General features: G+C 35.3%; 1 protein-coding gene across 1 annotated transcript; it reads left to right on the top strand.

Annotated features, from left to right (window-relative positions):
- The first annotated feature begins 15,774 nt into the window (after positions 1-15,774).
- Positions 15,775-95,618, top strand: ASB3 (ankyrin repeat and SOCS box containing 3). Its single transcript, XM_044660661.1, has 9 exons — positions 15,775-15,970; positions 37,991-38,149; positions 59,897-60,009; positions 60,609-60,744; positions 65,889-66,066; positions 69,153-69,350; positions 77,352-77,609; positions 85,299-85,432; positions 95,326-95,618. The coding sequence occupies exons 1-9, from the start codon at positions 15,775-15,777 to the stop codon at positions 95,529-95,531; spliced, it is 1,578 nt and encodes a 525-aa protein (XP_044516596.1). The 3' UTR covers positions 95,532-95,618.
- Positions 95,619-127,945: the final 32,327 nt, after the last annotated feature.

Raw genomic sequence — 127,945 nt, 5'->3', positions numbered from 1 at the left:
TTCTCTCTTTCTCTCTTTCTCTCTCTCTCTCTCTCTCTCTCTCTCTCTCTCTCTCTCTCTCTCTCTCTCTTTTTCCTTTTTTGCCATTTGCTCATTTTCATAGCCTATTTCTTGACTTTGAACTTTTTGTTGAAGTTCAGCTCTGGGTGGGGGTGGAGAGGCACTATTCCAAGCTTCAAAATTTTTTGCTGTTTTCTTAGCTAGTTCTGAGCTGGGTTTGGATGTTTCAGTGCTTCTAGTGTAGTGTGATCCAGGGAGAAGTGTGGTCACTATTTTCTTAGTGTGTGTTCTTTCCATTAACCAAGGAAGGGCCCTTTCTCCTTTGAGATTGTAATCCATACTGCTTCCAAGGGTCCCTGATCCTTTAGGACCTAAAGCAGTACTATTCCTTAGGACCCTTGATTCCTTAGAATAGCAAGTACTTTTTTCTGACCTAGATCTGTCACCTGGAAATGGGTATAGGCAGTGGAGTTGCAAACAGTGCTTTATTCTGTGCCCAGAGCTAGTACAGGTGTCCCCTGTAATCCAGTTGTTCAATCCCCTTACTGTCTCTGACTTGAGAGCTTTTGAAGCTGCTGCTTCTTCTGTGATTACCATCACATCCCACCACTGGTGTTGTATCCTCAGTAGGCTCTGGTCAGCCCCTACTCCATGTCATAGTCCTTCCAACCTCCACAGCTGTCTTGAGCTAGAAGAACGTCTAACCTTGATTTATTTGTTGGCTCTACCATTCTAGAATTCAATTTAAGGCCTTTATTAAAAAAACAAAAAACAAAAAACAAAACTTAAAATATTTTTAAATTTTAAATTTTTATTTTTCCTAGATTATATGTTGATACAACTTTAATATTGCTTTTCTGACCTTTGGCAATCCATATTCTCCCTCTCCCTCTCCTCCCAAGATGGCAGTTAATATGATATAGTACAATGGTTCCCAAACTTTTTTGGCCTACCGCCCCCTTTCCAGAAAAAAATATTACTTAGCCCCCTGGAAATTAATTTTTAAAAAAATTTAATAGCAATTAATAGAAAAGATAAATGCATCTGTGGCCATCACTGATTCCCCTGGATTGCTGCAGCACCCACGGTGGGGGGGGGGCAGTAGCGCCCACTTTGGGAATCACTGATATAGTACATAGATAATATGATCTTGTACATATATTATCATATAATATATATTTTATGTTCATCATATTGTTTACACTAAAGGGAAAAAAAGGGAAGAATGGTGTGTTTGAATCTGCATTGAGGACTTATTTTGAAGTTATTGGTAGGGGAATGTTTGGAGAGGTCAACTATAGTGCTTCCTCTATTTTGCTGTATTGGCTCTGTTGAAACCATGTATCTTAATACCACTTATTCTTTGGTTTGACAGACAAAAAATAGATAATCAGATAACAAGTATTTATCAAGTGCCTACTATGTTTCAACACAATTCTAGGAACTTTGGATGCAAAGGAAACAAAGAAACAGTTATTACCTTCAAGAAACATGCATTCTATTAAGGAAGATATCCTCAAAGAGCTTCTATTACTACCCCTTTCTCCACTAAAATCTCCTAAAATTGCTAAACCAGCAGGTTTAAATGGGCCCACAAGGTTTTACTTTATGTCACAAATTGGTTTGCTTTAAATAAAAAGGCCAAATATAATTAAAAAGAATTAGAGTAAAGATGAAACTTGAATGGTGAGTTTCTCTTGTTAATTATTTTCCTATTTTTAAATCACCTCTCTAGGGCTAAATTTTTTAATAAGAGAGAGAAAAAAAGAGAAATTAAGTTTTCTTAGACATGGAAAAAAAATCCCATAAACTTTTAATTGATTGAATGTATTTTGCTTTTCATTTACCTGTCTTAAGTAACATCAGATGTTACAGAAGATACTTCAATTTGATAGTTATATACTCTTGGGGAGAACCAAACATTTTTACTTTGAGTAATTTTATTGAATGATTAACTCCTCAAATTTCTGGAAAAAAACATCAATCCTCTTATAAGTAAAATGCCAAATGAAACTAACTCCCTTACTGTGTATATTAAAAGAATTTAGCACATCCCTTCCTATGTTTATGATAGATGGTCATTCATATATATAAAGACATTTGTAATATCACCTGACCTAAATTTTAATATTCTTATATAGGTGGCTAAGAACTGTATACTTAGAGCTATATATTATAAGGGAAATATCATAATAATATCTCATTCTGTTTTTGGACTTTTTTCTTCTTAAAAATTTATAATCTTAAAAAAATATTACTATTATTTCCCAGTCACTATCCTCTCACTCTTTTGTCAGAGAAGAATCTTCTCTGATAACAGAGGAACAAAATAAAGTAGCATATTTGTCCTGTCTGATAGGTTATGTATTATTTTGAACTTATAGTTCAACATTTTACTATAGTGATCTCAAAAGTCATAGCTGCCCATGGATCAGAGTTTTGATGTCTTTGCTGTTTTCCTTTATATTTTTGTGGTCATTGTGTAAGTTCTGTTGACCTTGGTATGCATCAGTTCATAGAAATTTTTCTCATTTTAACTAAATTCTTCATATTTGCTATTTATTGTGGTACAGAGTCACTGTTACATTTATACATAACTGTTTGTTCAACCATGATCCAATTGATGAATGTTCCCTTGCTTTGTTTTCTGTGGTATCACAAAATGTTATTATAAATATTTTGTATTTCTGGGAACTTCTTCTCTGTCCTTGACCTTCTTGGGGATTATTTGTAGTAGTGGTATTGCCAGGTGAAAGGGAATATATACAACTTCAGTGACTTTACTAGCATAATTTCAAATTGTTTCCTAGAACAGTTCAATAAATTTATATCTCTACCAATAGTGCATTTGTGTTTCTGTTCTTCCTTCAAACCTTCTATCATTTGCCATTTTCCATCTTTTGTCATATTTTCCAATAGGAGATAAAATCTCTGACATTAATTTGTTTTTCTCTCTTTTTAGTGATTTGGAAAATATTTTCATATTTGTTGATACTCTGTATTTCTTTTTTTAAAATATTACTTGTTCCTATACTTATACCATTTGTCTTTTGGTGAAGAGTTCTAATCTTATATATTTTGTCAATTTTTTGTTCATCTTTTAGCTCAGACCTTATCTGAGATAATTTCTTTCAAGATTTCCCTCCTTTATCAATTTTTCTTTTTATTCTGGTTGAGGTGACTTTGTTTAGCAAAAGCTTTTTACTTTTATGTAATTGTAATTATCTATGTTATCTCATTCTCACTTCTGATCATTATTTGGTTAAGGGTTTTCCTATTAGTCCTGAATGAATGAATGAATGAAAAAGCATTTATTAAGCACTTACTACGCATAAAGCATATCTCATCCCTTAAGTTTACATTTGAACCTTGAGGTAACAAGGAACCATTAAATTTATTGTTTGAGAGATTTTTATGTGGTCAGACCTACTCTTAGGAAAATTACTCTGGCAACTATTTGGAGGGTAAATTGCAAACAATCAGATCAGAGATGATAGATAAAAAAGCATTTATTATATACATGAATTATATATTTGTGCTTACTATGTACAAAGCACTGTACTAAATTCTGGGGTTACTAATAGAAAAGTAAAATGGTCCCTGTTTTTGAGTTTTAATGATACAACATATATTGAAAATTTCAACTGCAAATTAGATGGTAAGGTGCTCTTGTCTTTAGGGTGCAGCAATATAGTAGCTGCTGATATATATATATATATATATATATTATTTTTTTTTTAATAACCTTACCTTCCATTTTAGAATCCATGCTATATATTGACCCAAGGCAGAAGAGTGGTAAGAATGTCTAGGCAATGAAGGTTATAAGCTACTTACCAGGCTCACATACCTAAGAAGTGTCTGAGTCCAAATTTGAACCCAGAACCTTCTGTCTCTAGGTCTGGCTTTCAATACACTGAGCCATCTAGCTGTCCTGGTAATGTAGTTTTAAGGCAGTTTCCACTGATAAAATAATATTGTTTTCTGATATTAAAACACTGGACAACCACAAGGATTTTGGTGAGAATTCTTTCCTGGGTCTTCACTCACCATGACTGAAGCCCCTAAAGAAGCAATTGCCTGACTACATTAACATAGGAATTACTTCTTGAAGTTTTAGATGTGGAGGGAGGAACTAGACTGGAAATGACTGAAGGTCTAGACAGAGCTGTCATTCCTAGGCTCTTGTCATTGGGATTTTGTCAGCAATTAGTGTTGGAAATGAGGAAGATTGAGGATTGCTGTCCTCAGTGATGGCTATAGGGCCTGATTTAGTAGCAAGGCAAATGTTTGGTGAGGGGTGTACTCTTGTGTTCTCAGGGGTCTTGGGATACAGGATTCTGGGGTTTCTCCATTGAGTGGGAAATGATGGTGGTGGTTTGATTTGCTTGGCACTTAGTGTCTTTTCTCTCTTACTTCAGGGTACATTGTAGCTTTAGCTAAACTGACCTGTCTGTCCCTTAGGAGGCAATAATAGTTGGTGAGGATGGCTGGCCCCTTCTCCATAGGATGGCTTTAGGGACTGGGCTGAAAGCAGAATAGGTGATCTGGGAGAAGTTTCCACTTCAAGAACTCTTGGACTTACTATCCTATGGTGTTGGTAACTACTCCCATCAGTGATGGCTATGGGCTCCAGGTTGAAAGCTGTGCCAGTGGAACCTGTGGTTCTTGGATTCAGGGTCTTGGGCTATCTCTATTAGGGTTCAAGTAGAGGTGGTAGTGATTTGACTTGCCTAATACATGTCACCTAATGTCTTGCCCTTAGGTTGTCTTGTAGCTATTTAATGCATCCCTTCATTTTTTTCCCAACTTTTTCTGATGTGCCTTTTATATCTAGGCCATAGATACATTTCTAACTTATTGCAGTATAAGCTGTTGTTCTCAACATAATTTTTTGCCAAATTGCATTTCAGCGTTCCAAGCAATTCTCATCAAATAGGGAATTCATATGCTCAGTTTGTAGTTTGTGTTTTGGTGTTTTGTCAAACACTATGCTGCTACATTTAATTCCTTCTAGTTCTTGCTTAAATTTCTCATGTATTGATTAAGTCGTCTTTCTTTTTACTAATATTGAATAGTTTTGATTACTACTTTGTAATTTAGTTTAAGGTTTGATAATGATAGCCTTCTACCACACTATCCCCCTTCCTAAATTTCTTTCTTACTTTTTTCATAATCTCTGACATTCTTGACCCTTTTGGTCCTACAGATATATTTGTTATCATTTTTATCTTGTTCTATAAAATAATCCCTTGGTTATTTGTTTTATGTGACATTAAATCTATAAATTTAAGGCAGTATCATCTTTATTATAATAGTGTGGCTCAATCATAATCAAGGAATATTTTTTTTAAGTATACCATTATTTTTGTTTGAGTTCTTTGCAGTGGTATTTAGGTAAGTTTTGCATTTAACTTGGTTGGTTAACTCTCAGATAATTAATGAATTTGTAGTTATTTTGAATTGAAAGTCTTTTTTTTTACTCTTTTTTTGGTAATTCAAGGAAGTCTAGTAATTTTTTGTGAATTCATTCATAATGTGCTATTGAATCTCCAGATGGCTCTAAACTAAAATATTATTTGTGGATATAGGTAACTTTACTTTTTCTATAACCCTTAGTATCTTTTTCTTGTTATAGCTAGCATTTCTAGAACTAGATCAAATAATTGTGATAACAATTTAAATCCTTTCTTTGCCCCTTATTGTATTGGAAAGGCTTTTGTTGTTTCTCTGTTACAGACAGATGGATATTATATGCTATGGCTTATATGAAAAAGAAAGTATGTTTTTTAAAAGTTTTTTAAAACCATAGATAAGTGTTATATTTTGTTGTTTTACAGTTTTAAAAGCATTTTTGTTTACATTATTTTATGCGATTCTCACAATAACTCATTGAAGTAGGAAGGCTGAGTTATACTCTTGTCAGTTTATTGGTGAAAAAGTTGAGACTCAAAATATTTGGCCAGTCACGCAGCTGACAAGGGGGCAGAGAGCAATGATATAACTCAGACACACTGATTATGAATCTATGAACTTTCCTATTGCTACACCAGGTTGGTTTGTGTATCACTGGCAGTTTTGAAAGGGATTTATAGAGGTAAAAAAGTTTATCTTTTATTCTTTATAGAAAATTTAAATTTGGAATGATATTTTTATCCTACTTTGCTGAGCCAACACATATAATAAATGGCTCGCTTAAAAATGTGATATTTGAATGCTAACCCATTTGTTGTGGCTCAGGGGCAGATAAGCTATCTTGACATAATAGGAACTGAACTTAGAATTAATAGTTAGTCATTTGAATGACAAGCAGAGAGTAGTGGTCTTCATTGATGAGAACAGGATGGAAATATTAGGGAGATAGTGATAAAGGCTTTTCCTAGGGAAGTTGAGAACAATGATTTTCTACGGTTTTAATGGTTAAAAATTGCACAGGCTGAGAAGGTACACACATTTTATGTTGTCAGCCAAGCTTTCTGTTCGCAGGCCTGGACATTTCATCTCCTGCCTGTAAAATTAAATTTAATATATAAAAACTTCAAATATATTTTATAAGATTTATTAATAATCACTGGAAGTAAAAGAATAAAAAGGTAATTATCTAACAAAATAAAACCATGTGATTAAGTTTTCTGCCTGCTCAAAAAGCCCATTCCGCCAAAGCGGAATCGTGGTTTTTTTTTTTTTTAGGTTAATAGATTCCAAGTGCACAATCCCTCCTGAGATCCTTTGGAAGAATAGACTCCCCAATGGATCTTGTAAACATAACCAACTTATAAATTACAATAATTTGTGGATAAAAGGAAAAGAGAATAAAACCAATGATCGCTAGACGCATTGACAAAAAGCCAATTAGGGGACGGTCCCCTTTAGCATAATAGTATACATACAAAATAAATGCATTCAACTCCCCACAGTTCAATTCACCACATCCCAAGGTTCGCTTTGGACCTTCTGGTGCAGTGTGTGGTCACTGTAGGCATCTTCATAACGCCTGCTCCAAACAGTTCACTTTCTGGATTTGGGGAGGTAGCTTTTTTCTTATCCTAAAATTACTCTCAAAAGAATTTAAACTTTGCATCATACGATAATAATACATTCCCCCCTGAGGAGGATATTAACAAACACATAGATCACTCAGGGATGCATGACTGAGTTATGAGGTATATGAATCAATTGGCAAAAGAGATCAAAAACATGAAAAAATCCAAATAAAAGAGAAAAATAACTTGTGAATGAAATATAAAATATCAAAATCTTATGTGTAAATTTCTAAGGAAAGTAAAAATAAACCGATAACAGGTCCTTGAATCAGGGTCCAATTAAAGTGATTTATGTCTCATAAGTCTATAGTATGAATTATGCACTTACCCAATCAGTAGCCAGGACTACAGAAAGTTAGTCACACTATGAAAGATAGAAGAGGGACTAGATTTTAGCAGCAAATGGGAAGTAACATTCTCTAGTCAATTGTACCTTTTTTCTTGGGATGTGGGAGCCAGGATGGCAGCCAAAGTGAGGTGCTTGATAGAATGTGGGATGAGGAAGACCTGCCTCTAATGTATGTCAAACAGTTGCAACCTCAAACCTCAGACAAGTTTAACTCTTCTTATCTTGGCTCAGAATCTCCTCAATCCCACTGGCATTGTTTGGTCTCTTTGACCTTATACTCAATTGGCACTATGCAGGTCACCTTTGCACTTCTTTGGCACTGTGCAGTGGCTTTTTTTGTAATCCCTTCTCCTGGAATCAGACACAATTATTAAGCAAAGACCCATACTTTTTAAACAATCAATGGCAGGTTTCTATAGTCTAAAGCTTCTGGGTATGCAGTTACAGTCAGGATTAATGGACATTTTAAACTTACCCTAGTGCAAAATCAAAAAATCTTAATTCTGGTAACATGTGCTTCATGTTCAAAAATAAAAAAATATGTAGCTTACAATCTGTGACACACTCGGCCAAGGAGAGATAAAATACAAAGGTTTCTCACCAAAAATGAGATCCATTTCCTTTTTAACTTGGCCATGATCCACAGTGTGAGTGCTTTTCACAAAGTAACAGCTTTATAAAACAGTAGTACAGTAGGCAATCCACATTCAAAGAAAGTACCAAAATTCCCCCAAATCATAAAAAGCACAGCTAATGACAATAGCAAACAAACTCACTATTATATAGGATTCACATGAGTTGCTGTGTGACATTTAAAAATCTGTGAACTCATGGATACTTGTCACAAGTTCTACAGATGTAGCAAATCTTTCAACCTTGGCTGAGATATTTAAAAAAAAAGTCTATTACTGCCATCATTCCAAAATGTGGCAAAGGAGTCCAGAAAATACAAACCTTTGTACTGCTGATGAAAACCTTTTTGGGTCTAAAATGTCACCAAGAATCTAGATCATTCTGGTGGAGGTAAAATGTCACCAAGAATCTAGATCATTCTGGTGGAGGTAGATTTAGCTGAAGAGTTACAAATCATCCAGAAGCTACTTAGGTTTCATGGGAAATGCTCCCTCTTGGGAGCCATCCAGGGGTACCATACCCCCCAGGAAAACCTTCCCAGCTCCTCTGGTATGAGACTGTAACAGCTGTAAAAGGCATGTCTTTATATGTCTCATCCATTACATTTTTATAAATGCAGAGGTGGGGAATATAATAGTACTACAACACTTCATTTCAGCTACAAATGGTCCCTTACTCTTGTTACAAAGAACTTAAAGGTAAAGTGATCAGTCAGAGGTATTTATGCTACTAGATATCTAAAAATCACTTCTGAATACCCCTGAAAATCAATTTAAATTCTTAGCTCATTAAATTCTCCAAAGGTTGTTAACCAGGTTGATGGAGTACATCAATTACCTACAGATGTGACAATTAACAAAGGCAAAAAGGAACAAAAGGCCATTTAGGCAACATGTGACCTCGATGGATCTGGTGACAAGCCCAGTATCCATATGATTTTGCCAGCAAAAAGTTTTTTGCAAGGTGTTTATGGGTTTTTTACAATGATATGTTTTTCAGTACAGTTATAGGTGAAAGGTACAAATGAAAATAATTTAACAGAATATATCTAATAGTCAAAACACAGTAGCTTAAAATGATTCAGTGTAACAAAATAATATTGATCAGATTAATATATGAACTTAACTAACAAAATTAAATGTTAAAGCAAGCAATCCGCAAAAACAATATATGTGAAAGGATACAGGCACTGAATTCAAGTCCTTTTTTTCAATTACGATACAGAGACTTCCATAAAACAATGGAGTCTGAAAAGGCTGAAAAATCCACCTTCAGACTCTTTAATGTTCCTTATCCTTCCCAGGATCATTATCCATTTAGGTTCCTTTTGTCAAACATCTGGGATTTCCCATAGTGAGGGAGAATTCTGTGCTGTACATAGTGTGGAAGAATCCCATATTGGATGTATTGTAGAGACTGGACAGGCCAGAATGGTGAGGGAGTATAGGGGGATGAATCTCTCATTGCAATAATAAGGACTAGTGCACCAAGGAACAGAAGGAAGAAAAGACATCTTAAAACTGGGAGCTGTTTGAGATAGGTAATGTACTACTCTTTCATAGAGCGAACCATGGTTGCAATTCTACTTTCTGTTTGTAAAAATAACCTTCCTTCCCCTTCCCCCTAGGGATAAAAACACCAGGGACCATGTGCCACCTCAGTCCCCTCCCCCACAGGCAGGAGCATGGAAACCTATCTGGGTTAGCCAAACTGGGGTAGGGATCAGAGTATTCTCCTGCTGAAAAGTATTTAGCACAGCTTGAAAACCATGTTGGAGGTGAGGGTGGGGAAGGGATTTATACTTCACCCTCCCCAGAAAAATCAAAGGTGCTTCTAAACCTCTCTTGAACCCTCAGGCAGGGACTCACGGACAGCAGAAATGGTAAGGACCCTTAGGTAGTGTCTGGTCAAACTTGGGGGCTGCGGCAGCAGCAGGAACAGCAGCAGAAGTAGGAGTGGCAGAAGCAGATGGCTGGCACTACCCAGGGAGTTGGCAGCAACAACGAGGAATGATGGCTTAAGCAGATGGGCGAGAAATGGTTTATCCCTTCTCCACCAAGAGCCCCCTGCCTAAGTCACTCAAACAAAATCAGGCGGGTGGGTGGGGTGGGCAGGGCAGCTGGGAAAAATGGGAAAACAAAAACAAAAACAAACAAAAAAACACCGGCAGGAGTAGGGCACCAGAAATAGCAGGAGAGAAATGCAGCTTTGCAAAATTTATCTAGGGTATATTAAAAAAAAATTGGGACGTTAATGCACTGCTGGTGGAGTTGTGAACTGACCCAACCATTCTGGATGGCAATTTGGAACTATGCCCAAAGAGCGATAAAAGAATGCCTGCCCTTTGATCCAGCCATACCATTGCTGGGATTATACCCCAAAGAGTAGATAAACAGATTTGTACAAAAATATTTATAGCTGAGCTCTTTGTGGTGGCAAAAAACTGGAAAACAAAGGCATGCCCTTCAATTGGGGAATGGCTGAACAAATTGTTGGTGATGGACTACTATTGTGCTCAAAGGAATAATAAACTGGAGGAATTCCATGTGAACTGGAAAGACCTCCAGGAATTGATGCAGAGAAAGGAGCAGAGCCAGAAGAACATTGTACACAGAGACTGATACACTGTGGTAAAATCGAATGTAATGGACATCTGTACTAGCAGCAGTGCAATGACCCAAGACAATTCTGAGGGATTTAGGGAAAAGAACGCTACCCACATTCAGAGGAAGAACTACAGGAGTGGAAACACAGAAAAAAACAACCGCTTGAACACTTGGGTTGATGAGGACATGATTAGGGATGTAGACCTGAAAAGACCACACCAATGTAACTATCAATAATATGTAAATAAGTCTTGACTGACCACATATGTTAAAACCAGTGGAAATGAGAGTTAGCTATAGGGGTGGGGGGGAGGGTTTGAAGGGATGAAGGATAAAGTAAAAACATGAATTATGTAACCATGGAAAATTTTTCTAAAAATAAAAAATTAAAAAAAAAATAAATAAAAGCACTTATTGTAAAAAATATTTGAAAAATTTTCCAACTTTTCTGGTTGCCATAAATGTAAAATTTAAATTAATATATAATAACTTCAAATATTATATTTTATAAGATTGATTAATAATCACTAGAAGTTTTTAAGACACTAAAAAGGTAATTATCTAACAAAATAAAACTGCATGATTAAGTTTTCTATCTGCTTAAAAAGCCTGTCCACCAAAGCTGCCAACAGGAAGGAAAGAGAACTAGATACCAAACTCCACCCAATTTATCAATTTATCTCCTGTTTTCATCAGCAGATAATGACAGGAAGTGAGTGGGGTCCTGGGAATTGTAGTCTTGCTGGGAATTGTGGTTTTTTAGCATAACATATTCCAATTACACATGCCCCCATACTTTTGTCTAGACTGTCCCCATGCCTGGAGTGCTCTCTTGACTAATTTTTGCCTCTTAGAATCCTTAACTTTTTAGAAGTCTTAGCTCAGGTTCCTTTTCCTTCAGAGAGCACTTTCCTGATTCCCTGGTTTTGAACCCTCTCCTGTTATTTTAAGTTTAGTAAATTTGCAAAGATTTTCATTATAACAAATTTTTTACAAGGATACTTGAATGCATATTTGAACTTTCATTTCCTTATAGAAAAGGTAGGAATAGCATAGGAGAGGAAAAAAAAGATGTGAAAAGCAGCTTAGTTGGGCAAAGTATATTTAAAGGAGATATATTTATGTTGAAGGAAACGTGACTGTAAGTGTTGAGGGATTTATCTACTAGGTTTTCTGGAAGAGAGAAGGAAATATATAAAAAAATTCTTTTTGGAAAATAGTAATTCCAAGAAAAGACAACTGGGAGAACATCAGCTACAAATTTATATATCTATTTCCCCTTTAATATAAATTTTCATGTAGATCACATGTATTCATTGGTCAAGGACATCCTCCATGAAGGCGTTAGTAGGGAAAAGGAAGTATTTTGGAAGTAGTATTTCACAATAGATGACATCTTTACTATATAAATTACTGAAGGGTATAGAGCAGCGATGGGCAAACTACAGCCCAGGAGCCAGATGCAGCCCCCTGAAATGTTCCTTCCTACCTGCACATTATTCCTAATCTGATGAATACAATGAGTAGGATACAATACAATGAAACTTCGAAAGAGTTGCCTTAGAAACAGACTGACAGATGAATATTTCCTTTCCTTTGGCCCCGTCTTTAAAAAGTTTGCCATCACTGGATAGAGTATAAGATCCCACACTGTACTTTCTGTTGATTATTAAACAGTATTTGATTTAGTTTCACCAAATGTGACCGTCAAGACTTTCTTCCAAAAAAAATCTACTGTTTATACTTTAAAAACATTTAAAAAGACATATATTTTGGTTTGGAGTGGGTAAGCACATCAGTTAAGTAACATATTCACCAAAGTATAATATTTTAAAATAAATGTCTTGAGGGATGGAACCATGATGTAGTGGTAGGAAGCAATGCAGTGGTCTCCTCTCCAAAAATTCCTCAAAACAGATTTAGAAGATACATTAAGACTGAATCTTAATGAGGAAACCTGAAAAAAGATCACAGTTAATCCTGTCTAGCCCAGCTCAACTTAGCAACATTTAAAGGCAATTCTGGGGTATTGGGGACATATCCAGTCAGTGCCCGGGAGAGACTGTGTAACTGGGCAGGAGAAAATCTGAAACCCATAATGGAAATTCACGAAATCCCTACCAAGACCCTTAAGTGGGGATAGATATGAAATGGCAGCTTTGTTGCCTGCTTTCTAGTTCTGGATCACAGAATCATGATGGATTGAAAAGGAAACCTATGCAGGGGAGTGGTATTGCTGAGTGAGAAGGCCTTGGGCTGTGTATGGAAAACGGAGCAAATTTAGAAGCCAGAGTATAACAGTGGCATAGCTCATACCTTAGGGGCAAAGCTGTCTTACTTCCACCATCTAGTCTAGATTGCAGAGTGTTAGGCCTGGGAAGCCAACTGAGTATAAGAGCTGATAAAAACAGCAACATCTACTGAATAACAGAAAAACCCCAAAACAGCAACACCTACTGAATGGCAGGAAAACCCCTAACCGGTAACATCTGTTAAATGATGGGAAGACCCTTGACCAGTAACATCTATTGAATGGAAGCATTTGTTAAATAAACATCCAACCCCCCCAAGTCCCTGGTACTCATACTATATAAGCTGGCTAAACCCCTTATTCAGGGTTCCATTTGCCTTGGAGGCTGTGGGACCCAAGTTCGAGCTTGCAATAAAACAGTATCTCTTGCTTTTACATTATCTGGTATGCCTCCTAATTTGGGAAATCAGAACTGGGCCAAACAAGAGGAATAACCAAGACAGGAATTCCTGACCAAGGTGGAGCCTACAATCATGCCACCTTGAAATTCTGAAAAGTAGACCTTGCCAGCTGATAGAAGTGGAGTACAGGGGCAGTTTGTTTTTGCTCATATCCAAACCCAGAAGAGAAACTTGCAGAGCCTATTGGAGAGGCTGAGGTGGTGGCAATGCAGATATTAGACTTTGGGTCTCACCACTTTTGGAGAACTGAAAGCTTGAAGGTCCCTACCTGTTGCTGAAAACCTAGAATAACATAACACTCAGTACTCCAAGAAAGTAGCAATAGGACCAGCCCAGATTCCAGCTCTAATATCAAGTCTGAAGTGACAAAGTAAGCTGAACAAATGGACACAGAAAGATAATCCCGCCATATCAAGTTATGATGGCAGGGATGCTTAAGACATAAACATAGAAGAGAATGACTCAAAATATCTTCAAATATCTCCTCAAAGAGAAACACAACACAAGTAAAATTCAACTAGAATTCCTGCAATAATTAAAGCAATTATTTTTTCATTTATTATTATTATTATTATTTTTAAAACCCTTACCTTTCATCTTGGAGTCAATACTGGGAATGCTTGAAAAATTATGAAAAGAAATTGAGTTACAGAAGAAAGAATTGCAAATGGAATTAATAGGTTGGAACAAGATGTACAAAACCTTTCCTAAACAACAAATTCCCTGAAAATTTGAATGCCAAATAGAAACCAGTAATTCTATGAGGCAATAAGAAATACTAAAACAGTCAAAAAGGCTCAAAAAATAAAATACAAGGCTTTACTTGGCAAAAAACAACTGACTTAGGATAAGAAAGGAGAAAAAGATGAAAGAATCATTGATTTGAATACCATGACTCCTGACCTTCCCCCACCCCCATAAGCCTAGAAATCATATTTCAAAAAACCTTAAAATTGCCCAGATCTCTTAGAACCAGAGAGCAACGTATAAATAGAAAGGATCTATAAATTGTCTTATGAAAGAAACCCCTAAATAAAAATGGACAGGAACACCATAAATATAATACAGAACTTCCAGGTCAAAGAAAAAATGCAAGCAGCTAGAAAAAAAAGAATGTGAGTAGTGATCTAAGGATCCACAGTGAAGATTACACATGATCTACCACTATAAATGAGTGGAGAAATTGGAATATGATATTCCAAAAGGCAAAGCATATGGGTTTACAGCCAAGAATGCCTTGTCCAACAAAATAGAGTATAACACTAAAGGAGAAAAATAGATTTTTAATGAAATAGAGGATTCCCAAATTTTCCTGAGGGGAAAAAAGGACCAGAGCTGTAGAAAAAATTTTGAAGGAGTTGAAGAGAAACATGAAAAGATAAACATGAATGAACAATGATAAAAAACTAAGTGAGGATAAACTGTTTAAATTCAAATATGGGGCGATGATATATGTGTCTCCTCTAAACCTTTATTATCATCAGGGTCCATAGAGGAAGTACAATTAGACAGGGTTTGGGAGTAGTTCTGTTATTCTTGATGATTTTAAGAAAACAATGGAAAGAGAAAAGAAAGGTGGGGAAAATTATCTCATATAATGAGGATGTGAAAGTCTACATCTATACAAACAAGGAGGAGGGTAGGAGGTGGTGACTGATACTTGAATTTTAATTTTATCTTAACTTGTCAGAAGAAGGATGAATACCCATACAGAGTTGGGTACAGAAATACATTTCACTTAAGGCAAAAGGATAAAAGGAGGATAGGAGGGAAGGTAAATTAACAAAAAGATAATTTCTATACCATTCATGCTCTAAGGATATATAAGACTATAGCTCTTTTTGAGGTGGCAAGGGACAGGACTCTAATACGCACAAATTGGGGAATGCATGAACAAGTTTGGTGTATGAGAGGATTAATGATGAATCATGCCCCCTCTCCCCACCAGTGTCCTGATAGAGAGGTTTCAGAATGCGAAATTTTTTTTTAGAAATGACTAATGTAGAAATTTGTTTTGAATTTGACTATGCTGGTAATTAATTTTATTTTTCTTGTGTTTATGGTAGTGGTGGTGGCAGTCAGGAATTGAGGTGAGAGGGTAAGATGAATGAATCTTTGCTTATTAAGACAAAATAGTAAAAAAAACCTAAAATAAGTGTCACTACAGTACTAATTAATCTTTTCAAAGAGAGATTTTTAGAATCTTGCTTTAGCTTAGGCTATAGATGGAAGCTCTAATCTAAAAGTAGGCTATTTTCCTTCTCTTCTTTTCTCTTGCCTAAAATGTCTGAGATGCTGGGCTAGTCCATTGGATGCAATTAATTTCTAAGTGCATTATTCTTTGTTACCCTTACAGAAATATATTTGTAGCACCATTGATAACTTATGAATCATTTTTCCCCTTTTTTATCTTCTAGATCAGTCTGAAGTAATGGATTTTACAGAGGCTTACTCAGATACATGTTCTGCTGTTGGCCTTGCTGCCAGGGAAGGAAATGTAAAAACCCTAAGGAAACTGCTCAAGAAAGGGTGTAGTGTTGATGTTGCTGACAACAGAGGATGGATGCCAATTCATGAAGCAGCTTATCACAATTCTGTAGAATGTTTACGGCTATTGATTCGTTCAGGTAAAGTCAAACTGAGGTATGGATAATTGGAATCATTGAATTGTTGCCTGATTTTATAGCTATTATCAGGAGTATTTTCTCTTTCATCTATAAATTAAATGCCCGAAGGGTCATTTGAAGGCTGTGGAATCCCCTGCTCTTCATATAAGAAGTAGTATTGTGCTGGGGAAAGATTCATGAAATGAATTTGTTTTTTTGCATAGGAATACTTGACTAACCTCTTTTGTTGTCTTAACCAAATAAAATGCCAAAAGGGAGTCAGGTATTTTATGTTTTAAATAACAAAAGGACAATTTGAAATAAGAGTGTATGCTTGTATTTAATATATATTGTTTTCCTTATTCTGGGCAATCTGGTCAGTTACTTCGATTTTATTATTGTTATGATTAAAATTGATATAGATGGATATAGATAAAAGTATAAATATTTTATTTAAAGCCATGTTGGTAAAACAAAGAAGACCAAATGCCTGCTAAGATCTAATTCAAATTGCCCACCATACCTTCTGCCCACCTGGCTGCCTAGTACCAAAGAGGGCATCTCCAAATGACCTCAGGAATCTTATACTGTTTGTCTATGTAATCACACTTCCTGTATTACAAGAGGAATCATGGGAAATGTAGTTTCAAAGTCCCCTTAACATCCACAGGAAGTCTATCTAAATATTTAAAACTTAATGAACCCTAAATTTCCAATATCACATTATCTTACTACATGTTCTTGTATCTGGCCCACAAGGTAATAAAATAATTAGGTGAATATTTGTTGCCAACATCAATAGAAAAAATAGTTGAGTAAGAAGACAATAACTTAGCAGTATGGCAGCTAATCACAGCTAGGTTTCTCCAAGTTCTATAGATTTCCTTTGGTTTACCTTCCTATCTTAGGAATTTGAAATTCATCCATAAAATATTTTGTACCCTTAGAGAGAGAGAGTGATTTTTCTGGTAATATGCTGTATGGTTTTGTTCTTACCAGTTAAGACACATTCTTCTTCTTTTTCTCAAATATTAAGAATTATTCATTTAAAAATAGCATTTCTACATATAGCAGAACAGAATAAAGATTCTATATGAAACTATAAATCTTATTTCATAATGTAAGTAAGCTTTTAAAAAAGGATATAATAAATTCTACATGTCACTTTCAAAACTGACCTGCTCGTCAGTTTTGCCTAAACTTTTTTCTATTCTTTTTATGTGCATTTACATTTTTTATGGTCTTCTAAAAAAATTGGTTAATTCTCTCTGCTGACCCTTTTGGTCAGTTAAAAACTGAGAGAAAGAAGAAAAAGTATCCTTTGTAACAAAAATCAGAGCCAAGCAAAACTTCACCTACCTGGTTACTTTGTCTAGAAATGTATTTCTGTTCACATTGTATTTGTTCTCTTTTTATTAGGAGGTAATATGTTTCATTATAAATCCTTTGGAGACATAGTGATCATTTCACTGATTAGATTTCTTTTCTTTTTCTTTTTTAAAACCCTTACCTTCCTCATTAGAATCAATACCATGTATTGGTTTCAAGGCAGGAGTAGTAATAAGGACTAGGCCAGCATTGGTGAAGGTTTTCAAGTTCATGTGCCCAAACTGCAAGTTCAAGCTGCCTGTGAGTCCCTTGCATTACCTCAGAGAGTGGAGGGAGGAAGGAAGTGCTTACTTTGGGTGGCTGGAGAGAGGGGCCAGGCATGCAAAAAAATGTCCTTGGGTCCTGGGAAAAGGGGATCTTAGAACAGCTCCCCATGCTAGCTGGACACACATGCCAATACTTTGCCAACGTTGGGCTAGGCAATGGGGGTTAAGTGACTTGCCCAGGGTCACACAGCTAGGAAATACCTGAGGGTAGGTTCGAACCTAGGCCCTCCTGTTTCTAGGCCTCAATCCACTGAGCCACCCAGCTGATCAGATTTCTTAAAGTAATTCAAAGTAGTTTTATTTTGCAGTGTTTTTTACTTCCCTCTGCCTCAGTTCATACTACCTGGGATTCTCCTTGAAATTGTTTATTTGGTTATTTATTATGGTATAATATTCTTACAATATTATATTCATATCACAATTTTTTCAGTCATTCCCTAAATGTTTAAGAAGCAATCTAAAGGATTCCTTTAGATTCAGGTCTTTTTATTTTTCCCCTCCATTTTAATTCCTATTCAGGATCAGGAAATTTGTTTTTCATGGGACAATAGTTTCTTATATTTTCCTTCCTCTTAATTTCCTTCCCTATCCCTGCTTGATTCCCTGCTGAGTCTGATGTATTTTTACTCTAAACTGTTTACATGTTTAGATGTTTGCATGTTCTGTGACCTTTGTCTCTGTAAGATTGCATTTCTCTGATATCTACTTCCTCCTAGTTTGTTTATTCTTCCACCCAACCATGAACAATTATGAGAAATAGCAAGTTCTATTCTTCTTCCTCTTTTCTACACTAGTGTTCTTCTTGCCCTTTCTTCTATTTTTCACTTTTTAAATCCTCAGAATAGAATACATGTTCTCTAGGGACCTTGTTTTTCTTATTTAACTCTTTCAATACCCTCTGAAGATATTAAAGTTCTGAAGAGATATTTATTTCTTCCTTTTAGAATATTAGTGCTATTTCATCCTAGAGGTCCTCCTTCTAGTCTCTTGAATTTATTTCCTCTGTACTCTTGTGTTTATATTTCAAAATTTTTACTCAGCTCAGGTTTTTTTCATTAGAAGTACTTGAAAGGTCTCCTATATTTAGGTGTGTTTGTATATATATACATACACACACACATATACACACATACAGACATAAAATTTTTTTCAGTTACATGTAGAAACTTTTTGGCAATTTAAAAAAATATTTTAAAATTAAAATTTTTTTATTCCCAACCCATCTCTCACTCCTTGAGACGGTGAAAAATCTGATCTTCTTTTCTTTTATAAAAGTCTCTTTTTCTCTCTATAGCATTATTCTTGCTTATAAGCCTATTATATCTTTTGCCTTTTGGAATATTGTATTACAAGATCTCTTCTTGTTTATGGTAGAACTTGCCAGCTCTTGTATGATCCTGACTATTGTTCCTTGGTACTTGAACTTTTTTATGTATATTTATGATTTTTTTCTTTGACACGTGGCTCTGGATTTTGGCCATAATATTTTGGGACTTTTCCTTTTAATGTTTCTATCAGTAGATTATCAGTGGTTTTTATCTTCACTGTTTCTCTGGTTCTTATATAGCTGGACAGTTTTCATTTGTGACTTCTCGAAATTTGATGTCCAAATTTTTTCTTTTATGCATAGTTTTCAGGGAGTTCAGTGATTATTAAATCATCTTTCTTGATCTTTTCCCACATCAGTTATTTATATCATCAAATATATTAATATTTTTTTCTATTTTTACCATCCTTTGAATTTGTCCTAATGTTCCCTACTCACTCATATCATTGCTTTCTATTTGAGTTATTCATTTTTTCAGGGAGCCAATTTCTTAAATAAAGTTTACTATTTTCTTTTTATTTTTTTCCTGTAGAATTTTTATTTCTCTTTAAAAAAATCTTTTGCTTTATTTCTTCTAGGTCAGTGATGGGAAAACTTTTTAAAGAGGGGGCCAAAGGAAAGGAAATACTCATTTGTTAGTCTGTTTCTAAGGTGACTCTTTCGAAGTTTCACTGTATTGTATCCTACTCATTGTATTTGTCAGATTAGGAATAATGTTGCCCAGCCAGATAGAACATTTCAGGGGGCCGCATCTGACTCCTGGGCTGTAGTTTGCCCATCACTGTTCTAGGTATTCATGTTGTCCATATGGAAAATTCATTTTTTCCTTTGAATTTCTGCTTGTAGTTGTTATAGAATTAAATTTGAAATAGTTTTTTTTATATTAGTGGGTTTTTTCTTTGTTTTACTCACCTCTCTAGCTTTAGTTCTTTAATGGAGGCATTGTACTAGGGCAAGACTCTGCTCTCTGAAGTTCTATTGGGTTGGGTGGTTGGTCCTTCTTGGTCTTGCCTGGATATTCAGGGTCCTCTCTGGTGTCTCAGGAATTAGGGTTAGGGAATTCAGAGTGTCTGACCCAGGGGCCCAACCAGAGTTGGAGTACTCCCATACCATATTGGTTACTATTGCTCCTCTGATCTTCCAAGGTCTCCACCTTGGGACTTTCTGATTCCCTTGGGTTGTTCTTAGGGGAGCTTTCTAACTTTGTTGCTTCAGGACATAGAGTTCTATTTTGACCTATAGCAGGTCATTTAGGAGGTTAGACATACCTGTGTTTGTACTGGTTTTGCCTGTGGCACATTTTTATATACCCAAGGGCTTCCTGTTGACTTTTTGTGCTGTTCTGGAGTGAAAGAAGTCATTTGGTGTACTCTCTCATTTGATTTCTTGATCATTATTTGGATTGGTTAGAGTAGACAACATGGTAGCTAGGCAGTTTGTCTCCAGTCAGGTTGCCTCCTCAGTTGGAAGTCCTCCCTTCTCTCAACTTAAAAAATAAATTGGATTATTCTTTGGCTCCATATTTTGATCTCCAAAATGCATTGTACCCTCTAGACTGAGTGCTATTGCATATATATTGTTCCCAATGATTCTTAAGCCATACTTCCTTCTCTTTGCCTGTTGAATTTAGTGTGTATATATATATATATACATATATATATATGTAAGAGGTTATTTTAAAAGTTTTATAATGTATTTTTACACTAATTATTTCTTCTCCAAGAACTATTTGTTCACTTAAAATATAATATATATATTTAAAATAAAAGTAGCTGTGCAATTTGATAGTATGATTATAAACAATAGATAATATAATATTTTAACCTTGTAGTTCACCTCCTTGAGAGCCTAAGGAAGTGTTTATAGATATAGTTCATGTAATTATACATATATATGTTTCTATTAAAAATTTTTTTATACTGAACTTAAACATCGAGTAAAATGAGTTACAGTTTGAATTAGGAGAATTGCAGTTGTCTGTTATGTAGAGCTTGCTTTTCTTTTTTTATGTATATAATACATTAAACCATATAACTTTCAAGCTGTCCTGCTTTTCTGTGATTCCTTCTGGATTTTTGTTTGTTCTCTTCTCACTTTTAGGAATACAGGAGGAATTCTTACCCCCATTCCTCTGCTCATTCTACTTCTCTTTTCATTTTGTAAAGAAAAAGAAAAAAATTATAAAAAATATTCGGACTCAGGCAAAACAAATTTGTTGTTGGTCATATACAAAAGTGTATCTCATTCTGCATCTTAAGTCTGTCACCTCTATTAGCATGTGGGTAATTTACTTCATCTTTAGTATTTTAGTACTGTGGTTGGTCATTTCATTGATAACAGATCTTAAGTGTTTCAAAGTTGTTTTTCTTTGTACTATTGTTATTGTATAAATTATTTCCTTGATTTTGTTCACATCACTGTATATCACTTCATGTAAATCTTCCCATGTTTCTCTGAAACTGTCCCTTTCATGATTTTTTAAAAGGCATAGTAATATTCCATTATATTTATACAATGTTATTTTAAAAGCCATCCTTCAATATTTATCTTTATCTAATTTATATTTATCTAATTTTTATATGACTGTAGACAAGACAGATTATGAAGGACAACTCAAGAAGCTTCTAGAATTAATGGAAAACTGGGAGATTATATCCCAAATGGGAGTTTGCTATTGCATCACACATCACACATACTTCTTTTGGCTTTGTCGTTTGTTAGGGATAGCCATTTGACACAGCCAAGCTTCCTTAAATTTTAGTGTAGAGTACAATGTTAAACAGATTTTTAATAGGAATACTAAAAATAGTTTCTTGAGTAAAGGTTCCTACCTTTACCTTTTGTGACTGGGGGCCAATGTTCTAATTGTTTATTATTAAGCATTAATTTGCCACTTGAATATACAATTTCTCTACTGTCTGAACTGAAAGTAACCTTTCCTTTTAGAATTCCTATAGACTCTGGGAAAAGCACTCCATCACGTTCTACAGTGCCTTTTGCCAAACTCATTTCTGTATAGGACATATTCCTCATGTTAGATTTTAAGTTCCCTAACCTCTGTTTGTCTCAGTTCTATTGAACCGATGGCAATGATAAAAGAATCTACCTCCCAGATTTGTTAGGCATATTAAATGAGGTAATATTTATAAAGCACTGAAGTGTGCTGGTAGATAGTAAGTACTCAGTAAATTCTCATTTCCTTTTCCCCCTTCCTATTGTCATCTGGTTCTTCTGTATATGTGTATAGAAGACTTGGAACCTGAAATGGATAGAGTAATTTTGGCTCACCATCTTTTCAGGTCTGTGTGAGATTTCAATTCTGTATTGAGTTTGTATGTTTTCATCTAGTGGGATGTCATTCATTTAGGGAATTGAATTTTCTAAATTTTTCTTTGTTCTGCTGGTAGTTAAAATACCTTCTCTCAAATTATGGAAGTCTGATGTAGTGGACTTAGAAATTTCATGAAAAGTAAGGCAAGTATCACATGATTATAGAGGACAGAAATAACTGCAGGATTTGAGATACAAGATGGTGCACAGATGCAATCACCTTGGACCGGCACTTTTCAATTTCCACAGCTAAGATTCATTTAGCTTAATGCTAATCACTTAAATTTAATTTAGAATGTATGCATTAGAATTGTTTTTATTTTGCAAGTACCAAATCCTAACATGTTTTTATCAATACTACAGGGTTATATTGGCAAAAATTGTGAAAAGATTGGATGAATTTTTTAATTTGGTTTTTATATGCCTTATTTTATTTAGTCATAGAAATTAATATTTTTTAAATTGGACCTCTGATTTCATTAGTGTAGAAAACGCTAGGTGAAGATTCTCTCTCTACCAATTTGGATCTCCACTTGTCCTGCCCTTCATACTCTTAGAGCAAGTTATTTGCCTTTGGTCACACAGCCTGTATATAACATAGATAGGAATTGAACCCAAGACTTCTTGACTCCACGGCCAAGTTTCTATCCATTAGTTCTCTTTCTCTCAATTACACTTATCTTGGATTAACTTACTTTATTTTAAAATTTCTATTGGTGCCTTTTTAAAATGCCACAGCCTCTTTTGAGTGTTCACTTCCCATAGGATCTTACCTTGTGACATAAAAAAGTTAATTTTTTATTTTAGTCCAACTTAGCAGGTATTTTAACTTTGATTTTACTTCATTTAAAAAATATTGAGATAGCTTCTGGGTTGAGATGGTGGCAGAGTAAAAAGCAGCTGCTTAATCTCTCCTAACCAAAACATATAGGACTCCTCAAGGGGACATAAAAACAAATCCAGACGAACGAAGGGACCCCACAATAGAGCGCAGCATTGAAGGTACGTGGGATCGGGGCATTTCCATGCTATAAGGGGGGTGAAATAGCTCTACTAAAATGCGAGCTGAGCAACTCCCCCCCTTCCTCCCCCCCCCCCCCCACCGCCTACAGGGCCAAAGCCAGCGCACAAGAGCTAGAGAAAGTTTGGAGCATCCATTAAGTCCTTGACAGCTACCTGGGACCACCAGGGCATGTTCCTGAGAGCAGCAAGACTTAAGACCCCAAGAGGCTAAAGAACGAGCGGACTTTGAACACAGACCCTGAGTGCAGGCTCGGTTGCAGCTGCATACTCAGATCCTGAGAGCAGGTGCGGACCTTGAGTGGGGACCCATTGCAGAGGGGTGAAAGAATGTGGAAGCAGCACCCTGAGACTGTTAAAGGAGCTTTGGGCAGAGGAACAAGCAAGGGGACCACCAGGAGGCTTGACCCTGAGAACAACTAGACCTCAGGAGCCCAAAGAGCGCAGACAGACCCTGGGCGTGAGGATAAAGCTGAGAGGGCACTGGGATAACAATGGCAAACCAGAGATAAGAACCCCAGAAGAAAAATATCAAGAAGAAATCTTTAACACTTGACAACTTTTACACAGAAAAAATCCAGACAACAGAGCAAACAGCAGAGGAGAACAAACAAGTAATCATATCCAAACCTTCCCCAGAAAATGAAAACTGGTCACAAACTATTAAAGAGTTCAAATCTGAGAATATGAGAAAGATGGTAGAGAACTGGCAAAAAAATAACAGTTTAAAAGGCAGAATTTCTCAATTAGAAAGTGAGGCTCAGAAATCAAATGAATTGATAAGCAAATTGAAGACCAGAAATGACCAGCTGGAAGCCTTAAAGAACCAAACAGACCAGATTCAAAAGGAAAATCAAAAGATTATAGCCCAAAACCAGTCTCTAAAGGCTAGAATTGGGCAATTAAAAAAAGATGCCCCCAAATCAAAAGAATTGATAAGCAAATTGGAGACCAAAATCAAATAGCTGGAAAACAGGATAGACCAAATCGAAAAGGAAAATCAAAAGACTATAGCAGAAAACCAGTCTCTAAAGACAAGAATTGGGCAAATAGAAGCCAATGATCTCTCAAGACAATAAGAACAAATAAAGCAAAGTCAAAAGACTGATAAAATAGAAGGAAACATGAACTATCTCACTGAGAAATTGACAGATCAAGAAAACGGGTCTAGAAGAGATAATCTGAGAATCATTGGTCTTCCTGAAAAAGCAGAAATTAATAGAAATTTGGACTCCATACTGAAGGAAATTATTCAGCAAAACTGCCCTGAAGTTCTACAAGAGGGCAATATAGACATTGAAAGGATCCATAGATCACCCTCTCCACAAAACCCTGAAAAGACAACCCCCCAGAATATAATAGCCAAAATTCAAGAGCTTCCAAGTAAAAGAAAAAATTTTACAAGAAGCCAGAAAGAGACAATTCAGATATCAAGGAGCACCAATCAGGATCACACAGGATCTGGCAGCCTCCACACTACAAGACTGCAAGGTTTGGAATATGATATTGAGAAAGGCAAGAGAACTGGGTCTACAACCAAGGATCACCTACCCATCAAAACTGACTATATACTTCCAGGGGAAGGTATGGGCATTCAACAAGATAGAAGATTTCCAAGTATTTGCACAGAAAAGATCAGGACTAAATGGAAAGTTCGATATCCAACCACAAAAACCAAGAGAAACATGAAAAGGTAAGTAAGAAACAGAGGGGAAAGAAAGAAAACTCTTATTTTTAAATTTGCCTATGTAAGGGCTTCAATAAGATCTAATTATTTGTATTCTGTAGTACAGAGAGAGGGGGTCAGGGCAGTTTTTACAGACTTTGGCTGAGTTCTGATGTCATTTAGGAGTTTTAGAATCTTGAAGGAAAGTTTCAGTTGGACCTGGGACCTCATGGAGAGAAAACCAGGGCCAGCTGAGCTGCTTCTTCTCCTTTCTAAAGATTGAAAATTTAGCCTAGCTTTGGAGTATTTATTTGAGATTTTTTAATTTAGATAAACCCTTTGTATTTCCATACTCTACCTCATTTCCCTACCTTCCTTCCCTTATCTAAATGTCTGTGAGAAGTGAATAAGGAGAGTGAATCAGAGAATAGTTTCAAATTTGTGAGGGTTCAGCTATACTCTTGCAGTACTTTATCTATAGAGGTTAGGTAGTCATCATCATATTCCCTTTTGATTTCAAGATCACCTTGAGAGTTGAGTCATGGCAGAACCTTGCTCAAATCCCATCTCTGCTTCCCTTCCTCCACCTGAGGTTTCTGTAAACAACTGTTAGGGCTTCCTTTAATCCCCTTTACGTGGCAATTTAACCAGTGAAGACAATAAACCCCTTTTGTGTTTAAAACAGACCTGTTAGTTACTTTGTCAGTTAATTAGTAAGAAAAGGGAAGAAGAGGAATAGAACCAACATACTGTGGGCTTGAAGGGAAGCCGGGGTATCCATCTTGAAGGAAGGTGTAACTTCAAAACAAATCCCTTCCTGTGAAATTAACTAAAGCCTGCAGTTAGTTTCAATCAGTCTATTACCCTCAGTTTGTCTTTAGTCTAAGTCCTATTCTATAAGCCCTGCTGCTCTTTGCCTGTTTAAATTAATTCCTCCTCTCCTTGAAGATCTTTGTTACCTTCAGTGTTATACTCCCTGACTTCAGCCTCATATTATATCCTGAATTTCACCATTACATCCTACTTGCAACTCATATTATCTACCTAGCAAGTCCCTGACAACATCCCTTCAAAATCCCCTTTAACCTAACACCTTTCCCAATTCTCCCATAACAATTCCTATATGGAGAAATGTTATGTATAATTCTCTGTAGTGAACTCTATTCACTATTATAGTATCCACTATTATAGTAATTAGAAGAATTATTCACAGGGAGAGGTTGGAGTACTAAATGGTCTAAGGTGATAAGGGGGTGGGTAGGAAAGAGGGGGTTGAATAGTAGAGGACACCAAGAGAAACTTGAATGAATAAGAAAAATAGGATATTCTATTACACACAAAGAGGGCATGGGAAGGGGAGGAGATGAATACTATTATAAGAGGGAGAGGAAGAGAGCATTAAGAGATAATATGTAAACCTTACTCTCAGTGTAATTAACCCTGAGAGGGAAGAGTAGCTATATCCATTGAGATATAGAACTCTATCTAACCCTACTGAGAAACTCAGAAGGGATAAACCAAGGGGAGCAGAGGAGTGGGGAGGTCAAAAAAGGGAGGGGAGGAGAAGGGAGAGGGAATTCATTAGGCCTTAAAAATAAAAAGAGGAGAATAACAAGGGAGGGGGTAGAAAGGGTAGTAAATCAAGGGAGGGGACAAGGGTTACTGGTTTAAAACAAATCATTGATTTAAAAGGAAATAGCCTAAGAAGAAGGGGTAGAACTAAGAGAGGATGCCAAAATGTTGGGGAATACACAACTGATAATTATAACTCTGAATGTGAATGGGATGATTGATTATACTAAATTAAAAAGCTTTTGTACAAACAAAAACAATACAACCAAAATCAGAAGGGAAACAACAAATTGGGAAAAAAAATCTTTATAACAAAAAACTCCGACAGGGGTCTAATTACGCAAATATACAAGGAGTTAAATCAATTGTATAAAAAAAATCAAGCCATTCCCCAATTGATAAATGGGCAAGGGACATGAATAGGCAATTTTCAGATAAAGAAATAAAAACTATGAACAAGCACATGAGAAAGTGCTCTAAAGTGCTAATAATTAGAGAAATGTAAATCAAAACAATGTTGAGGAATCATCTCACACCTAGCAGATTGGCTAAAATTATAGTAGGGGAGAGTAATGAGTGTTGGAGGGGATGTGGCCAAATTGGAACATTAATGCATTGCTGATGGAGTTGTGAACTGATCCAACCATTCTGGATGGCAACTTGGAACTACACTCAAAGGGCTATAAAAGATTGCCTGCCCTTTGATCCAGCCATACCATTGTTGGGTCTGTACCCCAAAGAGATCATAGATAAACACACTTATGCGAAAATATTTATAACCGCGATTTTTGTAGTGGCAAAAAACTGGAAAACGAGGGTATGCCTTTCTATTGGGGAATGGCTGAACAAACTGTGGTATATGCTGGTGATGGAATATTATTGCACTGAAAGGAATAATAAACTGGAGGAATTCCACGTGAACTGGAAAGACCTCCAGGAATGCAGAGTGAAAGGAGCAGAGCCAAAAGAACATTGTACACAGAGACCAATACACTGTGGTAAAATAGAATGTAATGGAGTTATGTACTAGCAGCAATGCAATGATCCATAACAATTCTGAGGGACTTATGGAAAAGAATGCTACCCACATTCAGAGGAAGAACTATAGGAGAGGAAACACAGAAGAAAAGCAACTGCTTGAACACATGAGTTGAGGCGGATGCGATTGGGGATGTAGACCTGAAACTACCACACCAATGCAACTATCAACAATTTGGAAATGTCTTGATTGATGACACATGTTAAAACTATTGGGCGGGGGTAAGCCGGGGGGTGAAGAGGAAAGTAAGAACATGAATCATGTAACCATGATAACTTTTCTAAAAAATAAAAATTATTAAATATCTAAACAAAAAACATATTGAGACCTTTCAATTTTATCTTATAGGCATTTTCCTTTAATTCCCATTCATTTTATTCAAACTCACTTATAAAACAAAAAAATATTTCTAAGCCTGGCCAATGGACATAGTGATCCCATATGATAGTCTATGATGCCCTCTCTGACTCTACTAGAGTTCTCAGTTTCTTTTAACTAGGTTCTTGAAAAGCAATTAAAATGTTTCTTTTATATTCGTTAGTTGTTATTTGATGCTTCAAGTTATTTGCTTCACTGGGCTAAAATTTCCTGGGGACACATGCAGTACAGAATATTTTTGGAAAATATTTATAATTTGAGTATTGATAAGACAGTTATAAATGTAGCTAGAAATGTGATGATTTATACCTGTAATTCTCAAACTTTTTTTGTACATAGAATCTTTAATTTAAAACAAAATCCTACAGGAACTCTTGCAATAAAATCTCTCAAAATGATATACTTTTGAAAAAGACACATACAAAAATATATATTGCTGCACTCTTTCTAGTGGCAAAAAACTGGAAAACGAGAGTATGACCTTCAATTGGGGAGTGGCTGAACAAATTGTGGTATCTGCTGGTGATGGAATACTATTGTCCTCAAAGGAATAATGAACTGGAGGAATTCCATTTGAACTGGAATGACCTCCAGGAACTGATGCAGAGTGAAAGGAGCAGAACCAGGAGAACATTGTACACAGAGACTGATACACTGTGGTACAATTGAATGTAATGGACTTTTCTACTAGCAGCAATGCAATGATCTGGGACAATTCTGAGGGACTTAAGAGAAAGAACACTCGCCACATTTAGAGGAAAAACTATGGCAGTAGAAAAACAGAAGAAAAACAACTGCTTGAACACATGGGTTGTTGTGGATATGATTTGGGAAATAGACTCTAAACAATCACCCCAGTGCAACTGTCAACAATATGGGCATAGGTCTTTATCGATGACACATGTAAAAACCCGTGGAAATGTGCGTCAGCTACGGGGAGTAGAGAGGTGGGGTAGGTGGAAGGGAGAGTAAGAACATAATTATGTAACCATGGAAAAATTTTCTAAAAATAAAAATTAAAAAAAAAGATATACTTTTAAACATATTTACTATGAATGACACAACATAATGAAGGCTGATTAAAAGAAAACTGTTGAATATTAGATCTTTAGTCAAACTTCAAATCACATGAGTACTAGAAGAGTGAACCCCCCCCTTTCATGTTTCTTAAATCTCATCTTTTCATTTCATATTAATCAAATAGAATGCAACAAAGGACCTAAATAAGAATCAGATCCATTTATCTCAGTCCAGAATCTTTCATGGGAGAAGAAAAATGGAGTACACATACTAGAATATGGAAATTCATTTTAAGTCAGTGCAGAATTGGAGAGCCTTCCCTTGAAAGCCACTCAGGATAATATTCTGCTTTTGTGTCAGTGCAAATGCAAATGTAGTTTGTGGATGTAAGAGAATATAATTGGGACTTTTAGAGGACCTTAAATTTTTGATCACTAATGAGGCATTTAATGAGTAGAATAGGCAGAAAGGAATGTGGGGAAACTGCTTAGAGAAAAGAGTGAAAAGATAGTACCTATAGGAGGAGTTTGAAGATTTGCTGCAGCAAATAAAAAAGATAACCATAGAAACCCATCTGTGTTAATAGAGAAGAAATTGAGTAAGGCCAGGTTCTTAACCTTTTCCATGTTATATCCTTAGGGGATAGTTTGGATCCCTTCTTAAAATAATGCATAAAATACATAAAATACATAGTATAAAAATTAGTTATATTCAAATACATTTATTTATATTATATATATTATAAAATAAAATCACAGACCCTGATTTGAGAGCTCATGCTATAAAACATGGAGAACTAGAAGCAGGAGATAAGAAAGAAAATTTAAGGAAGTTTCTCTGATTTTGGTTTTACTGAAGCTTAGTAGCTTCTGATTATTTCTTCATTGTATTTCCAATTTGGAAAGTATACAAGTATTTTAGTGGAGAGGAGGTTTCATAGTCCCTTGTAATAGCCAGTTTTTACTTTATGCTCCTTGCTTATATTGTCAAAATTTAGTTTAGGGAATCAGGTAAAAGATGGTGCTGCTTTATTCTTGCTGATTAAACCAATCCCATGCAGCTCAACTCAATTCTTCATTTTGTTCAGCTAGTTGCAACTTTTTTTTTTATTAACATTTATTAATAATCATTTTTAACCTGGTTACATGTTTCATGCTCCTACTTTCCCCTTCACCCCCCGCACTCCCCCCACCCATGGCCGACGCACTTTTCCACTGGTTTTGTCATGTGTCCTTGATCAAGACCAATTTCCCAATTGTTGGTGGTTGCATTGGTGTGGTAGTTTCGAGTCCACACCCTCAATCATGTTCACCCCGACCCATGCGTTCAAGCAGTTGCTTTTCTTATATGTTTCCTCTCCTGCAGTCCTTCCTCTGAATGTGGGTAGCATTCTTTACCATAAATCCCTCAGAATTGTCCTGGGTCATTGCATTGCTGCTGGTACAGAAGCCCATTACATTCAATTTTACCACAGTATATCAGTCTCTGTGTACAATGTTCTTTTGGCTCTGCTCCTTTCGCTCTGCATCAGATCCCGGAGGTCTCTCCAGTTCGCCTGGAACTCCTCCAGTTTATTATTCCTTTTAGCACAATAGTATTCCATCACCCGCATATACCACAGTTTGTTCAGCCATTCCCCAATTGAAGGACATACCCTCCTTTTCCAGTTTTTTGCCACCACAAAAAGCGCAGCTATAAATATTTTTGTACATGTCTGTTTATCTATGATCTCTTTGGGGTACAAACCCAACAATGGTATGGCTGGATCAAAGGGCAGGCAGTCTTTTATAGCCCTTTGAGCATGATTCCAAATTGCCAGCCAGAATGGCTGGATCAGTTCACAACTCCACCAGCAATGCATTAATGTCCCAATTTTGCCACATCCCCTCCAACATTCATTACTCTCCCCTTCTTTCATTTTAGCCAATCTGCTAGGTGTGAGGTGGTACCTCAGAGTTGTTTTGATTTGCATTTCTCTAATTATTAGAGATTTGGAACACTTTCTCATGTGCTTATTGATACTTTTGCTTTCTTTACAGCTAGTTGCAACTTTGATGAAAGTAAGTGTTACCTCCTATAGGGTCATTCTCCCAACCCTCTCTTTCACTGAAAGATTTCCCAATATAGTCACTTCAAAATTCTAGAAGTAATCCTTAGGGATTGTCATTTTTGTCTTCTTTTGCCAGGCTGATAAACTTTTGATTTTTATTTTTCTAATTACTAGTGATTTGGAACATTTTTTCATATTGTTGCTGATACTATATTTTGAGAACTGCTGGTTCATATTCTGATCACTTTTCAGTTATGCACTTGCTTTTTCTTAAAAATTTGAGATAATTCATCATTTATCTTGTAAATGAGACCTTTTTAAGAGAAATTTGCAATGATTGCATGACCCCCCCCTCCTGTTGTGAGGAAGATTAGATTAGCTAGTGATTAGGAATTATGTGCATAGCTGGAAGGAGCTGGAGCTCCAGGATGGAATGAGGGAGGAGGAAGTGTGTCTGTGCTCTGAGTGGGACTCCATTAGGGGATAACACAAACTGTGGTTAGCCCTGGGAGCCCTCAGAGTAAAAGGACATCTTGCATCCTGATTTTCCCTGGGATCCTTTGTGGTGTGGCATCTAGCAAAAGGACAAGATCTACAGAGCCAAGGGAGGAGAAGTTTTTCTGGTGGACAGTGCTTCAAGCAAAACCCTCACTACCTGGTACCTGAGACAACTTTAGCTCCTGGCATCCAGAGATCATCAGTGGATTGCAGTGAGAATCCCAAAGCCACAAAATCCCCTAGCTATACTCAAGCCTGGCAGATTCTAGGTCTGAGGCAGAGACTCCATTTACAGCTCCTTGGGCCCTGTTAGTTTAGATCACTTAGATAAGAGTAGAATAAGTCCTCCCATTGCCCTGTGGTTTTATCCTTTAGATTTTAAGTATAGAAATCCCTTTCCCACCTTTTAGTCAAACATAATTAAAGCTGTTAAATCACTTTTACCTTGTCAGTCTGTTCAAGATTCTGGCCTAGTGGAAGCTGAGTGACAGTTAAGATCAACTGCCATTCCTGTGGGAATCCAGTAAACTCTGGTCTTTCCATAGTCTCTCATAAATCCCAGTGTGTGTGTGTTCCCACAAACCACTTAATTTATTTCTAATATCCCTGGTGACCCCATTACCTTTACATATATTTTCCACACTCCCCAGTTAACTGGTTCCATTTTGATTTTGGCTGCATTAGTTTTGTTTATGTAAAATCTTTGAAAATTTATATAATAAAAATTATCCATTTTATCTTCTGTAATCCTCTGCATTCCTCTTTTCATTATGAACTCTTCTCTATAAGGGAAGGATATTTTTTCCTTGTTTTTTTTTCCTTGTTCCCCTAATTTGTTTATTATGTGACTTTTTTTTTCTTCCTAGGTCATGTATTTATTTGAAGCTAATCTTGATGTATGATGTAATATGTTGGTTTAAACCTGATTTTTGCAAGACTGATTTCCAGTTTTTCTACCAGTTTTTGTTAAATACCAAGTACTCCAGTATTTAGGGTCTTTGGGTATATCAAACACTAGTCTAATAGGATTATTAGCTTGTGTAATGCACCTTATCTTTTCTACTAATTGATCTCTCTTTTTAAAACTTCTTTATAACCATTCCTATGTTGGAGGAACATGGTTCTGTATGCCTAGTCATAGTAAGCAGGATCTACAGAGTGTGACAGATGAAATCAGAAATAACTGAGGAAAAAAAGGTTCAAACTCCTGAACATATTGGAATATATTAAGTAATGCTTGCAATTATATAACATCAGGACCAAGCCTCTTCAGCTTGGAACTGGGCCCTGAATATGGAGGAGACACAGATTTTTATGCATTAAATGAAAGCAACTAACAATATATGAACCTGGATACAAGAATAGGTAATCTGATTGTAATTGGAGGAAGAATTAGGCACTTTTCATGTTGGGAGGGGGAGAATGAATAGATGAAATTCTCTGAAATCAGAAAAAGAGGTTCTCTTACTCCCTGTCAAGTGTCTATATTCAAAGGAACAAGAAAACAGTAACTGAATGACAGGTACAGGGCCACTTTTCAGATAAGACATGTATGGGTTGCTTGAGCTGTATAATTGTAAGAAAATTCCTTGTATCAGTATGAACCTGATTGGGTTGTAACCCACATATTTATAGAGATGGCTTCTCAAGTCATTTCCTGTGGGCCCACCTCTAATTCAAGTGGACCAATGGCAGTTCTACACTGATTTGGACTACCCTAAGGGCAGTCCCTTGCTCTTGATTAGATACTTATTGTCATGTGTGATTAACTTATCTCCCCTCCCCTTTGAGGGAGGTGGGGATGATATAATTTAGATGCCTAGGGTAAGTAGATTTTTGACTATGAATGGGCTAGAGTTAATTTCATTTACACACTAGTCAGCATATACTAGTTCTGTATCCATGCAACATATAGAGGTGACCTAGCTTCCTAGTTATGCAGAGCTATGTTCAAATACTGAAATAAAGTTTTCTTATAATTCCCATAATTGAATAGAAAGGAAACTGAGGTAGCTCCACAATTGAGAAACAAGATGAAGTCAGTGTGGTTCATTCAATTTTCACAATTCTCTCAAGTTGAATCCTTTGTCTTCCCAGAAGGACTGTTACAGAGCAAGGTAGCATTGCTATTTTTAAAAATTATATTGGCTTCTTTTACCCATGGAATATTCTTCTAATTATTTAGTTCTGTATTTTCATGAAAGTGTTTTATAGTTGTATTCACATAATTTTTGCATGTGTGTTTGGAAATTTTTCTTTCTATCTTTTCCTTCTGGGTTCAATTGGTAATAGGCAGAATATAGAGAAATAGTGATGTATTATATGGTTTTATTTGTATTCTCTACTTTGCTAAAGTTATTGTTTCATTTATTAATAACACCTGCAAAATGATGACTTTTTTTTTTTTTTTTGCTCAATTTCTTTTTCTTATTTCATTGCTATGTCAAGGAAGCTTTCTATCAGATGGTAGTAGTGATAATGATAGTCCTTGCTTCACTCTAGTTTATCTTCATGACATATAACACTTTGTTTTAGATTCATCTTGCTTATAAATAAGGAAAGGTATATTTATTCCTTTGCTTTCTAGTGTTTTTTGAAAAACAGAACTAGTTGTACTTTGTCAGAAGCTTTTCCTTCCATATCTATTGATATAATCATGATTTTTTAATTTTTAATATGATTTATTATATTTATAGTTTTCCTAATTGAACTAACACTGTCCTGGTCATAGAATACAATCATTTTTCTATCTTTATGGAGACGCTTTTGCTAATATTTAATTTAAATTTTTTGTATTATTTTCATTAGGAATATTAACCTATTGTTTTCTTTTTCTATTTTTACTTTCCTTAGCTTAAATAGGAAGCTCATATTTGTATTATAGAAGGAATTTGGTAGAATCCTTTCTCCTATTTTTTTCAGTTTATGCATTATTTCAATTTATTATTTGAATACTTGACAGACTTTCATTATAAATTTTTTCCTTTGGAATCTCATTTATGACTCAGATCTCTTCTGAGATTGAGTTGTTTAAATTCTCTACATCTTTTTTTCTTAATCCAAGTACTTTATGCTTTTGTAACTATTCATCCATTTCATTTATGTTGTCAGTTTTACTGTGATATTAATTGGGCAAAATAGTTTCCATTTGTTTCCTTTATTCTTGAAGTTGTCTAGCCACTTCATGAAGATTCCTAGTGGGTAGGACACTCAGAAAGGGGAACCAGGGATTGAGAGAAAATGAGTCACAGGTTAAGGATTAATGGAAAGAGAACATAAGGTGAGAATAAAGACATGCAGACATAGAAAGTTCTGGCATAAGGTAGTCAGACAGAGAGTAAGCTCTGGTGGACAAGAGCTTCCATGGTTCAGAGCTTCACTGGGATGAAGCTCTGATGGTAAAGAGCTTAGATGGTTAGAGCTTAACCCTTAGCTGCCATACAGCTATTTTTGTTGGGGTTACAACAATATAGAGGGAAGGGAAGAGCCTAGTGGTCTGATACATTAACATTATGAGGTAATCATCACAATTACAAACTGCAATACCCTAATACCCAGAACAGGAGCCTAAGGCATCTATGGTTGTTTGATACATATGTTAATTGACTGTTTTAGGTAAAATAAGGAGACTGAGATAACTGACCTGTCTTTTAAGTGTAGCCTTAGGGAAGGGCTAGGAATTTGGCTAGGTTGAGGTTCAATTTAATTCAGGGTTACAGAAATCAATCATAAGCAATACAAGAGTCAGTTTTTTGAGCACTCTTAAAATAATATCAAGATTAATGTATGCCTAGATTGCTACAATTCTTCATTTGTTGTGAGTTATTTTTAGCTTTTGGTTTTCCTCTTGCTTTTAAAAATAAATTGGCTAATGATTTATTTTATAGGCTTAAAAAAGCTCCTTGTTCAATGATTTTTCTTCTTTCAGTTTCCTATTCTCTTTGATTTTGAGAATTTCTACTTTGGTACTAGAATTTTAAAAATTATTGCTTTTCTAGGGTATTTTTTAGTAGGATATCCAATTTATTGACCTATTTTTTTCTCTGTTGTTACTGAAAATATTTCGAGATATAAACTTTCTTATAAAGACTACTTTGGGTGTATTCTAAAAATTTTTTTATATTGTTTGTTCATGATTATCATTAATGAAGTCTGTTGCTTCTGCATGGCCTATGGTCTTACATGTTTAAATTTATAGTTGTATATATGATATAAAAATATGCAAGGTAGTTGGTAATAGGTTTTTAGCAATTGGAGGAGTTTGAAAAAACTTTTATTTAGAAGACATTAATAGAAAGCAGATTTTTGCAAGCAATGTTCTATAGTGAATCACATCTTTCCTTTTTTTAATTAACAACTTATGTAGACAGTCTCACTACTTATTTTTTGTTGATTATTTAAAGGCACTTGATTCAGTAAAGCAGGACACTTATGTGTCTTATCAAGTCATTTAAGATTCCTTAAAAGTTATAACAATAGAGATAATTCTGTTCCTCAATTCTATGGCAATGAACATCATGTGAGACATCAAACAGGATGATATACACATTGTAAAAAGATTTAAAAAATGGATCTAAGTTGCAGAAATTTTCTCTGTGGATAGTGAGGCCCTCAAAATGCTTCTGTTTGAGTTTACATTTTGCTGGTTGAATCAAAACTGGAATAGTGTAGAGCTTCCTAGAAGATATTCATACCACTCAAGAGTTTGAAACCTGCCAATATACATACATTGACTAAGTCAATGAAGAATGTCTATTGCTTAAATTTTGACATATAGTTGAATGGAAAACCTCTAGCTTTTGATCATCAGAATATTCTTTTGGAATAGATAGTATAAAGGTACATGAAATTGATCTAGAATCGAACAGGCAAACAGTTTGGTTTGCCTTCAGAAAATTGTAAGGCTACTTTAAAAGACTCATGGTTATATATTAATCAATTAAAGCCAACTAATTCCAATAACATATACATTTTTCGCAATAATAAAAAGCAAGAGACCCTTCCCATTTCTTTCTATGATAAAAACATTGTCTTATTTACTAAACTATAGGTTAATATCCTCAGTGAAAATTGATGCAAAAATTTTGGATTAACACAAAACAACATATTAATCACTTATAAAGATTATACATTATGATTAGTTTGAATTTCTACCAATAATAAATGGTTGGTTCAATGTAAGGACGACTATAAATATAATAAACCCATGTTACTAATATACACAACACATCATTATATCACTAGATGTAGAAAATCCAACACTCATGTCTATTAACTCTGGATATCATAGGAATAAAAGACCTCAGGCTACTCTCATAAATAAAGGCCATTTTAAAAAACACTAGTATTCTAATTATGTTTTGCAACTATAAAAATGGGATACTATTGGAAGAATTAAAAATGAATGTTGCAAAGAGGGCAATGGAGAGATGCATGGTAACTGTGAATAGTCTTCACCATACAACAAAGAGAAACTTTGAAGAACAAGAGTAAATGATGGTATTACTAGGACAATGTATAGTAGGAAAGAAGATAATCTGGTCAAGTGGGAAAGATGAAGGATGACAGATGGACAGTTCTATTTCGATACTGGTGCCCTCATGATGTCAGGAGCATTAGAAGTTTCTAGCATTATTAGGCAGAATTTCTGTGGTCGACATATTGGAAGACGTGGACAAGGGTCATAGAAGTTGGGCAGGTACAAATGGATTATACATCATTGGAGAGTACATATAAATCAGTAAGACCTCATATACATATGAATATTTTTTGGTGCATGAATATAGAATAAAGACTTTAAAGTAGTACTTTTTCATGTTATATCTGTTCTCTCTGCCTCATGCTTTGGAATGATCATCCTGTTCTGATTTCCTCCTCTCTCAAAAGAAGACAGAATTTGGTAGTTAGGAGGAAGGAAGGCTCATTAATTTTTTTTTCTTTTTAGCTCAGGAAGTAAGTGATTCTGAGAAGTGAAAAGGAATCAAATAATAACAATGAAGAGAATAAGCAAAATAACAGGCCATATCTTTTTAGCATATATTAATGAAGTTGTGGTTTAACATTGTTGTCTGTTAGAATATAGTTAACTTATAACTGAAATGCATTGTAGTCTTATTTCGTATTTCTTATTTTAAAATTTTTTCTAGCAATGGTGACTTTTTTTAAAAAAAGAAAAGTGGACTAAACATTCTGTAACCAGAGAAAGAGAAGAATTTGTTCATGATTTTAGGCATAGAGGTTGCTAATGTACAGTAATGTATAGTTTCCACCAATCCTAAATATTTGATGTTCTGTAATTCTTACTTGTGAACTCTCAGAGACTCTTCTCTTGACTCTAGCTGTGATGAGTCTTGTCATTAGGTATTTTTCAACCATCGAAAAATTTCTTTGAATGCCCCTTAGTTCAACTGAAGAAATTTTTGCTTTGTAAAATCAATGCAATGAGGTTTGATATTTTGCCTGCTTTAATGGTTTTTTTTTCTTCAGATCCATCTGAAAGATACATTAAAATGAAGACCTTCGAGGGCTCTTGTGCATTACATCTTTCAGCAAGTAGAGGATTCTTGATGATAACAAAAATCCTTTTAGAAGCTGGGGCAGATGCTAATGAAACTACTTTAGAAGAAACCACTCCACTATTTTTAGGTAATGTAGCCTAACAGAGATGTAGAAAAAGGAAATATCATTTTAACTGCATCTAATCTTAATTGCTTCTGTAATGTCATGTTCTACTGGTAGAATATTTTACTGATAAATATTTTGATACTTATTTTTGCTTACAAGACTGTTAATATGTTCTTGAGTTTCTCCTGATTTTCCAATTCCTGTGTAAAAACAGGTGCTTTAAATGCTATCTTTATGTGTTTGAAATTGGAATACCTATTGTGAGTTATAGACATAATAATTTTTTCTTCTAACATAGTTTAGTGAGATTAAAGTACTTAGCAAATTCTTAATCATTCAATGATTTATGTTTAGAATTACTTTATCTTAAAGTTATTTGATCACATCATTAACTAAACTACCTTGGCCAGGTATCTTTTTAGCATATATTAATGAAGTTGTGGTTTTACATTGTTGTCTGTTAAAATATACTTAACTTGCAACTGAAATACGCTGTAGTCTTCTTTCTGTAGTACAACATTGTGGCTTCTTAAATATTTGAAAAATATTTTCTAGCAGCGAAATATAGATGTGGAGGCCCGAATGATTTAGACTTAAGTATAGGTAACTCTAAATTACTTATACTTATGAAGAGAATCAGTGACATAATATTCCAACATACAACGAATTCTAAGTTATTTTTAACTTATTGTGGTGATGTGATTTTACTGGCTGCAAATGTAACCTTACATAATTTTGTATATTTAGCTCAATAGAAAGAAATCATTTGTATGTTTTGAACTCAATATTTTGGTTAGGGAGAAATGGCACCCTTTATTCACTGAGGTAGCATGATACAGTGCAAAAAACCCAGAGTCATAAGACCTGGATTCAAATCTCGACTTTACCATTTTACTGGCTGAGTACCTTTGCAAATTACTTAACCTTATCTAGCCTCAGTTTCTTCATCTGTAGAATAGAAATAATAATTATACTACCTACCTTACAGGATTATCATGAAGAAAACATTTTATAAAACTTAAATCTCTTTTTAATTGTGATAGTACTTAAGGGATACAAACTAATTTTTGTGTTAGCCTAATAATATTAATATATTTCTTTAATACTTTGAGGATCTGTGACTTCATAGATATAGGTCTACCCTCTGTTAACAAAAATCACATTTCTCCAATGCCTTAGTAAACAGTTTCTGAATGATGACATGTGGTTGAAAAATTAATCATCCTGGAGTAAAACTGATGATGAACCTGCTGTAAACTAGATTAGTCCTCTAACATCAGGTCTGTTCTCAAAGCTTTTCTAGCTTAGTATATAGATGGAGTTTATGCTCTGCTCATAGCCTTTGAGGACCCAGGATCCTTTGAGGATGCCATGGTAGGACTTTAGAGGAGGACTATTATTATTCAAGATCAGTGATGGGCAAACTTTTTAAAGAGGGGGGCCAAAGGAAAGGAAATGCTCATCTGTCAGTCTGTTTCTAAGGCAACTCTTTTGAAGTTTCATTGTATTGTATCCTACTCATTGTATTCGTCAGATTAGGAATAATGCACAGGGGCTGGAAGGAACATTTCAGGGGGCTGCATCTGGCCTGAGGGCTGTAGTTTGCCCATCACTGTTCTAGATGGATTATCAAGACATGATAATATGTAGATTAAAGGTAGCTTGGTTCTGGGCAATGTTTGGCATTTGACTTGGCAAGATGTAGTTGAATGAGAACTGAGGTAAAAGTTAAAAGACCTGGAATCTTATTTTTACTCTTCCATAGAAGCAGTATGGCAAACTTCTAGCAAAATCAAACTTTTTTTTGTGTCTATTTTCATCTTTGTAATGGGGGATGATAATCCTTTCCCCTATTCCATCATGTGGGTAGTCCAAGGAGGAAATAAATGACATGTAAAAAATGTTTTGGAAATAAAGATGCTCCAAAGAACATTTTATTTACATTATAAAGGAAAAAAATCCTGGCATTTCTTCAGTTGATCCGCCCTCAAGTTATGTGCAAAATAGCATTGATAAATAGGCAATTCACATTGAACTCTATGTGATTTCTTGGAAAATTCTGTGAAAACTGCTCAGCATACAGCTTTGGCTTTTGATGAATTATTGTGTTCAGTTTTGTTTATTCTAAGTCTCTTTTGTTTGTTCTATCTGACCTTCAGTTTTAAGAGTAGCATTAATGTTTTATTTAGTTAAGACTATTTTGTAAGTGATTTTGCAATAGTCTGCATGTTCCAATATTTAATAAATAAAACACCAGTCAATCACATTTTACCTTGCAAGAGTATATTTTCTAATGCAGCCTTTGGAGAACCTCAAAAAAACCCCAAAATTCTTCCTTATGCTTAGCTATTATAATTTTGTTGTTCCCACAATTGCTTTTTCTATGGAACAATAATGAATCATAGGGTTACTTTCCAAATTGCTAGGAGCATATAGTTAGTACTTCTATTGCTTAATTCTCTTTGAATTTTTTAAAATTGAAGGATAATTCATCTTATTTTAGGGACGGCTGACAAAGTTCAATGAAACCAGGAAATCATAATAATCCATTGTGCTTTAAGATTTGCAAATTATTTTATGTAAATGATTTCATTTAACCTTTTAACAATTGTCTGAGATAGTTACTGTAGATATTATCCCTATTTTACAGATGAGTAAATAGAGGTACAGAATTGAAGTCGTTTATTTAGACACAATAGTTTGCCTAAATTAGTGGCAGAAGTGGAATTTTAAACTTTTTTCTGATTCTTAAGTTCAACTATGACTCTTTCCACTACATATCACACCATTTCTCATCTATAATGTTCTGGTTTTGCCATACATATCAGCATTTTTATAATATATAATTTTTACCACCAATTAAATAATAAGTATATCTTGATTCTAATATCAGACCCTTAAATGTGTTGCATGAGGAATGTAAATGAAGAAAACAAAAAGATTTTGAGAACCATTGAACCTTGAACAAGGATATAGAAAGAAGATCCATGCTGGAAGTTTCATAATTTTTAGGGCATTGCATGATTAATTTTAAGGTAATTGAAAAAATGGACAACAAATTAATCATAGAAAGCAATCTTAGACCTTATCTTATTTAAAAAATCAAGTCTAAGAGAGTATCTATACTTACTTTACCTATATGCCTAATTTCTTATCTTTTCAGAATTTAAAGACTACTATATAACTACAATTGATAGCATTCTTGATGAAAGTGTGAGAAAGAAGACATACAGGTTTTCACAAATAAAATTCTATAGTAGACCACATCTTTATAGTCACAAAATTTACTGAGCCATGTAGTGTATTGTTTAGGGACTATAAAAAGGATTTGAATCACTACAGCCAAATATACTATAAGGGTGTTGCTCCAGTAATGGATCTCCCATACATATGTCAAATTTTTACATATTATATTTCAAGATTCCATGAAATATGTAATAACATAAATAACATTGCTTAGTGACCCTCTGGTAGCATAAAGGCATAAAACAGGAAGATGTATGCTTACCAAAGATATTTTCTTCTCTTATGGAAGAGACGAAAGAGATTTTTTTATGGGAGATGAGGTCCTCTAGATTTTCTGATGAAACTATACCGATTGTATATCCTCCTGTGTAAGGCCTGTAATTACTCAAAAGCCTGCCTTGACCTCTCTCCCTCCACTTTTGAGGACTTAGGAGGATTAGAAGGTTTGAACTTCTCATCAGCTTTTCCATGGCTGACAGTATGTTCATAGTGGGAGCGAAAGATTAACTGGACATACTGAGGAATTGTAGTTTTAAGACCTATGAGGATCTAAGGCAGTGATGGGCAACCTTTTGAGCTTGGTGTGTCAAAATCTGCCAAAAAACCAAGCATAACTTGGGTGGTGTTTCACTTTGAGAAAAAACCCATAATTTTGTGATATTTATAGTTTAAATAACAAAAATGTATGATTGTAACATATAACTGTACTTAATAAACCAAAATAGGTAAATTAATATGGTTAGAATTGTCATTTATAGTCCACAGAGTGTCTACACTACACTACAGCAAATGTTTCATCCTTGGCATGTGGCCTCATTCTTCTCTGTATGTGGCCACATGTGGCGGCATGTCATCGAAAATGGCAATACGTGTCAGTGCTGACACATGTGTCATAGGTTTGCCATCACCAACCTAAGGGTAGGAGTGACACTGTGCTTAAGGAAATGTCATGAGAACCCCACAAAGGGAAGAAAGGAATTTCTAGTACCATGAAGCTCAAAATTACCCTTTGCCATCTGTGCTTTCTAAGCTTTAAGCCCACTTTCCTGTGGACCCTGTATATCCTGGTGGGAGAGATGGTAAATGAATTTTAGGGGCCTTCTAAAAAGATCAACTGTTCTTACTATACCACTTTAGTAAACACCCATTTCTAAAAGCAAATTAAGTCTGCCTGAATAAATGACAGCAACTGGTAATCATTTGAAACAAACCGGTCAGACTTCATGAAATGAAGCATTAGAAAGACATCCCTTCACCCCTCAGGGTTAACTTTAGAGCTCTGAGGGAAGACAGAAGTTACCCTGCCCTGTGCAGCTGATGGCTGAGTGGATAGAGCACTGGACTTGCGGGTAGGAAGCTCTGAGTTCAAATGTGACTTTAGACACTTTTCTAGCTGTATGATTGTGAGCAAGTTATTTAACTAATATTTGTATCTGTTTCCTTTACTGTAAAATGTATGTGGAGGTCTAAAGGATGGCTCCAGAGCATATATTACATCATATGAACTATTCTTCCTCCATCATCTATATTCCTCATCATGTCTAAATTGATTACATGTTATCTTCACTGATCACTTAATTTAACCCTAATAATCAGATTGACCCTGCTGTGATCCATCTCTATTTTTGCTGTGTAGATTGAAATGTAGTCTTTTCTCACATAAAATTAATACTTTGGCTTGAAGTTCATCTGTTCCCTTTTCTTTAGGCTAAGATAAGAACAAGAAAGCTCTCAAGAATAATAGATTTTTGCCTTTTTTTCCCTCTGAGTCTTTACATGGATATTTCACATCGGTGTCTATACAGATTAACCTCATTCTATAGAGGTTTGTTTTATAAAGCACTGAATTTAATAGTTACAAGGAATGACTCTACTTTTTATAAGGAGGTATACTTTTTTGTATGGCAGGTACTAGAAGGTAGCTGGTATCCGGGCTGCTCTGCCTAGATAGAGGTACTGCTCAGAATGCTTGATAGGTGACTAGTTTTTCCAAATGTGTAATATAAGACTCTTGTGTCTTTGACCAGTTTCTAGACTTTGTGTTTTTATTATATGCTCCTAATTTTACCACCATTGATGGTGTCTTTTAATGTCTCTCTGACAGTAACTTGCTGCTTGTTAACAGCAAGAATAGAGACTAAGATAAGAAGATTTGCTTTATTTTTTATTGTAATTTTTGTTAATCAGTATAATTTTTATTAACTACCTTTTTTAAAAACTCTTACCTTCTGTCTTAGAATCAATACTATTGGTTCCAAGGCAGAAGGGTGGTAAGGTCAAGTCTAGGCAATAGGGGTTAAGTGACTTGTCCAGGGTCACACAGCTAGGAAGTGTCTGAGGTCAGATTTGAACCTAGGACCCATCTCTAGGCCTGCTGCTGCGCCCCCCCCCCCTTTTTTTTTCATAAAAACAAATTTCTGAAATTGTAATCTAAGTCAGTATGAAGACATGTTAGGTGATAATAAAATAAGTATTTCTGATTCTTTATAAATCAACTATACTTTTAATTTCTAATACCTCTTCAGAATAAAGTTTGCTAAACTTCAGTATAATGTTTCAATATAAAGTTTACTGTATTCTTGATTGTAATTTTTATTAACTAGTAAGACCAAGTTTTAAAAAATGTAAATACATTGCTTAAATCATAATCTAAATCATTATGAAGACAATCATTAGTTTTATTAAATCCTAATCCACATGACCATTTCTTTAGTGAGAGCATAATTCCATGACTGAATACTACATTCTCATTTTAATTCATTACAAAAGTATATTTAAAAATTATTTATTTTTAAATATTTTACCAAGGTTACATGATTTATGTTCTCTTCCTTCCCTCCCAAAGCTAAAAAACCAATTCCATTGGGTTATATAATCATCATTAAAATATTTTGAGTGAGGTTATTTTTATCCATCATTCATCCATCCTATAAAAGCCATTATAGAAACATCCTCATTAAAAACTAGAATTTGATCACTTTAGGCCCATTTTCACACTTCTGGGTTTCTACAAAATAAATTGTCATATAAAAGAATTGACTAACTAGTTCAGCCAGATATCGTGTTAAGAATTGTGCTTCAAGAGTCTTGTTGTCCCCAATTGGTGTTTTCCTTGGAAGTTCCATTTGAGGAAGTACCCATGCTAGCCATGCTAGTCATGCTCTTTTCAAAGTCCAACTTAACCTAAAACTCCTCAGGCTCCTGTTACTCTACCTCAGTGGCTTTCTTAATACTGAGTTACTTCTTTACTCATTCCCTTTTGCATGTTGTCTTCCCCTTTAGTTCGTAAGTTCCTTGAGGTCAGGCTCTATCTTTCTTTTTGCTTAACTTTTTATTCCTAGCACTTAGCACAGGACCTGACACCTATTAAGGCCTTAATAAATACTTTTGCTGGCTAGCTAGCTAGTTATCTGTATATATAAATGTGGCCTTAGGGAAAAAAAGGTACAAAATCTTAGATCACAGAATTAATTAGCAAAAACATGAAAAAATTTTCATATAGAAGTCTGACTAGTAAAATCTTATTGTAATGCAATTTCATTTCTGGTTCCACCAGATGTCAGTATGACCACAGATACTGCAGGAAATTAAAATGGGCTGTGCACATTCAGGTATGCTTGCCATATAATTTTTTTCAAATGCATTTTTAGAAGAGGTGAATTATTGAGTAAAGAGATCTTTTTCCTTTTAAAGTATTTATGTTACATAAAAAAGAAATACATAGAGATGATACATATAGTAAAAACACAGAATGTAATGTATACACCCATATGTAGCATAATATCATACATAAATGGACTCTGTGATATTTATACATTTCAGAATTTATAGTTATACCATAAATATCAAAGAGGTGGACAGCCTATGGTTAAATTTCATTACAGTCTCACTGACCAAGATATTTCTCAATATAACTGCTATAAAAACCTGAGCATCAAAAGAATGAATATTTCTAGTGTATAGATACAAAATGACTTTTGTATTTGGTACCCAACATAGTTAAAATACTATTCTTTGAGTGCTTTATTGGAGATCTCCCTTTGTTTATTTTTAAAAATAATTAGCAGATTTGTTTTTCTCTTAATTGTCTCTTTCATTATGAGCAGGTATTTAATGATAACCAGTAATGATCTTTGTTCAGTATTATTATAGTCAGTATAAATATTCCTGCATAGAGTTGGTGTATTTTCCCATATGTGGACCTAGTCTTGGGTTTATACTTTTGTATAATCTTCATATTATGATTTTCTATTATATGACAGAATCATTTTATTTTATTTCTTGAGAGAACTGGGGACATCCATCTTGGCAGGAAGTACCTACCCAAGACTTCCTCCAGCCATCAGTTTGACTGGCAGGGAGGGGCCCTCTCGACTCCTCCCTCAAGAGACTTTAGAAACTAACAAGAGAAACCCTCCAGCCAAACCTAAACATTTCTTACTGGCCCTAATTTCCTCCCTGTATCCTCTGTCTCAAGCCTCTGGGAATAAACCTATTTGAGCTGCCCTCTCCTACATACCCCATTTCCTTTATCTCCTATATATCTTCCCGTACCTTCATTCCTCCTCCAATCACCTTATAATCACCAATATCCCTATTATCTTTCCTCACACCCAAATTGCCTTCATTGACCCATACAGATTACTTACCTTTTTATAACAGGCACCAGTTATTATCAGTCTTTTAGTCTTCAGATTTTGTTCTATGTGTATTTGTCTGCCTCTGTATCTACCATCTATATGTCTATCTGTCTTATTTGTCTGTCTGTCTATCTGTTTTATATATATTACTACATATGTGTGAATAAATAGATTGACAGGTAGAAATAAAAAGTAGAATACCAAAGTAGGACGTGGACTGGCTTGTACAATATATAGCTCTCAAGGCAGTTTGACTTGAAGGAATAGTGTATGTAGGGATGTAATATGAAATAAAACTATGTTTATTGCTTCCATGGCAGGTAGCTCCATTCTTTGAGTAGTTAATTGCATGGAACTTCATTAATTCTGACCTCAACTGTAAATTCTGATAATATTATTATGAACTTTATGGAAAATAGGATTAGTTAAGCATTTAATGGTACTGATCAGGGGTCTGCAACGTGTGGCTCTCTGGCTCCACCTCCAACCAGCTAGTCCGGGAAGAGCCCCAGGATGTGCCCCTAGGGGCCCTTCAGCCCCTGCCCCATATTCCAGCGCCTTCAGCCTCCATCCTCCTCCTTCCGCAGGCGTTTATGGCTCTCACGGCCAAAAAGGTTGCTGACGGTTGGTACTGATAATATTGCAAGGGTAATAATTAAGGCATATAACAGAGCAAACTATTTTCAAGTGACTCAGAAGCATACTCTCTCCAGACTCCTATTCCACTGCCTCATCTTGGCATGGAAGTGGAAATCTAAAGCAATTCTTGAAATTTCAAGGTAGACAGAAGAAATTGGACATTTGAAGAGGGATACAACAAAAAGAGAGGAAGAGAATGATAGAGTGAAGAAAAGTAGAATAGTAGGAAATAAACTAATAATTATAACTTTGAATGTGAATGGGATGAATTCACCAATAGAACAGAAGTGAATAACAGAAAGGATCAAAAACAAAAAAACCAACAATATGCTATTTATAAGAAACACTTAAAAAATGAGAGACATACATAGAGTAAAAATAAAAGACTGGAGCAAAATTGATTATGCTTCAGCTGATACAGAAAAAGTAGAGGTAGCAGTCATGATCTGACAAAATTAAAGCGAGAATAGGAGTAATCCAAAGAGATAAGCAGAAATTACATTATGCTAACAGATACCATAGATAATGAAGCTTTATCAATACTAAATCTATATGTACCATATCTTATAGCATCCAGATTTTTAAATGAAAAGGCAAAAGAGTTACAAATGGAAATAGATGACAAAACAATAATAGTAAAGGACTTCAATTTTTCTCTTGGATTTAGATAAATCTAGATAAATCTAATAAACCAAAAAAAAAGAAAGAAGTCAAAAAGATGAATAGAATTTTTGAAAAGTTAAATATGATAGCTATCTGGAGGAAACTGAATAGGAATAGAAAATAATATACCTTCTTAGCAGTATATGGTACCTTTATAAAAACTGAGCACACAAAAACATTATAATTAAAAAATGGGAGGGAAACCAAATCACTGGCATTAAAGATGAAAAGGATGACTATACCACCATTGAAGATAAAATTGAACAAATTATCATGAATTTGGCCAACAAAATTAATACTATAATTGAAACAGAAGAATTATCCTGGATCATTGCATTGTTATTAGTACCAAAGTCTATTACATTTGATCATCTCACATTGTTTCAGTTACTGTGAATAATGTTCTCCTGGTTCTGCTTATTTCATTCTGTATCAATTCATGTAGGTCTTTTCATTTTTTTTTTAAATTTTTAAACATTTATTAATAATCATTTTTAACATGGTTACAAGATTCATGCTCCTACTTTCCCCTTCACCCCCCGCTTCCCCCCACCCATGGCTGACGCACATTTCCACTGGTTTTATCATGTGTCATTGATCAAAACCTATTTCCAAATTGTTGTTAGTTGCATTGGTGTGGTAGTTTCGAGTCCACATCCCCAATCATGTCCGCCTCAACCCATGCGTTCAAGCAGTTGTTTTTCTTATATGTTTCCTCTCCTTCAGTCAGAATGTAGGTAGCGTTCTTTACCATAAATCCCTCAGAGCTGTCCTGTGGTCTTTTCAGTTTTTAAAGAAATCAAGCGATTCATCATTCCTTACAGCACTATAGTATACCATCACCATCATATACCACAATTTGTTCAGCCATTCCCTAATTAAGGGATACCCCTTCATTTTCCAGTTTTTTGCCACCACTAAAAAGTAGCTATAAATATTTTTGTACAAACAGGTCCTTTCCCATTTGAAAAAAAATCTATTTGGAATACAAATGTATAAGTGATATTGCTGGATCAAAGGGCATGCATTCTTTTAAAGCCCTTTGGGCATAATTCCAAATTTTCTTATAGAATGGTTGGACCAATTCACAGCTCCATCAACAATGTATTAGTGTCCCAATTTTGCCACATCCCCTCCAATATTTATTATTTTCCTTTACTGCCATATTGGCCAATCTGCTAGGTGCAAGGTTATTTTGATTTGCATTTCTGTAATCAGAAGGGATGTAGAACATTTTTCATATGATTATTGATAGTTTTGATTCCTTTATCTGAAAACTGCCTATTCATATCCCTTGACCATTTGTCTATTGGGGAATGACTTGGTTTCTTTTACATTTGACTTAATTCTTTACATATTTGAGAAATTAAACCTTTAAAGAGAAATTTGTTATAAAGTTGTTTTTTTAAACCCTTACCTTCCATCTTAGAATCAATACTGCATATTGGTTCCAAGGCAGAAGAGTTGTAAGGGCTAGGCAATGGGGGTTAAGTGACTTGCCCCCGGACCCAAGAAATGTTTGAGGCCAAATTTGAACATATGACCTCCCATCTCTAAGCTTGGCTCTCAATCCTTTAAGCCACCCAGCTGCCCCCTGTTATAAAGATTTTCCTTCCTGTTTGTTGCTTCTCTTCTTCTCTTGGTTGCATTGGTTTTGTTTGTACAAAACCTTTTTAATTTAAGATAATCAAAATTATTCATTTTACATCTTGTGATGTTCTCTATCTCTTGCTTGGGCTTAAATTCTTCCCTTCTCCATAGATTTGATAGGTATATATTATTCTATGTTCACCTAATTTACTTATAATTTCCATATTTATATTTAAATCATTTACCCATTTTGAATTCATTTTGGTATAGTGTGAGATGTTGATCCATACCTAATTTTTCCTATTCTGTTTGCCAATTTTCCCAGCAGTTTTTGTCAAATAGTGGGTTCTTGTCCCAAATCCTTGGATCTTTGGGTTTATTGAACACTAATTTGCTGAGGTCATTTAGACCAAGTCCATTTCATTGACTCACCCTTCTATCTCTTAGCTAGTACCATATTGTTTTGATGATCACTGCTTTATAGTACAGTTTAAGATCTGGAACTAGGCCACCATCCTTCACATTTTTATTTTATTAGTTTCCTTGATATTCTTGATCTTTTGTTCTTCCAGATGAACTTCGTTATAATTTTTTCTAATTCTATAAAAAAGCTTTTTGGTAGTTTGATAGGTATAACACTGAATAAGTAAATAATATAGGTAGGATTGTCATTTTTATTATATTAGTTCATCCTAGGGGCAGCTTGCTGGCTTAGTGGATTGAGAGCCAGGCCTAGAGATGGGAGGTTCTATGTTCAAATCTGGCCCCAGACACTTCCCAGCTGTGTAATAAGTAAGTCACTTTTTTGAATATTTGAATATTACTCATTATTGAATAATGAGTAAGTCACTTCACCCTCTCTTTCCCCTCCATTGCCTAGCCCTTACCACTCTTCTGCCTTGGAACCAATACATAGTATTGATTATAAGATGGAGGATAAGGGCTTAAAAACATTATATTTGTTTGTTCTACTCATAAGCAATTAATGTTTTTTCCAATTGTTTATATATAGTTTTATTTGGGTGAAAAGTGTTTTCTAGTTGTATTCATATAATTCCTGTGTTTGTCTTGGCAAATAGATTCCCAAATATTTTATATTGCCTAGAGTAATTTTAAATGAAGTTTCTCTTTCTATCTCTTGCTGCTGATTTTTGTTGGAAACATGTAGAAATGCTAATGATTTATGTGGGTTTATTTTGTATTCTGCAATTTTGCTAAAGTTATTATTTCCACTAGCTTTTTAGTTGATTTTCTAAGAATGCCATCATATCATCTGCAAAGAGTGATAGTTTAGTTTCTTCACTGCCTATTTTAATCCCTTCAATTTATTTTTTTTCTAATTGCTACAGCTTGCATTTCTAGTATGATATTAAATAATAGTAGTGATAATGGGCATCCTTGCTTCACTCCTGATCTAATTGGGAAGGCTTCTAATTTATTTCCATCACAGATGATGCTTGCTGATAGTTCTATTTATTTATGTAGAGTTTTTCCCATTTTAATTTTGATATAGAAAGATGATATAACAATGTGAGTCTCTCAGGCTTTTTTTTTACCTGAAAATTTTATTTAATTATTTAATTTAGGATTTTTTCACCTTGGTTACTGTGTAAATGAAATTAACTCTAGCCCATTCATAGTCAAAAATCTACTTACCCTAGGCATCTAGATTATATCATTCCCACCTCCCTCAAAAGGGGAGTGGAGATAAGTTAACCACACTAAGTATCAAATCAAGAACAAGGGATTGCCCTTTGGGCAGTCCAAATCAGTGTAGAGGCTGCCATTGGTTCAGTTGAATTAGAGATGGCCCACAGGAAATGAGGAGAGATACCATCTCTAAATATGTGGGTTATAACCTGGTAAAGTTAGTTGAGGAGTGGAAGGAGTTCAGGAGTTCCGGCTTTGGACTTGGTGCTGAGGATGCTCGGCTGAGACCTCAGAATGCTTCTACTCTGAATTGTCACTTGGGTAAGTTAGGCTGACTTCCTTGGCCCACCTTGGCGTTTCCAAACTCTGCCTTAAGTAGGCTTATAGACGCTCTGATTTCTAAAGTGTTGTGGCTTGTAACCTAGTTTAATTAGCCTTTTAACCTTCTCTCTCCGTCCAGGCCTCTTCATATTCTTCTTTCCCTGCTCTCCTCCCACCCCCCTCCCTTAGCAATTCCACTGGGTTTTACATGTGTCATTGATCAAGATCTATTTCCATATTAATATTTGCCTTAGGGTGATTGCTTAGAGTCTACATCCCCATTCATATCCCCATCGAACCATGTGATCAATTAATTGTTTTTCTTCTGTGTTTCTGCTCCCACAGTTTTTTCTCTGGATGTAATAGTGTTCTTTCTTACAGAATTGTCCTGGATGCTGCTAGTACAGAAGTTCATTACATTCGATTTTACCACAGTATATCAGTCTCTGTTTACAGTGTTCTCTTGGTTCTGCTCCTTTTGCTCTGCATCAATTCCTGGAGGTTGTTCTAGTTCATATGGAATCCTCCAGTTCATTATTCCTTTCAGGACAATAGTATTCCATTGCTGATAGTTTTACATAATTACTAGTTATTATTTTGAGGAAAGGCCCTTTTATTCCTATGCTTTCTAGTGTTTTCAAAAGGAATGGATGTTGTATTTTGTCAAAGGCTTTTTCCGCATCTATTGAGACAATCATGTGATTTTTGTTAGTTTGATTATTGATGTGGTCAATTATGTGGATGGTTGGCTTTCTTAGTATTAAATTAGCCTTTGCCTTCCAGATCATAGTGAATAATCCTTGTGATATGTTTCTATATTCTCTTTGTTAATATTTTATTTAAGATTTTTGCATCTTTCTTCATTATGGAGATTGGTCTATAATTTTCTTTCTCTATCTTTGCTCTTCCTGGCTTGGCTATCTATGCCATGTTTGTGTCATAAAAAGAATTTGGTAAGACTCCTTCTTTGCTTATTTTGTGAAATAGTTTGCATTAGTACTGGGATTAGTTGTTCTTTAAATGTTTGATAGAATCCATCTGGCCCTGGGGATTTTTTCCTGGGGAGTTCATTGATGGCTTGTTCAATTTCTTTTTTATGAGATGGGATCATTTAAGTATTCTATTTCCTCTTTTGTTAATTTAGGCAATTTTTTTGGGTAAATATTCATCTTTCACCTTGATTGCCATATTTATTGTCATATAATTGGGCAAAATAGCTCCTAATAATTGTATTAATTTCATCTTCATTAGAGGTGAAATCACCCAGTAATTTGATTCTCTTTGTTCTTTTTTTTAAATAAAATTAACCAATACTTTATCTATTTTATTTATTTATTTTTTATAGGCCATCTCTTGGTCTTATTTATTATTTCATTAGTTCTTTTACTTTCAATTTTATGAATCTTTTTTATGCTTCTCTTTTTTTCTTTTTCCTTTTTTTTTTTTAAACCCTTGTACTTTGGTGTATTGTCTCATAGGTGGAAGATTAGTAAGGGTAGGCAATGGGGGTCAAGTGACTTGCCCAGGGTCACACAGCTGAGAAGTGGCTGAGGCCGGGTTTGAACCTAGGACCTCCTGTCTCTAGGCCCAACTCTCACTCCACTGAGCTACCCAGCTGCCCCTTTATGATTCTCTTGAATTTTGCATTTAGGTATCAAATGTCCTAAATCTGGTCTTTTTTTTTTTTTTTTTCTGGAATGCTTGGAAATCTTCTATTTTATTAAATGACCATACTTTCCCCTGAAAAAAATATAGTCAGTTTTAATGAATAGGTGATTCTTGGTTGTAAACCCAGTTCTTTTGCCTTCTGGAATATCATATTTCAAGCCTTCTGGTCCTTTAGTGTGGAAGCTACCAGATCCTGATTGGTGCTCCATGATATCTGAATTATTTCTTCCTGAGTTTTTGCAGCATTTTTTCCTTAGCCTGGGATCTCTTGAACTTGGCTATAACATTCCTGGGAGTTTTCATTTCGGGATTTATTGCAGGAGGTGATCTGTGGATTCCTTCAATCTATATTTTACCCTCTTGTTCAAGAATATCAGGGCAGTTTTCTTAGATAATTTCTTATGATGACTAGGATTTTTTTTTTTTTTTGGTCATGACTTTCAGGTAGTCCAGTAATTCTCAAATTGTCTCTTCTTGATCTATTTTCCAGGACAGTTATTTTTTCAATGAGATAGTTCAAATTTTCCATTTTCTTTTTTCATTCTTTTGATTTTGTTTTATTGTTTCTTGATGTTTTATGAAGTCATTAACTTCTATTTGCCCAATTTAAATTTTTAAGGACTGAATTTCTTCCATGATCTTTGGATCCTCCTTTTCCATTTGGTCCATTCTTTTCACTTGATTTTTTGTGTCTCTTTTTTCAGTAAGTCAATCCTGGTTTTTAGGATACTATCTTCTTCATTTGACTTTTTATGTCTCTTTTTCCAGTTGACAAATTTTGCTTTTGAAGCTGTTGTTTTCTTTCCCCCATTTTTCTTCAACCTGTCTTATTTGATTTTTTTATTCCTTTTTCAGTTCTTCCAATGAATGGGCCCAATTTTCAAGTTTTTTGGAGGTTTTGCTTGTAGTTCCTTATATCCCTTCATCCTCTGTTGGTTCTTCTCTCTGGTCTTTTTCCCCATAGAATGTTTTGATAGTTACTCTCTTTCTGTTATTTACTTATTTTCTCAGCCTTTTGTTTTAATTGGTGATTGTTTTTTTGTTTTCTTTTTGCCTGTGGGCTGTTAGCTCTCTTCTCCTTTGGTTTACTAGATTAGCCCAGTTGAGCTAATCTGCCCTGGGAATAAGTCTTTTGATATAGCCAGTTCTTGAAGCCCCAAAGTATCCAGCCAGATAGATCCCTGGTCCTCTCTTCCAGCTGTTGTTGGGGCACAGGACATCAAGGGGGTATATCTGAGGTGCTCTTCTGTGGATATAGACCCTGTCCCAGGGTCAGCCTAAGCCTAATCATAGATCCCATTGTGTAGGTGGTGGATGGGGGAGAATGACCAAGGCTTCCCTGTGTGCAGTTTTGTTTCTGGCACCAGTTTATCTTATGAAAATTGACTCTCTCTGTGTACCGTTCGAGTTGTATTCAGCAAGAAAGGCCTGTGACTTTGTCTTTTTGTTGGGTTTGGGTTCCTGTCTTTTTGAGACACTTTTTAAAGATCAGTATAGAAGGCTGGTCAGAGCAGTTTCAGATTTTGATGCTACTGAGCCACCATTTCAACTCCTATGAATGCCATCATTTTCAACCCACTAATTTAAAAACTAGCTTCTTTGATTCTGGAATTTTTGGTGGTGCAATTTATTGGTAAGGATGTATGAAACTTACTTTTCTTATTATCAGAAATTATGTTGGTATTATATTAATAAAGTGGAAAGGAGGGAGAGGAAGGATAGAGACACTAAGAGATTTAGAGGACTGGAGGGAGAGAAGTTGAGTGAAATCATTGGTCATCTTCATAAAGTAAGAAGGTCATATCTTTTGCTGAAGGAAATGGGTAGTAGCAAGTGGTGTTGACATAAAGAACAAAGAGAAATTTTGGAACAGGTGTGAGAAATGTTAAAATATATTAGCAGTCAGCAAGCATTTATTAAATGCCTACTCTATGCCAAGTACCTTTCCTATCATGTGCGAGTCACAGTGATAAATTTGGAATACAAAGGTAAAAGACAGTCCTTGATCTTAAGGAATGTATAGTGTAATAAGTTACTTACTGTATTAACCCACTTTTGACTAAAAATAGTCTATTAAAGGATTAATTAGAGGAAAGGATACAGTAGTAAGAACCAGTAGATAGTTGATATTTTAAATTTGTAGTAGACCTAGTTAGAACACTTTTATGATTTCCTTCAGCAATGTTAGTTTTTACTGTAGTAGGAGAGAAAGAGGTGGATATTAGGAGTTATTCAGGGTTGAGAGTTACCTGAATTTGAATGGTAGAAAGTCAAAAAGTATGAAGGATTTAAAGGTGGAATTAGAAGTGGAATAAAAGGCATTATGCTTAATACTGTGTGGAATGGAATTTTGGGGAAGCTTGTGCCCCCAGAAATCACTCTAATGAGCAGACAGGAGACTTAGATAAGATGCTGGTAGAGAAAATCTGGCTTATTTGGAGAAAACCACGGACAGCAGGGAAGGAGGGGGAAGGAAAGGAAAAGGGATTCTGCCCAAACAAGCTGCTTGCTAGGGGTAAAAATGTCTTCTCTTCTACGCATAATCACAGACTTTTATAATAATCCTGATTCAAGATTCTCTTCCTTCCCTCTGTCCAATGGGTGTGTGTGGGGGGTATGTGTATGTGTGATGTTTCAAATCTTGAGTGTGTGTACCCCTAAAGATCTCTGTGATCTAAAAACCTGTGACTATTATAGGATTTTCAGCCTGGGACAATAAAGATACTTTTGAAATACCCTGTTCTTTCCTCCTTCAGCCTATCTCATAGGTGGCATTTTTCCCAGGCTATAGATAAACTCTTCTCAAGGTTTTAAAAAATAGGTCAGGAAAACTAAAAATTTTATGGAGTTGGGGTGAGCAGTTTTAGTCTATGGAATAGTAATACTAAGGGCATCTTGAAAATTGGGGTTACAAGCCAAATACAACTCTGAGAATTACACACTGAATCTCATTCCACACAATACAATAAGGTGTCTAAGTTGTAAGATCAAGACTGAGTAGAGAGAAAATAAAGTCAGAATTGGGTTTTTATAGTCTGGAAAAAATGAGACTTCATGGAGGTCACAATAAGGGTGAAAAATAGATATGGGAGGAATAAGGAAGAAGAAGAAATAGAAGATGAGACTGTAATCAAAGAAGGAGAATCCAGAGTTCTGGATCTTGGAAGTAGAACAGTTTTGGGTGATCATGTACATGAAGGTACTCATGAGAACCTGAATTCTACCAGAGGTAGAGTGGAGAGAGAGGTGATGGAAGTTAAGTAGGTGAGAAAATGAAACTGGAAATTAGAGTCATTGTTTGAATGTAGATGTGTGAATGTAGATGTCACTAATAATAATGGAAAAGATTGGGGTGCAGAGGAAGACTATTGGCCATTGTCTAAAATAATTGAAAAAGATGAGAGAGCATTTATTAAAAGTTTGTACAAACTATTGTATAGACAAAAACAGTTCCTTCCCTTGGGAAGCTTACAAATGGGGAAGATAACACATAAATAATTAAGTACAAACAAGATATGTATATATGTAGGTGCATTGTATATATATGTATATATGTATATATGTACTCTTACAAAGGTAAATCAGAAAGGGAACCCTGGGATAAAATCCTTTTAGTTGATGGCACGATCCACAGGAATCCAGGAAGAGAAAACAGTTGGGAAAATCCCAAGAATAGTGGCAGTTTCTATCCTGAGAGGCAGAGAGTGCCCTCTTGTTTTGAGGTCCAGACACGAGTGTTCCAGAGAGAGCAACTGTCATTCTCTCACTCTCTCTCCTCCCCCTTCCAACTGCCTTCATTGTCAATCCTCTCTTTATCCAACATTCCAAACCCTTTCTGTGCAATTTTTCCCAAAGCATGAATATATATGTATATATCTATGCACATACACATATATACATATATTTGGATAGATAAACATCTGGAAAATAATCTCAGAGAATAAGAAACTAGTGGCCAGGGGGACTGAGAATGACATCCCACAGAAGATGACATGTGAGTTGAATCTTGACAGAACCTAAGGAAGCTAGGAGGCAATAGTAAAGAGAGCATTTCATGGGAGATGGAGTGTCATGTTTGAAGAATAGCAAGTAGACTAGTGCTGTTGGATTGTAAACTGTAAGAAGACTGGAAATGTAGGAAGGGGTCAGGTTAATGAAGAACTTTAAATGTCAAAGAGAGGAGTTTATATTTGATCCTGGAGGTAAGATTGGAAGCTACTGCAATTTATTGCAGGGTAACATGAACAGACCTCCATTTTAGAAAAAATAATTTTGACAGCTGAGTGTAATATCCTACAGTTTGACAGCATTCAACACATAGAAAAGATGTAATTCAGTGTTATAATCTTTAAAGGAAGGGATTGTAGCAGAGTAGTCTTGAAGTGTCAGTGGAAAGCAAGAAGTGGGTGAATTCCTGTTCTAGGTCCTGTGATTATGGTAGCATGGGGAAATGAATTACTAGTGATGGAGAAAATATTGAAGGATACACTATCTTTTAGGGTAAATGGTTTCAGTTAGTATATTTTTCATCATCATTGTCAATTCAAGTTATTGCATGTTTGGTGGTAATCAGATCCACTTTGTAAACATTCTTTAATTTCAGCTAAGGCTTATCTACTCTTATGGGGAAAACCAGGGGAAGTTAACTTAATATTTATATGTGGGTTCAGAAGGGTGAGTAGGAGATGGGAATGGACAATAGGTGGGGACTTAACAAGTTAGGGAATCTGGGTTTAGCTGTTAGGGGAAATGGCTGTTGACAGAAGTGACAGTTAGGCCTGACTGTCACCCTGCTCCACCTAGCAGAGTGGAGTAAAAACACAGAGTATAACAAAATACACACACTATGAGAACTTTAAGGTATGAAGAAAACAAAACAGGGAAACAGTTTAATTGTAATTTGAGAGGATAGGTGAGGGGGTGAGGTGAAACTATGTCTAACTGCCCAGGACTGGAGTCAGAAGGGTAAGTTCCTTAGCCAACCTGGCTTCGGCCAGGTGACAGTTTGGCTTAGGGACCTGAGGAAGAAGACTTGGGTTTGGGTTCTCACAACTGATCCAGAGATGTCTTTAGGATACCAGGAACCAACTCCTCCACAGCTGATGATCCAAAAGTAACCAAGTAGTGAAAGATGTCTGCAACCTGTCCACCAGAACACAGGCCTCTTCCTTACTCAGAGTTGACTTGCAGGATGATATCTTCAGCCTTTACGACCTTCACTGATCTCCAAGATCTCAGGTCAAATAGGGACTGCTGATTGCATTTCTGCTCCAAACCCCTCTCAAAACTGCAATGTCTGTTGCTCAGCTTTTTCCTGTCTACTCCTCGCATTCTATTCAGAATTCTATTCCAGCAAAGGCTTTCCCTAATATGCTCACAAAAATCTACCTTTATACTTTTAAAGCCTATACCTATTATACTACATTATTCAAATTGGAGAAGTTTTACTATATTTTCATTTCTGCTTCAGTTGCTATGTGTGATGAATAGATTTCTTGTAAATGTGATTAATTTTAAGTAGCTTTTGTAGCATTATTCTCATTCTGTAAATATTGTATCTTTGATAAAATAATTTTATTATCAGAATTTTAGTCTTCATGATACTTTCATCATTAGCTTTTTCTTAATTGTTGACTATTGTGTTAAAATATAATTATTAATATGGAAACCTCAAATTAATACAAATCATTGAGTCCAGTTATAAAAATGAATAGAAAATGAGGTAAAGAGAATTAAGTTGAAGGGAAGGGAACAAACTGATAGATGCCCCAATCTGCATTTCTCCCTTCATTTTCTTATTTTTATTTTTTTGTTTTGCTACATCTTTTTTTTTTTTTTTTAACATTTTTTTTTTTATATTTTTAAACCCTTAACTTCTGTGTATTATTTCCTTGGTGGAAGAGTGGTAAGGGTAGGCAATGGGGGTCAAGTGACTTGCCCAAGGTCACACAGCTGAGAAGTGTCTGAGGCCAGATTTGAACCCAGGACCTCCCGTCTCTAGGCCTGGCTCTCAATCCACTGAGCTACCCAGCTGCCCCCTTGCTACATCTTTTAAAGAAATTTTTTATCTCTTACATGTAGAAACACTTAAGAAAAAAAAAACCAACCTTCCCTTCCCTTTTAGAATCAATACAGTGTATTGGTTCCAAGGCAGAAGAGTGGTAAGGGGTAGGCAATGAGGATTAAGTGTCTTGCCTAAAGTTACACAGGTAGGAAATGTCTGAATTCAGATTTGAACCCAGGAAGCCATGACCTTCTAGACCTGGTTCTCCAACCACTCACTACGCCACCTAGCAGCTACCTAGAAACACTTTTTGACAATTATTTTCAACATTTAAAATTTTCTCTTTCCTTATGCCCTCTCCCTTGCCAAAGAGAGTGAATAGCCTGATATAGATTATACCCATACCTTTTCCCTTGATTTTTAAAAGACAGTGTTGAAAATTATAATCAAGAGATACATGTAGGAGAGGGACACCACAAAAAGAGCTTGCTTAGGTCTCTGGGTAGGAGGAAAAAAGGGAAGTTGGCTTATTGGCATAATCTTCTGTAACTCTGCCCTGGATATGACTAGCTTAGAGAGGCCATGAAGGAATTCTTGGAAGAGAAGCTTTGGAAGATTTCTAAACCAAATCTTTCTAGAGAGAAAAGGAGTTTGCAGGCAGCTCTGGGTTCTTGAACTAAGTAGAAACTTGAGTTGAGGAGCACCAAAGTACAGAACATCAATGTAGAGGAGAAAACATTGACTTCTTCATTACTAGACCGATAACTGGGCCATTTCTTGATATACCCAGGAAGAACTTGGAGTGTAGGTACAAGGCAAAGAGAGTTATTTCTGGGGCATCCCTAAAATAGATCTGGGACTATGTAAACCCAGAATTTGGGGAAGAAGCTTTCTGGGGTATGGATTATAACTACAGTACAACATTTAAATTAAGCTTTATAATTTCTAAAATATTTTTATATTTATTACCTGTGATCCTGCAAAATTGTTGGTGCTTCCTCTTCTGTTTTTTTTAAACTTATATATATTGTGTCTTCTAGTAGAATGTAATCTCAAGGGCAGAAACCACTTTCATTTTGCTCTTTGTTTCTCCTAGTGCCTAACATGGTGTCTTAAACATGTGTTAAATAAATGTTGATTTAAGTTGAATGTTTATAGAGATTTAAAGTGTATGTTAAGTGAATTTAAGGTTAGACCACCAAAATGATCAATGTTATTTAGTCACATGATGATATATTTGTATTTGTTTGGTAGATGCCAACATAGTATTGAAGTGAAAAACCAGCAAAAAAAAGTAGCTCTTTAAACATATTTTTTAGTGCCAGTGATGTCTTTTTTCTCTTTTAGCTGTTGAAAATGGACATGTAGATGTAGTAAAGCTTTTGCTTCGGCATGGAGCAGATGTTAATGGATCCCATTCTATGTGTGGATGGAATGCCCTGCACCAGGCAGCTTTTCAGGTAACCTTTCAAGTTATTATTTCATTTCTCTGTATATTACATATTTTGCCCTTTTAAGATGAATCTGTCCAGTTTTTGCTTTTCATTTGCCTTTGATTTTTGATGGTTAGGTTAGTGCAGAAAGGCAGTCTAAATGCTAATGATTATGCTAAATGAAATAACTGATAATGTGAGTTTGGGGTTTGTAGGCATTATTTCAGTATTCAAAGCACAGACAGCATATTTAAGATGCCATCATATAAAATATTTGGAATATAATTCAATTGTAGGAAGTCATTTTTGTTTGAGAAACTTTGTAGTAGTAGGTAGAAGCTATATTCTGAGACAGTAAGAGATTTCTTTACTTCATTTTGGCTCGGCCTTTCTTTGCTTCATTTCTGAGATACTAACATTTTTCTGTTCACATTTATTTGTTGTGCTAACTTAACATAAAGGATAAAATTAACTTATTTGATTACTTAGTCCTATAAATTACATTTACTATGCTAGTGCATAAGACTGTTTTGTAGCCTATATCTAAGTTTGTTATGTTAGGATGTTTAATTAGAAAGTATATCTTTCCCCCTGTTTTTCTCATTTTAATTATGAATCTACTTCAGGAATACACTGACTTAATAAAATTGCTTCTTAAAAAAGGAGCAAACAAGGAATGCCAGGATGACTTTGGGATCACACCTTTATTTGTTGCAGCCCAATATGGAAAGCTGGAGAGTTTGAACATACTTATTTCATCTGGTAAGATTCAGCTATTCAGTTTCTGTATGGTTAAACTCAAATACTTAGTTTCTTCCATGAACAATTTAATGATCAAATAAATGTAAGCTACACCATAAAGTTTTTTGGCTGTACATATGAAGTATGTAAGAGTAATGACCATTTGATTTATAGGCCCATTTATTAAGAATCTTTTGCTAACATACTCCAATTCCAGGCTTCCAATTTATCAGAATCTGAGCATCATGAACTCTAAAGCAAGATTATTGGCTGGCCTTCCTAGAGGGACATGAGTAGTACCAGCCCTCTACTAGATAACTTTTTGTGTGTGTGTGTGAAATTTTTAGATATCAATTTTGTGTTTTCTGCTCTGGCTTATCTGTTTTGCCTGGATTATGTAAGTACCTAAAATAATCCTGCTGCAGGTTTCTCTGTGACTTTCATCAATTGAAACCATTAGGTTTCTTCTTTTTTTATTATTTTGTCCTGTATTCTATTCTTATTTAAAAAAAGAGAGCCACAACTTTAAGGTGAATGATGCTATGATGCTTTTTCATTGTGGGACCTTTCCCTCTCTACTCACTGCATGAAATCTTGTCTTTGATACAAACAAATTTCAACATTATTCTGCCTTCTACTTTATTCCTTACTCTGTCAAGATTCAGGCTGTCACTTGGTACTTTTCACATCTCACATGAGGTTTTTGAAGTTCCTTTTATTCTACCTAATTTTATTGCCCTTATTATCATTATTATATTTTCTTGTTTCTTGATCATGAGAATCTTGTCTTCTGCCTCACATTGAAATTCAAAATTTGTTGCTCAGACTTCCATTTATCTTCAGCTTCTCCAGGTGATGTGATGTTTTTCTTTTGGTTTTAACATGTCATGGGCAAGTGTAAGAATATGGCTTTCTTACTATCTGTGACATTTCCATCTCTGTAAACAAAGCTGACATTATAGGACATGTTACATAAAGACATTTTAATTCTCCTGTATCAAGCTTATACTTGGGCAGCTACTAGTGGTCCTTATTAAGATATAGGCACAATATTTAGGTATACTTATCAGAGAAGAAAAGGTATATACAGCAGGACAGACTAATTTATGCAACATATGTATTGTATATACTGTTAATTTAGAAAAGATGTTCATTGATTATTTTGGCCCAGTAAAACTGAATGATAGCCCTGGTGAAAAGAAATAGTAACTTATAAGTATTAATACTACTTTGTTACTAACTGAGAAATTTTGGTTTACATTCAAACTTCCTCCAATATTTACTTCTCGTATGCCTGGGCAAGTCACTTCATCATAGGTAATTTCCTAGGACTTACCTAATAAGCTACATCTGACTTAAAGCTTTGGTTCTTCATGGTAGTCTAAATTGTATTTTAGGAAAAGCTACAGCAGGTGAGGACAGTAACAATAAAGAGAGAAGTTTGGATTAGATGATTTTTGAGGTCCTACGAACATTCAGTCCTTTCCTGATTTCTCCCTCCCTTTTTTGCAATGCTCGTGACCAATTCATTCATTCTTTTGCTTCTTCTTCCTCAACTGTTTCATTAATACATCCTTTTTGATGGTTTTGAACACCTGACAAACATATCTTCATCCTTTTTAATACTAATAACATTTTTGCTTAACATCAATAATTTGTTGTCTTTGAACGGCATTATCTCTGTAGTATTTATCAAATAATCTCACATGTTCTTCTAAGCATGTGCAGGACAGATTTCTTGTTGGAGGAGAATCTAATCAAAAATCATTTAACAGTTATAAAATAAACATTCTTTGTTCTCCGTACCTTTTAGCATGACAAAAAAATTTGGCCTGTTGCTGGGAGTAATTTGTGAGGCTGTGCTTGTTCATTCTTCATATTTTCATTTATGATACTTTGAATTGAGATGTAGATCAGTTGAGTAAATATTTTGTAGTGATGACAAAAGTAGTGACTTTGAGAATTATTGATGTTTTCTTTCCCCTTTTTAAGTGTGACTTTTCTGTTCTTTTAGTATCCTCTTTTCCTTGAGTAATCTTTTATAGTAATGCCTAAATGCTTTCAGGATTTTGTTGCCTCCAAATTGGATTTCCTTTTACTTGACTTGTTCCAGCTACTCTTTCTAATTTTATCTTCTTAAGTTCCATTTCTGCTTCTTCATATATCTCATTAAGGGCTGAAGTGTTGATCTTTAAATTATTGGTTAGTCTCTCTTCTCAAGTATTTTTTCTTCCCATACCTTCTTTGTTTATTTGTCCAAGCGATTTTACTAAAATATAAGTCTGACCATATCATCTTCAATCAAAAATTCCCCTGGCTTTCTATCACCATTAGGATGAGATATAAACTCTGTTTGTCATTTTAAATCCTTCACAAACTGGCCTTAATTCCAGCCTAATTACGAATTTTATCAGTCAAATGGTAAATATTTATTAAGCACCTGTTATGTGCCAGGCACTAGTATAGAAATTATCCCCCTTCACTCAAATAGATAGTTCAGACAAAAATGTCTCTTTTCATTCAAATATAGTCCATCTACAGTGGCCTTCTTGCTGTTTCTTATCCATGATATGGAATCTTCTATCTCTGTTCCTTTGCACTGGCTACCTTCCTTGCCTGGAATGTATTTCCTCCATTCTATATCTTTTTTTAAAATATTCAACTAGTATTTGCCAGCTTCTACAAGCCTTTCCATGATGCCCCAGCTACTGTTCAGGTAAAATTATTTTGTATGTATCCTGTATATATTTATTCATGTATATATATATATATATATATCACCTCCAATAGAATAAAAACTCATTGAAGGTAGGGATTATTTCATTTTTGTATTTATATCCTTAGTGATAAGAAAAGTGCCCTAGTGCATAGTAGCTACTTAATGAATGCTTATTAATTGATTGGACTGGCCTTGATAATCATAATAAATAGTTGAAAAAATTTTTAAATATTGTTCCATTTTATGTTTATTTTTGTGCTTTTACCAGTATCATCTGTAAATAGCCTGGATGTGGCGCAATTGGAATTCATACCAAGCTTTCTTTGGATTATTTTTCATAATCTTCTGTCATTCATCTCCATAGAGTTTTTCTTAAAACTGAATTTTAAAATTTTAAATCATTGTTGACTTTGACTTCATTCAGTCTTCTTCCTCTTGGCAAAGAAATCTATAGATTTTTTTTACCTCTTTGTGTAAGCATTTTATATTATTCTTAGGAAATCTAATATTATAAGGAAATGATATTAATCATGACCAATTACTCTGCCTATCTTACACTTCCCACCTTTTAACATTGACTATTCATAGGGGTAGCTAGGTTGCTCAGTGGACTGAGAGCCAGGCCTAGAAATGGGATATTGTGAATTCAAATCTGGCCTCAGATACTTCCTAACTATGTGACCCTGGACAAGTCACTTAATCTCCATTGCCTAGCCATTACCTCTCTTCCTCCTTGTATTGATTCTAAAATAAAAGGTAACAGTTTAAAAAAAAACAAACATTGACCATTTATTTGAATAGGTCATATTGCTAGCCTTAAATTTAAAAAATATAATTAAAATTAATAATGTATATTGTTAATACCATTTGTAAAATGAAATGAAAAGGTATTTATTAAAGATTCATTATGTGGTAGACATTGTCCTAAGCACTGGATATGCAGATAGGCAAGATGAAAGCTCACCAATCAGAACTGTGGTTCCTAGGTGAACCTTATTTCATCCTTCTTGGCTCCTGCCCCTCACTGAACCTATCCCTGAAATAAAGAAAAACAGTTTAGCTGTTTTAAACATCCCATCTTCTGACTGTACCTGGCATTGTATTTATTATATCCTAGTGGTCCCATGCTTCTTTGTCATGAGGCAGTGAGTACATCTGATCTGTTACATTTATTTTATCATTTCTCAAATCTGTGTTATGTTTTCCAATATATATTTTGCCATCCACCCCATTGTCCACCTTCATATGAGTATTACTAAAGAGCAAGTCATATGTTGGCTTTGTTTTGCTTGTTAGGTAATTTTTATAATTTCTTTTTTTTAACCTTGTCATTTTCTATAGTAAGTGTTGGTAAAGCTGCCATGAATGATCTTCATAGTGACCTCCTTGCTTATGTTTATTGACTCACTAGTTTCTCTTATGACTACATGAAAGGTTGATTGGTATAATATATAGAGGGACGGCTGGTCTTAGAAATAGGAATATTAATAAAAAGTTCAAGACTTGCCTTTCACATATAATGTGTGTGTGTGTGTGTGTGTGTGTGTGTGTGTGTGTGTGTGTGTGTGTGTGTCTATCTGTCTCTAATACTGCATGAATAAGTTGCTGATCTTCATTAGTAAAGGGAATTTCCATCTTAAGAGAGTTAACCATAATGCTGAAATTACAGGTCTGGAACAACAATTGATTGCTACTTTTAAAAAGTGTAGGATTCTTAAAATTGATAAGAAATCTGAATCATTTTAATTTTTCAAAATTTTATTGATGTTTTGGTATCCAAGTTTACCCTTTTATATTAATTCAGAAGTCTGTCTGTATAGACTTCTTTGCTTTTTTGTAGGACTAACTCATACCCTTATGAGGGGAAAAGAAGAAGATATATAAAATTATGGTAAACTTGAATTTGAGTCATTTTAGAGACATAACCTACTCACAGTATGACATTGTTACCTTCAATTCCAATTGATATATTTTCAAATTTTATTTTCATAATTTTCAGCATCAGTGATTCATTGTCTCTTCAATGACATGCCTTAAAATTATTGTAACCTTTTCAGTCAGTTGGTAGCTTTGTTATTAGTAATAGATGATTTTCTCCTTCCCTCAAAATTGCTAATAATTACTCCCAAATGGTACTCTTTGGAGAAATAATTAGAATAGAATGGATTCTTTAATGAATGAGATTCCTGTTTTAGTGTACAAATGAAATTTTCAGTGCTAATCAATTATTTTAAACTACTATGAAAGCATGAGCAATTTAAATGGTTATCAACAAATTAGAAAAATGAATATGATTGTACAGTAATATCCATGGGCAAAAACAGCTGTGCCACTTGATGAAAAATTTATAGTGCCTATTGCATAGTTATTAATTTAATTTGCTTATTTTGATTTTTTGTTTTTGTTTATATAATGATTGCCTATTAAGTGTTTTATTTTGTATCAGGTGCTAATGTCAATAGCCAAGCTATGGACAAAGCCACTCCATTATTCATTGCTGCACAAGAGGGCCATACAAACTGTGTGGAGCTTTTGCTTTCTAAAGGGGCAGATCCCAATCTTTATTGTAATGAGGACAAATGGCAGTTACCTATTCATGCAGCTGCACAAATGGGCCATATAAGGTAGGTGTTCCAAAAGACTGGTAAGGGTCTCATCATTAGTGAAAAGGAGACAGAAAATTGATTATAATATCATGACTTGTTTTCTTCTAACATGACATAATTTACCTTGGATTATCAGTTTACTAGCAATAATCACCTAGTGTTAAAATTTGAAAAGATTTTGTTAGGATGTTGTACTCTCTGATCAAAATAAAAGTAGGAAACCACCCTAAAGTATAACTCTATGTGTATGAGTATTAGCTTGAATCAAATTAAAGACTTTGATTTTCCACAAAATCATATATATTTCAACGCTGAATAATTTTGAATTACATACCTCAAAGACCCTTTGATTTATCATCGCAAGATTAAAAATCTTTTGTAATTAATGTTAGTAATAATTTGAATCCAGTTGTTCTAAAATTTTTATTTCATAGTCAGTTTTGCAGATTCATCACTTGGTAACTCCATGTATTCCTCCTCCCTGCCTTAAAATTTGGTTATATCTGAACTCCTGAAAAGTATTGTATCATAGTCATTCCAAGCAGGAAGGATTTTTTTTATTAAGAAAAAGGGATTAATATGATTTTCCAAAACAAAAAAATTAGAAAAATTAAATAACCGTAAGCCAATATTATATTGAAAAATAATACTCAAGAACAAACTTTTAAAAAACCTCCAAGTTATATTTATATGCATCTGAGTTTGAATTTGATATATTTCTCAATTCAGTCTTTAAAAAAAATTTAATTTAGTTTTCATTTCCAAATTCTTTCCTTCTCTCCCTCACTCATTGAGAAGAAAAGAAAAACAAAACTCATTACAAATTTGTATTGTCTTGCAAAATATATTTTTACACTAGACATTATCCAAAAATATAAGAAAACAAAATATACTGTAATCTTCATTCTGAGTCCCATCAGCTTTCTATCTGGAAGTGGATAGCATATTTGATCACGATCAGATTTAGGAAGTCTTTCAAAGCTTATTACTTTTATAGTAGTGTTGTTATAGTATAAGTTATTCTCCTGGTTCTGCTCACTTTACATTGCATCAAGCCATGAAAGTCTTCTAAAGTTTTTCTGAAAGTATCTCCATCATTTCTTATAGCACAATAGTAATTCCCTCACATTCATATGTTTAGCCATTCCCTAATTGATAGATATGTTCTTAGTTTCCAATTCTTTGTCACCACAAAAAGAACTCATGTAACTATTTTTGTACATATGGGTCCTTTATCTCTTTCTTTGATCTCTTTGGGGTATAGATCTAGCTGCAGTATTACTGGGGCAAAGGATATGCACATTTTAATACCCTTTGTATATAGTTCCAAATTGCTTTCCAGATTGGTTGGTTCACACTTCTACCAACAGTGCATTAAAGAACCTGCTTTCTTCCAGCTCCCGAGGTCTGCCATTTTCTGTTTTTATCAATTTAGCCAATGTGATGTATGTCAGATAGAATCTCAGAATTGTTTTAAGTTTCATTTATGTAATGATTTAGAGCCTTTTTTCTTATAGCTATTGATAGTTTGGATTTCTTCCTCCAAAAACTGCTTGTTTATATCCCTTGATCATTTTTTCAAGTGGAGAGTGGCTCTTATTTTTATTAATTTGACCGCATTCCCTGTATATTTCTCATTATTCTTAATTTTCACTTGTTGGTTTATTCTAATGTGTCTTAAACACAGTTGTTTTTCTAACTCACTTTGAATCTTAAACTAGTATCAGAACTCTCCTGGCTTTGGTCATCAGTTCTTCTGATGGATTCTGATCTTATGAAATAATTTTTCTCTGAGATCTTATCTTTCACATCCTTTTTTAAAAATTCTCCTAGTGAATTTTAGGTTCTGCTAAATATTTCCTGTCAACATGGAAGAAATAAAGAGAAAGCCACATTTGTTTTTTTGCCTCTCTGGGGAGGTATTTTACTTACTGTATCTTAGCTGTTTTTTACTTCTCTCAGTTTAGTTGTAATTTTTTAATTTCCATAAATGGTAGGGTGTAGTAGAAAAGCATTAGACAAAAAAAACAAGATACTGCATTTTAATACCAGCTCTGTCTCCTTGATCCAATCCTTTAATTTTTCCCTAGCTCATTTCCTTGTAATCTCTAAACTTTTTTTCCCCAATCCTAATATCCAGTGATTCTAAATTACTTAGTAAATCAACCTTTACTCATTTTTACTAATAACCACCTCAGGCACTGGCTTGTTTCTAAACTGCCCCAGAACTTAAAGGGAATCTATCCCTTGCACAGAATGGAACAATTTGTATAGTAAAAGTGGGCAGAAATTTTGAATTGAGAATTTATTTCATCAGTAATTCTTTTTTCCCCGATGAAAATAAAAACTGTTCTTTATTATCAATCATTAAAAAATATTAATTAAAATATATTACTTCATACCTGTAAGAGGAAAGATTTTTAAATTTAATAGCATGTTAACAATTAGCTATTGTAGTGATATTTTATTTCCTTGAATTTTGATCAGAGGTTTGACTCAAAATTTATTTTTAATTTTTGAACAGATGTTAATGAAGAAAAACTAAAAATACTGCCATCAAAAGTAAATTATGGGGGCAGTTGGGTAGCTCAGTGGAGTGAGAGTCAGGCCTAGAGACAGGAGGTCCTAGGTTCAAACCCGGCCTCAGCCACTTCCCAGCTGTGTGACCCTGGGCAAGTCACTTGACCCCCATTGCCCACCCTTACCAATCTTCCACCCATGAGACAATACACCGAAGTACAAGGGTTTAAAAAAAAAAAAGTAAATTATGGTTAATTAGATTTGACTTGAGATATACTTATAGTCCTTTGTGTAAAATAGATCTTAGGTATACTTTTTGAGTAAATGGATATATTTTATCATAAAGTAGAACTATAGACCATTAGAGCAGAAAGGGAATCTAAAAGATTATCTGGCAATTTTACAGTTGAAGAAACTGTAAGAAGAACCAAAGACAAGTGATTTATCCAATATTACATGACTACTCGGTAACAGAGTTTAATATGTATATAGAGTAATGAAGGATGATGCTAGTGGTAATGTGTTAGAAAAAAGCTCATTTCCCCAATTTTTGCTAAAATGTTTATGAATTCATGTATTTGCAGAATCTTGGACTTGCTAATACCAATTACTGATAGAATTTGTGACACTGGCCCAGACAAAGTGAGCCCTGTATACTCAGCAGTGTTTGAAGGTCATGAAGATTGCCTAGAAATGTTACTTAAAAATGGCTACAGTCCAGATGCTCAACCAGGACTAGTCTTTGGATGCAGTTCTCCCATGTGCATGGTTTTCCAAAGGGAGTAAGTGTATTTGATGCCTTTTCCCTTATTTTTCCATACTAAGTTCTATTCCAAATGATTTTCTGGCTCTCATGATGACGTTTAATTTTGTTATTAATAACTAAATTGTAAAGTGCTCTTTAAAGCATTTCTCTTTACAGCTATAAAAATGATACAAGTAAGATAACATTTTCAATTCCTGCTTTAGATTTGGCCATATTTTTAATATAGCTTTACTATTAAACTTAAAAAATCTATTTTTATTATGTTAAAGAAGTGTTAGGTGCTTTTCATCTGATTTCCTTGCTTTTTAAAATATTACAGAAATTTAAATAGGATTTTTACCAACTAATTCAGAGGCAGTGACAGTGTGAGTTATATCTATCAATATTTACTGTATTAGAAATTTTAAATGATGAATTTAAAATATTTATTTATTTAAAAATAACACTGATTAGTCCATTATATCAGTTAATCAACTAGCACTTATTAGGTGCCTACTGTGTACATGGACTATCCTAATGCTAGGGATACAAAGAAAGACAAAAAACAATTCCTGCTGTCAAGTAGCTCACAGTATAATGTGGGAGGCAATATGTAAGAAAGAAAATAAACTCAGGGTAAATTAAGGGTAGTCTCTGAGGAAGAGCACTAAGGAGGACTTAGAAAGACTTCTTACAGAAAGTAGGATTTTAGCTGAGATTTTGAAGGAAGCCAGGAGGTGAGGAGACAGAAAATCCCATCTATACAGAAGACATATGGAGTGAAAAATGTCCAAAGTTGGGTGATTGGGTGTTGTGTGTGAGGGAGAGCAAGGAGGTCAGGGTCACTTGCTCAGAGTATGTGAGTAGTTGTAAAGATCAAAAGACTGGAAAGATAGGAATGGAGGATATAAAGGGTTTTAAAGATCAAACAGAGGATTTATAATTGATCTTAGAGGTAATAGGGAGCCACTGGAGTTTATTGAATGGTGGGGGTAATATATGGCCAGACTTGCTTTTTTAAGAGGATGTTAATATAAATAACTTTTCATGAAGAATAACTTCTTTACAAAACAAAAGAATTAGAAGAATAGCAGTTTTTTTACATTTTTTTCCAATCTCTTTAATATCCAGCTTAGTGGAAGACAACTGGATTCTTATATCCACTTCTGCATTCAATCTATTGTGATATGTTTTTTGAATAAAGTATTGAAAAAAACCTAACTCAGTCATAGTTGGAAAAGGGAAGGGTATTTTAGTCACCTTTTCAGATAGTTGTGGATATTCTTCTTTGATATGACACTAAAACTTGACTAATACTAGTTTCTTAAAGGTTAGTTGCAATGTATTGAGCTTTTCATTCTCTGTTACATTAAAATCCATTGTTCTGTTTTGCCATGCATGACTTTGTAGCATCATACATCATCATTTGGAAGATAGTGATTTACAGAGCTATGTAGATTTTCCAAATATTGACACATTTTATTTTATAATATCAATAAATCAGATTCACTAATATCTTCACCTATCTTAACAAAAAAAGTCTTTAATTATTGGGAAGCTATTAAGCTCATGGTGGAGAAATATGTTTTTCAAAATTCTAGTTTTATCTTAAGTGCTCAAATTTTATTATTGTTAACACTATCTTTTGTTCTCCTTTAACTCATTGTGTTCATTTTCAAGAAAATACCTGAAAAATATGTCTGAATAACAAGTTTGTCAATCATTTTTTTAAGTTAATATAGTGTTCGTGTAAAGAGTGGCTAGTTTTAATTCACAACCTAATTAGTGAGGTGCTTCCCCTGAACACACTCAGAACTTAGGAGGTAGCAGAAGTGCTTTAGGTAAATTTTCTCTTTAGCTATACAGAATATTAAAAAGACATTTATTCAGGTTTAAGATTTAATAAATTAATAATCTTTATTATTTCATTAAACACTTGACCTTAACAATGTTTCACTTAAAAATGGCTTTTTAAAAAACTCTTAAGAACATTCAGTGAGGAATACATTAACCACATCTTTTTTTTAAAACCCTTCTGTCTTAGAAACTATACTGTGTATTGGCTCCAAGGCAGAAGAGTGGTAAAGGCTAGGCAATGAGGGTTAAGTGATTTGCCCAGAGTCACATAGCTAGAATGTTTCTGAGGCTAGATTTGAACCTAGGACTTCCCATCTCTCTAGGGTTGGCTCTCAATCCACTGAACTACCTAGCTGCCCCCACATTAACTGCTCTTTATAGTTTTGTGCCACTGCTTCTGATTTGTGCACCAGCAGTTTTACCCACCATTGGCTTTGCATCATCAGTGCAAATGTGAGCACAGTTGTTCAGGATTAACCAGGAATTTAAAAATTTTTTTCGACTACTTTGAATATTTTAGCATTACTTGTGTTTATTATCAAGCATTCATATAAAAGATCAATTAGTGCTAATACCTGATGAATATAAGTAACACAGCATGCCCAACCATGCCTGTCGATTCATCCATTATTAAGGCAAATGTTCAATTCTGTAGATAAGATATTAACAGTCTTAATGCTTGCAGCCGAATTTTAAATTCTCAGATATTATATTGACACTGGAAAACTCCCCAGTATACTTGTGAGAGAATGAAAGCAAAAAAATGCAAATAACATCAAAGTATTATTATAAAAAATAGATTTGACTTCAAAGACCTTCTGAAAGAAGATCTCAGGAATTCCCAGGAAGCTGTATGTAGTTTTTAAAAGTCTAGGTTATTTCGTGAGTTTTTTTTTTTCATCCCTCCCATGTCTTTAGCCAACTACCCTTTTTGACTCTTTCATTGGAATTGATGTTCTTTATGTCTTCAGAATTTCATTTCTGAGAGCTTTCCATCCTTTTTGGGCTGACTTCTCCTATAGAATCCTTGGATCTTACCTATCATTCCTGTGAATTTTCTGAAATATGTTCTCTCCAATCTAGATTATATGACTATTCCCAGGTTTGTGTTTTCTCTTTCACAGATTTGAATATGGAATGGTCAGCATCCCTTTAATGTTCCCATAATTTCCACTAGTTTCTCTTTGTGGATACTGAATATTTTCTCTTTTTTGGTTCTGACATCTTTCGAAGGATGATGTTGCCATTAAGGCAGCTAAATTATTGGCTATTCTGCTCTTGGCAGTTAGAGCTCCAGAATATGACTAGATGATTTAGAGTCCTCCACTAGTACTATATCATGCTTTTGTGCTAGCCTTGTAATTGATTTCTAAAACTATTTATTTCTGCCTCCACTAATCTTCATCCATACTTCTCTCTTATACTTACCCCCTAGAATTCCTGGATTTTCTCACATGACTATTACTATACGATGATTACCTTTCCCCTTACTCTCTACCATGCCTCACTATAGCTGGCCTATTTCTTTTGAATAACTAGTGTTCCAGGCAAATTGACCTACTTGGTGTTCTCTGTACATGACATACTATCTTCTACATGTGTGTTTTCCAGAAATTTTAACTGCTAGAATGCTTTTCCTTCTCTCTCTCTCTCTCTCTCTCTCTCTCTCTCTCTCTCTCTCTCTCTCTTTTTTGCTTTTTGCAGGCTCTCTCTCACTGCAAGGTTGAGCCTAATTGCCACTTCCTCTGAGAGACCTTTCATGATTCATCTGTTTAGTTCTTCCCTCATTCTTGTTTGTTGTATCTTCCCAATAAAATATAAGGTCCTACAGGACAGAGATTATTTTGTTTTTATCTTTGTGTTCCCAGTGTTTAACAAATACTTGTTGAATTAAATTTTTGACAATTCCAGGTATGAATTTCAGTGATATGTATGAGGTAAGGTTTGCCTCCTTGAGTTAGAATCTCTATTTTTAATAATAATAATAGCTAGTATTTACCTGGTTCCTACTATGTACCAGTTACTACATAAGCACTTTACAAATATCATCTCATTTGATTCTCTAGTTTTCTCCCCTTATTAAACTTAGCCATATAAATAGTTTAATTTGCCTAGGATTAATATTCTGAAAGATCTTACCTTAGTATCCCAATGAAATTAGGAGCATCTGAAGCAGTGACATTAAGCTTTTTTTTTTTTAATACTTTGAAACATAAAGAGAAATAGTATCTTCCCCACTAATGTACAAGTCGGTAGCCAAAGTGATTAATGTTATTCCAGTCAAACATTAACAGATATAATGACATAATGGCAATTTCTTAAGTGAACAGATGAGCAAACTCAATTGATAGAATTAAAAAAAAATGAATTCTGCAGCTGGAGTTGGTAAAGAAGGAAATTAAAACTTTTCCATATTTATTTGAATGTTGTTCTACTTTAAAAATTTTTTTATTTAAAAATTCTCTTTTTTACTTTCTAAAACTTAATTCTTTAAAATTATTTTGAAATTAAATTTTTTTTTCTATTTTTCTTTGTTTTTTTTAAACCCTTACCTCCTATCTAAGAATTAATATCAGGTATTGGTTCTAAGGCAGAAGAGTGGTAAGGACTATACAATGGGGATTAAATGACTTATACAGGATCACACAGCTAGGAAGTGCCTGAGGCCAAATTTGAACCCAGCACTTCCTATCTCTAGACCTGGTTCTCAATCCACTGAACCACCTAGCTAACGTCCTTTTCTTATTTTTTAATATACACATAAGTAATTGAGAAGCACTTCTAAGAGATTTGGTAGTGAGAGATCAAATGTCATATGTGAGGAGTAGCTGAATGTTATTCAAGTAATTTTTAATGTATTTTATTGAATGATAATATTATGCATTTCAGCAACATTTTAGTATATGGCTGGTTAGAACCCTTCATTCAGTTCATTTCAGAAAGCTTTTATTAAGTGCTAATTATGTGCAAAGCACTGTGTTAGGCCTTGGGAATTCAAGAACAAAATCAAAACAATAATTTTTACAATAAAATGCTAAAGATAATGGAGAGGAAAGACCTCACTGTATGGATTCATGCCACATGCTATCAGAGGACCTGGGTTCCTATGTTATCTTTGCCACAGATAAGATATTCCTCTTCACCTGGCTGGACTTGAGTTTTCTCATCTATAAAAGTGAGGGTTTTAACTACAGAAGGGAATAATAATCTATATAAAACCTACTATGTGCCAAGCACTGTACTAACAACTTTACAATTCTTATCTCATTTGATTTTCACAACAACCCTGGAAGGTATGTGGTATTACTAATAAGCATCCGAGGGCAGATACTCCAAGCCCAGCTCTCTATCCACAGAACCAGCTAGCTGATTAGCTGATTCTAAGATCTTTTTAGTTCTGTTTTGTGATTCATCTAAATTCATCTAAAATGACCTATTTGCCCTTTTTCAAAAAAAATTCTCATTTTTTTTTGTTAAATAGAATTTATGTGTTTTCCCCCCAATCTCAATTCTTTTTCTCTATAGGAATTGTATCTTGGCCTCTCTATGAAATGGAAAATATAGGCATACATGGCAATAGATTATTCTGCGAGCAAGACCTATTCATTGTTCTTTTAAAAAGCCAAATCAAAACCTAAAACTCTTTATCTTTTTAGTTACACTTTAACTTTACTTAGGATCTAATCCTACCTATTCTCTGAACAGCTTATATTATTTTGCTCTTTTTTAGTGAGTTCATTTCATTCTCTTTATATTCATACTTCATTTTTGTGCTCTGTCTCAGCTTCACATCATTTGGATGTTTTGTTGAGATTTTTAATAATTATCCATTTCTATCTATATCTTATATTGGTTGAAAAAATAATAAAATTACAATTTAGATGATAATTATTCTCTACTTTATGATGGGGTATGTATGGGTAATAATTCATGTTATACAAAAACAACAGAATCTAAATCATATCAGGAGTCTGCATCTGATGGCTAAACTCTTATTGTTTCTGGTATTGGCTTACTTTCCTTACTATCTGCCTATTTAATGCTTGGGTTTTTAAATTTTATTTTTGGTGGAGAAAAAAGTGACTGAGTACAAGGTGATATAACCATGAAATAGTACAGAAATTATTATACTCTTTCCACAGAAGAATAAACAAATTCTGAGTTTACGTGGTTTGTCCATTGTTGTTATTATTATTATTTTTTTAAAAACTCTTACTATCTGTCTTAGAATTGATACTAAGTATTGGTTCCAAGATAGGAAATGGTAAGGCCAGGTAAGTGGGGCTAAATGACTCAACCAGAATCACACAATTAGGAAGTGTCTGAGGCCAGATTTGAATCTTGGATCTCCCATCTCTAGACCTGACTCTATCCACTGAGCTTCCTAGCTGTCCCAGTTTGCCCATTATTATCAAAGTATTTCACTTAGGGTTAATTAGAAAAGTTAATTCTATATTTATAATTCTAATATTGGCTTTGTAACCCTGGCCACTCCCCTTAATTGATTAGTATCCCAGCCAAATCAATTGAGACCATTAGTTGAAAAGAAGGTACCAGTCTTCATTGGTAGAGGACATTTCTGAGCAGACATTCCCCATACTGATTAAATCATAGGTCCAGTTAGAAAACAATTTGCCTTGTATTTCTCTTTTGACTGTTTTTGCCAGTATGACTATTTCATGAATTAATCAGCTTTTATAACACTTAAAAGATATTCATAGTAGTTCATATAGTCATTGCTATATTTCTGATATTATAGGGAGTTGAACATGCATGTATATTCTTATCACAGCTTTAGAGAGGATTTTAGCCTTTTAGCTTTGCCAGCAGAATCTTAGTCCTAGGTAGGGACTGTTCTGGACTTTAACACAGGTTGCTGATTTTATTTTGCTAAAGTGAAAATGACACTAGATGATCATTTAGATTAAATTTATTTCACTTCAGGTAGAAGAATGTTTTAAGAGGACCAAACAGTAAAGCTACTCTTATCTATCCCCTCCTGCAACCTAACCCTCTTCCTGTCAAGATATCCCTCTGACTATGCTTGTTATATAACTTGTTTCTGTGGTCAGAGTATATAGATAATTGTTAATGACTTGAGGCAAGAACTGATCTTTTTTGTGAATTGCACTTTGGCATATGTGCATCTGCTCAATAGCCAAAATGTGTCCTGCCAGGTCTCCTGTAACTTATTTATACATAAGCTTTCCAGTGAATAAATGACATGAATTTATCATACAGTTCAATTCTATATACCTATTGGCACATGTTCACAACATTGAGTAAGATAAGAACCTAGTTAATTGTATTCAGAATGGTTGATCTAGATAGGACAGTTAGCATAGGCATATGATAATAACTATTTAAGAACCACATCCTATTGCAGAATTCTTTAAATGGAAAACTATATGTAATTAAGCAAAGCCATATTATCATTTATTCATACTAAACCCACTGAATTTTAAAATGTTTCCCTTTAATAATTTCTCTGAGAATAATCAGTAGCTAATGGTTTGGACAGTGCTATTTAGTCTTTTAAATGAGGAAGAGCACAAATTGGAATTTTAGTGAATTAGGTATAAAAAATTTATATGAATTAGGTGGCTTTTTGAATATAATGATGGGGGAACATAACTGCTTAAAACACTGATTTAAAAACTGCATAAATAATTCTTAGAGTTATAATGTTTTATGTGAAAGAAGTTCAGGATTTTATATTTGCTTTACCCACTCCAAGATTTTATGTTTAAGAATTTAATTTTGCCAGCCAGCACTGTTTTCTTTTAAAGCATTTGAATATTAAAATTAATTTAAAATTCAGACTATAAATTTCCCTTTGTTTCCTGGTCTGAAAGAGTTTTCTGCTTGTTTCCCATTTTGAAAACTTCAAAAATAAGGAGAAGTTGCCCAGGATGGTGGAAAGGGGAACTAAAGCTTTTAAAATTTCCTAGTATAGGCCAATTGACCATTAGAGTTTAGGAATTGAATATATTATTTAAAAATTAATGAGAAGATTTTTAAAAAGCAACTTTTTTATATTAAATGGAGGAACATGATCTTTATTGCAATGTAGTTAAAAGATTTAATTTGTTTTTATCAATAGTAATAACATTTTTAAAAATAAATTTTTCTAAGTGTCATCAATATTCTAATTAAACTATCTTCTTTTCTTTTAATGGAGTTCTGGACACTTCAGAATGGTGGATATTTTTCTGAAATACGGCGTCCAGCTAAACGAAATGCATTTGGCATACTGTCTGAAATATGAGAAGTTTTCAGTATTTCGGTACTTCTTGAAAAAAGGCTGCCCGTTGGGAACATGGAACCATTTGTCTGAGTTTATAAAGCATGCAGTTAAAGCACAAGCAAAATACAAGGAATGGCTACCATCTCTCCTGTTAGCAGGATTTGACCCAGTCAACCTACTCTGCAGTTATTGGTAAGGAATCCTACAGCAGGGACCTCCCAACCTTTTGTGTGGAGGAACTGAATTTTATTTCCTCAAAACCACAGGATCAATTAATGTTAGGGAAATACAATGAAAAAAATGACAGATGAATAACCAAAAGCCTCAGTGAAATAAATGCCCATGAAATTTTGGGGTAAATGGTCTGTCGTGGCAGCTTTAGGACATGAACTTCTCTGGAAATTACTTCAAGAGAGGGATATAATTTGTTCTACAATTAACCATTTGGAGATCCCTGCCTCACAGTAACACATATTTGTATTTAATAGAGGACAGAAACCATTTTCTGAAGTAGTTGATCACAGAAAAATATCATTATAAGCATCTGTTGTACTCTATTGCTTTCGGACTACTAAGATATTTAAGACTTTTTGGACTTAACCTAAATGACCTTTTGTGATTATGATTCTTTTCTCACTGTGAACTGCCTCTTGTCTATGTGCCTACTTTTAGCAACACACCCACTTGTTTTTTGTTTGTCCAGTTCAGGAATAGCATTCATAATATCTCGTGAGGGTAATGGTCTCCAGAAAATGTTCCTTGATCTAGACAGGGATTAGTCATTTGGAGGAGGTGTACAAATGGGTCTAGTATCTGCTTTTGGAGATGCTAGAACAAGGATGGAGGAAAGGTAGTTTTGGGGGAGAGGCAACCATCCAACCAATTAACCAATAAGCATTTATTATGCACCTGTTATGTTCCAGGTGCTGCTAAAAAGTAGGGATAGAAATAAAAAAAAAAGGCTATCCTCAAGGAGCTTACATTTTGTTGGAGGGAGATAACATATACACAAATAAACATGTATGAAAAAAGTAAGAGGAAATTTGTGTTAAAGGGAGCAGGAACAGCTGGGGGATTTAGGAAAAGTTTTGTGTAGGTATTGGTTGAGTAGGGTTTTGAAGGAAATAAGAATTCTAAGAAGTGAAGTTGAGGTGGGAGTATATTCCAGATATGAAGAATATCTAGTATAAATGCTCCAAGTAGAAACAGTCCACCTAGGAGGTAGACTATTATTATATGTGAAGAACAGAAAAAAGACCAGTTTGGTTGGATCTGAAAGTGAGGAGAAGAGAAGGGTAATAAGTATAATAAGGTTGGAAATGTAGGTTGGGGCCACTTTGTAAAAGGCTATAAACGTCAAAGAACTGTTCGTATTTGATCTTAGAGGCAATAAAGAGTTGCTAGAGTTTATTTCATCCAGTAGCATGGAGGTTGAATTAGAGAGGAGAGAAACTCGAGGCTGGGAGAAGATTTTCCTTTTCTCAACCCTCATTCTCCTTAATCTCTGCAGCCATTGATACTTGATCACTCTCTTCAACTTGATAGTCTCTTTTCTGTAGGTTTTTGGGATATCACTGCTCCCAGTTCTCCTCCTACCTTTTTGATTATTCCTACAAAGTCTTTTTTGTTGGATTCTTCTCCACATTTTGCCCTCCTTTTCTCCTTCTATATTCTCTTGGTGGTCTCATCAGCTCCCACGGATTTAATTATCATCTCTATGCTGCTGATTCTGAAATCTGCCTATGCAGTCCTAACCTTTCTGTTAACCTCTAGTTTTGCATCTCCAGCCGCTTTTTGGATATCTCAAAACACCTTTTCAGTAGTCATCTTAAACTCAAAGTGTCTAAAACAATTCAGTATCTCCCCATACTCCTAACTTCCCTATTGTCAAGGGTACCACCATCATCCCAGTCCTCCAATCTTACTACAGATGTGCCATCTTGGACTTCTCACTATTTTCACCCTGTATTCCATCTGTCAAGGTCTGATGATTTCATCTTTGTAACATCTGTTGAATATGCCTCTTTCATTCTTCTGACACTGTCACCATTCTAGTGCATTATTAAAATAACCTGCTGGTGGGTGTGCCTTTGTCAAATCCCTCCCTACTCTAGTCCATCTTCCATTCAGCCACTTAAGTGATTTCCTAAAGTACAGGTCACCTATGGCTGCCACAAAATTCTCGCTTGGCATTCTGAACCCCTCATAGCCTAGCCCTCTTCTACTTGTCCAGCATCTTAAGACTTTACTCCTTATCACATATTCTTTAATTCAGTGATATTAACCTCCTTGCTGTTTCCCAAACAAGACACTCCATCTCCTGGGTCAGGGAATTTTCTTTGGCTACCTCATATGTCTGGAATGTTCTCCCTCCTCATCTCTGTCTCCTGGCTTTCCTGTTTTCCTTTAAGTCCAAAATAAAATCTCATTTTCTATGAGAACTCTTTTCTATTCCCTCTTAATTCTAGTGCCTTTCTTCTGTGAATTATTTCCTGTTTACCCTGTATATAGCTTATTTGTACCTAAATGTTTTTTTCCTCTCCCATTAGATTGTGAGCTCCTTGAGGGCTGGAATTTATCTTTTTATATCTTTAGCTCTTAGCACAATGCCTGGTTTAATAAATATTTATTGACTAACTGATTATCACCTGTATTCTTATCACACTGTTTATGTCTGTAAGATATGGAACACTACAGTCTCTGAAGAATTAAAAATCTGCAGATTTTTAGAGAACAATTGAAAAACATAATAAATGTGAATGATCTGCAACACATTATAAATAGGGGATCACAAAGGAGAAGTAGAAAAAAGTTATCATCAAATGAATTGAGTGAAAAAGAAGGTAATGTTCTTTTCAGATGGAGTGAGCAAGGGATATATTTTAGGCTGTGTGCCCCATTGATATCAAGAGAAATTGAGAAAGACCCCTACTGGTTTGTGTGGATTCCCTTTGGTAAACTCATGGGAGTAACCAGAATCACACAGGATGGGTAGGCATGGATAGATTTCAGTCTTTATTATTGGAAGGAATCTCTACATTTTGTGATATTGAGTTGCAAAAGTTAATTTAAAAATGAACTCCTGAATGACAGTGTTCATAAATTGAGAACTTTCTACTGTATCTTACCTAGAAAGACTGAAAAGTACAGACTGTATTAGCAAGGAGGTAGCATTGTTGTTTATAAATAGATTGATATGGAAATTTCAAAATCTCAGTGAAACCATAATTGCTTTTCTTTCAAGTTTAAAAATGTGTTTTGTACATTATAAGGCACTTGATACATACTGTATGTGTTCCTTTGAAGAAATTTCTTGACTATTCATTTTTTGCACTATAATAATGGTGATGATGATAACTAACATTTATCTACTGCTTTTAATGTTTTCCCTCATTTTATCTGCACAACAGCCCTGGGAGTTTTGTGCTATTATTTTCATGACCATTTTACAGATGAGGAAATAGGTTAAGAGTTTAAGTTACTTGCCTAAGGTCACACAATTAATGAGTATCTGAGGGTGGATTTGAATTAAAGTATTTCTGATTCCAGTTCCCATGTTCTCTATGCTGCCAGCTTGAAGATTACAGATTTTCGTATTATTTGCAATTTTTACTTTAGCACTGAAAATGCTTAACTCAATGAAAATTTAGTTTATTGATATTGTATACCATTTTATTATGAGTAAGCCTGATATAATAAATAGTTATAATTTGCTATATTTCATCAGATTTACATGTCGAGGGCAGAGTATAACTAAAATAAGACCATTCTATAAAAATCCCAATGTTTCAAGTGGATTTTGAAAATGTCATGTAAATTACTAGTGTTTTTATTTTTTGCCCACCATTTGTTGGACATAGTTCTTTAAACACATACCTGCAAAAATAATTACCTGCCAAAATGTAATCTGGAAACTTGATACATTTTTTCAAACTTGATATATTTTTGCAATTCGACACAATACAACTTTCCCCCCTGGAATGTGATAGAAGAATAATAGAAAGTAAATGTCATATGTACATTTTGTTGATTAACTGTCATTGGTTTATGAGTATACAGCTGTTTTGTACAATGTAATGGTCAGTGTGGCATAGTAGTAATAAAATCTTTAGTGGCATTATCAACAATAGTAAATATATCATTCTATTAACTAAAGCTGTGTAAACAGATTTACCCCTTTTGTGTGTTGTTCAGATCACTGCATAAAAATGTTTCTGTGTTCAGTCACAGTTACACTTGAACTACATTAAAGCAGAAAAATGAAACTATTACAAAAGAAATAAAGCACCATTACTAAATAACCTTTGATACAGCCAAGAAATTTTGTTGGCCTTTACTATATTTTGTCTTTGCATTTTCTGATCACATATGATTTAACTGAGATAGCAGAAAGCTACAGAAAATTGAAATATTTTCCAAGTTATATGAAACAATACATTCTCCCCCCCGCCACTTTTTTTAACCCTTCCCTTCTATCTTGGAATCAATAATGTGTATGGGTTCTAAGGCAGAAGAGTGGTAAGGGCTAAGCAATGGGGGTTAAGTGACTTGCCTGGTTACATAGCTAGAAAGTGTCTGAGGTCAGATTCGAACCCAGGACCTCCTTTCTCTGGACCTGACTCTCAATCCTCTGGACCATCCAGTTGCCCCCAAAGCAATATATTCTTACTTAGATTTTGCCTTCAGTTCTTTTCTCTGTAGATCTATGTCTTGGAAAATTATGAGAAATAAATTTAATAATCCTCTACTTAACTATTTCACAGGCAGCATCTTTAACTTATAGAAATAATTTACCCTTGAAAGGACAAGTTTTAGCATATTTTAAAACTTGACTATAATTTTATCTCTTATTTACGTTAATTTTTCACTATGTTTCCAAAGCAAAGTAAAGGTTGAATTAGCCAGATAATTCAAGCAAAATCTTATTTTACCTCTAAGTGATGAGGGCCATTCATATATTGCTTCAAATATTTTGGTAACAAAAACGAATTTAATTGTGTCAGAAGTGGGAAAGGTTTATTGTGTTTAGGATATGGCTGGAAACCATATTGGACAGCCAGTTTCTATCCATAAGTGTGATAATAACAGTAATGATTCCATGGGACTTGGAGGGTTCAGCAGCAGCAGCAGGTCCCCCTGTGGGACCTTTTCAGTTTAACTTTTCTACCAGCTCCTTTTCTTCATTTTTCTTCTTCTGACTAGACATTCATCTTCCATTCCCACTCCTGATGGAGGGAACCCATAACCCTTAGTTGACTATGACTCTAAGGCTCTCCTACCCACCATCCTCTCACCCTTCCAACATGGCACCTTTTGGATTTGGATATGGAATAAGATGGAGGAATACCAAATTTTACCATCTGCTCTGCTGTTATACTCTTCTTGACCCTTGGGTATTGCAATTTGAATTGCTAATGCAACTTAAGGAACTGAAGATCTTAGCTGGAGCCTTTTTCATACTCAGCACTGCTTTGATGAGAGTGAATTGAATATATACAAATAATCTTCCTATATATAATCAACCATTACTTTCTACTCAGCAATTTTCCATCAGCCCATCTACTTTCTTATCTTGGCATATCTATATATATATATGTAGGACTCAACCTCTGTGTGCGTGTGTGTGTGTGTGTGCGTGCGCGCGCATCTGCATGAGTTTGTGCACATGCGAGCACACTGGAAAAATGTATTAAAAGCCCTGAAATAAGCTGGAACTAACTCTTCTCCTCAGTGCCCTCCTGACCAGAATGATTGGGGTTGTTGGGGTGCCATATAATAAAGTAGTTTTTAGGCCTGGGATGGTTTATTCTATTACGTGGTGGAATTATTGATTGGAAAGTGCAGTTTTGGGAAGATATTCTCCCTTTCTTCCACTTATTTCTCAGAAAGTGGACTGACTCCACAGTTAACCATTTAGCACTTATTATGGGCCAGGTGTTTGGTCACAAAGACAATAGTGAAACAGTCCCTGCAATAAAGGAGCCTATATTTTATTGGAGGAAACTATGTATACATGTAGATGCACAAGTAAATGTAAACTATTTACAAAGTAAAAACAAGGCAGTTTTTGGTAGAAGAGGCACTGACAGCAAAGAGAATCAAGATGGGCCTCAGGTAGGAAGTGGTGCTTGAGTTGTGCTTGAATGACAGATAGGGAGATAGGAAATGCCATGATGCAGGTGAGGAAGATCAAGAGGGCCAGTTTATCTGTATCAGCGTGTATAAAGGGGAGGAGTACAGAATAATTCTTGAAAGTTAGATTGGAGCCAGATTGTAAGTGGCTTTAAATGCCCCAAAGAGGAGATAATAGGGAGCCACAGGAGTTTATCAAAAAGTGTATGACCATGTCCTGTGCTTTGTACATATCACAGGTCAGGGAAGGTGCCCTAAATCCAGAGTCAGTCAAGGATTCCAGGTTCACTCCTTCATGGGGGATGGAAGGGGAATGAATGTCCATTCAGAAGATGGATAAATTAAAGAATGCAACAGTTTGAGAGGCAGGGACTCAATGAAGAAGCTATTGCAATAGTTCAGATGAGAGGTGGTGAGAATTTGAACTAGGGTGGCAGCTCTGTGACTGTAGAATAAGGGATGAATATGAGAGATTTGGGGAGGTAAAATCTGGCATCTTACTAGATTTGTTGGGTGTGTAGTAGAGTAAGGAGTTGAAGATTACTCTTGAGTAGTGTCAGGGAATTTGAAAGTTGGAAATTCCTTTCAAAGAAATATTTGTCACATGATTATCTTTCAGAAGGATACTTCTGCATGGACAGATAGAATCTTTTCAATAGTAAAAGGCAGTGAGGTAGCATAGTGGATAAGAGTGCCAGATCTGGAGTCAGGAGGACCTGAGTTCAAATTTGGCCTCAGATATTTCCTAATTGTGTGACCTTGTGCAAATTACTTATCCCCCTTGCCTAACCCTTACTATGCCTTAGAATTGATCATAAGACAGAAAGGTAAGGGTTTTAAAAAACAGCAAGGTAAAGCTGCCTCTGCTTTCTCTTTTCTGTTATTAAGAGGAAAATTCCTATAGTTGAAAAATGACAGGCTTTATGGAAGGCCGTGTCCTTAGATTTTCTTTCTGGTCTTCTTATAAAACATCAACTCAGTCCTTAGAGGAGGTTTTAAGGCATTGTTTCTATCTGTTGCACTTGTTATTCTTTGCCATGGCCTTAGATAAATTAGTAAACCTTGTTATATCCCAGTTTTCTGCTAATATTTCTCTTGTTGGATTGTTCTAAAGATACTCATACTGGGGCAGCTGGGTAGCTCAGTGGATTGAGAGTCAGGCCTAGAGATGGGAGGTCCTAGGTTCAAATCCGGCCTCCGATACTTCCCAGCTGTGTGACCCTGGGCAAGTCACTTGACCCCCATTACCCACCCTTACCACTCTTCCACCTATGAACCAATACACAGAAGTTAAGGGATTACAAAAAAAAATAAAGATAATCATACTATCTCTCATAGAAATAATATTAGAAGAAAGGGGAAGGGAAGACACATTTATTAAGTACCTACTGTGTGCATTGTACTAAATGCTTTATAAATATCTCATTTGACTCTCTGAACTTTGGGAGGTAGATGCTATTATTGTCCTCATTTAAGACTTGGGGAAACTATAGCAGACAGAGATTACCAAGGGTCACAAAGGTAGATGGATTTGAATTTAAACCTAGCACTATAAATATTGTGTCACCTAGCTGCTCACAGAGTATCAAAAGAGTAGGGTGCATATGTAATTGAATGCAGTTGTTACTGTGTTAATACTTTTGGATATAAAAGAGCTACTGAGACATTTTATTATTGTTGGCTTAATATATAGAATATTTCCAGAATATATCCCTTACTCTATTTTGTTCCGAATTTCTTGCTATGTAGGATTCACTCAGTCAATGATGACATCCTCAACTTCAGCCTGGAGTTCACTAATTGGAAACGGCTTCCCCTTACTATTGAGAAGATTCTCTCTGCTCGTGCAGAAAGCTCTTCCTGGGTCCCGCTAAATCATTTTGGTAAGCTGTTCCCCGCCGCCCCCCCCCCTTTTTTTTTTTTTTTTTGGTGAGCCACACGTTTTTATTTTCATTTTGACCTGCCCTGACTTCTGGGCCTTGATTTTAAGTTAGAAACATCTCTATAGGCTATTGTGGTATGAAGATTGGAAAACCAAAAATAAATCAGATACAAATTGATTTTTTTCTTTTGAGAAAAACATAGCTTAATTGCCTTAAACTGAAACTAGAGTCAGCCTCCCAAGTTAAAATAACTAGCTTTTGAAGTAAAATAGGAGTTCAGAACTGATATTTCTATTTAGTAATATCCACATTTTTGTAGTTTACTCTAATTAAAATATATCCTTAAAAATATCTGGTTAGTAGATGAATTTAAGTGGTGATATGATATACTGCTATCTTTATGACATGACATGATTAACTTTAAAGCTCTAACACTTGTGAATGGAGTTTCAATCATTCCTTAAAATCAAATGAAATCATGTATGTAAAATACTTTGTAGTCATAATGTGTTCAGTTAATATGAATTATTATCAATCAATTAAGAATTTATTAACTACCTACTATGTGCCAGACGTATTAAGCACTGAGGAAACAATGACAAAAGTGAACTAGTCCCTGCCCTTGAAGACCTTGTGTCCTAATGGACTAGATAGACCACATGTATGTAAGATACACAAAATCTGGATTAAAGGAAGTAGAGGATAGCAGAGTAGAGGCACGGAGAGCTCAGAACTCTCTGAGAATCTTCTCCAACTAACCTTAAAATAACTCTTTAAAACAAATACTGGAGTGATAGAATGACAAAGAGGATGGAGTGAAGCAATTTTCTTTCAGAAAACAACTTGGAAAGTAGGTAGAAAAGGCCTGTTTCACTGGGGTGAGAGGGAAGCACAGCCCACAGCAAGGCTGCACCAAGGAGTACTGACTTAAGCCAACAGCAACGCTTCCCCCGCTACTGCTCCAGGTTTCTGAACCTGGGCCCAACCTAATTTTGAGACCCTGAGATCCTGCCTAAGTCAATAGCAGAGGAACCCATGCCCACCCCTTGAAATTCTAAGCTCTAGCACAAGGCAGTCTATAGTGAACCTGGCCAGTAAAAGCCCAAGAGGAGGGCAGAGCCCCTCCATAAATCTGCAGTTAGATCCCAAGCCCTCTTGCCTGGCCAATACAAGTCCAGAGTGAGGCCCAGAGCCCCTGCCCAAGCCCAAGGTAAGACACTGAGCCTCAGCACAAGGTAGCTAACTGAGTACTGCAAGTCATCAACAGGCCTTGGGGAAAACTGAATCAGCAGTGGAAGGTGGCTTTCAGAGCTCCCAGCCCACAGGCCATTATACCACATTAGATAGAAGAATAAAAACTTGCAGAAATTCAGAACTAGAGTTGAGGTTAGCAGCAAAGAGAAACTGAAGTTTAAGAGAGTGTCCCCTCTATCCTGAAATAGAGCATACCTTTAAGATAAAAGTAAAAGTCATGAAAAAGACTGGGAAAATGAGCAAACATTAAAAAAAATCAGAAACCTAACTATAGAAAATTATTGTGGAGACAGAAAAGCAAAACACAAACTCAGAAGGAGACAGTGAGATCAAAGCAGCTGCATGCAAAACTTCAAAGAAAAATGTGAATTTGTCTCAGGTTCTGGAAAAGATCGAAAAGAATTTCAAAAATCAAATAAGAGGCAGAAGAAAAAGAGGGAAGAGAAATGAAAGCAATGCAAAAAAGAAATTAATGTCTTGAAAAGCAGAATTTACCAAATGGAAAAAGAGGTACAAAGATTCATGAAGAGAAGAGTTTCTTGAAAAGCAGAATTGATCAAATGAAAAAAAGAGGTACAAAAATCCAAAGAACAAAAGCATTGCTTAAAAAAAAGTCAAGATGGAGGGGAATATACAGTAATTTTAACTGTGAATGTGAATGGGATAAATTCACCCATAAATGGAAGTCGATAGCAGAGTGGATTAAAAACCAGAATCCTACCATATATTATAAGAAACACATTTGAGGCAGGGAGACACACAGAGTAAAGGTAAGGTGCTGGAGCAGAATTAATTTTGTTTCATTTGAAGTAAGAAAAACAGAGAAGGAATCATGATTTGAGACACAGGTAAAGGAAAAATAGATCTAATTAAAAAAAAGACAAGAAAGGAAATTACATCTTGATAAAAGGTACCAGGAACAATGAAGTAACATAACATCAGTACTAAAAATATATGTATGATTACTAACTGTGTATTCTCCTCCATCTTATATGCCAATAAATCTGACAGTCTAAGTGAACTAGATGAATATTTACAAAAATACAAATTGCCCAGATTAACAAAAGAGGAAATAGAATACTTGAATAATCCTATCTCAGAAAAAGAAATTGAACAAGCCATCAGTGAACTCCCAAGAAAAAATCCCCAGGGCCATATGGATTCACTAATGAATTCTATCAAACATTTAAAGAACAAAAAATCCTAATACTATGTTAACTATTTGGGAAAACTGGCAAAGAAGGAGTCCTACCAAATTCCTTTTATGACATAAATATGGAGCTGGTGCCTAAACCAGGAAGAGCAAAAACAGAGAAAGAAAATTATAGGCCAGTTTCTTGAATGAGCATAGGTGTAAAAACTTTAAGTAAAATACTATCAAGGAGACTATAGCAATATTTTACCAGGATCATTCACTATAATCAGGTGGGATTTATACCATGAATGCAGGATTGGTTTAATATTAGGAAAACTATTAGCATATTTGACCATATAAACAAATTAACAGAAATCACATCGTTATCTCAAAAGATACAGAAAAAGCCTTTGACAAAATGCAACACCTTTTTGTATTAAAAACTCTGGATAACATAGGAATAAATGAGACTTTCCTTAAAATAATAAGTAGTATCTATCTAAATACATCAGCAAATGTCAACTATAATGGAGATAAGGTAGAACTTTTCCCAGTAAGATCAGAGGTGAAGCACGGATGACTAAACAATTGGAAAAATATTACTCATGGGTAGACTGAGGTAATATAATAAAGATGACCCAATTTACTTATTCAGTGTGTACCAATCACACTACCAAGAAATTATTTTATAGAACTAGAAAAAATAATAACAGAATTTATCTGGAAGAACAAAAGATCAAGAATATCAAGAGAATTAATGGAAAAAAAAAGTGTGAAGGAAGGCAGTAATCATCAAAATAATTTAGTTTTGGCTAATGAATAGAATGGTTGATCAGTGGAAGAGATTAGATAAATAATGTATAGGGGTAAATGACCTTTGTAATCTATTGTTTGATAAACTCATAGATCCCAGATTTTTGGGTAAGAACTCACTATTTGACAAAAACTGCTGGGAAAACTGGAAAAACAGTATGGCAGAAACTAGGTTAGGCAATATCTCACACCTTATACCAAGATACGATCAAAATGGGTATATGACTTAATCATAAAGGGTGATGCCATAAGTAAATTAGGGGAACATAGAATAGTTTACCTGGCAGATCTTTGGAGAAGGGAAGAATTTATGACCAAACAAGAGAGAGAAGACATTATGAGATGTTAAGTGAATAATTTTGAGTATATTAAATTAAAAGGGTTTTGCACAAACAAAGCCAATGTAACCAGGATTAGAAGGGAAACAAGAAATTTGGGAAAAAAATTTGTAGCAAATTTCTCAGATAAAGGTCTCATTTTTCAAATATTTGGAGAACTAAGTCAAATTTCTAAGAATACAAGTCATTCCCCAATTGACCAATGGCCAAAAGATATGTAATAGGCAAATGTATAAATTAAGATTTTAGACATTTAGTGTAAATAGCACCCAGGCTGTCAGATAAGACCTAAAGGTTCCAATGATGGAATAGTAGCAAGGAAGGAAGTCTTTCCTGAGGACTCTGATATGGAGGAAACAGGGTGATGCTGTTTAACTGTCTCTAGTGGAGAGCCCAGAAGAGGGGATTTTTTTCTCTATCAAGGAATCATCTGTTCTGCCAGGAAGTGCAGGTGTGGCAATTGATTATTTCTGAAAGATGGACTCTCAGACTAGATCAGCTCTCTGCCTTCATTCTCCCTTTGGATTAATTTTGCTAAGGACCTGTGTTCTTGGAAACCCTGGTTCATTGCTGGAACAGAAGTGAATTCAGTTGTGAGACATCCATTCCCTTTCCAGCCAATCAGGCTAAACCAGGCAGCCTGGGCTAGTATAGTGTAGATACCGATCCAGCTCCCAGTCCCTGAGTTTTGTCCTTATATACCTAGTTTAGGGTAACCTCTCCCTACATCTCTTACCCTTAAATTCATTTCATTATAGGTTAATAGGTAATCCCTAGCTAGGTAGGTCTGAAGTGACATTTGGGCCCAACTGTCTTCACTCATTTCCCAAGTCCTGTGGGATATGGATATGATTTTTTTTGTGGGTGTGGATATGATTCCCATTTGTATTTGTCTCAGTTAGTTATCCCTCTTCACCCAAACATTCCTCCTTCTCCCCTTCTCTAAACCCAATGTTTAATTTACCAAATTACATGTATGAAAAAGTAAATTTTAGTTGAAGAAATCAAAGCTATCAATAATCATATGACAAAATATTCTAAATCAATCTTAATTAGGGAAATGCAAATTAAAGCAACTCTGAAGTACCATATCATACCTATAAGATTGACCAGTGTGACAATAAAGAAAAATGATAAATGTTGGAAGAGATGTGGCAAAATTTGGACACTAATACATTGTTGGAGTTGTGAATTGAAGCAACCATTCTGGAGGGCAATTTGGAACTCTACCCAAATGACGGTAAAACTGTACTTGAGTGGGTTCTTGAAGGATAATAGGAACTCCAACAGTCAGAGATTATGAGGGAAAACATTCCAGGTAGGAAGCACAACCAGTGAAAGGGCCACAGAGATGGAAGGTGGAGGGGAGAAATATGTAAAACTGGGAAAGGTAGAAAAAGAACTTTAAATGGCAAACTAAACAGTTTATATAGAGTATCTAAAAATCTTAGCAAAGTTTTAAGCTATTAAAGTTTAAAACTGTGTTTATATCTTTTGAGACACTGTATAAATAGGTTAGCTGTTAAAGTTTAAAAAATGCACTAAGGCTTTTGGGACACTGTATTTGGTCCTAGAAGAAATAGGAAACAAGTGTGTTTTATTGCCTACAGAGTGGGCCTTACGCCTCAAACCATTCAAATTGGCAAAAAATGACAAAAAAATTCTAACACTAATTGTTGGAGGGATTTTAGAAAGATAGGCACACAAATACATTTTTTGTGGAGCTGGAAAATGGTATAACCATTTTGGAAAGCAATTTTGAATTATGAAAAGTGATTAAAATATCTACAACTTTTGATCCAGATATTCTATCCCTTGGCTTATATCCCAAGGAAGCCATTGATAAGGAAAAAAAAGGCTTCATATTTTTCAAAATATTTATAGCAGCAGTCTTTGTGAGAGCTAAGAATTGGAAACAAAGTAGATGCTTTTTCATTAGGAATGGTTAAATAAATTGTGGTATGTGAATATAATAGAACATTACTATTCTTTAAGAAATGATGAGTAATACAGGGAAGTATGGAAAGATCTAATGAACTGATGCAAAGTTAAATAAGCAGAGCCAAGAAAACAATATACACAGTAACTACAGCAGTGTAAATGTAAAGAACAATGATACCCCTCAAATAAAAAGTAAAGGTAATAAAGTTATAAAGATCAAAAAAGATGGGAATAAAGAGATATGAAAAAATACCCCCAGCCCACCTCTTTGTGGAGGTGAGAGGTCCACAGGTGTTACCCACTGAACATGTTTTCTACTTTTTCTACCATATTGAAGTTGTACTGGCCTTGTCTTCCCTCTGCAAAAAATGCTCTTTGTAACATAAGATAGTTCTTTGAGAACAGTAGGGGAAAGGATATGTAGAATGCCATGGTGATGTAAGAGATAAAAAATATCAATGAAGTGTATATATGACTTATTTCAAACCCTGCTCAAAAAAAAGTAGAGTCAGAATGATTTCTATAAAATTATTACATTGTATCATGTCTATTGTGACCTACTAGTGTAATAGGATATCATAAGCATTGTACAGGTAGGCTGGAACTAAATATAGATTTTGTAACCTAGTTAGTATTAAAAAAATTAGCACACTTCAGTTTGTCCTATATGTCAAAGCTAGTTTCAAGACATTAAAGTAGGCACAATAGGAGAAATCCTTGTATAAGAAAAGCACATATAAGCTAACAATAATGTCTCAAAAACTTCTTGAAGCAAAGCTGTGCAATTTAACTAAGGGGCATAGATGTGTCCCTTTAATTTTTGTAACTTTTTTTTTTTGTAATGTATTTTGCCTTTATATTACAGCCATTCCCTACCTCTTTATCCTTATTACTCTCAGATTGAATGAAGCTATTAAGTGTTCAGTGAAGAAAGATAGCAATTTGAGGTTCCTGTTAGTTTTCAAGTACAGCGGTTTCTTTACGGATAATATTGTAGTTCTGACTTGTATGTAATTCTTAACATTGAGTGTTTCATCTGATGATATCAATTATGTACCCACACCTGTAAAGAAAAAAAAATCTATTCAGTAGAGATAGATGAGGGACTGTGGTTTTGGGAACAAAGGGTCAAAAGAAAGGACATTTGCCAAATGGGAAAATTATTGCAATGTATCAATTAGGAAGGAAATATGAAGTTTTACTCTGAAGACCTTAACATATGGCAAATCTTTCCTGATGAAGGCAAAAAATGGTACATGAGTGCATTACTACCAAAATGAAATTAATCCATTAGTGCTTTCCTATTTAATTAGACACTTGGTAGAACTTGTATGGAGTACTAATCATTCTGTTTTAAGAAGATTTTGTTTTGACTGAGGATTCATAAGGATTTATCTCATAGGCATTTATTTTGATCATATTTTTCCTTTGCTATTGTCGAAGGTGATGAAAATTTAGCAGGATAGTTTCCCTCAGGTTCCAGGTTTTTCTGAATTATTCTCTAACTCTGGGGTATTAGAAAGAAAATTATTGTCATTATTAATGTAGCCCTTTAAGTTGATTACTGGAACAAAAAAAAATTGGGGGATAAAGTGATTTCTTTAACAGAAATAGTTTCCTCCTTACCCCGAGATGGTATCAGTGCTTCAGGTACTGCCATTACTGGTAAGCAGAATACATACTGGATCACTTGCTCTGTCTAAAAGTAGACTCTTTCCTATGTGGAGAGAGTTTTTGGCAACAAACAAGAGGGAATACATAACTATCTTATTTATAATAGGTGGTTATCTACAGATAGTTGGGTACTATGGGTACAAAAAAGAAATACTATGTACAAACAACAAAAAAGAAATACTATGTCAGACTCTATCCTACCCTGTCACAAGTCCTAAGAATCTCTAGATACTTCAAGAAACATAGAATTCTCTCCAACCCCTTCCCTCCAATAAGAGGCTTGTTCTTTACACTAAGGCACTAGACAATAGAGGATGTACCCAAAACTTAGGGAGACAGACTCAGTCTTGAATTATTAGATCAGGGGGCAGCTGGGTAGCTCAGTGGATTGAGAGCTAAGCCTAGAGACGGGAGGTCCTAGGTTCAAATCCAGCCTCAGACACTTCCCAGCTGTGTGACCCTGGGCAAGTCACTTGACCCTCATTGCCCACCCTTACTCTTCCACCAAGGAACCAATACACAGAAGTTAAGGAACCAATACACAGAAGTTAAGGGTTAAAAAAAAAAGAAAAGAAAAAAAAGAATTAGTAGATCAAAGATTGACTTGAAAGTATTAGATGAGTTAGGTCAGTGATGGGCAAACTTTTTAAAGAGGGGGCCAAAGGAAAGGAAATGCTCATTTGTCAGTCTGTTTCTAAAGCAACTCTTTCAAAGTTTCATTGTATTGTGTCCTACTTATTGTATTCATAAGATTAGCGCTGCCATTTCAGGGGGCCAAATCTGGCCTGCAGACTGTAGTTTGCCCATCACTGATTTAGGGCATAATTTTATAGGAAAGGTTGTTGTCTCAATCTAATAAGTCAAAATTCTATTTAATAGCTTAAAGTCTCCTTACAGTGGATTTTAGCTTCCCTTAAAGGATATTTAAATTATTGTGGTGGGACAGTTAGATGTAGCCAAGCCTAGGGTCCTGGGTTCAGGTTTGACCTCAGATACTTCCTAGCTGTATGATCCTAGGCAAGTCACTTATCCCCAGTCATCTTGCCCTTACCATTCTTCTACCTTGGAACAAATACTCAGTATTCTAAGACAGAGTGTAAGTTTTTTTTTTTTAAGTATATTTTACTTCTGTTTCTGCTGAGACATTTGTATTTTAATATAAGGGAGAGCTTGACCCTCAACCATTTAAAAAGATTTAGCAACCTTTATAATATTTAAATTAATAACTATACATCTGGAAATTCTACTTAGCATGAAAACTTTCATAGACATTTTGCACACGCACAATTGCTATACACATGGATTTAGAGCTCCCTTAGTATTCGCCAGCAAGTTAAGCAAAAATGGCACCAAGGGGCTGGAGGTAATAATCCACAGATTAAAGACTCCCTCAATCCAAATGAACATATCTCCGAGCAACTATGGTTCATCAGGTCAGTGATCTGTTAAGGCCTCAGTAGAACCAAAATGGTGCTATTAAAATTGAAATCAATTTTTAAAGTGACTGTGTCCTTTCCATTCCTAATGCCTAAGTCTTTTAAGACCCAAGGTACAATTGATTTCAGTGTTGAGAAGACATCAAAGAATTTAAATATCAAAACCTCTGGAGAACAGTGTAGTCGAAAAGAACATTAGCCTCACTGAGTCTAGGACCATGTCACAGATACAAATCATGTAAGCCCAAGTTCTCTCATCTGACAGAGGGGCAATGCTTATTGTGTTATTAAACTTAAGAGATATTTATTATGAAAATGGAGTAATAAATTTAAAAGCAATGGGAAATATATGTACTCTGTAGATTTCCACATTAGTCATTATTAATAGGAAGAATATAATATACGAGGCTTAAGAAGCTATCAATTTTTGCCTTAGAGCCAGTTTTCAAATACAAATTCAAATATAGTTTCTATTTAAGCATTTAATTTTTTCTCATTTTGGATTTTGAAAAGTGTAGCTCAAAGGGACTGGCAATGTCAAGCTCTTCCTTTTTTTGATTTGTTAATCACTGCTTTATTTTATAAGGATTTATGTAAAACTTAGTGTACTAGCAGAAAAGTTATGGTCTTGATTCACATGGATGTCCAATAGTTTTTTTCATTTTTATTAAAGTTCTCATAGACATTAAACTTAATGGTAAACACATGGCAAAAACAAAAACAAAAATCTTTATTTTGGGAATTAAGTTGCTGTCATTAAAAGATGATTCTGGGGGCAGCTGGGTAGCTCAGTGGATTGAGAGTCAGGCCTAGAGACAGGAGGTCCTAGGTTCAAATCTGGCCTCAGACACTTCCCAGCTGTGTGACCCTGGGCAAGTCACTTGACCCCCATTGCCCACCCTTACCAATCTTCCACCAAGGAGCCAATACACAGAAGTTAAGGGTTAAAAAAAAAAATAGATGATTCCTATTGAAGTCATTGAAGACTTCTTTTGATCGAGATTGTTTTTTTGGGGGGGAAATGTACCTTTTAAGTTAATTTTTATACTTTTGTGCTTAAATTTAAGGGGGTAATTTTGGCAAGTGTTTCATTTAAGTGCTTGATTTGGTATACCTGGGGGCCATTTACTGTAGGCAAAAAAAATTGAGGCATTTTTTGTTGTTTGCTATGTCCTGTTATTGGAGCTAGTAGATCCAATTTCTTAATTTACATTAGTATTACTAACTTTAGAATTTGATTGTGTGTAATGACATTCTTGTATCTTAAAAAATTTTTTTTTCCATTTTGATTTTATTCTACAGCCTCTGTTCCTTCCCTGACTCACCTCTGCCGCTTGGAAATACGATCCATTCTAAAACCAGACCGTCTACGATCTGATAATTTTATTTATCAATTACCACTTCCTACTAGCCTACATCGTTATCTACTCTATGCAGAAGTCTTGAGAATGAATGAAGTTCCAGAACTGATATTTTCACAGGATGGAGAGACAAGTGAAACCAGTTAATGACTCACCTATTACTCTGATGATCAAGAGGATAGTTGTGAAGTTGCTTCCTATGAATGGACATTAAAGCCAGGACACTTGAACTCATATCTGGGGCTTTTCCTTAGGAAAACATCTATTGTGAAGCACTATTGTTGCTACATTGCTGGTTTATACTATAAACCTTAGTCATGTTATTTGCTGTGATATTTGTTTTGTTGAACTATTTCCTTTTTCACAGTATGCTCAACTTTTTCATCCTTTTAGTGAATTTTGGATTTGGACTATGCTGCTGCTTCTTAACACTAGTGTTCAAAAAGTATATTTTCATCAACTATTCTGTGTTTACTGGAACTGGAAACTTTTAGTAGAATGTATATATAGCCTCAGTGGAACTATTCCCAGAGGGTGTTGAGCATTTGGTATCCATTTCTTATAATGCTGATAAAGGAATCAGTTCCTCCTTCTTGCTGTATCTTTTTCTCATTTCTTAGTGACTTTTATAAACAATTGATTTTATCATATGTAACCTCAGGGAAGAATTCTCTTGAAAATTATGGAAATTTTTTCATTCTCCCAGTTTCTTTTTTTCCTTTTATCTTTGTCATAAGGTTCAGTTTTTAAGTTTACAAGGGCAAGGGACAGATCTAGATGCAAGCACATACTCAATTGAAAAGATAATCAACTCTGTATTGACACAACCTTTAATTTGATTTTGAATACTAATCAAACTACTGAAGGAGTCATCCTCCACCATCTTTAAGGAAATAGTGTCTCTTCCAGGGTTTCTCACTTCTGTATTTAGGTTAGACTATATGGTCTTTGAAGTCTCTTCTAATTCTGACATTGTGATTTAAGATTTAGGATTCAAATTTGATTTTAGGCCAATATCAAATGTTTCAGTTTTGAACCTTTGTAACTGAGTGACAGTTCCTTTAACATTTAATTACATAAATAAGGCTATCAGATGGACCAAAACACACATTTAAAATTCTAATTTAATGAGTGACAAAAAATTGTTTTCTGACTATACTGCATAAGAAGTTGATCAGCAATCAGTAATCACTAAATAGTGGTTCTTTGTGACTAGGTCAGTCAGATATTTGTATTTTCATAGATATACTTTTACTCTGGACTTGACTGCAAAAACGTGGTGGATAATTCTTTGATTAATTCTGTTCTCATCTACCAGAAATAAGCCAAGTTCTTTGTCATTGTGCTAAGGTAAAATGACTTAGAACATAGCAGATGTGCATAAATCAGCAAGGTTCCTCCTTGATAGGGACTGACTTTTGTTCATCTGAAGTAATGTGGAGACTAGAGCAAATAATGGTGATGTGCATTTTTTTTTAATGGTCCAAAGAAATAGCCAAAGCTTTGTATTTAAAAGTATTTGCTGATCTAGTTGCAAATATTTTGTTTTCCACTTTTGCCATTGCTGTTTCTGAGGAGGAACATTGGAAGGAGAGACACCTGATAATTTGGATACATTTGTACACATGCAAGAAAATCTGATTTTGGTGAGTAAAGTGAAAATTGAGTCAGTGGAATGAATTTTTAAAAATTTTTAAAAAATTTAGATTCCTAAATCTGGGCCAGACCATGTCTTCATTGCATCACAGTAATATCCATTTTTCAAATATTCATTGTATATTCTCGTATGATATTTCTATTTTTACTGAACAATCAAGATAGAGGCAAATGTAGGTAGATTTTTTTTTGCTGCAGCTATATCTGTCTCTTTGTTTGGTCATGTTATTCAAATGTACAATAAAGAAAACTATGTAGAGTCTCATTCAACTTGGCTCTTAATAATTGAATAGGAATATATTAGAAACTCTTGCCCAAATTACTTAGGATGCTTCTCTGGAACTTCCTTCCATACTCCTCTGCCTCACAGTGGGTCTCAGATGGCATTCTAGCTTGGGGCTCTAATCTTTTGATGGGTGAGAATTCACTATGTCTAATGACTAAACACCGCGCTATTCTGGCCATCCTCCTGCTTTGCTGCCCAGCCCAGTCTTTCTTGTGTCTCTTTCTACCTCTAGCTTTGAGATCAATAATTAAGTCAATATTATAATTTCTGGATGACCTGTCAATCAGTCTCATTATGACTCCATTCACCATCCTGACTTACCAGAACAAAATATCCCCTCCCTGGCCACCACTTCCCCATATCTGTTGTCTTCTTCCTCAAGGACTCCTTAAGATTGAGGACTGTTTGTACCCACTTCACTTAACATAGTATCTGGCACATAGTAAGCCCTTAACAAATGCTTTTTTTCATTTTATCCAAAAACTTATGAGACAGATGAACAACATAATAATTTGCTTGCTTCCTTGGTTAAAAGTACTTTTTTGAATGACTCTCTAATATGATGTTTTTATTGTTTAAAAAACCCTGTGTTAAATATTGAAGTTAAATATCTACTTAGCTGGACTTAAGTAATAATAAATACATTCAGTCAGCCTTAAAAGAAACTACTGTCTCATATACTTGTTTCTTTAAAGAAATTATATATATAAAAAATATATATATATATATATATATATATATACACACCCCCACACACACACACACAGAACCAGGGAGGGAGCCTAATTAGAAATTCAATATATTTTGACTTTCTAGTATTTTCTTTTTAAGTATAATTTTATGGGAATCCATATTTGGGAAAAAATTCTGAGCAGATACTTCACAGTCAAGGGAAATGATAGTGGCAATGTAGATTCTGTTGCCTGCAGTAAGAGTTTTAGCCCTGATGAAAACCACTCGTGGAACTGTATCCATTATACTACTTTCATAAAATCTTATGGAACCAATTTCAACACAAGTGACTAGTTTAAAAAATTCTCAGTGGAAAGAGTGTTGGACATTTCAAAAGAAGTAGCCTCCTCCCTAGAATCTTCTCCTGCATTTCTAGTCCTAGACTGTGGTTGCTGCAGCTATTTTTCTTCTCTAAAAATTAATTTAAAGATATAAGTCAACAAATAAAAGTCTTGGCTGATGTGTCTATATGATCCAGGAATAGATTTCTCTTTCTGAGGTCTATTGGAAGGCAAAGAGCTGAAAGCTAGGAAATGAATGACAGATTCTACACAAGTGGGAGCTTATCTCTTTAAGCTCATTCTCAAATAATGCATTATGAATGGTTTTTGTTAAATACAGATTGAATTTAAAGTATTAATGGATATAACATTTTCCCCCACATGCTTATTTTTAAAAATTGATTTGCTCTTCTTGAACAAGCTTTTAAGTTTGATCCTAGTAGACACATTCTCCTTATTCTTTCATTTTGTCCCACCCCTTTTTTGCTGACACTGTATTTTAAGCTTATTCAATAATTAAGTTTACTTATGTAACTAAACAACTGTTAATCATGAAATAGCCCATTTCACTCAAAATGTTACGGTATAATTTTATTTTATTTTATTTTATTTTTTTTTAAACCCTTGTACTTCGGTATATTGTCTCATAGGTGGAAGAGTGGTAAGGGTGGGCAATGGGGGTCAAGTGACTTGCCCAGGGTCACACAGCTGGGAAGTGACTGAGGCCAGGTTTGAACCTAGGACCTCCTGTCTCTAGGCCTGACTCTCACTCCACTGAGCTAACCAGCTGCCCCTTTTTTTGTTTTCTTTTTAAGAATAAAAATTCAAGTAAATTTTAGGAAGGCACATTTGTGATTTACTTTTGTGTTGTTTGATCTGCAGAGGAATTTGCCATCTCAATTTGCAATGAAAACTCAATAGTCCAGATAAATTAGAGGGAAAATTATAAAATATTTTTAATGGGATGCTCTTATAATCTATTTTCAACCTTTGAAATGGTCAACAGTGTCACATACTGTAGGAGGATCAAGAAAGATGAATTGTAACTCACTTAAATCTTTTCCCTTTTGTTTTGAGATAACTTTTAGCTGAACCCAATGTTAAAAGATTATATATTCTGAGTGGGCTGAGTAGGAATAGTGAAGATTTGTCTCCATTGGTTATTTCTTACAACACCTCTGTAAAGCGTGAAATTCCCAATTTTTTAGAGAAAGGAATTGAAATGTCTGATGCCATTGGGTCTTTTTGCGTGTATACCCATCAGTATGCTATCAAATTTCTGAACATCCAGTCTGTTACTTTACCATTGAGTTATTCTGTTATGCCATGTGTAGTCTGTATTGTTAATGAAAGAATTTAAAACCCATTTGTGGCAGTGAAGATTGGTGTCTGCAGAATTTTTCTGTCTCTTGGCTTATATTTCATGCATGGCACTAATAGATGAAGTAGAGCAGGTGGTAATTGCCATTGGAGCATTGAGACTTGTGAACAGCATCTGTTTATGTCTCCTTTACCATCTAATGGTTATCATAACCTCCTACTCTTTACTTTCCTATGTGGATGATAAAAGTCCATCATGAGTCATTAAAAGGCGCTAATTTATACCCTTCTTCTGACATGACAGAATAAGTGGAGAAGAAAGTCCATCTAATGATAGATAATCATTTAAAGTAAATGGTAAAAAAAAAAGAAAAAGAAAAAAGAAAAATTCTGAGGTTAATATGCATTTTTGCATCAAACCACATGAGCTAAAGGGATTAATTCCAAGTCAGAGTATTGTTTTAATGGAAGTTGGTTAATAAAGCACACATACATTGACCTTTGTTTTTGACACTTTCAAAAACTGTTTTCATACTTTTAATTATTTTAGGAGGTAAATGATTCAATACCCTTCTCTATGCCTCTCCCCCCACCCCAAGTTAAATATTTCCCTATTACTTAGACTACTTTTTTTTTTGCGGGTAAATTGCATATATAAGTGGTGCTTAGTAGGTACTTAAATGTTTACTGACTATTGACTATAGGTGGGACAGTGGATTAGATTACTGGGCCTGGAGTCAGGAAGACCTGGGTTTGAATTTGGCCTTTTTTAGCTTAGTGACCCTAGGCAAGCCCATTTTTTCAATTATAAGATGGGGATCATAATACCACTTATCACTTAGGACTGCTATGAGGAGCAAGTGAGATAATATTTTTAAAAAGCTATCTCTCTGGCCCATAGTAAATAATTAATAAATGCTTATTTCCTTCCCTCATATTTATTCTTTAAAGCAAAATTCACATAGCAACTCTAATGTAAAAGTGACTTTAAAATTCAAACATTCCAGAATGTAGCATAAGAGAGACAAATATAATCTTATTCTATGTTCCAAGTGGTCTGACATCTAAAAAATGCTATCTGGGATACTGAACCAAAATATTTTGTATGTGGGAACATTATTTCTTAATTTCCCTTACAACAGGGGCTCTTAAAGTTTTTAGGAGATGTATGAACTTGTATAGGAAAAAACTGCATAAAATTTTTTGCTAACTTTTGATTTTCTTTGTGGTCCTGTGTATTTTATTTGATGTGCTTAAAAACATTCTGAGAAAGGGCTCATAGAGGCCTCCAAGGGGTCCAAGTCACAAACAAGGTTAAGAACCTGCTCTAGAAGATCTTTTGTGGTCATTGAATCTTATAACCATTCTTTCACTTCTCTAGATACAAAAGACCCAAATATGAATTACATCAGAGACTATCAGACTTACCAATGAATCTTAAAAATGAGATTTTGCCCTGGGGTAAAGTAATATAAGCACAGTTTTAGTTTAACAAGAATAACTATAAATATTTTATATGCGATATATACAAGGTGGGAAGAAATCTTTGAAGAAAGAATTTTCTTATTCAGTATTGATTTTATAGCAATTTTACTGGGCTGTTTGAGATCAGAATCAATTCTTCATTGTTTGCAAAGATGCAAATAATTTTGGTTCCAACAACCCTCTGCAAGCATCTGATGAATATTTATAGGTGATTAGTGCCCTTGGCCAGTTAATAGTTGAGGTTTGTTCATTTTATCTTATTTTTAACCTCTAAAGAATCATTATAGATGATATGAAAGATTTAATTCTCAATAACTAATTATTCCTAGTAATCATTATGGATGATTTTTCCTCTATGTAAAAACTACTTGAAGAGGGGTAAAGGCTGTAAACTCTCTGTAGAATGTTTTAAAAATCGAATAAACTAATATTAGTGATCCAGGAATAAAATTATAATGGTTTGCTAGACATAGAAATTACATATTGTGTAATTTATTTTAAGACAATTTGTAAGTTGGTGAATGGAAGATTTATAATTATTCTGTTGCTCAAAGTGAAAATGAATACTTGTATTTTCAATCAAAATGTATATTCATTTACTCTTTCAACATTTTAATTTATAGGCAATTGAATGATACTAGATATTAGATTAGATGTATCTTATTTTAGAGAAATTATTATGCATGAACCCCACCCTCATTCAGAATTGGATTGGGGTCCCTCATACCTGATGTTATAGAGAAGTCTTGCACCTAACTCCTGTGGGGTGGCATGACTGTCCAGGCAACCCAGTTTTGGGGTGACACTCCCTCAAAGTCTCCCAGTATGTATCTGGCTGGAGGAGAGAGCTAGAAGAGTCTCACCTCATAGACTCTTATCTCTCCCCTCTATCATAACATTGTCAACTGGCTCTTTTTATTATTACATTGATCATATGTTTTTCTTCAGCTTTTCTGTTGCCACAATTCTTTCTCTAGTTGTGGATAGCATTCTTTCTCACAAGTTCCTCTGGATTGTTGGGTCATTACATTGCTGTTGGTAGAAAAGTCTTACATTCAATTGTGCCATAATGTATTTGTCTCTGTGTATAATGTTCTGGTTCTGCTCCTTTCATTCTGCATCAATTCCTGGTGATAGTTCCAGTTTACATGGAATTCCTTCAGTTCATATTGAAGCCCTTAAAGAAGCAAATTTAAAAATAAGAATTTTCTTTCTTTCCCCTCTCTTCCTTTTTTACCTTTTCATGTTTCTATTAATTTTTGTGGTTGGATATCAAACTTTGCTTTTAGTTCTGGTCTCTTCTTTGCAAATACTTGGAAATCTTCTATCTTGTCGAATGCCCATACTTTCCCCTGGAAGTATATAGTCAGTTTTGATGGGTAGGTGATCCTTGATTGTAGACCCAGTTCTCTTGCCTTTCTGAATATCATATTCCATGCCTTACAGTCTTTTAGCATGGAGGCTGCCAGATCCTGTGTAATCCTGATTGATATTCCTTGATATCTGAATTATCTCTTTCTGGCTTTTTGTAATATTTTTTCCTTAACTTGGAAACTCTTGAATTTGGCAATTATATTCCTGGGGGTTGACTTTTGAGGGTTTAGTGTAGAGGGTGATCTATAAATCCTTTCAATGTCTATTTTGCCCTCTTGTTGAACATCAGTGCAGTTTTCTTGGATAATTTCTTCTAGTATGGTGTCAAAATTTCTATAAATTTCTGCTTTTTCAGGAAGACCAATGATTCTCAAATTGTCTCTTCTAGACCTTTTTTCTTGATCTGTCATTCTCTCAGTGAGATATTTCATGTTTCTATTTTGTCATCCTTTTGGCTTTGCTTTATTAGTTCTTGCTGTATTGCAAAATCATTGGCTTCTATCAATAATATGGAAATAGGTCTTGATTGATGACACATGTTAAAACCAGTGGAAATGCATGTCAGCTATTGGGGGGGTTGGGATGGTGAAGGGGAAAGTAAGAACATGAATCATGGAATCATGGAAAATTTTTCTAAAATATAAAAAAAAAAAGAAGATCAATGGCTTCTACTTGCCCAATTCTGGTCTTTAAGAGACTGATTTTCTGCTATAATCTTTTGCTTTTCCTTTTCAATTTGGTTTACTCTGTTTTTCATGATTTCCGTCTGTTTAATTTGGGTCTCCAATTTGCTTATCACTTTGTTTGATTTGGGGGCATCTTTCTCTAATTGGGGGTTTCTGTCTTTTAATCTGTTGAATTCCTTTTGATCTATTTCCTACTTTTATTGCCAAATCTCTTCCATCTTTCTCATGATCTCAGATTCTAACTCTTCAGGCGCTTGTGACCAATTTTCATTTTTTGGGGGAAAGTTTGGATGTGTTTACTTGTTTGTCCTCCTCTGCTGTCTGCTCTGTTGTCTGGATGTTTTCTGTGTAAAAGTTATCAAGTATTAATGCTTTCCTCTTGTTTTTTCTCTTGGGCATTGCTTGCCTTTATTATGTTGGTTTTTCTTCCTCAGTTAGAAATCTAGGTGAGGTGGGCAGGGTCTCTGTGTATTGAGCTGCGAAGCAGTTTTTGCCTGAGTCACAGCGCAGAGCCACCCCTATCAGCTTTATCCTTGTGCCTAAGGTCTGTGCTCTTTAGGTTCCTGGGGTCTCAAGTCTAGCTGTACTCAGGGTCAAGCCTCCTGGTGGTCCCTTTGCTTGCTCCTCTGCCAGAGGCTCCTTTACGAGTCTAAGAGCACTGTTTCCAGAGTCTGTCACCACTCCTCTCTAGGTCCTCACCCAAGGCTGCACTCAAGGTCCACATTCTTTAGCCTCTTGGGGTCTCAAGTCTTGCTGCTCTCAGGAGCAAGCCCCTGCTGATCCCAGTTAGCTGCCAAGAACTTAATGACTTGGTGAATGCCCCAATCTTGCTCTAACTCTTGTGTACTGGCTCTGGGACTGTAGGTGGGGGGGAGGGGGATGGGTTGATCAGCTTGTGTTTTATTGAGAGCTCTTTCAACCCCTTATAGCGTGGGAATGCCCAAATCCCACACACCTTCAATGCTGTGCCCTATTGTGGGGTCCCTTCATTTAGATTTTGTTTTTGTGCCCTTTTGAGGTATCATGTATGAGTTGGTTAGGAGAGTTAAGCTCTCTGCTTCTACTCTGCAGCCATCTTAACCCAGAAGTCCATATGTATCCTTTGGGCATTGTTTTTCTGTACAGTTTACTGTTTCCATTTATTAAGTTCTGTGTGTGCTTTAAATTTTTATCTTTATTAAAACTCGTGTTCCTTTTAGCTTCAGATCAGGAGTCGAAAGATAATTTCTTGATGGTGATTGGTGCCTTTTGTCCTAGAATGTATGGAGAAAAATAGTACAGAATAATATGGAAATATAGTGTTGTGTTTGATTAAAGAAGACCTTGAATGTCAAGTTATTGAAGAATGGGGCAAAATCAGTTAACTAGTATTTTCATTTTATTTTTATATTTTATTTTACCCATTTTGTGTAATAACAAATTTCCACATAAGTTTTCCCAAGTTATATGATTCAAATTGTCTCCCTCCCTCCTTTCTCTCCCACTTCCCTTCAAAACATATTTCCATATTGATTATTTTTATAAGAGAATAATCTTATAAAACCAAAACCCCAAATAAACTAAAGTGAAAAATTGTTTGCTTTGATCTGTATTCAGATTCCAACAGTTCTTTCTTTGCAGGTGGATAGCATTCTTTGTTTTAAGTCCCTCGAGATTGTCTTGGATCATTGTATTACTGAGAGTAACTAAATCTATCATATCAATTAGTATTTTTTAAGTTTTATTATATGCCAGGCATTAATACTAAGCAGTGAGTATATAAAGAAAGGCAAAAACATATCCTTGCTCTCATGATCACATTCTAGTTCAGGAGACAACATGCAAACTATGTACCTTTGATATCTATACATGTAGATAGATATATAGCTAGTATGCATATAGATAGTATAAAATGGGAGGTAATTTGAGAGAAGGTGTAAGATTAAAATTAATATCCAATAACTCCAAGTATTATATTTTATAAGATTTAATCACTGGAAGTAGAGGAAACTAAAATCCATGACCAAAGAGAAGTTTACCAGACCACAAAAGTGGGACAGCCCCCAGGGGCAGGTTTCCCAAAACTTTATGTACAAAATGTAAGGACATAATGTGGGGATGAAAGAGTAATCTGGGAAACATAGTTTTTAGGGTAACAAAATTCTAATTACATAATACTCCCTGTGATCCTTTGGGAGACTAGTCTCCTGAATGGATCATTTAAACATAACCAGCTTATACTTCTAAGTAACTAGAGGTACATACAATATTGTAGTTTCTAAGGGGAAATTACAGTAATATGAGGATAAGAAGGAAGTAAAAGAGAAAAAGAGCAAAACCAATGATTGCTACATTGACAAAAAACCAATTTGGCGGCAGCCCCCTTTGGCATAAGAGTGTAGATTCAAAATGAATTGATTCAACCCCCTATAGTTCAAATCACCACATCCCAAAGTTCACTCTAGATCACTTGGTGCAGCATGTGGTCTCTGCAGGCATCTTTGTGATGCCTTCTCCAAATAGTTTACTTTCTGAATTCGGGGAGCTAGCAAGTTTCTTATCCTAAAATTACTCTCAAAAGAATTTAAACTTTACATTATGGAATAATAATACAATCCCCCCTGAGGAGGGTGTCAACAAACACATGGATCACCCAGGGATACATGGCTGAGTTATGAGGCATATGAATCAATTGACAAAAGAAAATCAAAAAAATTAAAAAAAATCTGAATAAAAGAAAAAATAACTTCTGGATGAAATATAAAATATCAAAGTCTCATATGTAAAAATTCTAAGTGAGGAAAAATAAACCTATAACAGGACCTTGAATCAGGGCCTGATTAAAGTGATTTGTGTCCCACAAGCCTGAAGTAGCAATTATGCATTTACCCACTCAGCAGCTAGGACCAAAGAAAACTGCCACACTATGAAAGACAGAAAAGGGACTAGATTTTAGCAGCAAATGGGAACTAGCATTCCCTTGTCTGAGTTTACTTTTCACTCTCAGGGATAGGGGAATCAGGATGGCAGCCAAAGTGAGGTGCTTGATAGAAGTGTGGCATGGGGAAGATCTTCTTCTGATGTATGTCTTACAGCCACAACCTTGAATCCCAAACAAGTTCAAGTCCTGTGTTTTGGTGGAGAATCTCATCAATCGCACTGGGATTGGTTGGTCTCTTTGAAATTGTGCTTGTTGGCACTATGCAAGTTAACTGTGCTTCCTTGGCACTGTGCAATGGTTCTTTTTGTAATCCCTTCTCCTGGAATCGGACACAATCATTAAGCAGAGTCCCATAATTTTTAAACAATGAATGGCAGGTTTCCATAGTCTAAAGCTTTTGGGTATGCATAATGGACATTTTAAACTTACCCTAGTGCAAAATAAAAAACAAACAAACTATTAATACTGGTAACGTGTGCTTGAAGTACAAAAAAGGAGAGAAAAAATAAAACTCATACTATATTGCACATACAAGGGAAAAGAGTGGTAAAAACGTTTTAAAAATCAAAAATATATAGCTTACAATCAGTGACATACTGTGTCAGCCAAGGAGAGGTAGAATACAAAGGTTCCTCATCAAAAATGAGATCCATTTCCTTTTTAATTTGGCTATGATCCACAGTGTGAGTGCAAATGATTCTTACCAATTAACAGCTTTATAAACAGTAGTACAGCAGGTAATGCACATTCAAGAAGTACCAAAATTGGGGACAGCTGGGTAGCTCAGTAGATTGAGAGCCAGGCCAAGAGATGGGAGGTCCTAGGTTCAAATCTGGCCTCAGACACTAACCAGCTGTGTGATCCTGGGCAAGTCACTTAATTGCCTCATTGCCTAGCCCTTACTGCTCTTCTACCTTGGAGCCAATACAAAATACAAAGATGGAAGGTAAGGGTTTAAAAAAAAAGGAAATACCCAAATCCCCCAAATCATAATAGTCCATTTAATGACAGTAGCCAAGAAATCCACTATCCTTATGATTCATATGAGTTGCTGTGTGACATTAAAAAAAAAAACCTTTGAAGCTCATGGATACTTGTCACAAGTTCTATAGATCTAGCTAATCATTCAACCTTGGCTGAGATATTTTTAACAAAGTCTATTACCGCCATCATTCCAAAATGTGGCAAGAGAGCCCAGAAAAAACACAAACCTCTGTACTGCTGATGAAAACCTTTTGGGTCTAAAATGTCGCCAAGAATCTAGATCATTCTGGTGGAACAATAGAGTAAGCTGCCGAGTTACAAATTTTAAAATCCATTCAGAAGCTACTAGGCTTCCCAGGAAAATCCTTCCCACCTCCTGGATGAGATTATAACCCATTACAAGGTAACTAAGGCCCTTTTCTGGGGGAACCTTCCTCCCTCAGGTGTGAGACTGTAACAGTGTAAAAGACCTGTCTCCAATATGTTCCATCCATTTCAATGTGGAGCCGAGGACTAAATAGTGAAAATCACTTCAGATATCTCATCCATTACATTTTTAATAAATGCAGAGACGGGAAATACAACAGTGCTATTGCACTTCACTTCAACTACAAATGGACCCTTACCTCTTGTTACAAACAACTCAGAGGCAGGGTAATGATCAGTCAGAGGTAGGGATGCTTCTAGATATCTGAAAAATCTCTTATGAAGACCCCTTAAAATCAATTATAAATTTTTAGGTCATTAAATTCTCCAAAGGTTGTATACAGGTTGTAACCAGTTTGATGGAGTCTATCCATCATCATCTATGTGGCAATTAACAAAGGAAAAAGGAAAAAAAGGTTGTTTAGGCAACATATGACCTGGATGGATCTGGTGACAAACCCAGCATCCATAAGGACCTATTGTTTTGCCACTGAAAAGGGTTTGTCTAAGTTGACTATGGGCTTTTACAATGGTATTTTCTCCATTACAGTATTAGGGGAAAGGTACAATGTAACAGAACATATAGCTAATATCCAAAACACAGTAGTTGAAATGATTTAGCATAATAGAATAATATAGATTAGAGTAATATGAGAAATTTAAAAAAACCAAAATTGAATTTTAAAGCAAACACTGAAAAAAAAAGTGTGACAGAATACAGGCATTGAATTTAAGAGACCTTTTCTCCACTTCCAAAAAAGGCTTGTTCACTATTTGGAGGGGAACAAAACAATGGCATCTGAAAAGACTTAAAATTCACCTCCAAATGTCATTAAGTTTTCTTTCCCTCCTCAGTATCATCATCCATTTAGATTCCTTTGGTCATACTTCTGGGGTTCCCCATATCTGCACTGGGTATAGTATGGACAAACCCCATTTTGGATGTGTAGCAGAGACTGGCTAAGCCAAAATGACAAGGAGGTGTAGGAAGATGAAGCTTCCCCCTGAATTGCAGGATTATTGAAGCTAATTGCAAGGACAAGTCCACCCAGGAACAATAGTAAGAAAAGACACCCCAGAACTGTAAGCTGTGTGAGCTCGGCAAGGCTCTCTGGAAACAGGAGTTGTTTGAGATAAGCAAGAAACTGGGCCATTCTTGCAATCTTTACTTCCTGTCCATAGCTTTTGCTACTGTAGTATGCACTGCCTAGGAGTAAAAGCCTCACAAGGAATGTTTGGGAGAAGAGTTCTGTCCCTTACCCCCCAAAGGGGCAAGAACAGTGGCCCCATGATACCTCAGTCCCCACCCCCACAGCCAGGAGCTTGAAAACCCCCCAGAGTCAGCTTAAAAATTGGCTTGGCAGCTAGGAGGGGTTCAGGGTGGGCATCGTGGAAGGGCCTGCCTGCTCTTGAAAAAACAACAACAACAAACAAACTTGGCTTGGGAAGCCACAACAAAGAAGGGAAAAGGGAATTTAGATCTCATTTTCCATGCAGGAACCTCCAGGGATCAGCAGTGGCCAGAGAAAAACGAACAAAATAGTAAAGGGCAGCAACAGGGCACCAGAAGCAGCAGGAGAGAAACGTGGCTTTGCAAAATTTATCTACTCCCTATTCTTTACTCAAAGGCTTTCTTAAAAGAAAAAATTGAGAATTCTTTTTCCAACTTTTGTGGTTGCCAGAAATGTAAGATTAAAATTAATATCCAATAACACCAAGTATATTTTATAAGATTTATTAATAATCACTTGAAGTAGAGGAAATAGATAAAGCCTGAGTAAAGACAAGTTTACCAGATGGTGAAAGTGGGAGAAGAGAGAGAGAGGGCGGGTTACAGAAACCTTATCTCCAAAATGTAAGGATGTAACATGAGGATGAAAAGGGGATTCTGGGAAATGAAAACCTGGGGTACAAAATTCTAATTACACAATTCAAAGGCAGAAGGTAAGGGTTTCAAAGAAACAAAACAAAATACCGACTTTGTTTTTCACTATTGAGACTCTTACCCTCTTTTTTTTAATCCTTATTTTCCATCTTGGAATCAATACTAAGTATTGGTTCCAGGGTAGAAAAGCAGTAAGAGCTAGGCAATGGGAGTTGAGTGACCTGCCCAGGGTCGCACAGAAAGGAAGTGTCTGAGACCATATCTGAACCCAGGACCNCATTTGAAGTATAGGAAAGTAAAAACCATGACCAAAGAGAAGTTTACCAGACTGCGAAAGCAGAAGAAGAGAAGAGAGAGAGCCCCCAGAGGCAGGGTCCCTGAAACTTTAAGTACAAAATATAAGGATGTAATGTGGGGACAAAAGAGAAATTCTGGGAAACATAGTTTTTAGAGTAACAAAATTCTAATTACACCAGGGCATTAACTGTGGTAGAACCCAGGAAAATCCTCTAAAGAAGAGGTGATTTGAGCTGAGTTTTGAGAGGAACCAGAAGGTATAAGTGAGGGGAGAGAGCATTAAATGCATGGGAGACAACTCATGAAAAGTTAGGAGGTGGTATGTCTTGTGTGAAGAATAGTAGTCTGAATCATAGAATATGGGGGGTAGGAATAAATGGTAAAGACTGTTGTTGTTATGGGTGGGAAGGGGTCAGGAAAAGGGTTATAAATGCCAAACATAGGATTTTATATTTCATTTTAAGGCTAATAGAAAGTCACTGAAGTTTATTGTGTGGATGCGTGTGTGTGCATGTGTGTGTTGGAGAGTGAGGTGACACTCAGATTTAAGCTTTAGGAAAATCTCATTGGTAGCTGAATGGAGGCTGAATTGGAGTGGGGAGAAAATTGAGGCAGTAGTCATGGAGGTATAATCATGGTGATGAGGGATTGTGCCAGGTTGGTGGCTACGTGAGTGGAAAGAAGGGAAGACACAAGTATGAAATGCTTTGAAAGAAGTAAAGTAGTAGAGATTGAACATGTAGAAGGAAGAGCCAAAGATGACAACGAGATTGCTAACTTGCATGAGGCTAGTGGGATGATGGTGTCCTTGACAGAAATAGGGAAACAACATGGTCAGGCGTGCAGACTCATTATATGGGGCTGCCCACCCGACTGCATGGTATAGCATGGGCCAGAGTGCCATGCACTATAATGATTTGCTTCTCTTATTCCCTCTTTGAGATTTTATGTCCCCCAGAACAAAGACTGTGTCTTATTCTTCTCTATCTTCTCTTGCAGCACCTAGCACAGTGTCATGCAGCAGGCAATGTTTATTGAATAGAGATGAATTTAATTCTGTCACTTTTGGAGTTAAGTACAGAGTTGTTCCATATATTTCACTTGGGAATCCCCTGCATGAGCTGTTTGCTTTGAATTGATAAATGCCTCAGCTTGTGAATGTGTGTACATATGTGTTTTACTGTTTTACTCCATGGGAAAATATAACTCAACAATAATTAGGAGCATAAAGGCCTGAGAAATACTGACAACTGTTATTGACTTTTAATGGAATAGAAGGCTCATTGGAAAATCACTGGGAATTAATGGCCTAAATAATTAGATGAAATTACCACTCAGCACAAAGAAATGCCAAATTATCTCCCCCACCCTTAATGCATTATTTTCAGTATATTAAAGGGATTGGTATGAGAGGTGTTTTTTTTTTTTTTAAAACCTGAAGGAAGATAAGTATGTATTAGAGCAGTGATTCCCAAAGTGGGTGCTGCCGCCCCCTGGTGGGAGCTGCAGCGATCCAGCGGGGCAGTGATGGCCACAGGTGCATTTATCTTTCCTATTAATTGCTATTAAAATTTAAAAAAAAATTAATTTCCAGGGGGCTAAGTAATATTTTTTCTGGAAAGGGGATGGTAGGCCAAAAAAGTTTGGGAACTACTATATTAGAGTCAATATTACTTTGCTAAGTTCTGGGCCATCACCAGTTCTCATAATGCTAATAATCATGATTATAATAGCTAGCATTTTTTAATAGCACCCACTATTCACTATTAGTGTGAATTCACTAAGAGGTTTTTGAGCTCCTCCACCTAGTTCAAGCTTGTACTTCTTGGTTTTTTGGAAAGACTGGTTCCTTGGAGACCATTGTGCTACAATTAATCATCTCATTTGATCCCCATAATAATCCTGGAAGGTGCTATTATTATCCCCATTTTACAAATGAAGAAACTGAGGAAAACAGAGATTAAGTGATTTGCTAAAGGTTACACAGTAAGTATCTGAGGATGGATTTAATCTCTGATCTTCTAGATTCCAGCTCCAGTGTTCTACCTATGCCACCTAGCTGCCTCTGGAACACAGTGGCTTATTCATCACTCATTACCATTTGACACCAAGACTGGTTAATTCATTTATCCTTCCCTTCCTTCTTTCAACATATTTATAGAACATCTCACATATGTAAGGCTCTTTACTAGGCACTGTGAAGTGCACAAAGTCTAGTGGGAAGGACAAGCCATTTATATCTTAATACTTTATAATATGAATATAACATATATTATATATATAGCAATTCATATAAGATCAATATCAGAGTATATGTATATATATATACACATATATATGCCTTATGATCGGTAGAAATTATGCTATAGTTTCAGAGGGGAAGAATACCCTTGGCTGGGTGGATCATTCATTAAATATTTATTTCATCTCCTATGAAAGTAGATTATAGCTGAGAAGAAGTAATCAATCAACAAATATTTGTTAAGCATTAGTTTGGTTCCTGAGGGTGTGCTAAGTGCTAGAGATAAGAGCTCTAGCTTTGGTTTTCAGAAGTATCTTGTGTTTATGGGCAAAACACTCAACCACTTTGGGGGGGAAAAGCCCTTATCTCTAAAAGGGAAACAGTAACACTTGGACTACCTGCCTCAGAGTGTTGTGTGAGAAAAGTACTTAAATACTTCCTTCAAAGGAAGCATCTAAATCCTTTCAAACTCTGAATTGCTATAGACCTGGGAGTTGCTATTATTATATACTTAGTGCTTATTATTCCTTCCTGTCTAAACATGAAAAACAATAACAACTGTCAACTTCTTTTATGGTAAATTATCAGGTATGGTTGGGGAATGTTTTCTTATTAATTCAGTAATACTGTTAATAGGAAACTGATAATTTTTTATCATATATAGTTTAGTAATTCCTAGAGAATTAGGATACAATAAAATATACTTGGCATTAAAACCATACTTAATTTAATTTCTGATAATTCAAAAAGAATTCACAAGTTTCTGACTGAGTTAGAAAAAAAGGGTGGAGCTCTTCAAGTATCTTGCTGGCTTCTCACCTAGCACTATGTAGGGTGTGAATTCACTAAGAGGTTTTTGAGCTCCTCCACCTAGTTCAAGCTTGTACTTCTTGGTTTTTTGGAAAGACTGGTTCCTTGGAGACCATTCTTTCCTTGACTTGTGGAGAGACTCTTCCCTTGAATTCTGTGTTGGCGAGTAGAGCTGAAGAAACACGCTTTTCTTTGGAGTCATTCTGCATTGGTGGAACTCTGGCTGAAGACATTACTGGGACTTCTGACTGAGGACTACAGGGACTTCCACATGGAGACTGGAACTTAAGGAAGCCCCTGCCCAGAGCTGAGCTGGACTTTACCAGAGCAGCACTTATGGTGGTAGGCTGGACAACACTCTGTATCCTTCCTACATTTTCCACTTTCAATATCTCTACCTTGTAAATAAAAGCTGCTAATGGTCAGTTTGACTTAGGGGCTAATGTAACTTTCATATTGAGTCGAAACCCAATTTTAATTGTTACATAAGGAAAAATTTCCTTTATTAGTGTGTTGGAATAAAACAAAATTAAGGCCAGCAGGGAAAATATCATCACTCACTTTTTTATTTAAAAAAATTTAAGTCATGAGAACTGAAAATATCAATCTAAATTCTAGCATTATTTTTTCTTATTCTGTTACTTTTGTTCATATTTGTTTGTAAAATGTCCCTGCAATGAAAATATAAGAGCAAAGTTATTTTTGGTAGTAAACATATTATTATGTAAATTTAATGAAGCAAAATTATACTTAAAGGAATTATATACTCAGTCCTTAATTATGTAGTTAGTCCATCAGTTTTTGTGCAAATAACTAGGTAACTATGGAAGAACAATAATCATTAGAGATATGGGGGCAATGGGGATAGGCTGCATTTTAGGATCTATAGAAAAAAAATCTATAGATGGCCAGCTGGTGAGGAATCCCACTACCATTTGGGGGAGAGAATCCCCCCATATCATAGAGAGTAAGGTCTTTTAAATTTATTCTGTTTGTTTCCCCACAGTTTAGCACAGTCTTGGAGCATAATAAGTACTTAATTCATTTATTTGGATTCTTTCCCCTTTTTTCCTTATTCATACTCCAAAAGGTTTCTCTTGCCTCAGAGTTTGTATAGGGACATTTCTTCTTTTTTTTCTTTGACTTCTGGGGCTTTGCCTGATGCCCAAATTGCTACAGGAGTTCCCTTTGTCTATTTTGATTAAGGGAATCAATGTTAGGTGTGAGCTGCCAAATTTCTCTGTTGATTAAAAATTATCCCTTTGCTAATACTGCCCATTGACTCAGATAATTGAGAATTGAATGCAAGAACAAAATAAAATAACTGTGAAAATTTTAGGATATCTTTTCAATTTGCATCTTGGTGTGCTTTGCACAGCCTTGCTTGCACCCTCATGAAGAGGCTCACTATTTGCCTGAACCCTACTAATCACAAGAGCAGGGTCCAAGAGCCATTTCAGAACTGAAAAGGCTAAGTCCTCCAGAGTATGGTCTCTGTTACACATGATTAGAATGGTAGTTTGGCAGTTTAGTTGTATTTTGTTTAATCCTTTGGGGTACTTTAGGTAAAGTGTCCTAGGGGAATTGAAATATAACTGCTACTTAATGATGGTAGTTTGGCAATTTAGGTGGATTTTGTTAATCCTTTGAGGTACTTTACATAAAGTGTCTTAGGGGAATTGAAATATAACTGCTAATTAATGATGGGATAAGAGAATTAAACAAACCAAAATTTTAGCTTGTCAGCGTTGAAAAATACAGAACCACCAAAGTAGTGAGAAAGAACAAGTCTTTAATGAGGATGAAGGAGACAATGCTCTAAGGCTACTGAACAGAGACAAGCTCTGGGACTTTGAATACACTGTCTCCCAGAAAATGTACCTCTGAAGGGGATTTTCCAATGAGCTGAGGAAGTTGGGGTCTTTTATCCCTTTTGGGGAAAAAAGGAAAGGAAACTCACACTGATTGCTTACTTGGAGGCTTGGGAGAGAGGTTGGAACCCGAGGCTGAGGTACCAGGGAGAGTGGCCTAAGAGAGGCTAAGAAGACAAAAAAGGTTTGAGTTTCTCATCACTCCTTTTCAGAGTGCTTAATGGATGCTTAGTGGTCTATTGTTCATTCTAAGACCAGGTTCAGTCTGGGAGCTCCCTGAAGGCAAATTCCCAAGGGACAAAGGTAAATTTGGGGGTACCATAAAAAAAGATTTTTAAGCTTTATCTCATTTTAGTGGGGCAGCTAGGTGGTGCAGTGGTTAGAACATTAGGCCTGGGGTCAGAAAGAACAGAGTTCAAATGTGATTTCAGACACTTAATAGTGCTGTGACCTTGGGCAAGTCACTTAACCTCTGCCTATATAAAACTGGAGAAGGAAATGGCAAACCATTCCAGTATCTTTGCCAAGAAACTCGATGGACAGTTGGTCTGTAGGTATCATAAAGACTGAACAACACAACCGAACAACAACAAAAATATCTTATTTCAACTTTCCCCACTAAAAGTTTACATCTTATATGATCTCTTTCCTTGTAAAGCCTGGCTTTTACATCATTATGAATCAGAGAAAGGATTATTTGTGCTTTCGAATTAACCCCAACTAGCCCAATTGACGGTGCCATTTGTATAATATTCATGGAAATACCCTATTGGACAGAGATTTTTGTGATATTATTCACCTTAATAGCTTTTGTTTGTCTCTGAGTTTATGTGAATATGGGCATGTCTGAGAGTGGTTAGTTTGGGAAGTTATAGGGCAATGTACATTGTGAAAATGTGTTTGTTTAACAAGTAGACAAGGGAGGTTACAGGAATTCATAATGGACTGGCTCTTGGTATTTGTCTATCTTGTGCTCCAAACCTTGAATATGTCACATAATTCACCATCTTCATTTAAAAAATAGAGGCTGTACTGACCTACTTCAGAAAGATGTTGTGAAAACTAATTAATTGCAAATCACACTGAAAAATGAAGTGCTAGGTAAATGCTGAAGAATAACACTGACATTTGTTAGGGAGCTTAATCACATATGGTCCTTTCTGCAATGTGATTTTATGGTTTGCTCTGACCCACTTCTTTCCACGAATTTTTCCTTTCCCCTTAACAAAGATTCATTTAATGCTTTAAAATTCTTCATTTTAGAAATGAATTGTTGAAGAGGGTATAATTCATAAAGATTTCAATTTTGAAGCAAAAGTAGATAAGCACACATATCTACATATCTGTAGCTTCATTTCCAGACATCATATGATGTAATAAAAATGACCAATTTACTATTCTAATATAGCTTCCACAGTTTATACCAATTGCATCTGAGAGCTTTTCAGAATTGACAATGACAGTCAGTCAGTCAATAAGCATTTATTAAGAATATACTATATGTCAGGCCCTGGGCTAAAAGCTTAAAGGCAAAAGAAAGGCAAAAGAAAATGCCTTCCCTCAGGGAGTTTATAATTTAATAGAGGAAGACACAGAAAAGGAAGCTGAAAAGGAGCAGGAGAGATTCTCCCCCCTTCTCTCCCCAGCCAGGGGCATAATGGAGAAGCCCAGAGAACTGCAGTGGGGTGGATATAAAGAGATGGTTGGTCTGGGCACATTTCTTACACGGAGATTTTGAGAGGAGCTCTCTATGCTTCAACCTCTAATAGGTTGTGAGTTCTAGGTCTAACATGATCTTAGAGGAAGAAAAGTTTCCTGGGACATGAGGGAGAAGTCCAGAGGAGGGTAGCCAGGTAAGAAAAGGGCCATTTTAAAAAAATATTTTGGAGTTGGAGTACAATGTACCATTAAGAGATTTTATGCTCTCATAGAATGAAAGGATGAAAAAATTACTTATTAATTGCTTACTATGCTTAGTAATTTACCATAAGAATACAAATAGAAAAATAATACAGTTCCTTTTCTTAAGGAACTCATATTCTAAGGAGAAGGCAAACCTATCTGGAAGAATACAAGTACAAGTAAGAGAGGAAGGAAGGTCCCATGGTCCTTAAGGTGTAGCAGCAAAACAGATGGTAATAACTCTTATTTTATTTCCATTGATAAAATCTGGCAGAGTCAAAGACTTTGGTGACAAGAACTTTCTTTTCTGGATCTTTTTTTTTTTTTTTAAATAAACCCTAACTCTGTCTTGGAATCAATACTATGTAGGAAGTGTCTAAGGCCAGATTTGAACCTGGGACCTCCCATCTCTAGGCGTGGCTCTCAATCCACTGAGCCCCCCAGCTGCCCCCTTTTCTGGATCTTTAAGAGATGTGGCTGTAGTACTTGTAGGAGCAGTTGCCAGCCTATGCCTCCTCAGGAGTAGCTTTTCAGGATGGTATCTGAGAGTGCCGGGGCTGAAAATATTGCTCCTCCAAAGACACTTGGGGCCAGGGTCCTGGGCTGTCTCTTTTGGGGTCAGAGAGGAGATGCTGGTGAAGGTCGTGATGGTGATTTGACTTGCCTTGAATATGTTGCTTCTTGCCTTGCCCTCACCATACCTTGCCACTTTTCTCAGGCTATGTTGATGGCAGTTTTTTGACAGTTGGTAAGGAGGACTGGTCTCTTTTCTTTAAATTAAAAAAAAACAAACCAAACCAAAAAACTTTACTTTTTGCCTTAGAATCAGTATTAAGTATCTGTTCCAAGGCAGAAGAGTGGTAAGGGGTAGATAATTGAGGTTAAGTGACTTGCCCAGGCTCATGCAGTTTGGAAGTTTAAGAGGCCAGATTTCAACCCAGTACCTTCCATTTCTAGGCCTGGTTCTCTATCCACAGAGCTACCTAGCTATCTTACACTGTTTTCTTGTCGGTGTTATTATTTCCTTGGATGAAGGTCATGATGGTTGGTCTGGACATAGGACCAGTGGTCAGGGTAGGCTGAGGATGCTGCTACTCCAGGATTCTTCTGTTTGTCTGCTTTTTGGCAGCAATGAGCCAGCACTGTAGAGTCATGAAATTCTTGGGAAGTGTACTTCCTTAATATAAAAAGGAATTCTTTATTCTTTTTTAAAATTTAATGGAGAATCTGGAGGTCCTTTTACCATAGAGATGTATAGGGATTAACCAGCCCACAGGGACAGGAAGTAGAAACCGTAGAGACAGGAAGGAGGAACCAAAGAGACAGGAAGTGAGGTAGAAAATGGGTATAAAAGAGGCCAGCATCAGTTGGTTGGGCAGTCAGTTGCTGACAAGTGCTGACAGTTGCGGGGGAAGTTGGTTGCTAGGAGTGTGTTAGGTTGGTGGTTGGCATTTAGTTGCTGGAATATAAAAGGCAAGCCTGAGCTTACTGATAGGCCTGTTTGGCTTTCACCTTTAAAGGGTTTTTGGCTTTAGCCTTTTGAGGGCTTTTGGCTTTAACCTTTATAGGGCTTTTGGCTTTTGGGTTTTTTTTATTTGGGTTGTTAGGTTTCTTTTTTTTCTTTCTTTTGGGGAGGTGGTTGGACTTCATTGACAGGCCTAATTGGGGTTGGATTAAACACTGATTGGGTTGGTTTTTATTGGGCTGGATTGGAACTTTGTGGGGTGGTTGTTATATTAGTGGTTATAGTTATAGGTAGATATAGGCAGTTTTAGGTATTAATTATAGGTAGTTATAGGATAACTAGTATAGACATTAGGAAATTTTCTTTCTCTACCTCTTTCCTATATTTCCCTCCTTTACTATATTCTTTTCTATCTCTATTTTAATAAGATTGTTAAAAGCTGCTGTTTTATTTTTGTCAAACTCCCATTTTAACCCTTACATTAACCAATACAATTCACAACCTCTCTCTTAATTTTTTAATTAAAATTTTCCTTTTAATATCTTGTGTACATCAATATAACACTTAAGCAATGCATTTGTAGTTTTTCTTTCTGACTACATGACCAATACATTCTTCTTCCTTTTACTTATAATAATAGTAATTAGATCATTTTAATAAAATTATATAGAGGTGAGAAAGCAAATGTATATTTCATTTTATGTGAATTTAATATAAAAATGTACTTCCTCTCCCTCTCCCCCATATTGAGGACATATAAAGATTGGGTTTGACCAAGACTTGCAATCTTCATATTGCATCTAGTCACAAAGCTGTCTATCCTAGTCATCTTACCATCTGTCTGCTGCCACTATCTTGCTTCTTTCCTCCTGAATCTCAGCCTTCTCTCTCTGCACTGAACCTGCCCCTTCATATCTATGGACATTTAGCAGTAATAACCCTAATCCCTAAGGGAAGTTGATACATTTGTCTTTGAAATTCCTGCCAAAGATGCAACCCAGTTGATTTATACTCACAAATCAAATTGAATGAGTATGAACTAGCCCACTATATGTACTAGCTCTTTCTAGGCACCAGATCATACTTCATTATAATATCTTATTCAGCTATCCACTCTGTATATCTTGCCTCCTACCTGCCGTTGAAGAAATTATATCCTCCTCACTCTTCTCTTTCTACTTTTACTTTGACATGGTATTCAGATAAATATTTCCATCATTTCTAGAAAGGATATATTTATCAACTGACTGTTCTCTCTCTCTCTCTCTCTCTCTCTCTCTCTCTCTCTCTCTCTCTCTCTATCTCTGTCTCTCTCTCTCTCTCTCTCTCTATATATATATATGTATATGCATATATATACACATATATTTATATATATCAACTAATTATAATAATAATAACAACGATATAATGATAACTAACATTCATATAGCACCTAATATATGCTAAAGACTTTACAATTATTGTCTTATTTGAACCCTGAGAGATAGGTGCTATTATTACCTACATTTTATAGATGAGGAAACTGAGGCAAATAGGGTTTAGGTGACTTGCCCAAAGTCCAGATTGGAATTTAAATCTTTCTGATCCTGGCACTCTATCCACTATGCCATCTAACTGACTCCTCAAACTAAAATTCCCTTCCTTGGACACAACAATCCTATATGTGTTGATGTTCTTAAGTTTTTAGAGGTGTGAGTGAAAAATCCCCTACTCCCTTATATGAGGATTAGATTTTAATGTTAGCAGTAGTCTTTAGATAATCATAATTATAATTCTAAGATAAATAACGTTAGCATAACTGATGATTTTAGTAGGTCTTTTGTGATTTTTTAGTATAAGTTCTAAGGTTTTAAATTTAAGTAGATAACTGCTTTAGCATAATCAGTCATTGTTAGCACAGACCTCAGTTTTGGGCCTTAGCTTTAAAATTGCTATATCATGCACCCTCGGCACTTATGGATATGAACTTGTGATCTAGTATATGTCACCAGGCTTGACCTTGGGTTCAAAGCCCGATACCTTGCAGCACTACCCACTTGTCATCATTTACATCAGCAGGCTTAGAAAATAGGATTCAGGTTCCTCCACTTCCCCTTTATCTATCAAGTGACTTTTTCTACCAATGAGAAGTACTTATTAGTTGCCTCAATCAATGAACACTGCTTCCGTGTACCTCTATTTTTAGCTAGGTATAACTATTATCTTGGATTATTTTTGTACTGGTATATAAATTGTGATATTCTTTGGGTATAAAGGAAGGTCTCTCACAGAGTTCTGGGGCTTTTGGTCTTGACTAGAAGTCCGGCTATCTTGTGAGACTGGCCCTCTCTCGATAAATCTATTTCTTTTTGGCTTGGAGACTCTGTTTCTTTTATTTGACTTCTGCTAAGAGAATGTTTCCCACAGAGGGTGGGGACATTTTTTTAAAAATTTGTATCTGTGTCAAGGAAATATACCCTTTTCCCTTTTCTGGAGTAAAGGGCACCTATGTCACCTACATCACCTACATAGGCTACATTGAACCTCACTTTGAACTTGATTAGGACATGTCTCTGAATTTGACATGGACGTGAAACAGAGGATAAAAGGGGAGAATGAGGAAATGTTCACTCTTTTTGTCTCTGGTGTCCTGTGGGGAGCTTGTGGGGATGCTGCTGAACCGGCCACATGGAAAGCTAGCCTAATCCTTAATCTTTTTCTTTCTATCTAATTCTCTTCTTTTACCTATCTAAGTAATTCTAATAAACTTTATTAAATTCTAAGGACCAGAGACCTAATTTTACTATTACATTTCCCTAATGCCCAGCACACTGCCTGACACATAATAAAAGCTTAATAAATGCTTTTTAATTTATTCATTTATGAATCAATATTTATTATTTCTTCTTGGTCATATTTGGTGGAGAAAGTTAAAAACACTGTGATGTTTCCATGTTTTGAAAATCTTTTCTTTATTTCAAGAAAGCCTTAGTTTTCACTCATTCCACTTCGGATATTTCCTTTATAACCTTTACAATAATAAACAATGACCTAGTCCTTGGTAGCTTTTCCTCAACAACCCCTACAGTTTTAGATCCATGAACCATAATCAAATTAACTCTTTGTTAATTTCAGTTGTTTCTGAATGGGATGTGTTAATTCATTCTCCAGTTCCTAGATGGGATGTATCAGTCTATTCCCAAAGATCCCACTCACAATGGTAACCTTCACTGATCAAAAAATCTCATCTTGATCAACACTGCTCTATGTGTACTGGACTCCCCCACTTATAATTTAAGGTCCTTGAAGAATGAGACTATTTTTGCCCTTTAGTGGCACATATTAAGGCTTTAATATATGCTTATTAACTAATTAATTTGAATGATATAGGGAATTGATCCCTAAAAACCTTCAAGATTACGTTGTCTTCAGCACAGATTTCTCCTGTATTTATTTGGCCAGTTTCAGTGGCTCCTACTAATTTCACTTTCTTAAATGCTATTTCCAATTTATTGCATATTACATTGGATGCTGAGATAAATGTAGTCAAAATGTGCTGATCTCCTTATTGTTACGAATTTAAAAACTGAGTCATAGTTTCCTATTTGCATCAATTTGTTCTTCCAGTTTCATCTATAGATGCTGTTAGAACTTTCAGGCTTGTCAAGTTGTCTACACAATTTTTTTCAAGTGTTTTGTGAGGTAGTACCTGTAATATTGTGTTATCTTCCTCTTAAAATTTTGCAAATAAGTTTATATTCTAAACTAGTTTTAACTTTGGCTTGTAAAAGTGAGGCACCAGGGATGTTAAAATATAACCTAAATGGTTTGTGGGTTCACACTGGGTTGAAGGAGAGACAGGACCAACCAGGATAGGGAGACCAGGGTTCACTGTTTTATCAGACACAAGAATGGCAGTTGGCCCAATAGACACCCAGCTCACCCTAGGCCAGGGTCTATGGAACCAGCAGGCAAGGTAAAAGTTTATACAGTTTAATTGAGGGTAACTAAATAAAAGATGGGATAGGGGATTCTACACTTGAAAACCTAATGGGCAAACCACAGGGGGCAGGGAAGGACTTAACTACACTATTCTAATTGACCTAAGCCAGACAGGGCCCAAAGGAGCAGTAAGGAAGTCACAGGGAGGCTCACTCAAATCTGGTTCCAGCCAGGTTTGGTCAGCTCAGCTACAGGGCCTGAGGGTGGCTTTGGGGTCTGACGGTAATCCAAGGATGGTCACAGGATGCCAAGAGCCAACTCCACCAGGTGATCCAAGGTACCCAGGTAGGGAGAGTGAGTTTGAAATGCTGTCCACCAGATCCCAAACCACTTCCCCACTTGGTGCAACTCTGCAGGTCTTGTCCACTTGCAGAAAGCCTTCACCTCTCAGGATCCCAGGGAATCTGGATGCAGTTTTCCCCTAACTCTGAGATCTCCCAGGGTTAGCAACAGTTATGTCCAACCACTAATGGAGTCTCTCTCAGAGCACAAGCCCACTTCCTGCTCCTTCATTCCATCTTGGAATCCTCCAGCCCTTCCTGCTAGGTCCAAAACTATTACTAAATTAATTGCTAAATAAACCCTCACAACAGGCTGTAAAGTATCTCTACTTGGTAATAAAATTAGGTGTCTAAGGACTGAGGAGGTTCCCAAACTCTTTTTTATTTCCTTTTGGGGAGTGCTTTCCATAAATTAAAGTTTTCTAAGGGATAGTCAATCTATCTTTTTACTTTTCTACCATTTCCTTTTTTTTCTTTCGTTTTTAGTAACTTATTTAAATAGGTCTGTTTGGAACTATTGTAATTACACACAATGTCTTCTCATCTGTATGCCTCTTTTAGATTGATTATACACATTGATCTTTGCTTTAGCTCTTTCATCTGATTGCACACAGACGACTGATTCTGAAATGATTTCTATGTCTACAAGCAGTTGTTTCCTACCTGTCAAGATATAGTCATGTTCATTTGTTATGATAGTGTTTCTTGCTCACTAAATCCAGCACTTGCTCCTTTTCTTGAAGGAAGTTTTAGTGATACCTCAGTGGGAGGCTTCTGAATAGAATACAAACTATTATAAACTCATTGGTTGTTGGACAAAACTACACACGAAAGACTGAGTTAAATTAGAGCTTATGGGTGATCCTTAGATTTGCATTATTTTTGGTACATTCTGTCGCCCTGTCCATTATTCTGTCACTCTGGAAATAGAAGGAAATCAAGTAGAACTGAGCACCATTTTGCATTTTTTTTTTCTATTTCAGTGGTCACTCATTATAGTGACCAATCAGTTAAATCTTCCTAAAACACCTCTTAGCCTTCTTTCTAACCTGCTTTTTCTACTATTCCCCAAAGTCAAGTTGCTTTACTTGCCCCTGAACATGCCTTATAGAATTACTGGCATGATTTTTATGCCCTATCACGTGTTCCCTTTTGCTTTTCTAAATCCAATCAATCCTTCAAAGTTCAAATTAGGTCTCACTATCTTTCTGAAGATTGCCTTGATACCTGAGCATCATAATTTCTCTTCCTTCCTTCTGATTTCCCATAGTATTTCCCATCCATTTCCTTCATATGGCACATAACTACTACTACTGCCTTGTAACTTTTTCAATATATAGTCTTTTTTTCCCAACTAAACTTTAAAATCTTTGAAGTTAGAAACTGTAGCTTCAGTTTATCTATATTCCCCAAAGCACGTGTATGTAGTAGGTGCCTATTTGTTGACTAAGTTGATTCATTTAAAAAACAAAACAAATTAAACACCTATAATTTAGAAAAGCTAATGCTAATTACTGAGGGAGATTGAAAAAGAATTGAATAATTGTCCATGCCCTATTGTATCTTAAAAACTAGCACTTAACAAGGAAGTAGTTAATGGGTAGCCATGCTGTCAGATTTCTTTTTCTGCAGAGAATAATCTTTAACATTTTCCTTATTAGAATATATCATGTAATATTGAATGCCAAGAAATTAGGAATATTATTATTATTTTTCCAATGAACAACTCAAATTAAATTAAAATACAGAGGAGCAAATTTGAAGTGCTCATTGTGAAAGAAATCACAAAAAGGCATTTCTTTAAGGATATACATCATGCATTTTTACTAATATTGTAAACTATTCATTTATTCAATGACTATTTAAGTACAAATTAAGTGCCAGTCACTTTTCTAGATGACTCAAAACCAAAATAATTTATGTCCTCAAAGAATTTATATATTGGGGTAAGAAAAAACATGTACACAGATGAGTATACAAACATTAACATAGATACGTGTTTCAACATGTTACATAGGTAACTAAGTATGTAATAGGTACTTAGGTAAAAAAAAAGTTATTTCCAGAAGATGGGAATGAGGAGAGAGAATGTAAAATGTATGCAGATAACATGAAATAATTATAACCAAAGTTCTGGTTGAATTAACAAATATTGTCAGAGCCATTATTTACAATTCAGTACATGATTCTTTGTGGAGGATGTTCATTTTTTATTTTGTAAGCTTAAATCCAAGCTGCTCCTGGCCATTTGTCTGCTTAGGGAGGTGTTTCTTTTTGAGTTTGCCATACTTGATATGTGGAGATATGACTTTTCTCTAGACAATTCTTTCCTTTGCATGATTTCTGAACTCATGCTGAAAGAAGAAGAGAGGAGGAGCCTAGCAGAGAAACATATCGGCTTAAAAAAGGTGATTATGAAATAACAGATATATTCTGAAAATTTTGCCTTGTAATGACTTTTCATAGAATCTCAGAATTTGACAGTTTGGAAAGATTCATAGGGGTCATTTAGCACAGCCCAATTTTATTGCTTTGAGCTAACAGCGATGAAATTCTGGCCCATACATTTTGGTGATCAGTTGCCCAAATTGTAGAATCATTTAGAAAAAATGTATATTGAAAAGTCATTCTATCCAGAACTGCTATGTAGAATATGAGATTAGAATATGAGTTCTGCCAGCCCAGCCAATTTGATATATACTGAAAGTGGTACAACTCCTATGTAAAATATAAATTTTTCATTGACTAATGTGTCTGTGACTGTTTTATATGTAATTATATATTTTTCATGTAAGATCAATTTTTAAAATCTTTTATGATGAAAGGCCACTTTTTAAAATAATTGGGTTATTGTCTAATTTGTTAGAGTTTGCATGCAGTCTCCTTCGGAAGCCAGTTTTAAGGAGACCCTAGATGGAAAGGAATGTAGCTAGTGTTATATTTACTTTCCTACCCCAATCATATGTACCCTCACTTGTTTCTTAGCATATAGATGTAGTTCTGGAGAAAGCCTGCAGTAACCTGTTCTTAAAACAGCTTGGTAGGCAAATAAGTATATTCACCATTTAATTTTAGGGAAGATGCCCCCTCAGAACATAATTAAATCTGATCTTTCTCACTTGAAGTGAAATGAATAATTCATGAGACTTAGGCATAATCAGGTTTTTTTGCTTTGTGCAATTCTAAGTTAGTTTCTAGAGGTTAACTTAAAAAAAAATTAAAGGAAAAACACATAAGGGATTGGCCCTACATCAGGATGCAGGTTGCCTTGGATACCACACTAAAGGAGCATAAGGGTTCAGATGTCACTATGTTCCTTTACATGGAAGTAATTGTGCTCTTGTAAGTACCTAATTGACTATGCTTATTTGAACATGACTTTTTTTTCCTGTCTTTTCTGTTGATGGGGGAGGGAGAGAGGAAGCTGGTTTCTTTGATTTAAATATGTGAAAGGAGAATTTGATTTTATTGGTATGATAAAATCCAGAATGATTAAGGGAATCTCAACTTTTGGGATTTTCCTTATGTGGACCATGGCATTAGGGATTGACAACAAGTTCATCAGTGATTTTTAATTGTCAAATCCAATGACCTTTTCTCAGCCCTCATCTTTCTTTACCTTTTTATATGTAGCATTTGACATTTGATCACTTGATCCTGGAAATTCTTTCCTCTTGGAGTTTTTCTGACATAGGTCTCTTGAGTTTCTCCTCTTACCTGTTGACCATTCCTTATGCCTTTTTTCACCCCTCATTCAGCTCCAACTCCTGCCCCTAAAGTGATGATACATGCCATAGAACTGACCTGCCTCCTCTTTTCTCAGTTGATATCTTCTAAATTCTCTTGATGAATTTACTAAATCTTATGGGTTTAATTAGCTCTATGCAAGTGATTCCTAAATTTTATGAGCTCTATGAATGATGAGCAAATTGGTTTGATAGGAGCAGAGGACAGAATGAAATAGGACTGGAAAGATAGGTTGGGGTCAGGCTATGGAAATCTTGAATGCTAGACTAAGGAGTCTATAATTGTAGGTATTAGCTATGATCCCAGAGTTATGGCTCTTAATGAAAAAAAAAAAAGGATTGCAGCTCTGGCCTCAGTGAATTTGGATTCATCCTGGAGGCTTCCTAAATTGAATGAGAATGCATCAGGATTTTTTTCCATCTCTGGCTCATTATACTCAAGAATTCTGAATAGAATCTCTAAAACAAAGTTTAGGTGTGGCTCATAAGGAAATAACAACAAAACCTAAAACAAAATAATAACCCATAATAATGATTATACTTTTATGCATTCTGGACTATAGAATCATAGGTATTTTACTTTCACTTTAGACCTGCCTTCCTGAGCAAGTCATATGGTCTAAATGTTCAGCCAGGTAAGTGCAAGGCTTGAGCTTTCTCAGTTCTTTCAGTTGTAGCATCCTTCTGGCAGCAGCCATTATTTTCCTTGAAAAGTCATTTTATCCTTTTGAAGACATGACACTGAGGAACTCTCAAATTCACTAACTAGTCACTAAGGCTGGAAATATCTGTTTTCCAAGAATATTATTTGATCACCTATGCTCAAAGAAAGAAACATAAAACCTGAAGGGACAGCCAGGAAGTTGAGTTGCTCTCTCAAGTTTACCTAGACAAGAATATGTTCTTGCCATTAAGTGTTTCCAAGAGAAAGCTAATAGGGTTCCAAAATAACATATTTAAAAATGGTGAGGGACATATATACAGGTAGATTCCCGATTATTTTATGCTGTCTGTAGTTATTTTAATTACTTACTCTCTCTTCCTGTTAATGTTTGTGGGTTATCTATGGAAATTGGCTGATTTGTGTGAGGTTTATTTTATATATTGCAATTTTGCTAAGTTGTTAATTTTTTTATTTGACTTTCTGGAGTTCTCTTAGTAAGCCATCATCTCATCTGCCAAAAGAGATAGATTTGTTTCCTCTTGGTCTATATTTATTCTCTTAATTTCTTCTCCTTGTCTTATTTTCAAAGCTATGACTTCTAGTCTAATACTGTATAGTGCATATCTTTGCTTTACTTTATTGGAAAATTTCTTGCTTATCCCTCTTATAGATAATGCTCTTTGTTTTAGATAGATACTAATTACCATTTTGTTGAAAGTTCCATTTATTCCTATGCCTTCTAGTTTTTTTCTTCAAACATTTATTAATATTCATTTTTAACATGGTTACATGATTCATGCTCCTCCTTTCCCCTTCACCCCCCGCACTCCCCCCACTCATGGCCGATGCACATTTCCACTAGTTTTGTCATGTGTCCTTGATCAAGACCAATTTCCAAATTGTTGGTGGTTGCATTGGTGTGGTAGTTTCGAGTCCACACCCTCAATCATGTCCACCCTGACCCATGCGTTCAAGCAGTTGTTTTTCTTGTATGTTTCCTCTCCTGCAGACCTTCCTCTGAATGTGGGTAGCGTCTTTACCATAAATTCCTCAGAATTGTCCTGGGTCATTGTATTGCTGCTGGTACAGAGGTCCATTACATTCAATTTTACCATAGTATATCAGTCTCTGTGTACAATGTTCTTCTGGCTCTGCTCCTTTCGCTCTGCATCAGTTCCCGGAGGTCTCTCCAGTTCTCCTGGAACTTCTCCAGTTTGTTATTCCTTTTAGCACAATAGTATTCCATCACCCGCATATACCACAG

Source organism: Gracilinanus agilis, chromosome 2 (assembly GCF_016433145.1).
Source record: "Gracilinanus agilis isolate LMUSP501 chromosome 2, AgileGrace, whole genome shotgun sequence".
NCBI classification, from domain to species: domain Eukaryota; kingdom Metazoa; phylum Chordata; class Mammalia; order Didelphimorphia; family Didelphidae; genus Gracilinanus; species Gracilinanus agilis.
Note: the sequence above shows the minus strand (reverse complement) of the source record. Positions and strands in the feature narration are given on the sequence as shown.

Bases quoted from the DNA above. Each gene is read 5' to 3' on its own strand.
- ASB3 (XM_044660661.1), top strand. From the start codon at position 15,775: ATGGATTTTACAGAGGCTTACTCAGATACATGTTCTGCTGTTGGCCTT. The intron at 15,971-37,990 runs GTAAAGTCAAAC...TTTTTTCTTCAG, and splicing joins ACGGCTATTGATTCGTTCAG to ATCCATCTGAAAGATACATT. The intron at 69,351-77,351 runs GTAAGTGTATTT...CTTTTAATGGAG, and splicing joins TGCATGGTTTTCCAAAGGGA to TTCTGGACACTTCAGAATGG.